Source organism: Kogia breviceps, chromosome 1 (genome assembly GCF_026419965.1).
Source record: "Kogia breviceps isolate mKogBre1 chromosome 1, mKogBre1 haplotype 1, whole genome shotgun sequence".
NCBI lineage: Eukaryota > Metazoa > Chordata > Mammalia > Artiodactyla > Physeteridae > Kogia > Kogia breviceps.
In genome coordinates, this window is record NC_081310.1 from 180,907,252 (window position 1) to 181,029,147 (window position 121,896).

Sequence of the window (121,896 nt, forward strand, 5' to 3'; positions counted from 1 at the left end):
ATTGAAATATGATCTTAATAGTTTGCAGGGATGGTTCCTTAAAGCAGGATGATGACCTACAATAAATGAGGTCAAGATGCTAGAACTTCCTTGGTAGAGTATTAAGAAGAGGTCAGAAAGTTCAGGGAGGTGGGAATGTAAGATCTAAGAACTCAGCACCCATGTTCTCTAGGAGGGCCCACACGACACCCTCTGCACTAAGTCAAAAACGAACTCACTGATAAAGGGGACACCAGCACTTCTGAGTAGCTCAGTTGTGACTGTTTTGGGTACCCTAGGATTAAGAGTAAGAGATGCTGCCATGGAATTGGGATCCCTGATATCAATACTAATGTTGGGATTCCAGAATGGCAGAGGTGGCATCCAAGACCAGGTGAATATAATTACTGTCAAGGGTAGTGAGGCCAGAGTGACAATGAGGATGCCTCGATCTGCAGGAATCTATGGCAAGTTGTTATGGGGATGGGATGGATGGACAGCTGACTGGGTGATCCTCTATTTTCATATTTTTTAAAAAAATCAGGAGCTGGTAAGCAGACGACTGACATCAGCTGCTACAATGGATAACCACAGTCCCTCATCTAGATTCTAGATCTAAGTTCACAGAGCCAGAACCCCTTAGCTACAGCAGAGGCCATCCCCCTAAAGAAACAACTCTACAGTGATACCATAATTATATGTAGTAAATATTCCTCCAATCCTTCCCCAAAGGAATCTGCTGTCATTTACCAGGATAATTGTGCATTGGGAAAAGGACAATATTCAGAATATTGAAAGATTGTTAAAGAAATGGAGTCTGAATTGACACAAAACAGAGTTCTCTGGCTAGAGCAGGGAGTAAAGGAGGGCAGGTGATAGAGATGGAGTTTAGTCTAAGTCCAATGGGTCCCAAAGAAACTGACAGAATCCTTTCACTGATTCCACAATCTGCAGAGTAAAGGCTATAATGATAGGAAAAGCCAAGCAGAAGCTCCTGAAACTCCCTGTATTAGTCAGAGTTCTCCAAAGAAACAGAACCAATAGGGTGTGTACATATACAGTAAAGGAGTGATTTATTTTAAGGAATTAGCTCATGCAATTGTGGAGGCCGGCAAGTGCACAATCTGCAGGGTAGGCTGGCCACTTGGCGACCCAGGGAAGAATTGATGTTACAACTTGAGCTGGACGGCGGACTGCAGGCAGAATTCCCTCTTCCAAGGGGGAGTCAGGTTTTTTTTGCTCTTAAGGCTTTTAACTGACTGAATGAGGCTCACCCACATTATGGAAGGTAATCTGCTCTACTCAAAGTATACTGATTTAAATATAAATCTCATGTAAAAACTACCTCCCAGCAACATCTAGAGTAGCGTTTGACCAAATATCCGGGTACTGTGGCCTAGCCAAGTTAACACGTAAAATTAACCATTACACTGCCCTACAGCTGATTTGTACAGTATTATTTCTGATCTAATACTTTGGCTGAGCTTGGATTCCCCATTCAATTCACCTGTCTGGCCTCCAGGAAAACAGATGGATCAGGTAGACGATGGATAGAGCACTGTGAACTTAACCTTGTGATAGCCCCAATCAGAGCTGTTCTCCTGGATGTGGTATCTTTCCTGGAACATAGCAGCACAATCTCGAGCACTTGTGTGTGGTTATTGATTTAGAAAATGCTTTCTTTTCAATACCCAAGAGAAGAGATGAACAAAGGTGGTTAGTTTGCCTTTACATCACAATATGACAGTGAGAGCATCTTCACTCTCTCCCCTCAGGGCTTTGTTGACTTTCCAGCTCTCTGTTATCTATAGTCTTCAGGGAACTTGATCACCTTGACATCCCACAGAACATCATATTGGTCCACTATATTGATGACATCATGCTCATTGGACATGAACAGGAAATGGTAAGCACCATATTTGCCAGAGAGTGGAAGATACATTGCATTAAGATTCATGGTCCTGCCACACTGGGAATATTTTTAGGGGTTCAGTGGTTTGGGGTATGCCAGACCAAGTTATCTCACCTCACATATCTCTTGGAAAAATGCACAGTTTTGGGTGGGCCTCTTTAGATTTTGGAGACAGAATGGACACACTTAGAACTACTTCTCCAACCCTTTATTAGGTGGCCTGGAAAGCTGCCAATTCTGAGTGGTGGCCAGACCAACACAGGGCTGTATAGCAGGTTCAGATCATAAAACAGGCAATGTGGCCACTTTGGATTATATGATCTTGCAGATACAATGTTGCTGGAGGAATCTGTGGTGGATAAAGTTTCTGTGGGGAGTCTCTGAAAGCTCAAATAGGAGAGTTGCAGTGAGGACCCCTAGGATTCTGGAGTAACGCCATAATTACCATGGTCCATTTGAACAAAAAGGTTCTGATGTGTCACTGGACCCCAGCAGTGACTGAGCATGTGACCACCAGATGTCAGGTGGCTGTATGTCTAAAGCTAGATGTTATCGGATGGACACAGCAGCAATCCAGTATGATGGAAGTGGTACATTCAGATCTGGGCTCAAAGAGTTCAGAGGCATGAGTGAATCAAATGAACAGGCAGCTCAGACTCCCATGGCATCTAACTCTGTTGATCTGACACCTCTGCTTTAATTCATACTTATGGCCTCATGGAGGGTTCCCTATAGCAAATTGATAAAGAAGGAAGGGAGTAGAAGCCAATTTACACACAAGTCAGTATAGGCACAAGCTGGAAATGGACCACTCTATTACAACCCCAAGTGGGGGTAGCCCTCAAGGATGGCAGTAAACTCCTGGGGGCAAAACTCCAAGCAATATACTTTGTCCTTCCTTTTGTATGGAGGAAGATATGATTGAAGCACAGATACACACTAATTCCTAGTAAATGGCAAATGACTTGGCTGGTTGGTCAAGGGCATTGAAAGAGAAAGAGCAGGGCTTCCCTGGTGGCGCAGTGGTTGAGAGTCCGCCTGCCGATGCAGAGGACCCGGGTTCGTGCCCCGGTCCGGGAAGATCCCGCATGCCGCGGAGCGGCTGGGCCCGTGAGCCATGGCCGCTGAGCCTGCGCGTCCGGAGCCTGTGCTCCGCAACGGGAGAGGCCACGAGAGTGAGAGGCCCGCGTACCGCAAAAAAAAAAAAAAAAAAAAAAAAAAAGAAAGAGAAAGAGCAGAATTTCAGAGACAAGCAGGTCTGGGTAAGGGGCATATAGATGAACTTATCGGAGTGGGTGCGAAGTATGCAGATCTTGTGTCTCACATTAATGCTCACCAGAGACCATCGAGGCTCTCCAGCCAGATGGCCAAATGTCCCATCTTGTGGATGTCAGCCAGCCTCTAAAGTTAGCCACCCTGTTGCTTTGCAAAAGACCCATAAAAAGGTGGCCATAGTGGCAAGGATGGAGGCTATGAATGGACCCAACAACTTGGGCTCCCTTTCATCGAGGCTGACCTGACAACGGCCAACATTTAGTCAACCAGCCAGCAGCAGGCAGCAGCATAGAAACATTGGTCAGGGAGGGCAGCCAGCCCCGCCCTGGGCAGGTCAATTATATCAACCACCTTCCACCTTGCAGAAAGCAATGATTCATCCTTACTGGAATTATGTACTCCAAATATGGTTTGCATTTCTAGTTCTGCAAGCACCGCCATCCAAAGGTTGAAAGAATGCTCAATCCATTACCCAGAGCCAGAAGACTCATTTTATGGCAAAGGATATGTGACAATGGCCTCATGAACATGGGCTTCTCTGGTCTTACCATATGCCCATCACCCAGAAGCAGCCAGCCTGAGAGAACAATGGAATGGAGTGATTTCAGTTCCACAAGTTTTAATCTCCTCTTCTGCAAAATAGGATGATAAACAGTTCTAGTACTTCACAAGACTGTTGTGGGATTGGATATCTTTCCTGGCCCTTGTATGCTGCAAGTGCTCAATGAGTGGTAGGCATTATTATTAATTGAATTAAACTGTGAAAGACCTTCTGCCCCAAGAGGAGCTGGTGATGGGGCTTCACTAAGTCCAGTAGGGCTGTGGATCTCACTCTAGTTTGACCTGCTTTGAATACTCTTAGCTATTCGGAAAGTCTCCGACTTGAATTACACTTTTTGGCCAGTCGGCAGCTCAGCAGAGATGTTGTCTCTGAGCAGAGCTGGAGGGAAAGAGAAAAGATGTTGCAGAGCTCGAGAAACCGAAACTGGAAACTCTGACAGGGATTGGCCACCTGGGGGCAATCTGAAAGGGCTATAAAAAACCAGCCTAAGAGCTGTTATCTCACTGCTGTTCCCATCTGTCAGCAGGCTACAGGCAGCAGGAAGCTTCCTTCTCTGCTCTCCTCCAAGGTAAACCCAGAAGCTGTGAGATGTGGGTGTCAAGCTGCCAAACTCTGCCAGGCTGCCTGCCTGTGAGGCTCATGCTATGAGAGCCGGGATGCCCATTCCTCAGGGAGTCTACGCCCCTGAGTGCCCTGGACTCAGAATGGTCTGAGGGGACGTGTTGGTGGGCTTTTAGGGGGTTGGGTTGCAAAACCCCAAGAGTCATGAGACTTAGCTTATAGGTGCCATGTCAGCAGTCTCTGGCCTTAACCCTGCCTCTTCACCTCCTTGGGCTTTAGTTCCTCATCTGTAAAATGAGAATCAAGCTACTTTACCTGCCCAAAGGACTGGACAATTTCTGAAACCCCTTTATTGCAGAATCTAATGTGACAGTGAGTTTATCTTTGAGGATAGATGAAGGGATCTGAAGTAGATATTCAAAGTGTGGGTTTGGGCATTAGTCAATTGCGGCTTTAAATCCTGCTAGTCCCTAGTTTAGCAGGCTTGGGATTATTACTTTTCTGAGCTTCAGTTTCCTTATCTATAACGTGTGGTTTGGAACAATGGTACCTACTTCATGGGGTTGCTATGGGTATAAATAACCTTGTGCCATAAAGTGCTCAGTACAGGGGAAGTTGTTTGGGTTTTTTGTTTGTTTTCAATTCAAGGAAAATGCATTGAGCGGACAAAGTTCACATTAGAGGTGAGTTGTGGTGGGGGAAGGGAAGTGTGTTTCTATTTTGCTGTGTAACGGAAAGAGCATAGGTTTTGGATTCTGCAGTCTTTTTTTGCTCCGGACGCGCAGGCTCCGCGGCCATGGCTCACGGGCCCAGCCGCTCCGCGGCATGTGGGATCTTCCCGGACCGGGGCACGAAGCCGCGTCCCCTGCATCGGCAGGCGGACTCTCAACCACTGCGCCACCAGGGAAGCCCATGGATTCTGCAGTCTTGAGTGTGTGTCTAGGCTGCACAATTTCTTGTGTGACCCTGGGCAAGCTCCTTTACCCCTCTCTGCTTTCTTTGTGAGAAAGGAAGTTGATGTGAAGCCAGTGTTTGGTGCCTGTAAATATTCAATGCATTGGGAGAATAAATCTATCAACAACCATCGTTTAGAAAATTCTGTGTGACAGGCACTGTTCTAAATGCTAGGGATATAGTGGTGAACAGTTGCAAAACTCACAGCCACCCTCCGAAATAGACTTTATTAATAGGCCCACCTTAGGGATAAGGAAACAGGCTCAAAGAAGTCCCAGGTATCCTGCTTAAGACAAACCCAGACAAAGCCAGAAACCGAAACCACAGCAATGATACTAGCTGACTTCCGCTGAGTGCGCAGTGCATGCCAGGCACCGTACCAGAGAGGATTCCATCCTGTGATTCTCATAACCACCGGTTGTGGCAGGAACATCAGCGCCGCTGGTGCTGCGAGGAAACGGAAAGCCTGCGGCTCCTTAGAGGGGTCCTGGGCTCAGTCCAGAGCATCTCGCTGCTTTTTGTGGACTCATCCTCGAATCGAAAGGGAATACAATAGAGCGGGAGTGGCTCCAATAGAGCTCTAGGGACTTTCTCTTCCCTCTCCCCCATCCCAAGTACGGCGACAAAGCCTGGCGCTGTGCCACCATGTGGCAGAAGGCGGTATCGCTCGTCTTGTGCTACCTGCTACTCTACACCTGCGGCTGCGAGGAGACAGGTAAGGATCGTGGGGAACCTGAGGACTCTGGGATAAAGAAGCGGAGACCTTCAGGACCCCTGGTTTCGAGACCCAGGCGTGCCTCTGAACGAGAGGAGCTATTCCAATGGACAGCGCGGGGTCCCTGTAGCTAGAGTCCCAGATTCGAATCCCTGCTCTGTCAATTCTTCCATTCTCCCGAAATGAGTTCATGCCAGTTCTGTACCAGGCAGAGCGCCCTGGGAAAATTCTCTTCCCTTCATTGAGGCTCTCGGAAATGGGAGGATGGTGGCCCCACCTCCGGGGGTGGTCAGGAGCATCAGGCACAGAGTAGGGGACCCTGCTCCCCACTGGGCATTGTCCACTCTCCTTCCAGACGAAAGACGCTCAGAGGACAGTGACTCCGGGTTCTGGGGCACGCTGACCTACATGGCCGTCGGAGGAGGTGGGTCTGGAGGGCGGGGAGCCCCGGAAGGTGGGACGGGCCCTGCGGCTGGCGTCCCTCACTGCCTCCTCTTCCTCCAGGGCTCATGGCCATGGCGCTGCCCACGCTGGGCTTCATGAGCACAGGCATCGCCGCCAACTCGGTGGCTGCCTCGCTGATGAGCTGGTCGGCTGTGGCGAACGGGGGCGGAGTGCCCGCTGGGGGGCTGGTGGCCACACTGCAGAGCCTGGGTGAGTGCGGGCCAGGCCAGGTGGCCCTCTTTTCTGTCCTGAGCCCTTTTCACAGGCTAACTCAGCTCTACTAGGTGAGGCTTCTTCTAATCCCCACCACTCAATGGGGAAACTGAGGCACCCAGGGATTAAGAAATTTACTCAAATTCTCCCATATAGTTAGCACCACGGCCAGGATTCAAACCCAGTCAGTCTGCCTTCTGGCTTTAAGTGTCTAAGGCCAGAGCCTTCACTAATGCTTTGGCCAAGTCACAAGTCTCAGTTTCCTTATGCATTAACCAGGATAAACATCCTCAATTTAACATTTTATGAATCTCCTCAATCTCAGAGAACCAGAGTGGCAAAGAAATGTGGTGATGCGACCCAATTCAATCTCATACTAACCCTGGTCTTGCATTTCTTGAACATCATGAAGGGGATGGATACAGAGCACAGAATGGTGCTTCTAAAAACGTGCTTTCACCTCTCTCTCTCTCTCTCTCTCTCTCTCTTTCATCCAGCCCTTTCTTTCTTTTTTTCTTCTCTCCCCCTCTGAGGCGTCCAAAATCCTACAGAAAAACCACCCCTGACAAACTGCCCCTCTGCCTTTCTGAACCCTCCATCTTCCCTCAGTTGTGGATGGCAAAAGCCCAAAGAACCAGCCCAAAAGGACACAGCCCTTCTCAGAGGGGGCAGAGAGGAAGACACAGACCAGGCTTCACCCCAGCAGTGAGAGGTGAAGGTTGTGGGCAAGGCTAGAAACAGTCCTGTGCTATAAGATGGTTGTCCTCTCACCAACTGTATTTGCTTTACAGGGGCTAGTGGTGGCAGTGCCCTCATGGCCAAGATTGGGGCCCTTCTGGGCTATACTGTCCACAAGCAAATCGAAAGCAGAGGGAAGGAGAGAGCGGATGAGGAGTAGCTACCAGCTCCCTGGACCCCCCTCCTTCCTCCTTGTCTTCCTTTTCCAGCTGCAGTCCAGAGGTTCCTCTTTCATACTTGGCAATGACCTAGCTAAAAAAACAGAATAAACGTCTCTCAGAAAACACTCTGTCCTGCTGTGAGTCGTGCTTGCTATGAGAAGCCCAACAAGATCTGGCTCTGGTCTGCCTCATCCACACACCCCACCCGCATTTCCCCCAAAGGCCATCACAGCTCCTAGAGCAAAACCAGCTGATTTTGCCTCTGAGCCTTGGCATATTCTGTTCTCTCTGCCTAGAATGTCCTTCTGAAGCTCATAACCCAGCTCAGACATCTCCTCCTCCAGGACTCCTTCCCGGAAGAGCTGCTACTCCTGTCACAGCCTGAATGCTCAGGCTCTATTTCTCAGGGTGCCTGGGGAGGCAGATTCTTTCGGTTTTCGCTGAGAGAAGTTTCCAGTTACTTCCCTGATTGGGCAGAGATGGAGAAGCCAGATCTCCATTCTCCAAAGAAGTGCTAGAGTGGTCTCCCTCAGGTGGAGGAGAGAAGACTTGGGGAAACTGTGTAACAGCAGCTTTTGGAGGGTCAACAAGGCCTCCCTTCCCTCAGAAAACTCTGGGGACAGGGTAGGCAGTTTTCATCTGGAGCCTACATGCCTTCTGAGGGGGAAGGGAAGGCCAAACCCTTGGGATGATCTGAGGTTTGGGAGGCCTGTTCAGTGAACCAGAGTGCCAGGACCTAGGCAGGGGGAGGGCAAAGAGGCCCCGGAAATTGTTTGGTAGTAAAGCTAGGGCTGGTTCAAGCACCACTTGTGCTGTGGTTCTGGTCTGAGTGGGTGCACCAGCCTCGATGCCAGACCAGCCTTCTAGAGAGATCTGCACCCCTGGAAAGTGGCCATGTGTGACCTACAAAAGCTGGTCACTAAAGGGCCAAGCCAGCTGTCCTCAGGCCTCCCCCACCCAGCCCCACTTCTAACCCAGAATTTCTTCTTCGATTAAAAATGTATGGAGGAGGGTAAGAGGCTCTTTCGTGCTTGCTCCCATCCCCAGGTCCAGTGCCACCCCTGCAGGTGGCAATGGTTTGCCTCCGTTGGCTTGCCCCAGGCCCCCAGAGAAGCAGTGTTTGTGGAAGAGGGGACACAGGTGGCAGAGGCACCATCTGCACCTCAAACACTGTCTTCACAGCTTGTGTCCAAGAGCCGAAGCTGAGCTGAGCCCCCTGCCCTGATAATCACCACTGAGCCTCAGCTGAGTCCTGCTTAGTTCAGGCCATTCACCGAGGGGAAGATGGAGTGGACTTCTGCCCAGGAGGGGTCGGAGTCTCAAGCATCACACTCTCCCAGGCCTGGTAACTGCACCCCAGTTTGTCTGTAGAGTTGATATCCCAGAGACAGAAACGTGTATCCCTCAGCCCCTTCACGGCGGGCACTGCATCTAATTCATCTCTCCTCCCCAGTGCCTGGTACACAGTAGGTGCTCAATATATGTGGGTAGAATTGAACCTGAGGTTAGTCTCTGCCCATCTGCCTGTCCCTTTACCTTTCCCAACTTTCATGGGAAGGAGGGACTGGACCACCTGTTCTTTCCCTGGGGAGCCCTTGATAATACCCGCTGTCACTGCCGTGCAGGCTTCAGGGAGGGGACCTCAACCCCCTTTAACACTGTGGTCAAGTAAACACAGGCCCCTAACCTTTTATTCAATATTGTCTAGCACAGATGAAGCTGGGTTTTCAATAAGGCAGTGGAGTAGAGTGGTTAGGGATGTCCCTCTGGAGTCCCACAGACCTGGGTTCAAACCTGCCCTGCCATCTCCTACCTGCATGCCCTGGCACAAGTTCCTTCACTTCTCTGTGCCTCAGTTTCCTCCCCTGTAAACTGAGAATGATAATAGCATCTACCTCGTGGGGATTTTATGAGATTAGATGAAATAATGAACAGAAAGAGTTTAACATGATACTGGCACATAGTAAGGACTCAGTAAATGTCCATTATTATTATGATTAAGGACTTGCATAAAGCAAAGAGGAAATAGCCAAATAACAGCCAGGAATTAGATAATCTCACTTTGGAGTCAAGGTTTACTTTCTGGGGCTCACAGCCCCTGTTCTTCCTTCCTCCTAAGGGTGGGCAGCCTGCCCCAGGGGCAAACACCCTCCTTAGATATCATATTGCCTTGAACAGTGTCAAGGCCAGAGATAAATGGACAGCTCTGCCCCCAGATTTTAGATCTGAGGCCTCAGCAATTCTCAAGCTGAATGACACTGGCAATGACTCGTCTTTAAGGAGATCCTCTGCCTACCACAGGATCCCTTGGGCCTGTGCAGGATAAATTTTTGCTTTCATTCTGCAGAGGTTTGCTGGGCACTCACTCTGTGTCAGGCACTGTGCCAGGTGTTAAGGACACTGCAGTGGAAGAGACCCAGTTCCTATGTACTTGGAGCCCATAGCGTACAAACTAGGAGCCTCCCAAAGCATCCATGACCCCCTTTCTCCCTCCCTGTCACCACCTCCTCGCCCCCATCTCCTTTCACCCATCCTGGCCCTTGTCAACTTTCACGGACCACAATCATCTTGTCTACAAAGTATGAGACAGAATGATGAATACAAACCAGAATTCACTAGTGCAACAAGTCAGGACATGCTAATCACCTTTGGACTTCTCCTTGACAATGGCCTTCAGAAAGACACAACGGTGAGTCCTGGCCCAGCTCCAGGTCGGGGGAGGGGGGCACTCCGGCAGGTTACTTGCCCTCTCTGAGTCCCAGCTTCCTCATTTTCAAAACCAGGGGGGTTGGACATCAGAGTCTCCGAGCGCTTCCTGCTCCAAAACTGCTGAGCCTGAAGCACAGACTTCTGAATCCCCTGGATCCTGTCAGGTCTCAGTCCTCTGAGATTTTATTTTTGGAAGCTACCAAAAGCCACCTTGTGGTGCCAACTGTGGTGACTAAGGTGGGTGATGGTGCTGAGAGATGCCTGTTTGGTCACAAATGAGGGTGGCTAGAAACTAGCAGGGCCGTTCCTCACTCTGGGACCACACCCTAAGACAAGCCCCAAAATAGATCCCATCTGTGTGGCTTACTTGATGGAAAACAGCGTTGAGGTCCTGTGACATCATCATTTCTCTCTGGACCTCAGTGTCCTAGTCTATAAAACAGAGGAAGGGAAGTGTTGGACTCTCCTCTAGACCTAGAATGTCTTTCCAAAGTGCTCAAGTTAGAGGTGTCTTGCTCTTTGATAAAAATCCCTTTATCTAGAGATTTCTTTTATTCTTTAAGGGCCTCCCTGGCCCCCAGACCCTTGAAAGTCCACTCACTCCCTCTGCAGGCAGGCCTCCCACAATTCCATTGCTCTATGCATGGATGTGGCCACCAGGTGGCAATACAGTCCCAGCCTGAAATCCTCAGCCTGAATCATCCTCCAGCAGCTCCACCGAGATCAACAGCCCTCCCCGGGGGCCAGGCCCCCCATAGATGTCAGAGACCAAAAAGATTCAGGCCCTGCGCCTGCTCTGCAGCAGGAGCTCCTGAAGCTCACAGGAGTAGTCAACCCTCAGGATCCCTGCAGGGCCTGCCTCTTCTTCTTCCAGGCCCTCAGTCCTGCAATGCTGGGATCTCCTGAGCATAGCATTCAGGTCCCTCTGCAATCAGGTCTCACTTCCAGCCTGTGCTTCCAGACCTGAGCCACAGGGATTTAAAGGCAATGAGAGGAGCACTCCACACAAACATTTCTTGTCTGGGCAGCAGATGGTGATGCCAGGAAGAGGGCATCCCTGGACCCAGACTTGAAGGGGACCTGAGCCAGCAGAGGGCCTGGGTCAGCAGTAGCCGGAGGGAGCTGAGGCAGAGGAGGCCTGTGGCTTCCTGTGAAGAACTGAAGAGCCACTTCCTTTAAGCAGATGGCTGTGAGGGAGGGGCATAAGATTAGGGAGCATGGGCTTCCTGGCTCAGGGGGAGAGGAAGGCCCTAGGAAGACCCTATGAAGCAGCCCAGGGCAGCCTTCTATCTCCTTTCCCTCTGGGGTCTCCAGGAAGCAGACAGTGCAGACAAGCAGGGTCACACCTTTCCCATGTGCTGTGAAGCCACAGAGAGGAGAGTCAGGTTAGGGGCAGTTCATTTGTACAAGACCAGTAAACAAATGGCGCTTTGGTTACTCAAAGAAGCAGGCCCAAAGGCACCTCCAGGCATGCAGGAACTGAGGCTAGACAAAGGCCTTCCCCTTGACCTTCCAATGCCAGTTCCTTCTTCACTCTGGGGTCTCCACTCAAATGTCACCTACTCGGAGAAGCCCTCCCTGACCACTCCTTTAAAGCAGCCTCCTTGTTTCTCTCTACCACAGTGATTCCCAAACTTATCTGCAGCTGGGAATTACCTGGGGCCTTCCAAACATACAGATACCTGTGTCTCACCCACAGAGATTGTGATTTAACTGGTCTGGGGTGTACACTTGGGCTTTGGAAGTTAAAAAAAAATCTCTGGGTGATTCTAATGTGCAGACAGGCAAGTGTGGGAACCACTGTGCTAGCAATATCATCCTGTTTCAATTTTCTGTATAAAGCCAGTAAAGAAATGGGGCTTGGTTACTTCAAGAAGCGGGCCCAAGCACTCAGCCCCAAATACTCAAGTCCAAGTACTCAGCTTCAGAACCCAGTCCCAAACACCCAGATTCAAGGTTTTACATATATCAACTCATTTAATCCTTACCTCAATCTTCTTTTTTTTTTAATGTTTATTTATTTAGACTGCGCCAGGTCTTAGTTGCAGCACACAGGATCTTCGTTGCGGCACGCGAACTCTTAGTTGCGGCATGCATGTGGGACTTAGTTCCCTGACTAGGGATTGAACCCAGGCTGCCTGCATTGGGAATGCAGAGTCTTACCCACTGGACCACCAGGGAATTCCCTTTACCACAATCTTCTTAGGTGTTATTAGGATCCTCATTTTACAGAAAAGAAATCAAGGCAGAGAGAGGTCAAATCACTTCCCCGAGGTAAACAGCTGGCAAGTGACAGGCCAGGATTCCAACCCAGTCAGCCTCACTAGGACAGTGCCTGGCACCCAGAGGGGACTCTATAAGTGACTGTCAAATCAGGGAACTTAATTTTAATCTCCTTCTGCCTCACCCATCCAACCCCATTCAACTGAGCAACCACGCAGCCTGGAGATTCTATTTTCTAATTATTTCTTTAGTCTGTTCACGCGTCTCCACCCACATGGCCCCCCTCTCAGCATCTAGCTCACTATCCTCAGGCCTGGAGGGCAACTACAAGGTCCTTCTAATGGGTCTCCCTGTGTCCACTCTTGCCCCCCTGTGTTCACTCTTGTCTGTTCTCCACATAGAGTCAGGAAGATCTGAAAACAAAGTAGATCAAGTGACATCCTCCCCACACCCCTCAAAACCAACGGTGGCTGCCCATCACACTTAGCATAAAATTCTACTTCTTGGGCTTCCCTGGTGGCACAGTGGTAAAGAATCTGCCTGCCAGTGCAGGGGACACGGGTTCGAGCCCTGGCCAGGAAGATTCCACATGCCGCGGAGCAACTAAGCCCGTGCGCCACAACTACTGAGCCTGTGCTCTAGAGCCCGCAAGCCACAGCTACTGAAGCCCGCGTGACACAACTACTGAAGTCCGCGTGCCTAGAGCCCGTGCTCCGCAACAAGAGAAGCCATCGCAATAAGAAACCCACGCACCACAATGAAGAGTAGCCCCCGCTCACCGCAACTAAAAGAAAGCCCGCGCGCAGCGAGGACACAACACAGCCAAAAATAAAATAAATAAATAAATTTATTTTTTAAAAAAATTCTACTTCCTTACTTTGGCCTTCAAGGTCTTTAATAACCTGCTCCCCCAAATCTCCAGAGTCTTATCTCACCTTCCTTCCCCTCCCCCAACTCTTTTCCAGCCATACTGGCCTCTCTTCCCTTCCCAGAACCCTCCAAGAGCCTGCCAAGTTCAGTGCCTGTCCACAAGCTCTTTCCTCTGCTTGGAACACTCTTGTTGCTTCAGGAGTCAGCTGGAATGTAACTTCTCCAGAGACCTGAGCCCCCAGTCTAAATTAAACACTCCGTTATTCCAGCAGCCTGTACCTTATGTTCCTAGAATTGATCACGGTTGTAATAACAGCACGATTGGTATAAGCATTTTGTTACTGTCAGACCTGCTCCCTACACTTGAGCTCTCTGAGCACAAGCACAGGACTCATCGTTATTTACCGCCAGCACCCAGCTCAGCGCCTGGCACACAAGAGGCGCCCAATAGTTTTGGTTGAGTGGATGGACAGATAGGTGGACAGCTGGATGGACAGACGGATGGGTGGACGAGTGACTGAGTAAACAAATATATTTTAAAACATAAAACTATTCACCTGCCTGTATTTCTCAGGTCAGCTATAAAGTGCGCGATTCACAGGGGTGTTATTTTCATCCTTCTAGAGGCCCCACCCACCAGCCCTTCAAGGCCTTTCTCAGGCCAGGCCACTGGGCGGGGCTTCCGGGGGCCGGATTAGTGACGTAACGGGAGGCGAGCCCTGAGTCAGCCTCTGCTCCCTGATTGGCGGGCGCCGCGAGCGGTTGCACTTACTGCCACTGCTGTCGGAGTAGATGCAGTGGGACCCAAGGTGAGGGAACGCAGCAAGGCGTGCCCGTGGACCTCGGCGAGGCCGTCCGCAGCCGCGCCAGCCTCAGCTCATCGGAGTCCCCTGAGGTCGCGTTCACGTAGCGCCGAGCGTTTGGCCAGGTTCTCGCCATCCTGCAGGGAGATGTGACAGCGGAAGGGGCCCGCGCTGTGGCTGGACGGCTGCCCGCAGCGGACGGGGCAGAGAGCCAGTGACCAAACCTCGACCCGCTCAGCGAAGCGCGACTATTTCGGGCCGCTGACCTCAGCGAGGAAAGTCCCAGGAACACAGCCCCACACTCTCCCCTCACACCTCTGGACACGCTTCACCTCTTCCCCCCACCCCAAACTCAGATCCCAAAGAGCTGGACGAGGAGTAGCACTGGATTCCTATTGCCTCCTTCAGACCCCATGCCAGCCCTGCAGGAGATGCTGTTCCCATTTTACAGACGCACAAACTGGGGTTTCTGGATGGTTGCTCTTTACCTAAGGTCACATGTGAGATAGTGGCCAAGCCAGGGCAAACTTCAAAGCCCAACCTCTTTCTTCTACCCCTCAGCTTGGTGTCTCTTGTCTACCTGCCCTGCTACCAGGCCATCCTGCCGGAAGCATCATAAGGTCCTGAGGGTCCCATGGGTCCTGTTCCACACAGCTGGATCCCACCCCCACTGGGGCCTCAGCAGCTGTGTCTGGGCAGCACATGGGGGTCACAGATCCTGGGTTGGGCAGGCACCAGGTGGGAGGGGGCATAGCTTCCCCAGGTATCCAGGTGGCCTCCCCCCCTTCACTCAGGTGTCTCCACCTCATCCAAGGGCCTTCCCTTGCTGCCCATCTAAATACTACTTCCTACTTGCCTTCTGTCCTTTTATCTGCTTTATTATTTTTTTCTTGGCACTACCAAATGACAGGTAATTATTTGCTTGGCCTCCATCTCTGCTGAGGAGCCGGCTCTCATCACCTCTGCTCCCTCTACTATCTGTGGCCTTTGCAGAGCCATTCCCCAAGGGACCCTGCCTCTCCTGCCTCCTCCTATTGTCCTCTCTCCCTTCTTCCTCCCACAAATGTTTATCCATGCCTACTCTGTGTCACTGAATAAGCTCAGTGCTGGTCCTTGCAAGGGGAGAGACTGACAAGGAAACCACATTATAATTCATTCACCCATCCCCAATCCTTTTGCCTTCCCCTGTTCTGCCCTCAGCGGTGCAGTCTGCTCTCCACACTGCAGCTTGAGCCATCCTGATAAAAGGGAGGTCAGAACATGTCACTCTTATGCTCAACCCCCTCCCATGGCTCCCTAGCCCAGAGGAAAAACCAGTGTCCTTGCTGTGACCTGCAAGGCCTGCATGAGCTACCTCATCGCCTCCCACTCTCCCCTCTGAGAGCTCTATTCTGGCTGCACGGGCTGCCTTGCTGTTTTTCAACCTGCCAAGCATGCTTCTGCCTCAAGCCTTTGCATTTGCCCTTGGTGCTCCTAGGAGTGTCTTCCCCAGGTATCCAGGTGGCCTCCCTCCCTTCACTCAGATGTCTCTACCTCATCCAAGGGCTTCCCTCACTGCCCATCTAAATACTACTTCCTACTTGCCTTCTGTCGTTTTATCTGCTTTATTATCTTTTTCTTGGCCCTACCAAATGACAGGTAATTATTTGCTTATTGTGTGTTCCCCTACAGGAGTATAAGTCCCATGAAATCTCCTACAGTTCCCCACCCCTCAGGAGAAAAAAAAGGAGGGGAAAGAGAAAAGAATATCAGGAAACTAATGAGAAAGAAAAGACAACATTAACCGTACTACTATAGATAATTATATTTAAAGCCTCAATAATTAAAACAACTTGCTTTGGATGCAGGAAGAGACAAAGGAATGGGCTGGACTAGAATGTCCAGAAATAGACCCAACTGTACAGGAGAATTTATTATTTGATAAAGGTGTCATCTCAAAGTGGAGAATGGACTCTAGTAAATAGTTCTAGGACAACTAGGTAGCCGACTGGGGGAAAAATGATATCTCTACCTCACATGGAGCATTAGGATAAGCTCCAAAGATTTAAATGTTAAAAAAAAATTAAAATAAAATAAAAGCACTGGGACTTCCCTGACGGCACAGTGGTTAAGAATCCGCCTGCCAATGCAGGGGACATGGGTTTGGGCTCGAGCCCTGGTTCGGGAAGATCCCACATGTCACGGAGCAACTAAGCTTGTGTGCCGCTTAGTTGTCATAAATAAATAAATAAACAAACAAACAAATAAATAAATAAATTTAAAATAAAAGCACTAAAGGAAAACGGGAGAGAATCTGTAATCTCATAGTAGGAAAAGTCTAACCATGACTCAAAAGCAGTCATTAGAAAAGATTGATAGGGGGCTTCCCCGGTGGCGCAGTGGTTGAGAGTCCGCCTGCCGATGCGGGGGACACGGGTTCGTGCCCCGGTCCGGGAAGATCCCACATGCCGCGGAGCGGCTGGGCCCGCGGCCCATAGCCGCTGAGCCTGCACGTCCGGAGCCTGCGCTCTGCAACAGGAGAGACCACTGCGGTGAGGGATCCGCGTACTGCAAAAAAAACAAACAACAACAACAAAGATTGATAGCGACTTCCCTGGTGGCGCCGTGGTTAAGAATCTGCCTGCCAATGCAGGGGACATGGGTTTGAGCCCTGGTCAGAGAAGATCCTACATGCTGCGGAGCGACTAAACCCTAGCACCACAACTACTGAGCCTGCATTCTAGAGCCCACACGCCACAGCTGCTGAGCCCACATTACTGAAGCCCACGCACCTAGAGCCCATGCTCCGCGACAAGAGAAGCCTGCGCACCGCAACGAAGAGCAGGCCCCACTCGCTGCAACTAGAGAAAGCCCACGTGCAGCAATGAAGACCCAACGCAGCCAAAAAAAAAAAAGAAAAAAAGAAAAAGAAAAGAAAACTTAAATACATAAATAAATAAAAAAGAAAAGACTGATAAAGTCAACTATATAAAATCAAAAACTGTTTCATGGAAAAATCATGTAAATCAAGTCATAAGATGAATGACAAACTAAAGGAAAATATTTGCATCTCAGATCACAGATAAAGGGTCATCTCTCTAATTTATAAAGAATTCCCAGAAATCCATTAAAAGGGCCAACAATCTAGTAGAAATAGGCATAAGATATGAACTGACAGTTTGCAGAAAAGTAAATACAAATGGCTTTTAAAGATATGGAAAGAAGATCAAACTCACGCGAAAGAAATGAAAATCAGGAAAACCACACTAGGAGACCATTTCTTATCAGTCTGGCAAAAAATCCAAAAATTTAATAATATACTTTGTGGGCATTTCTGTAAGAAAACCGTACTCTCACACCTGCAAATATAAATTGGTACAGGTCCCCAAAAGGGCATTTTGGCAAAATCTATCAAAATTACAAATGAGTCCAGATATTCTACATCTGGGAATTTATCCTTTGAATATACTTGCACAAGTGGGAAATGATGTATGGATACAGTTATTATCTGCAGCACTGTTTGCAATAGCAAAAGGCTGGAAACAAGTCACCTGTCCATTAGTAAGTGTTAGGTTAGGTAGAGCACAGTCTATGCATAAAATGGGATACTATGCAACTAAGAAAGAGAATAAGGGAGATCTGTGTGTCCAGATGGGGAAAGGATATCTGTAAGGGATATTAAGTTTAAAAAACAAGGTGCAGAGCAGCATATATGATATCCCACCTTTCGTAGGAAAAGGGGGGAGAATTATATACACAGTTGACCCTTGAACAATACAGGGGTTAGAGGCTCTGAATCCCTGCACAGTGGAAAAACCCATGTACTGCTCTCTCTGCCTCATAAACAAAGGACTTGATAAATGACTCACACAAGGGCAGGAACGGAAACAGTTTGGAGAGAATCAGGATTCACACTCTAACTCTTTTGATTCCATAGATTGCGATCGCTAATCAAACACAAACTTTTCCCCACACAATTAAAGATCTGTAAAATGAAAATCTAGGTACTATATTTATTGGAAAAAATCCCTGTATAAGGGGAACCACCCATGTCATTCAAGGGCCAACTATATATTCAAATTCCTACTGAGGGGCAGGGCACCCAGTGATTAAGAGCACAGGCTCAGAAGCCAGACTGCCTGAGTACAAATGCACATTCTGGTACCATACTGGGTTCAGTAGTGTCCCACCAAATGTCCACCTGGAACCTGTGAATGTGACCTTATTTGGAAACAGGGTCTTTGCAGATGTAATCAAGGTAAGATGAGGTCATCCCCGATTCGGGTGGGCCCTACATCCAATATGACTGGTGTCCTTATAAGAAGAAGAAAACTTGGACACAGTGACAGACACACACATATGAAGACAGAGTCAGAGATTAGAGTGATGCATCTGCAAGGCAAGGAATGACAAGGATTGTTGGCAACCACCTGAAAATAGGAAAGTGGCACGGAAATTCTCCCTATAGCCTCCAGAAGGAATGAGCCTTGTCAACACCTCAACTTTGGACTTTTAGCCTCCAGAACTGTGACAGAATAAATTTCTGTCGTTTTAAGCTACCCAGTTTGTGATAATTTCTTATAGCAGCCCTAGAAGCTGTAGTAGTAATACAGCTACTTAGAAGCTGTATAATCTTGGAAAAGTTATTTAGCCTCTCTGTGCTCCAGTTTTCTCATTGGTCCTGGAACCAATCCTCCACAGATACCAAGGGACAACTGTCATTGAGTCACTATATTCTTGGACAAGTAACTCAGCCTCCCTGGGCCTCAGTTTCCCCATCTGTAATATAAGGACAGTGAGATTGACCTTACTGTGCATTTAGTGTGCTTGGTGACACAATACAACAGGCACCTCACATGCATCATCTCAGTTCATCACATAACAGATTTTATTAATATAGCCATTTTACAGATGAGGAGTCAGGCTTAAGGCGTTTAAGCAGCTTGTTCAAGGTCACCCAGTCAGTAAATGGAGTAGTCAGGATTTGTCTAGAGGCCAATGTCAAGGTTATGGAGAGAAGGCAGTGTTAATCAGTTCAAGCAGACCCTGGGCCAATCCCCAGCTTTTTCACTCGTTCACTAGTTGTGTGACCTTGGGTAAGTCTCTGGAACTCTCTGGCCTCTATCCCTATTAACAGGAAGAATGACTCTACTTCACAGGGAGATAATGCAGGTAGAATGTCTAGAACAGGGCCTGGCATAGAGTAGGTGCTCAGTAAAGGGTGTTCCCGCCTCCCTTCCTTACTTCCCTGCTCTGGTAGGGATTTCAGGCCTGTGGGCTGACCTAGCTGTCTTAGAGACGGTATTTGTGTTCCCTCCTCCCATACTGAAAAGGCCTGGGGGACTGCTGGGAGTACCCCTCACTCGCAGGTCACTCCATTCGCAGGGAGCCTCTGCCTGCTGGGGTCTAGGGCGTAGTCTCCAGGCTGATGGAGAGCAGCCCAGTCGGAGAAGGGATATTCCGGCCCCAGGCCTGACACAGAAACCACAGCATTGTGCCACCTCATTGTACAGTGTGTGTGTGGCTAGGGTGTGTGCACAGAAGGTAGAAGGGCTGGTGCTCCACAGGGGCGTGGCTGGCGCTCTGCCCTATGTTGAGTGAGCTGCTGGGCTCCTACCTGCTGGAAGGTGAACACATTGTGTGGATGGCAGCTGGAGAAGTTGGCACAGCGCAGCTGCTGCTTGTCCAAGTGACAGCCCAGTACGTCGCTAACGCTATGCATGGTGGAACAAAGAGGAATTGTACCCTGAGGGCCTGAGCCACCCCAACTGGCCCACTTTCTTCCGCCCACCACCTACTGACACCCTCTCACTGAGCGCCCTGGCCCCCAAGGGCCTCAGGTCTCACAGGCTATGAAGCAGAGTAGCTCCTCCACCCCAACAGGGCTCCTATACTCTGGAAATAAGCAAGCCCTCCATAAAGCAGGAGGGACTGCAGGTAGACTGCAGAGAGACCCTTGGAAGCAAGGGTCTGTGCCCAGCAATGCTCCCCACTTCAACTGGGAGTCCCATTCTTGAGAAAGGGTTGCTGAGGAAAGGAAAGGAGTCCTGCCCAAAGGCAGAGGGATGGCCAAGTTAACCTGACCCTTATCTGGAAGTCCCAGAGCTCAGATGGGATGCTGCATCAGGACTGGCTTCTCCTTGGTGCCACTGACTTGGAGGCCACAGCGGATATCGGCCCCTCAAGGCCATGGTCACCAGCATCACCTTGTAGCCCATACTGAAGGGCTGCTTATGGCTGACCTGGAGGGTGATGACCTGCCCTGACAGGAGAGAGCATGGGACTTCCAGGGACCCCAGAATCCTTGGACTGCAGACTCGGGGCTGAACGGGGCTCTCTGGGCAGCATCCAAGACCATACACCATCTCCACCACTATTCTCACTCACCTCTGAAATATCCCAGCCCACTCAGTGAAAGACTCCAGCCCCCTCTGAAGTACTCCTGTTGCCTCTGAAATAATCCAGCCTCCCCCAGAAGACTTCAACCTTCTCTATAACATTCCAGCTTCTCTCTGAAATACTCTAGATCCTCCTCACTCCCCATAATATTCTAGCACTTTCTGAAATAACCCAGCCCTCAGTGAAATTCTGTAGTGCCCCACTATACAATATTCCAATCATCTCTGAAGTACTCCAGCCCCGGCTTTGAAACAGCACTCCACTGTTAAGCTGCAGCTCAACTTTCTTTTTTAATTTTATTTATTTATTTAGACCGCACCACACAGCATGCAGAACTTCCCCAACCAGGGACCGAACCCGTGCCCCCTGGATGGGGAGCGTGGAATCTTAACCACTGGACCCCCAGGGAAGTCCTGCAGCTCAACTTTAAATGTGTGCTCCAAGTTCAATACTCCAGTCCCCCTGAGATATGCCTACACACATAATATTCCTCACCCCCTATAATACTCTAGTCCTCGCTCCCATTATAGTCTCCACCCCCAGTGAAAATCCTCCAGCCCCTTCAGTAACACCCCAGTCTCACTCTGATAGCCCAAAACCTCTGTAATGCTCTGTCTGTCCACAAAGATGGACCCCCAGGCCTGCCTAGAACATACTGAGAGGTAGTGCTTGCTCTGGCTTCTGCTTGTTCAGACATCCTCCTGGACCTCAGATGGCTCCTGGACATCTGCATAGGGCAGCAGCAACGCCCCTGCTGGGAGGAGGCTGTGCGATGACCCCACCAGCTTCCTCACAGTCCTCCAGCCAAACAGAGTCCCCTTCTAGAAATCTTCCCCCCGCCCCCACCCAGGTTAAGGGCCCCACTAACAAAACATGATAGTAGTCCCCAAAGGTTGGCGGTGCCCAGGCCCTGTGGGACAGCACACCACTGACCTGCCAGGTCAACTTGTCAGGAACCCCCGGCTGGGTCAGCTGCCCAGAGTAATTGCGCAGGCTCAGTCAGCTCCAACACTAGGCCGGTTTCCCCCTTGTGCTGCTCTGAGACACCTGTCCTGTGGCTCCATGGATCTAAGATAAAAGGGCAGTTAGGCCAAGGCCAAGCTGTCTCTGTTCAAGGAACGCAGTGACCCAGTAGGGCTTCTGAGTCACCAGGGAGTGGAGCTGGGCCCCTGGGGAGGGTGTGGGGGGCTACCTGCCCTTTTTTGTGCTTATCCAAGTGCTACCCACTGGATCACCCTTATGTGAGGGTGAGTGTAGCCAGAACCTAGCAAGTCCCTGACCACGAGGTGGCTGCATGGAAGGTGATATTAATTATGGGTTAGCAAGTGGAAGGAGCTAGGTTCCAAGGCCAGCTCTGCTGTGTTACTTTAGGCCGATCACTTTTCCCCCCTGAGCTGCAGTCGCTTTACCTTTGAAACAGATAATAATACTTATCTTGCCCCTTACCAGTTTGCTTCAAGGCTCCAGTGAACTATCAGTTAGAGAATGAATCTTGCATTTAACAAGTATTTATTGAGTGCCTACTATGTGCCAGGCCTGCATCAGACATAGACATAAAGTATTTATTATTTCTCCCTGCATCAATCAGCTTATGTGCGTGCAGGGACTAGGGTATACAGTGGTGGTGGGAGAGATTCTAAAACTTCTGATCAGACATTCCTCCTCGGCTCCTGACAGCCTTTTGTACACCTACTATGTACGAGTTACTTTCAAAGGCATCATATCCTTTACTCCTCATCCTGGGAGATAAATATTAAGTTCTGGTTTTACTGATGTGGAAATTAAAGCTTAGAGTTGTTAAGTCACGGCCTAAGAAAACATAGCTAGTAACTTCTAGGGCTTAAATTTGGTCCATCCTACCTTTGACAAGGAAGAAGTCAGAGAAGCACCACACCCTGCTGCCCTCCATGAGCCAGGTCGGTTCCTGGGGGTCCTGGCAGTGGGGCCTGAGCCAGTGCCATCTCTGTCCTCCAAGAGACCCCAGTCCCATAGAGGACAAGAGGACCAGACTCCAAGCAAGACATCTGGAGGTTGAATAGGCCTCATAGTGCATCCTGTCCCACCCTGTCCTTGTACAGATCAGGAGACAGAGGTCCAGAGGTGGGCAGACCCTTGTTCAAGGTCACACAGACTGTCAGAGGCTCTGCCTCTTACCCAGGTAAAGACTTGTTGCTCATAAAAGACAGAACTTGCCAATCGCCCTCCAGCGGTGCCGACAAGAAGTGCTCGAGGGTCCAGGAAGGGAGAAAATACCACCTGCCTAGAAGGCTGGCCTGGGCAAGAAAAGAGGAGAGAGAGACTGCCAGCTGGGGAGACCTCTGGGCCAAGGGTTGGCAGTGGGACATGTGTGCATCACCATGGGGGCCCATCCCCTGCCCATACATAGGCTAGTCCATGAGGATCTCCTCTGTTGCTCTCCCTGGTGATTCCTGAGACCAACCATTCTGCTGCTGAGCTATTCTGAGAACGTAGTTCTTCCTGCTCCTGAGCTGAAATTCTGCTGCCTGAGGCTGCACCTGCTGGTCAGAATTCTGCTGTCTGGGTCCCCAGAAGGAGTATCATCCCAGAGCCTCGGGGGGTGGAAGTTGGGGGAGGGACTCTATCAGTTTTCACCTGTGGGCAATCTCCTATTTCTCCTTCAGAACCCACTAGATACTCTCCCCCAGGCAAAGTTCATTCCTTTCTTCATTCCTGTTTTCAACCAACGACTATCAAGCACCTACTAGGTGCCAGGCACTATCGATGAGCTGGGTAGATCTGGTGACCAAAGCCCTGCCCTAGTGGAGCCGAAAGCCTAGGCGGGAGGGAGAAAAACACATTGACTAATACACACCCTGATAGCTGTTGTTTTCCCCAAAACTATCTAGCCAAATTTTATACATTACATTTGGCAATGATGTCTCTTTGGTCTCCTTTAATAGAGAACAGTGACCCCATCCTGCCTTTTTTTTTTTAAGACAACAACTGTTTTAAATGACCTAGTCAGTTGTCTTCCAGAATGTTCCACAATATAGGTGAGTGTGAAGGTTCCCTCTAGTGTCATTTACTGTATTCCTCTAAACCCGGTATCGCTTGTAACTGGAAGTTAGGTGGAGACCACAGGATGGCAAACTTTCTCTGTGAAGGGGCAGAAAGTAAATATTTTGGACTCTGCAGCTCATACAGTCTCTGTTGCAAGTACTCAGCACCGTCGTCATAGCATGAGAGTAGCCATACACAGTACGCAAATGGAGCATGGCTATGTTTCAGTTACAACTTTATTCAAGGACATTGAAATTGGGATTTAACGTAATTTTCATATGTCACGCAATATTATTCTTTCTTTGATTTTTTAGACCCATTTAAAAATGTAAAAACAGGGCTTCCCTGGTGGCGCAGTGGTTGAGAGTCCGCCTGCTGATGCAGGGGACGTGGGTTTGAGCCCTGGTCCGGGAAGATCCCACATGCCGCGGGGCGGTTCGGCCCATGAGCCATGGCCGCTGGGCCTGCGCGTCCGGAGCCTGTGTTCCGCAACGGGAGAGGCCACAACAGTGAGAGGCCCGCGTACCGCAAAAAAAAAAAAAAAAGTAAAAACTATTCTTACTTCAGGGGCTGCACAAAAACAGGCAGAGGGCCATCTTTGACCCACGGTTTGCTAACCCCTGATTGGATTTAGGTTAAGCATCTGTAGCAAGAATTCTTCATAGTGATGGTGTATACCTAACAGTCATTGCATGAGGAGGCACGTACTGCCAGCTTATGCCAGTTACAGGGTGAGTTGTGGGATGTCCACTAGACCTCTCCATCGAAGAGAGATCCTCTTTGCAAATGCCAGGTCAGCTGTGTGGGACTCCTTCAGCATTATGTGAACATTGTGTTCTTTAGAACCTTTCAATTAGTGTTTTTAGCACCAGCTAGGCACTGAATTGTGTGCCCCCACACAAATTCATATGTTGAAGCCCAAACTCCAGAGTGACTGTATTTGGAGATAGGGCCCTTATGGAAGTAGTTAAGGTTAAATAAGATCATAAGGGTGGGGCTCAAATCCAATCAGACAGATGTCCTTATAAGAAGATACACCAGAGGGCTTCCCTGGGGGCGCAGTGGTTAAAAATCCGCCTGCCAATGTAGGGGACACGGGTTCGATCCCTGGTCCGGGAAGATCCCACATGCCACGGAGCAACTAAGCCTGTGCGCCACAACTACTGAGCCTGCTCTCTAGAGCCCGCGAGCCACAACTACTGAGGCCAAGTGCTGTAACTACTGAAGCCTGTGTGCCTACAGCCCATGCTCCCCAACAAGAGAAGCCACTGCAGTGAGAAGCCCGCTCACCTCAAGGAAGAGTAGCTCCTGCTCCCTGTAACTAGAGAAAGCCCACGTGCAGCAACAAAGACCCAACACAGCCATAAGGAAAGAAAGAAAGAAAGAAAGAAAGAAAGAAAGAAAGAAAGAAAGAAAGAAAGAAAGAAAGAAAGAAAGAAAGAAAGAAAGAAAGAAAGAAAGAGGGAGGGAGAGAGAGAGAGAGAGAGAAAGAAAGGAAGGAAGGAAGGAAGGAAGGAAGGAAGGAAGGAAGGAAGGAAGAAAGAAAGAAAGAAAGAAAGAAAAGAAACAAACAAACACACACCAGAGTTCCTTCTCTCTCTGCCATGTGAGGGCATATTGAGAAGGCGGCCGTCTGCAAGCCAGGAAGAGAGCTCCCACAAGAAACCCACCCTGCCAGACCTTGATCTGGGACTGCTAACTTCCAGAACTGTAAGAAATAAATGTTTGTTGTTTGAGCCACCCAGTCTATGGCTTTTGGTATGGCAGCCCGACGTGACTAACACATCACTGACGATTCTTGCCTAAATTGATTATCTATTTGAGGCTGCAAAATGGAGTTTTTCTAGTTCTCACATTCTCTCTAGTATATTAGCTGGCATTCTTCTACAAAGAAAAGCTTTCCTTCATCAAGTAGGAATGAATCGCAGCTCCTCCTAAAAAGACAGGATAAATGTTAAATTCTCTAAGGGAAGGTTTTTGGGTTTTTTTTCTTTTTTAATGGGAAATTCTAGAAGCTGTTTGTATGCTGAGAGGATAATTCTTTGGAGAGGGAAAGACATGGTGCAGGAGAGGAGGTTACAGAAGGCGTGAAGTCCTAAAAAGATGGGAGGATGTAGAGTGCAAGTGGGGAAGGGGGAAAAAGGGTGGGAAGGGGGAGGGCAGAAGAAAGGGTGTGAGCTGGTCATCTGGGCAGACATACAGGGCCAGCTTACTAAGAAATGCACCGGAGGGTTGCTGGGCCTGGTTAGCATCCTTTGAATCTGGGAGCTGTAACTCTTGTCCGTCTGGCAGGTGGCTTTCTCCTCCTCACCCATAGAAGGTGAATGGTTGGATTGCTGCAGGCCTGGGGCTTTCCAGGCAAACACACTGGAGGGCGGCAAGGCAGGGCAGGGGCTTGGCAAAGGGGCACCATAATGACTGACCACAGAATCCAAGATAGTTGAAAACAGAAGTGAGAGAGGGAGAGTGATGGCTGGATGGGAAATGGATGGGAGGTCTCAGCAGCTTGCTGGGACTTGATCTTTGGTTTTGGTATCAGTTTTCAGAACTGATTTAAAGGAACACATGAGTGAGCGCAGGAACTGTGAACACTAAGGATAGTGGGGGAGGCCCCCCTGTGGCCTCTTTGCCCTGTGCCCATTGTCTCCTGTGTCATATGGGGAGCACGTGCCACATGGAGGGCCAGGACTGGACCTGACTCCTATCTGAGCCTCCACCACCCACCCTGTCACAGACCAGTGACAGGGAAGGTTGAGTATGATTGAACGAATGGATGAATGATAGCAAACACTTATACGGCACTTACTATGTACCAAGCACTAGTCTCACAGCTCATCGATTTCTCTCAAGATTTCTGTAAGGTAGAGACTCCCCATTTTACAGATGAAGAAACTGAAGCATAGAAAGGTAAAATAATTTGTCCAAAGTCACAGAGCTAGGAAGAGGCAGAGTTGGACTGCAAACCAGGCAGTCTGAGCCCAGAGTCTGTGCTCCTAACCATGAGGTTATTCTGAATGGATGAATGAGAGTCACAGACTCGGCCTATCTCTGTCCTGGGTGAAGCCAGGTATATCTTGAGGTCAGAGCCCCGATCTGGTCAAGAGAGACCCCGAGACGGTCAACAATGAACTGAGAAATACTCAGTTCTAGATTGTGACAACTGCCGTGAGGGAGACAAACTGGATGCCAAGGGCAAGAATAAAGGGACCTCCTTAGATGAGGTGGTCAGGGAAGGCTTCTCTGAAGAGGCAGCACTTCAGGTTAAGGATAGAAAGGAGACAGTACTGTGAAAAGCCAGGGAAAGAGTGTCCTAGGAAGAGGGAACTGCATGTGAGAAGATCCTGAGGCAAAAAGTCAATGTAGTCTAGGAACTGAAAACGATTCCAGTGTGGCTGAAGAGGAGGATGGCCCAAATGGACCTGAAGAGGTGGGCACGGGTCAGGTATGCAAGGCTTGGGAGGTCATGGCAAGGCATTTGGGTTTTATTATTCTTCCCTATTATTGAATTCTATTTTTGTTATTCCAAGCCAAATGGGAGGTAAGCCATGAGAGAGTTTTAAGCAAGGAACTTATGTGGTCTGATTTGTATTTTAAAAGCAGATGCAGTTCTGTTCTGTTCATTTGCTTTTTCATTGATTCTTGAATATTTTCATTCAATCTTTAATTCTTACATTCAGTCGTTTATTTTTTCATTGGGCTTTCATTTGTTTACCTGTTAATTCCTTTGCTCCTTGATTGATTCATGCACTCCTGTACCCAGAGAACCTGCCTCTCTGTGCCAGACCCTGCCTGGGCTCCAGGGGCATTGCCAAGAGCCAGGTCTAGTCCTTGGCCTTGAGGAAAACATATCCCACACCCCACACCCCAGGAAAATGATGCTGAGTGCTCAGCTGGGGATAAGAAGCCAGCCCTTGAAGGATGACAGAGCCTGATAGATTGGGGGATCCCCAGGGATGGGACCAGTCTCTTTCATGTCTGTGCTCCCGAAGCCTGACACCTGACAGGCAATGATAAATGTTTGTTTGTTAACTGAACAGGTGGGACAATAGCCAGTCAGGGAGTGCTTGATGGCAGAGGTGATGCTGTCCAGCCAGGGTGACGCCACCCTTCCCAAGTCCCTGCACCTCCACTCCCTCCCCTGTGTCTTCCTCCCCCCATCCTTCCTCCCATTATCCTAAGAGAAAGGCATTCTTACCTGTACCCCACTGTTCTCTGCCACCCCGCAAGCATATTGAGAGACACGTGAGCCCATGCATGTGCACAGACACACACAGGCATTCAAACGCATCCCTGCTCATACACAGAAGCACATGTGCCTGCATAATGTGTCCCAGTTGTTGATTCCAAAATTGCAGTCATCACACTCATTGCCTCCAATCACACACTCACACAAACACACACACACACACACACACACACACACACACACACACACACCTGTTCTTACACACGATCCCTGCCTCCCCACTATATCCCAACACACATACTTCTCCACCAAACAGCCCTCCCACACACATCTCTTCCTCCCCAGACAGGAAGGATTCTCCTGGTCCTGGCTGAAGGCTGAAGAAGTAATAGTGGTGGGAGGGGTGATTGAACCCCAGGTTGAGGGGAGGTCAGGGACCCCTGATCGTTGGAAAGGCTGGAACTGTGATAGAAGATGCTACTCAGTTTTTCTAGAACTTGGGTGTGTGCAGGAGGCTTGACACCTCCCTGCTTCCTCAGTGTAGCCCAGTGACTGACCCTCTGAAAAGCAGTTTCCTAAGAGAAGGGTGGTCTGCTGCTCCGCACTGTCCTAGACCCCTGCCTCCCCAGCGCTCGGTCCCCAAGGATGGCAACGTGTGGTGACTAGACCCGAAGTGGCCCTGGTGACAGCAGTCTGAGGTCAACTGGCTGTGAGAATTTGGGTTAAGGTCTGTCCGCATCTCGTCCTCAGTTTTCTCAGCTGCAGAAGGGGGGTGGGGCAGTGATTGAGAAAAGCCCCTCTTAACCTCAAATGCCATGATTCTAAAAGAGCAGGTGCTTCTGGGTGTGAGGAACCTGCCCCTTTGGAGGGGGTCTTGGGAAGGTTGTGCTGGGGGTTCAGGTCTGGGGACAGGAGCCAGGGTGCAGGGGGAGGCCTGGGAAAGCCGAGCCGCGGTAACGCGGGGGGAGGTGGGAAATGGGGGCGGGAGGGCCTGGGATTTGAGGGCCCCTCCCCGCTGCGGGCAGCTGGCTTGGGGCTGGGGCGTGACTGCAAGTTCTCCCCGTCGCCTCCGCCACCGCGCCGCTGCGGCTGCATTAAGAGAAGTCCAAGGCTGCTTCCTCCTCTCTGCCCAGAGGGGGCGGCGGTCAGAGGCGGGCAGCACCCCAGTTTTCTCGCCCCCACCCCCGTCGGTACTTGTGGCTGCTGGGAGCCCCGGCTGGCTAGCCCCGGGGTCGGTCAGAAGCGGTGTCCCCGGGGACCAGGTAGGTGCAGTCAGGTGGGGCTGGATGAGCAGGCGGTGCCCCGCCCCCAGCCCGCCCTAGGCCCCAGGGTCCGGGTTGCTGGGGAGTGGGGGGACGTGAACTTGGGGAGGATTGCTGAGGGAGTTGAAGGCCAAAGCGACCCCGCTCTGAAAAGAGCCTAAAAAGGAAAACCGAGGAGTCCTGGAGAGTGAAACTGGAAAAATTTGGGGAGGGGGATGAGGGAATATGGGGAAAGTAAACTAAAAGGACCCCCAAAAATGGTCTGGTGGGGAAAACGGAGGGAACCTGTAGAGATAGAATTTGGGAAGGGGGCTGAGTCGGGGGAGGGAAGCTGAGGGGACCCCCACAAGGGCCTGGGAACCTTGAGAGCGAGAATTTGGGGAGAAGATGAGGGGTCTGGAAGAGAGGAACTACTAGGTGGGGGGCCTGGGAGAATCAGGTGAGGGAGTTTGCCAGAAAGGGGTCAAGGAGAACCATTTCTGGAGGACGCAAAAACGTGGGGCGCAATTCCGGGGGTCCAGAAAGTCCCCCTATCCGGAATCGGCAGAAGTTGGGGGCGAAGTCTGTAGCTGGGAAGGGAGGGGAGGCTGCCACGCTGCAGCCCCCTAGACTCTCCCGCCCAGCACAGGTGGGCGGGTCCCGGTTGGCTAGGGGACTCCTTCAACTTGCTGGAGGCGTGGGTTCCCGTTTCCTGGGGAAGTCCCCGCCCTCGGCAGGGATGGGCCTCTCTGGGTGCCCCCTCCCCGCCCGCGGTGGCGGTCTCGGTCCACGTTCCTCTCGGGATCCGGGAATTGCTGGCCGCCCCGACGGAAATCCTGCCTTTGACCGCGATTGCAGGGAGGGACTGTCTCCATGGCAACAAGAGGGCGGAGAGACCGAGCCCAGCGCTTGGCTGCAGCAGAACTCAACTCCCGCGGTGCCCCCTTTGGTCCCCTCCCCCCCCGCCATTTTGGGTCTTCAGTCGGGGGCGGCCTGCGGGACAGAGGAGTAAGGCAATGATGCCCAGTGTTCAGGGATCCTGAGGTGGGGAATCTGCATTCTCAGGGACTTAGCCAGACTGGGACCTTGATTGCTGTGTGACTTTAGGCAAGTTATGGGGCTTCTCTGGGCCTCATTTTCTTCATTTGAATTATGTAGGACATTATCTCTGCCCCTACCCAGGACCCATCCCCCACCTCATCCCCAGTCATGAGAACCAGGTGCAAGAAGCAGTTTTTGCCCAGTGTGCTGGAAGGGTTAAGACTTATCACCCCTTCACTTTCTCAAAAGCATGGAGCGGGACCAAAAAGCCTGACGGGGCCTCCAGAAACCAGCACACAGCTGACTTCTAGTGGAATAAATGTTTGTGGGTCTGTTGAGGCCCCATACTGGGAAAGTCAGCAGGTTTGAGATACGTCCCCCACACCCCTGCTCCCCCCCCTTTTTTGCTATTTTTTGTGTTTGTGTTCATGGTATAAGCACTGGTTTGTCAGCAAGTTTTGCCGTTCTCAATTCGAAATAATACAAAGTTCAAGAATATGCGTTTTATGGAAACTTCATTTTATTGAAACCAATGATCCCTGAGTCCTTTGGCATCCTTCCATCTGTGTGTGGTGGTGGGAGAGCAGGGCTCTGTTCCCACTTCTAAGATGCGAAGATGGAGGTTTGGGAGTGAAGGACTGACAGGCCAGCAGTAGGGACCCAGAGTCCAGGGCATCCCGTCCCTGATGTGGTGAAGGAAGTAGCCAGAGATGAGGTCTGTGTTCCCCACTCAACCCTACCAAATCCCACGTAGCCCTCTGGAGAGGGGAGTGGGTGAGGAGGGGAGTGATGGAAGAAGGTGTGGGGTTCCTGGGCTTCATGGCTGGCTCCTGCTCCCCAGTGGGTATGGAGTGGTGAGTGAGGTTGGAGAGTGTCTGTGGGCATGCTTCGGGCTTTGAGTGAATGAACATGAGCATGTGAGCATATGTGTGGGTGTTTGGGTGCTCTCTGCAGCCACCTGGGGCTGACGTGGCAAAGGAAGTGGCCAGACTTTGGAGAGGATGGGTCGGGAGACCCCAGAACTGGGGAAGGAGGAGCCAGGGCGCTTCCTGCACAGAGCAGACCAGGCTGGGCTACCATGGGACCCTGGGGAGGTCTGGCCATACAGTGGAATCTAGGTTCCAGTTCCCTCAGCTCCCCCTGGACCACCCATGGCTCCCATCCCCCAAGAATCTCAATTCTCTCCAGACCCCTATTTTAGAGGCCAATGGGTAGGTTTTCAGCAACAGATGAGAAACCACTTTTACCCACAAGAAATGGAGAAAATTCAGCTGATGCCCTCAGGGCCATGTGGAGGGGAAGTGTGTGTGACCCCTCTCCCACATGCATGCACCTGGCCCTACCGGGATGGCAGAGTCAGACTCTGGTATGTCCTCTTAGCCCCTGGGTGTTCAGGGCTGGGGGTGGTAAGGCCTCAAGCAGGAAAGGTGTGAGATGGTTGGAGGTTCTATGAGAGGTGAGGGCCTCAGTGAGGGAGATGGGGGCTCAGTAAGGGCACTTGAGCCAGTGAGGGGTGGAGGGTCCCAGTGAGGAGTGGAAGCCTTCATCAGGGGTGTCAGGCCTTGGTGAGGGATGGGGTGCGGCGGGGCTGAGACTTGGGCCTGCCCCTGGCCAGCCCAGAGACCTGAGGAGGAGCCGGAACTCTTGCTGGATGGTGATTTCCTGCTGCTGTTCAGTCCTAGTTCCCTTTTGGTGAAATCCCCCAGGCAGCTGGGTCAGCTCAGCCCTCCCGCCTCACCCAGAGCACTTCTCTTTCTTCTCAGCCTTGCCACTCCTCCTCCCTCAGCCTTTGAGGGGGCTTCCTCAAGGGAAGGGAACAGAAGTGAAAGTTCACTGAGCAACTACTGAGTGCCCTGTGCTTTCAGGGGCTTGACCACAGTTGACGTGCAGAAGCAACCCCATGAGGTAGAGATTTACATTCCTATTTTCTAGACGAAGAAACTGTAGCTCAGAGAGAAGTGAACTGACTTGCCCAATGTCTCAAGCTAGTTGTCAGGCAGGGTAGAATTTGAGGCAAAATCTGTCTTCAGATCCCACAGGACGTCCCGTGTCTACATCAAAGCCCTGATGTGGTGTTGGCAAGTATGGACCTCAAGAAAGATGGGTGAGCCTGGGGCTTCTATGTCCAGGAGTAGGGGTGGGAGGGAGGCAGGTTCCCTGCTGGGTGGCCAGCTGCCATATGGCAGGGGTGGTGTGATCACTTGGCCAGGAGCTGGGTAGGAAATATGACATTCATCAGTTAGGGACAGCATGACCTCCTGCTCAGGCTTTGGAGGGCATAGCTGGGAACAGAACTGTGGACCCAAATTAATAATCCTGGCTTTGAATCCCCTGTCTGGCTGTTTGACCTCCAGCAAGTCACTTCCCCCCTACACACAAGAGGGAGGTAGACTGATAAATGGTCCCTGGGGGGCATTCTAGCATATGGTTCTCAGCCTCACTCAGCCACACTGGGCAAGAGCCTTCCCAACAACTGCACAGAAGGTACAGATGCAAAAACTGAGGCTCAGAGGGCTCACGTTATTCACCCAAGGCCCCAGAGCTGGGAAGGACCACACAGAGGGAGATGCTGAAGGTAGGAACCACATGGTCCAGGACTGGACCTCAGCTCTGACATCCACAACCTGATTTTGATCCAGATCAGACTTTGGAAGCCAACTCCTGTCAACCAGATGTTCAAGAGGCATGTTTATTAACAGACTCAACTCCCTGCAGTGACCAGAACATTTGTAGCCTTTCTCTGAGCTAGTGCCTTTCTGGTGTTAGCAGGCAGCCTAGATCAGCACTGAGACAAGAGAGACCTGGATTCAGATTCTAAGAGCTATGAAAATCAGTGATTGCCTGAGAGACCCTGGGCAGGTCACTTCCCCTCGCTGGGCTGTAATGAGAATTCAGGGCATGTAGCACAGGGCCTGGCACACTGTGGGTGCTCATTAAGGTACATACATTATTGCTTTCACAAGGACTTCAAAATACAACATTGCTTATGCTGGGCTTTGGAGCCAAATTGATTGAGGTTGCATTTTAGCTTCCCCTTACTTGCTATGTAGCTAATCTTAGGGAAGTTATTTAACACCTTTGTGACTCAGCTTCCTTATCTGTAAAATAGGGGTAAAAATAAAACCTACCTCATAGGGTCACTAAATGAGATCAATCATGGGAATTGCTTGGCACAATATCAGGCACTGAGTAGGTGTATAATAAATTAACATTTTTAAACTAATAGTTATCCCCCACCCCCACCCCCAACTTTTAGTAAGTCAAATTACCCTCCTAGGAATTGGTGGCTGGTAGTTGAGATCAGAGCTAGGTGAGGACAAAGAGTCCTGGGGGGCTATTTTCATGCAGATGCCAAGCAGAGAGGACCCTACCTGCTCCCTTTCTCCTTTTCCTTATCTTTAGCTCTTCAGTTCTCTGTCTCTGCCTCTCTCTTTCTCCGTCTCTGTCCCTCTCTGTCTCTCTACCTCTCATTTCTGTCTGTCTCTTCTTTGTTTCTTTCTGGCAGTGATATGCTGGAGCTAGCTAGCTGGTACTGGCTCTTGGGAGCTGATTCTGCGAATCTCTTTCCAGCCCAGCGTTCAGGAAGTCACTTCAGTAACTTGAAATAAGCCATGGTGGGAATATTTACACCATGGAAATCAGCAACTGCTACAAATCAGGGCCCTTTTCCCCCCTTTTCTTTTAAGAGTCAGTATACCAGGATACCCTCACCCCTGCCCCCGCTGCCTTGCCAGGGCTCTCCCTAAGCCCACAGAGCCTTCTGCCTCCTTCTCAGAAGCTGACAGTTTCTGAACCCACGTTCCACTCCAAGCATGCAGAATTCTGGGCTCCCCTTAGGCTGATTTGAAAACGTCGTGGTAACAGGTACCTGTGTATTGTTGGAAGTGGCCGCACTGTATCTAAGTGGGGACCCAAGAGGTTGTATTAAGTTTGTATCTCTTACAGAGGGGAGCTCTGTGTGGGTCCGTGACTCAGGGATGGGGGAGCTACATATATCTCTGGGTTTCCCTCTGGGGGCTCCGTGCACCTGTGCATGCTTGCAGGAATGGCTGTAATCATCTGTGTCTGTGACCAGGCAATGGAGAGAAGTGGTTCAGATCCTGGAACCAAACGCCAGGGTACATCATCTGTGTGACCTTGGGCAAGTTTCTAAACCTCTCTGTGCCTCAGGTGCCTTATCAATAATTATACTACTTACCTCGTAGAGTTGTCGTGAGAATAAAATGAGGTAATATATATAAAGCGTTGAATGCAGTGGCTGGCACAGAGGAAGTGCTATAAATCCTCCATATGCTATTCTTTGGGAGAGGCTGTGTGTGTGTGTGTGTGTGTGTGTGTGTGTAGAAAGGTGAGGGCTGAAGGTGTGTGTATATTCACAGATGTCTGCATCTGTCAATCTGTACAGAGGAGCTCAGAGTCTCTGTGTGAGGCGCTACGTGTAGCTGAGGTGACGTGTGTGCGTCTGAGAAGGTGTCGGGAGGGCCGTGTGGGCCTGCGTGTAGGGCTCTGTGTTGTTTGAGATGTGCAATGTGTCTTCCTGTGAGAAGACCTCCATTCCCACCGTACAACCTTTGTTTGCATCTTACCCCCATCTGTTTCCTCAGTGCCTGAAATCCCCTCCCTTGGCTCTAGATGCCCCCCACCTCCACATCTGTTCTCTCCCTGAGCCTAACCAGCCCTGTAGCCCTTCAGACAGTGGCTTCACCCCAGGGGAGGGGTCCTGAGGTGAAGATCTCGGCAATGGCTTGGTGAACAGGGCCTATTTTGGGGCTCAAACCACAGCCTGCCTCACAGTTCACCACATGGGTGTCACCCCCACCCCCAACACACACACAGGAGAACGGTTACAATGGAGCATGAAACAGGCTGGTGGGTCTAGAGTGGGGGTCAGGGCACTGATGTGACAGAGCCATCAGCTAAGCAGTCTGGATCCCGTGGATGCTGGAAGGCTTCCTGGAAGAAGTGAGTAGTGCTGGGTAGGAGGGGCAGAACCCATAGAGAAGAGGGTGGAGGCTATCCATAAAGGGAACTGGACTCAGGAGTTGAGAAAGGCAAGACCAGGCACCTGTCCCAAGGATCCTTGGGCCCCTCTGGGAGAAATCAGGGTTCACTGGGTTGGTCCCACCCTAGAACTCTCCATTCCTCTCGTATCTGAGGAAACCGAGCCCTCTCCCCAGCAGTTCCTCTCTGAGTGTTGTAATGGCAGAGTTTCTGGAGGGGCGTGGAGAGCCCTTGCTCAATGACCCGCCTGCCGTGTCACTCAGAGGACACAGCTACCAGGAAAGGCTTGGCTCACTTAGGGGTTCCCCAAGGGACCCTGGCGGCTCTGGCTTCTGACCTGAGCCTTTCCCTGATGTGGGGATAAGAACAAGCTCTGGGGGCTTCCCTGGTGGCGCAGTGGTTGGGAGTCCGCCTGCCGATGCAGGGGACGCGGGTTCGTGCCCCGGTCCGGGAGGATCCCACATGCCGTGGAGCGGCTGGGCCCGTGAGCCATGGCCGCTGGGCCTGCGTGTCCGGAGCCTGCGCTCCACAACGGGAGAGGCCACAACAGTGAGAGGCCCGCGTACCACACACACACACACACACAAAAAAAAAGAACAAGCTCTGGAGGTGGGAGTCCACCTGCACTCAGCTACCAGATATAGTCCTGGGGTTGCCAGGGTTTACCCAGCCCAGGGTGGGAACAGAGGCAGCACCCCGAGGCTGGGCTTGTTTTTAGGAGACAGTGACCAGAGGCCTGTGGTGAGCTGAGCAGGGCTTGACAGAAATCCTATTAGAGACATGGGTCTAACCCAAAGATACTAGTGTGTGAGTGTACGAGTTTGTTAGCCTGAGAGGCCGCCTGTGGCATGTGTGTGCCTGTGTGTGCTACTGTGCATCAGAGCCTGGGCTCGTGTGAGAGTTAGTTGTGTTGGTGTGTGACAGCGCTGGTGAGCACAGTCACGCAAGTGTGCGCCGTGAGCACTGGCGTGTGACTGTGTGCTGCCATGGGCGCCACGCTGTGTGCTGGTGCGTCAGGTGGATATGAGTGCGAGAGGGCTGGTGTGGTGGTGTGTCCTGTGTGAGGGTGGATGTGTAAGTGAGCCGGGGCTGTGGGAAGGAAAATGAAGGCAGAAGGCACGCTAGGGCCGAGCCCAGGCCCCCTGGCTTCCTGGAGAAGACAGGCGCTGGCGTCTGGCTGCAGGAAGACTGGCAGAGACGTCACCTTCCGTGTCCTCTGTCTCGCCTTCAGGTCTCTGGCCCCTCCCAAGGACTATGCCACAGCCCCACTGACCCAGGAGTAGGGGCCCGAGGGGTGAGTGGAAGGAATGGGGACTGAGGGCTCTCAGGGGCAGGAACTGGGGTAGGGGTGGCCTTTCTGGGCCCCACAATTCCTCACAGCCCCCTCCTCCTACAAGGACCCTGTTGCTAGGTAACAGATGGGGTAGCCGGAATGAGGCAGCTTGAAAGGCCAGAGGCTGGACCCACGACAGGAAATGGCCTTGATCCCCCTCTGCAGGGAAGCTCCAGGTGCAGGCACACAGCCCTCACACACACTTCCACGCAAACATTGATACATAGATGTGCACACACACACAGAGACACACACAGACCCACAGAGACATGCACACCTACTTATACAGACCTACACACACAGATACACACATGCAGACGGGCACAAATACTCCCACCCAGGGCTATGCACACAGTCGTGACACACAGATACAAAGGCACCCACTCACACACACGCACAGGCACGCACAGGCACGCTCACACAGAAACACGCGCACACGTAATACTCATACAGACATGAACACACAGAGTCATCACATGCAATAAACATACAAACACTCATACACACACTCACATACACACACAAATGCAGACATTCACAAAAGGCTGCACATACACACACGCCAGCAAACTCACAAATACTCAGAGATACACACACAAGCACTCTGACGGAATCACAGAAACCCAACACACTGAAGCACTAGGAGGCAAAAATATGTAAATGAACACAGCAACATCGTGAAGCAGAAAACCAGCCCCGTGGAGGAGACACATGCTCTCTCCACACACACTAAGGCAGCTGGGGGTGGGGGGTGGATGCAATGGTGGCCCTGCCCCACCTTTATCCCTCACTAGGGAGGACACCCCCTACTCCAGGCCTGAGAGAGGAAGCTGCATGCCTGTGTGAGTGCGTGTGTGCAAGTGTGCGTGCATGTGTGCCTAGGGCGGCATATCTGGCAGGGGCCCCAAGTGAAGCATGCCCCCGTTCCGTAGCAGGGCACGTGCAATGGGCTGTGTGTTCTGCAAGAAGGTGGAGCCGGGGCCCAAGGAGGATGGTGGCCTGGAAGAGGACTTCAGGGACTTCAGGGCTGCAGACCGCTATGGCCCTGCCCCTACTCAGGGCCGGCCTGCATCCTCCTTTGCCCATATCCCCAACTACAACAACTTCTCCCTTCAGCCCGCCAGCCCCGCCTTCCTCAATGGGGGCACCATCAGGGGCATCTCAGGTGAGTCCAATGGGCTGGAGTCAGGCACTGACTGGACCCTGGCAGGACCTAGGGGAAAGAGAGACCTGGACTTGTCCTTAGGAGCCTCCATTATGATTTGGGACGCACGGCCCTGCTTTTAGCTCACAGTCTGAGGGAGTATGTACAGCCCTACCCTCAGAAACCCTAGTCTGAGGGGGACACATAGTTCTGTTCCCAGTTTGAGAGAAGGACTCTGATGACGGATGCTGGAGGGTAGTCTGCTTGGTGGGGGAGAGCAGAAGCGACTCCCCAAGGGGTCCCCAAGTGGGGAGGGATGGGCTTGAAGGTGTGTGTCCTGAATCCATGTCCAAAGCAGAAATCCACTGGATTCCAAAGACCTTTGCGATCCAGTGCACTGCAGCAGTGGGGAGGCACAGTGCCTGGCTGTGGAACAGGACTCTGGGGGTGCAGCCCCTGTGGTGCCCCCTGATGAGTAGCCCTGACTCTGCAGGGACTGGGGTGACCCTGTTCATCGCCCTTTATGACTATGAGGCCCGAACAGAGGATGACCTCACCTTCGCCAAGGGCGAGAAGTTCCACATCCTGAACAACATGTAAGTGATCAAGCCTCCCAGCTCAGGACATGGCCTGGACTGGAAGCAGGACCCGGAGAGGAATCCTACCTGGTCCTTGTCCTCAGAAAGCTCTAGCCTCGTTGGGGGAGGGATACTTGACAATCGCAAGCCGGGGTGATTGCTACTATGTAGGGGAAGCCTGAGGAACTATGAGCACAGAAAGAACACCAACCGTGGTCTCCAGGGTAGTGGTGATCGGGGCAGCCTTTCTGGAAGTGATTTCTCAGCTGAGGCTAGAAAAATGAATAGACATGGAAAGAAGGGGTGAGAAAAAAAGGAAGAGAGAGCGAGAGAGAATGAAACTAGAGAGAAAGAAACTAAATGATGACTTCTGGAAACCACTAAGTGGTTCAGTATAGGTGGGCCATAAAGTATGAAGTGCAGAACAGAGAGAGGAGATCCTGGAGAGGTGGGTGGGAGCAGATTCTGCAGGGCTTTTTAAGCCATCTTGAGGAGTCTGGATTTTATCAAGAAGGAAATATAGCCATTGGAGGGGTTTTAAATGGAGAAGTGACCTAGTTAGCTGTCCACTGCCCGCCCAAACCCCAGCCCAGCTGAAGTGCCAGAAAAGAAAGCCAGGAGGCCCAGATGTCCCCAAACATATTCCTTCAGTGGGGAAAAGCTCCCAGGGCGGCTGCAGTGGCTGTGGGTAGACCAGACGAAAGCCTTGGGGAGGGTGTGTACCCAAGGTGAGGGGTTGGCAGGGCCAGGGTCCACCTGATGCTCGGTGTGACCCTGCCTGGCCCCATGGTGCCCCAGGAGCTGGGTTGCCAATGCCGCCGCCTGTTCTGTGCCTTCAGTGAGGGTGACTGGTGGGAGGCTCGGTCCCTCAGCTCTGGACAAACTGGCTACATTCCCAGCAACTACGTGGCCCCTGTGGACTCCGTCCAGGCTGAAGAGTAAGTAGGGGTTGGGGGGAGGCCAGCCTTACAGACAGGACCCTGGAGTCCCGACTCAAGGCCACCTCTTGGGCAAGTCACAGCTCCACTCTGAGCCTGTCTCCTTACCTGTAATTCTGTAAGATCTTTGTGAGGATAAAAAGATAATAATGATGACACTAAGAGTAGGTAAATATTATCGAGCATGTACTATGTTCTGGACACTATTCAAAGTGCTTCCTGTGCATTAACAAAGTTAGAAACTAATAGAATACAATTTTACAAATGAGGAAACTGAGGCACAGAGAAATTAAATATCCTGCCCAGTTCACATGGCTAGTAAGTAGGTGGAGCTGGTATTTGAACCCAGATACTCTGGCTACATTTTCTAAGCATTATATATATATATATCTTCTCGGAGATAACAACAGTTTATGAGCTTTAAAAAAATTGTAAAGTGCTAAACAGATGGAAGGGGGCATTACTTAGAATTAATTCTATTAAGGAATCAGGGAAGTATCATTTATGGAGTATCTTGATGTAGTTGAGATACTGTGACAGATACTTTACCTATGTAGATTCATTTAATTTTCACAGTAACACTATGGATATTATTATTGTGCCATTTTACAGATGAGGAAACTGAGGCTCGTAAAAGCTCTTTCCTAGCCTCACGTATACATACATATATGGGAAAAGTAAAGATTGGAAAGACGGCAGAATGGGAGTCACCAGGACTTGGTGACTGATTTGCCATTGGGCTGTGGGGAGTGGGAGGAATCCAGGGTGACCCAGAACCTTCTTGAGGAACTGAGTGGGTGCCATTTGCTAAAGTGGGGAACACAGGAGCAGGTACAGATACATGAGAGGGCTTGTTAGGTTGAATTCGTGGAGATGAACACCCACGTGGAAGAGACGGCCAGCAATTAGATTAGGTTGTGCTTTGTATGCGAGGTGCCCAGCCCATGCCAAGCCATGCCCATGAATTAGCCCAGAGGAAGAGGCATCTTATTCTCATTGGAACTAAGGCTCCTTTGTTTGCTGTGGCTCCTGCAGAGGGCACACCTGGGCTGGGGTGGCAGGACTCTTCAGAGTGGAGATGATAAATAGAGCTGCACAGGGGAGTGAAGGAAGCGGGAGAAGAGTGAGAGAGAGATTGTCCCTAGGACCCAACTTTGGAAAGAGCTGTTGGAAAACCAGGCCAGGCTAAGTCAGAACAGCCAAGAGGGCGGAGGGGAGGTTTCAGGAAACAAGAGAGGGAGTGTCAGAGGCTGCCACTGGATTTGGCAATGGGGGTGACCTTGGTGAGAGATCTCTCCATGTGAAGTGGGGGTGGAGGCCAGACAGCAGAGCCTGGGAGGGAGTGGGAGGTGAGGAAGTAGAGACCCAAGTGTGAAGTGCTTTTTCAAGTGAAGGAAGGTGAGAGATATAGCAGAATGTTGATGGCAAGATAGAGCTTAGAACGGTTTCCTTTGGGGAAGGAAGAAATGTGGGCATATGTAGAGGCTGGTGGTGGGATGGAGAGGCTGCAGATGGGGGCTGGTCGGTGGGGGAGAGGTGTCCTTGAGCAGATGGGAGTGAACGGGGTCTTGAGCTCAAATGGGATGAGGCCTTCATCCGGAGAGGGTGGTAGGAGGCATGGAGGGGAGGAGAGGTGATGAGGCAGAAGGTGAGAGGTTTGGGGGTCCACATCTCGGTGGCAGTGTTGTGAAGTTCAGAGAGGCACTCCGTGCAGTGTCATGGTTAAGAACAGTGTCATGGTCAAGAGCGCATGCCCTAGAGCAGACAGCTTGGGTTCCTATTCTGGCAGCACAGCTTAAGAGTCGAGTGGCTGTGGGTAAGTTGCTTAACCACTAGGCATTTCAATTTTCTCGTCTGTCTAATGGGGGTTAATAATAGTACCTACTTCACAGTGTTGTTATAAGAATTAAATGCATACATATATGTATGACAGCAGAGCCTGACACAAAATAAGTGCTGTTATGATTATGTCAGTTATTAAGGAAGTAGCTAATGTCATGCGTGTGAGTGGGGTCAGAGCATTGAAAAAACCTGGGAATGTGTTGTGTCTGCATAGTTCTTCAACAGTTTCTCCTTTCCCACCCTGCCTGCCCTCCTGGACACGCTATTTGCCAATGCCTTTCCCTCTTCCCCAAACTGCGTAGTACCCAGGTATGGATTGACAGTCCCAGAGTTCACTGAGACTGCCACCTCCCTTGATTTGAAAACTATGCTCCTTTTAATTCAGCCCAAGATGGTCACAGGCCAGTTTAGTGATCAAATGACATCTGAGTCTTCTATGACAACCTACGGTCACCTCGACTCTCCCAGTGTACTCTCACAGTTGGTTTCAGGCTACAGTTCAGTCCCAGGAAGAATATCCAAGAGACAGCAGGAATGCTTGAGGTCTGAGGTTGAAGTAGAGACTTAGAACAACATCCAAATTTAAGAGAGTGGAGGAAAAGCAGCAGTCAGAGCTGGGCAGGAGCAGTCAAAAAGAGGGGAAGAGAAGCAGGAAGGGGTGTCGTTCTGGACGCCAAATGAGGAAAGGGTTTGAGATGTGTGCAGGGAGAGGAGTCTGAGAGATTGCCTGCGATGATGGGAAAAGAAGTAGGGTGGGTGGCAAAGGCTTTCACGTAGAGCTCATCAGCCAGCCCAGTGGGCAGGTCAGTTCTCCTCTCTGTGCCTCAAGTTCCTCATCTGTAAATGAGCCTATGGAAGGAGCAGTAGTGAGATGGACCCTGATGAGGTCACTGATGACCGGGGTTCTAGCAATTTAAATTCAAGAGAAACCCAGAGAGTGAAGAGAAGTCTCACCTTTATTGGGCACCTTGTGTGTACCAGGCATTCTACATTCGCCTTCTCTGTGATCCTCCTCATCAGGCTTAATCCTGGCTAGTGAGGTGACTTTTCCCAGGAGGCTGAGTTGGGGGTTGAACTGGGTGTATCTGACTCTTGCCTGCCCTCCCAACAGGTGGTACTTTGGAAAGATCGGGAGGAAGGACGCAGAGAGGCAGCTGCTCTCCCTGGGGAACCCCCGGGGGGCCTTTCTCATTCGAGAGAGCGAGACCACCAAAGGTGGGGCTGAGCCACTGCCACCCAACAGGGAAGCCTAGCCATCAGGGGGAGGCTAGGAGCAGTGGGGTGGGGCTTGGGACAGGGCCACGACTGGGACAGGGTTGGAGGGGCAGAGCTAAACCTGGGACTGGGTTCAAGGGATGTGGCCATCCAACCTCAGAGTCCCCAGCCTTTTGGGCCTCTCTGGGCTCCCAGTCTGGGGATGAGGAGGAGAGCAGGCCCAAAGGTGACGCTTGCCCACAGGCGCCTACTCCCTGTCCGTCCGGGACTGGGACCAGTCCAGAGGCGATCACGTGAAGCATTACAAGATCCGCAAGCTGGACACAGGTGGCTACTACATCACCACGAGGGCTCAGTTCAACTCGGTACAGGAGCTGGTGCAGCACTACCTTGGTGAGGGCAGCCCTCAAGGCTGGCGTGTGCTTCAGATTCCTGAACCAATCGGCTGAGACTGAGGCCCAGAGAAGGGAAGGGGCTCCCAAAGCAGTAGTGGCTGGACCAGAACTAGAACCCAAATATCTGGGCTCCCAGCCCAAGACCCTGCTCTGTAGGTTTCCAGAGGAAACTGAGGCATGAAGCTGTCCATGGCCAAAAGGTGCCCTCTAATGTCTGAGCTGGGTAGGAGACTGAGTGCACCTAAGTTGGAGGATGGGCTGTGGGGTTGAGGGGAAGGTTAGCATCCATGCCTGGTTTCTGCTTTGGTTGGGTAGGCCAAGGATAGGTCTGTGGAAGGGTGAGGGCTTCATGTCCACACCTTTCTCTGGAATTCCCAAATCCATTTCTACCTGTCAGGCCCAGCTGGAGGCCACCTTTTATGCGAAGGTCCCCAATCCCTTCAGGGATCATCTCTCCCTCTGGTGCCACCTCCTTCCCTGGGCACCAACATGTTCACCTACTCAGTGGACCAGGTTGCCTTCTGCCCTGGCCTGTGACCTCAGCTGTGTCCTAGTTCCTTGATCTTGGGGGCTGCGGTGGGATGAGGAATGTGTGGTCCATTCTGGCCTGCCTTTGACCTCCAACCTCCCAATCCCCCACTGCCCAGAGGTGAACGATGGGCTGTGCCACCTGCTCACGGCGGCCTGCACCACCGTGAAGCCGCAAACGCTGGGCCTGGCCAAGGACGCCTGGGAGATCAGCCGCAGCTCCATCGCGCTCGAGCGGCGGCTGGGTACCGGCTGCTTCGGGGATGTGTGGCTGGGTACGGAGGTCCTGGGAGCGGGGGTCGGGGCCCGAGGCAGGGGCGAGGGCTTGGGACGGCGGCGAGCCAGTCCTGACAAGCCTTTCCGCCCGACAGGCATTTGGAACGGCAGCACGAAGGTGGCGGTGAAGACGCTGAAGCCAGGCACCATGTCCCCGAAGGCCTTCCTGGCGGAGGCGCAGATCATGAAGCTGCTGCGCCATGACAAGCTGGTGCAGCTGTACGCAGTGGTGTCGGAGGAGCCCATCTACATCGTGACAGAATTCCTGTGCCACGGTGAGGGGCGGGGTCATGAGGCGGAGTCTGGGAGGGCGGGATTTGGGGCGAAGTTAAGGTGCGTGTCTCTGGGGGAGGAACTTGGGTGGCGACTTGGGATGGGACAAGGAACAATGGGCAGAGTCCGAGTGAGGAGCCGGAATGAGTGAAAACACAGGAGTGCTGGGAGTGGGGGCGGGGCCAAGTTAGACGGGGTGGGCCCTGCCTGGGGGCGGAGCCTTTGTCTGGGGGCGGAGCCTCGTGAGTGGTCAGCTGGTGGGTGGGGCTTGGGCGAGTGAAGGCGGGATCTGTGATGAGAAAGGATCTGGGGCAAAGTCTTAGTGGGGCTTCTCTAGGGAGGATGGAGGAAGAGAAGAAACGAGACGGGGGCAGAATCAGGGTGTCTGTGAGAGTAGGGCCTGGGCGAGATCTGTGAGGGGTTGAGGCACCTGGCAGAATCCTGAGTGGGGGCGGATCTAGGGTGAGAGGCCCTGGGAGCAAGGGGTGGGGTCAAACTATGTGAGAGGAGTCATGGAGAGGGGTGAGGCCAAGCGAGAGAAGGCAAGCCTGGAGCTGGGAGTAGTGTCTTGACGCTGATTTTTTGAGTTCTCCTCCCCAGGTAGCTTGCTGGAGTTCCTCAAGGACCGGGAGGGCCAGGATTTGAGGCTGCCCCAGTTGGTTGACATGGCAGCCCAGGTAAACTGGGACAACAGCCTTTATCTCTCAGAGCCCCTCCTATTATCTTCCACAAATCCCGGTGTCCTCAAACGCTTAGCCTACTCCTGGAAGTGCAGCCCCAGCCCCTGGATCATCTGTGCAACCTGAGGCAGGGCACTGCCCCTCTCTTTGAGCCCCAGTCTGGAAAGTGGGTTTTTCAAATGATCCCTCACACAAACCATGGTGTTCCCATCTCTCTATACCTTCGCCCCCAGGTAGCTGAGGGCATGGCCTACATGGAGCGCATGAACTACATCCACCGAGACCTGAGGGCAGCCAACATCCTTGTGGGGGAGCGGCTGCTGTGCAAGGTTGCTGACTTTGGGCTGGCCCGTCTCATCAAGGATGATGAATACAACCCCCAGCAAGGTGCCCTGCCTCACCCCACGTTCCAAGAGCTCCCCAGTGCACCAAGGGGCTGCCAGGGGGCCCCACTTTCCCGCAGACCATCCGGGACATTCCCACTCTGATGTAGTGTAAGAGGCAACTCTGGGTTCAAACCCAGCTCCTCCACTTACCAACCATGTGGCCTTGGGCAAGTCACCTAACCTCTCGGGGAGCTGTCTTTTCTCACAATAAAATTCTCAATGAAAATATTCAGACAACAGTAAGTCCACAGATATTTATCAAGCACCTACTACGTGCAAGGCACTGCTATTAATCTCAAGTGAAAGACCATAGAGTGTAATAGGGAAAATGCTGTAGCCAGAATGCCTGGGTATGAATCCTAGACACTTACAAGCTGTGTGATTTGGGCAAGTTATTAACTACTCAGTGCCACCTTTTCCTCTTCTGTACAATGGGGATAATAATAGTAATAGTAGAAAAAAAAAAAAACCTCACAGGGTTTTCATGAAAGTTAATTGAATTAACGCACGTAAATCGCTTAAAATGTTGCCTGGCATGTGGTAAAGGCTATTCAAGTGTTAGCTATTATTATGATGAGAATTATTACAATGTTTGGAAAGTGCCCAGTACTATACTAGACACAGTAACAAGTACTGGCTAGATACTAGGTCTTTCCTGTTATGCCCAGAGACCTCTGTGCTTAGGGTCCCCAGTCCTAAAGATGCCATTCTCTTAATCGAGCTGTTCCCAGGGATTTCTGCACTAACTTTCCCTTCTCCCCCGATCTCTCCAGGGACCAAGTTCCCCATCAAGTGGACAGCCCCAGAGGCTGCCCTCTTTGGCAGATTCACCATCAAGTCAGATGTGTGGTCCTTTGGGATCCTGCTCACTGAACTCATCACCAAGGGCCGAGTCCCCTACCCAGGTTTGCTGGGAGGTGGGGAGGTGGAAGGGCGGTCATGGGAAGGGCTTCTTCCTGGTTGCCTCTTCAGGAGGGGCTAGGCCCCCTGTCTGACGGAGCCCCACCCTCCAGGCATGAATAAACGGGAAGTGATGGAACAGGTGGAGCATGGCTACCACATGCCGTGCCCCCCAGGCTGCCCAGCATCCCTGTACGAGATCATGGAACAGACCTGGCATCTGGACCCGGAGGAGAGGCCTACCTTCGAATACCTGCAGTCCTTCCTGGAGGACTACTTCACCTCCACAGAACCCCAGTACCAGCCTGGGGATGAGACATAGCCTGTTTGGGCATCAACCACCTCTCTGGGGGTGCTCACCAGCCCTTCCAATTCCCAGGGCTCCGGTCCCAAAGCCCCCCAGGCCTAGAACCCTATAGAGTCCTAGCATGTCAGGGCAAGCAAGTTGCTTTGGCATCATCTGGGGCAGCCCATTCATTTTAAAGATGGGGCAAATCAAGGCTCAGAGAGAATCCCTCACCAACTCTGGCCCCAAGCTCTATTTCTCCCCTCCCACTTCTGCCCCTGCATGCCTCTAGTCTTCCTGTCCGCACTCCCCCCACAAAAGAAATGCTCAGATCTTGTCTAGTTATTTATAAAACTGTATATCCTTTCCCTCACTTATCTCCTGTCCCTGCTTTCCTACCCTGTCATCCCACCCTGGTCCTGGCCCCCAGAATTCACCTCCTACTCAATTCTCTCATGTCTGTAAGTTACAAAGAGAGGGAAAGACTTTGCCGGATCCCTTTCCCGCTGGGTGGATTCTGTAGTCCAGGACTGAGGTCCAAGCCCAGGGTAAAGGAGAGTGTTGCCGAGGGCTCATCATCTCTCTGAACCATGTGTGTGTTTACTGATTTTATAAATAAGAAAAGTGATAATATGAATCCTTGAGCTGTGAAAATCCCTTCCTGTGGGAGGGATGGTGGTCTGTGGGAGGTGAGTGGGGTTGCTTTGGCTGCTGGGAGGCAAGGGAGGTAAGAGAGCGCCCTAATGCCTACTAAGCACAGGGCACCCAAAGTGTGTTCTAGGACACCCCAAAGTCCTGAAGCTCATCCGCATGTGAGTTTAGGGTGAGTTGAGAGATGGCTATAGAAGACAGATAACTGCAGATCAAAATATCGCCTTCATTACTGATGTGGCTTTCAATCTGCATGCAGTGGTTTTGCTAATTCTTTACTTGATTTCAGCAGATTTACTGTTCATCACAGGCACCACAGCAGACCCTCAGGCCTCCCCCAGTGGGGCAGGGGGAAGACCACAGTGGACCCTCTGCAGCTCCCCAGAAAGGACAAGGGGTGGGTGGGGAGAGGCCTTAGAGTCTAGCTCATTGGATTTCACTTGGGGCAACTGTGCCCCCAGGGGGCTTTTGGAGAGGTTTGGAGGCAGTTTTCCTAGTCACAATGACTGGGGGTTCCTACTGGCATGTAGTGGACAGGGAGGGGGTGCTTAACAGCCTGCCATGTACCCTGCAATGAAGATTTGTGCCCCCCCGGCTCCCCCTTTGAGAGAATCCAGCAGCTGATGTGTCTCCGGGTGGAAACAAGACAAACAGGGAATAAGGATTCCCCCCTCTCCCATCAAGAAGTTGTTGACCCCTGACTTACTAAGGGAATGGCCAGGGGAAAGAGTCTGGGGGCTGGGAATCACTGCTACGCTTGGCAGACAATGACGAAGCATTGACTCTGAAGGGCCCTTTGCTAGGCAGGACCCTGGGAACACAGAAATGAACAAGACCTGTCCCTGTCCTAGAAGAGTTCACAGTCAGGCTGGGGAGAAATAATAGTAATAATAACTCATTTATTAAGTGTCAGCTGAATGCCGGATGTGTTTACATCCATCTTTTCATTTAACCCATTCCTGAATCTGGTTCTATGATTAGCCCCCCCACCCATTTACAGATGAGGAAACTGAGACCCAGGGGTTACATGATGTACCAAGGTCACACAGATATATGTGACAGAGCTGGGATTTGAACCCAGGTCTCACACCAAGGCCCCTGATCTTTCTACCAGACCTTGCTGCCTCTGGGCCTTGGGAAAAGATCCTATCTGCCCCAGGTGGATGTCTGGGTGATCCTTCTCTCTCGAAATATTGGGAAAAGGAGTCCCTGGAAACCCCCCAAGCTGAGTGACTTAAAGGAAAGTGGATGAGGTGGCCAGTGCAGATGGAGCATTCCCTGTGCTCAGCCCTGTGCTGGGGATAGCTGAACAGGAGTGATAAGATGGGTAGAAGCTAAGTGGCTGCTTAGAGAAGTGGTCACAGGAGTGGGAGCCTTAGCTCTGTACATTCCAACTCTCAGGGGTCAAGGCTTCCAGAAGGCCATGGTCTCTGGCCAACCAAACTCACAAGAGCCTGATGTATAAACCAGAAGCCTAGTGTTTCCACCTGCCATGGAGTAAGCAGATAAGAGCACAGTTCTGGAGCTGTAGTGTAGTGTTGTGAATCTTGCCTCTACCACTTGCTAGCTGTGCCATTTAGTGCAAGCTATTAGTCTCTCCAAGCCTCAATTTCTTCATCTTTGAAATGGAAGTAAATGCACATGTTAGCTGTCTTTCTCACTACCACTTACAAATCATTTACTCTATGCCAGACATCCTACTAAGTGCAGGCAGCCTACTAAGTGCACAGAGCCCTAAAAGGTGAGGGCTATTATATCTTGATTTTACTAATAAGGAAACTGAAGCACAGTGAAGTAAATAGATTATAGGACATAATGGCAGAGCAGGGGCTTGAACCGGGTCCTCTGACTCCAAAATCAGTGCTCTCAGTCTCTAGAGTCTTTTCCTGGGACCAGACTATTCCTGTCTGCCCAAAGGGGCTCTGCCTGGCACCTGGATGTCCAGTTAGTATAAACAGAGGCCCAGCAGGGCAGTGAGCCACCTGGAGTCCACCAGGCCCCCATGACTCCTCAGCAGAGACCAGAGCCACCTGAGCCTGGAACCCCTATATCTACTGGTTCCCTGTCCCTCCCTCTGGTGCAGCCGAATGAATTCTCTCTTGCACCTCCTTTTCTGTGCATCCTTCTGTTCCCTTCAGATAGAGCACAATACAATTGATTAGGCCTCTGTTTTCTCAATTTCAATCACATCCTCAGCCTGCCTCCCTGAGATTACAGGCGGGTCACCTTGATTGCGGTTTCCACCGTTCACAAAACCCTTCAGTCATTTACAAAACCATCTCTCGCCTCATTCACTCCCCCACCTGGCTCTTCTCTTCTGTGATGCGTGATTTTACTGGCTTAAGACTCAGAGGGCAATTTTATTTCCAAGTTCATGGTGGAGGAGGAGGACACCTAATTGACTAATGCTGGATGTTTCACATGCCTCGTCTAATTTGAGCCTCGCCATGAGGCAGCACAGAAGTATGATTATTCCCGTTTTACAAAAGTGGAAACAAAGACTCTGAAAGACTACAACGCTTGCTCAAGGTCATCCAGCTGGATGATAGAGTCAGGATTTGAATGCAGGTTTGTGTGACTTCAAAGTTTTATGCATCCCTCTGTGTCACATTGCCGTATTTGATGGAGCAGCATGGGAAAGTACAATACTAAACCAGAGTCAGGGCCAGGGAGGCTAGGGGGTGGGGGTAGCCCCATATGTGCTGAGGATTGTTTTCATAAAAGAGCCAAGTCATTTATTAATTTCACACAAATCTACTGATGTCTCCTGTAGGCTGGTCCTGTCCAGGAGACAGAATAGTAAACAACTAAAACACTTAGGGGCAAGGTCAGTCTGGAGGCCAAGGGAGACTTCTTGGAGGAGGTGAAAGAAAAGTCTGCTTGGGTTTCCCTGGTGGCACAGTGGTTGAGAGTCCGCCTGCCGATGCAGGGGACGCGGGTTCGTGCCCCGGTCCGGGAAGATCCCACATGCCGCAGAGCGGCTAGGGCCTGTGAGCCATGGCCGCTGAGCCTGCGCGTCTGGAGCCTGTGCTCCGCAACGGGAAGAGGCCACAACAGTGAGAGGCCCACGTACCGCAAAATTTTAAAAAAGGAAAAAAAAAAGAAAAGTCTGCTTGATGAAGCAGCCAGAGGGTGAGATCATCTCCCACTGAGGGAATGGCATATGCAAAGGTCCAGAGGTATGGGAGAGCAAGGCCAAGTCAGGCAAGAGCAAATAATTATGTATGGGAGGGTTGAGGGAAAAGATGAGGCATATAAGAAGATGGTTGGAAGGTCAGAGGCAAGAGGTAGGAGGGTCAGAAAACCAAGGGTTATGGTCCCTGAGTTGTGGAGAAAAGTCAGAGAGAAAAAAATCTCGGTGCCCCGGGACCTATTGGGATGAGTCTATTCTGGATCCCACTGCTCCAAAGCCATCTACATCCATTACAACACACACACACACACACACACACACACACACACACACACACACACACACACACACACACACACACACACACACACACACACACACACACACACACACACACACACACACACACACACACACACACACGAGAGCCTGGATGGTCTTGCAGTGGTGTCCATACTCCCTCTAGTGGTCACTATGGGCACTACATCTAAAACTGCAGGAAACTCCGAGACAGGAGGACCAGGTCCCTTCAGAGCCTCCCAATCCATCAGAATGGGAGAGACAGTAATTCAGTACAATTCCTGCTCTCAGAAATCTCACAATTTGATGATGGTGACGGTGAAGGGGACAGGCACAAGCAGAAGACGTAGGAGAACAGGGGAGGGTCCTAACTCAGTTGGACAGGGGGATGTCTTCTCAGTGGAGGTGTTGCTTCACCACCGCAGACCTGAAAAATGAGTGAAAGTTTGCTAGCAAGAAAGAAGCAAGCAAGAGAGGGGCATTCCAGACTTGACAGAATTAAGTAGCTCAGAGGCAGGAAATGGGACCGCGCAGAGAGTTACAATTAAGTAGGTGTGACTGGAGTGAAAAATTTGAGGGGGATCAGTGGCTAAAGATGAAGATGACGAGATAGGCAGGGGGTCTTGTCTGCCATTGGCCTCGGGCTAGGGTTCCAGACCTTGGGCCATGGAAGCCACTGAAGGATTTTGAGCAGGGTAATAACAGAGTCAGATTCACTTTCCAGAAGGAACCCCGTGGTGACCAACACGGAGGAAGGATGGGAGGGGAAGAGGTGGGAGAGAAACACCCTTCTTGGACACAAAGAACCACACCAGGTCACACTCATAGGAGAACACAGAGCTTTGGGCAGGCCTGTGAACCAGACATATCAACACACGTGATGACACCTACAGACATGACAGTGGGACCCCAGGCTGAGCACCCAGACAAACACATACTGACATACACTCAGACATATAACTCAGGTCCTTGAGCCAAAAGAAAGCCAAGGACACACATTTACCCCCAGACACAGGCTGACAGTGAGAACCATGCACGCCCTGATGGACACAGGAATTCACACACACACACGCACACACACGCAGTGTGGCTGTCAAGGGCTCTACCCTGCCCCCCTCTCTCTCCCCCTGGGTCCCTCACCACCTCGGCCAGGAACAAAGCTGACCTTTGCCCTCTGGCCTCTGGCCTCTCCTCCCACACCCCCTGCCCAGAGGGAGGAGCCGTTTGAAGTCTGGGCTGCAGCTGGGGTTTCCTGTTGCCTGGAGGAATGTGGGAGGACTTTCAGGGAGGGGCGAGTGCAGGGAGGCTAGCCCACGAGGAGGGATAATGGGGACCTGGGGGCCTTGATTCCCACTGTACCACAATGAAGGAGGGCTTCCTGCTTCCATGGTCTCTTGGGCCCCAGCTCTGAGCCGTTCCCATCCAGAGGAGGGGAAAACCAAGGCCATAATGGCTCCAGTCCAACGGGCCTCTTGTTCCTGGATCAGTAACTCAGTGGCTCAGGACAGGCCCTCAACCTCTTTTGGCCCAGTTTCTCCTTCTGTGGACTGGGATGAATCCCTCTCCAGCGATCCAGACCTTTCCTGAGGTAGCTGCAAGAGTGGGACCAACCCCAGAACTTCTGTAGTCAGGGAAGGCAAGGCTCCCTTCACTCTGCCCTTTCCAGGAGCTCCAGGGGCCTGGTTCCAGGCTGCTGTGACCTCTCAGTTATTCTCATCACTATTATCATGACTTAATAGTCCCTCAGCATGCCCATGCCAGTTTTCAAAGTGCTTTCACATCCTTGTGTTCAGTAAATCTTCTCAACAGCTTTGCCTGTAACACAGAGAAAGAATTACTCCTCAATTTTACACATGTGGAAATTGAGACTCAGAGAGTTTAAGGACACACAAGTAAAAGCAGAATCAGAACCAGGTCTGGGGAATTCCCCGGTGGTCCAGTGGTTAGGACTCCACGCTTCCACTGCAGGGGGCCCAGGTTCCATCCCTGGACGGGGAACTAAGATCCCGCATGCCGCTTGGCACAGCTGAAAAAAAAAGAACCAGGTCTGTCTGGCTCCTATTCCACATGGCCTCCAAACCCTTAGGCCCTACAACTTTACCTCTGGACTCTCACCTCTATTTCCTGGGGTCTAGCTATACCACCTTCTGCTTACATTGAATCAAAACTGGTTGGAGTGAGCAGAACCCAGAAAGGGACGATGCAGGTTATTCCAGAACCTGGGTCCCCTCCTTCAAGTCTGCTTTCTCTGGGAGCTTATGGCTACCCTGCTCAGCCTGAGGTGACCCCAGATGCTGTTTTTGAGGACTGGGTAGCCCCCTTTTAGACTAGGCTGGTGAAGCAGAGATGGCAACTAGACACTAGGTGGCAGCAGCCACCTACAGGAAGACTCAGCTTGAGTTTGGGGAGACCACCCCCCTTCTCCCAACACAATTTTAAGAGGCTCCAAGAGAAAGACCAGCCCCCAAATGACTGGGAGACCCTGTAATACTTGGTTTCCAGCTATGCCCAACACCTTGGGGACCAAGAGCACCCACCCTGTCTGGGGAGGGGGTCGCTGAAGCAGCCTGGAGTGGGAGGGGAATGCATGGATAACCCCACCTAACTTCTATTCCCCTCTCACTCGTGGAGCCATGGGCCCTGCTAACCTTGCACCTTATGACCTAAACTCTCCCCTCCCATGCCTTTCCCAAATGCCTTTTCATCTCAATCTACCTGGGGCTCCCTATTTCCCAGAAGCTATCTTGTATGCCCACCCAATTCCCTCCCCAAATTTGTTTCAGCTTAGGTGGGATCTTCATGCCCTTGGGCAGAGCCTAATAGGTAAGGATGTTGTGAGGGGGTAAAAGAAAGGGGAACCTGGGCCTCTCCTACGCTCCCCAGTGATAAGTCTCGCCGGTGGGGGACCAGCGGGTACAAGATGCCAAAGTCCCATCTATTTGTGATAACTTTAGACTCAGGCTTTGGAGGTGCAAAGGACCCCTAACGACTTTAACCGCTGCTTTCATTAATATCTGACCTTATAATTGTTCCCTTTCAATGAATAAATCTTTGAACCCAGGACTTGCCTGCAAGGAGAGGCTCCTCCCAAATGGGGGCCTCTGCAGCTGGCCATGCCAGCCCCATGATGCCGGATCAATAGGTGTACTATTTAGACCCTAAACCTCTCCCATGGCTGCTGTGCCCCCAATCCCCGCAAAGGGCCAACAGAGAGTGCCCCCTAGATCCCCTCTTTTGCCCTCTGGAGGTTCCAGACTGTCTAGAGGAGGGGCTTGGGAGGGGTGGAGGTGTAGGGAAGGTGGTGACAGGGAGCTGCTGTTGGCAAAATGACACCACCTGCCTTTGTCACATGCTGGCCATCACCTCACAACACCCCGCAGGGCCAAAGGAAGAGTCAGAAACAGGTGGGCCAAGGACAAAGGCACCACTGAAGAAACTTCAGACATGAGGCAAGACAGAAAAAAGCCAGCAGACACTGGACAAAGGAATGTCAGACACACAGATGAAGTGGGACTAGCTCAGGACCAGTCAGGGCCAGTGCTGGTAGACACCGAGGACTGGACAGCCACCATGCATTATTCATCTCCGTGTCCCCTGTGAGCCCTGCACACCTCAGTTAACAATTTGTCGAATTGAAGTGCCAAGGGAGGACACACAGACACTGGGAGAGAAGGTCAGACGGAGACCTGGGGAGTGAAAGCTCCCTGCCACGGCCCAGAGGTTAAGCAGTGGGCTTTGGAATGAAACGGATCCTGGTCTGGCTGGGCTCTACCACTTCTTCAGTGGGTGTCATGGGCCTCAGTGCCCTCATCTCTAAAATGGAAATGATAACAATACCATTTCACCAGGTCTTTGCAGGACTCAAGAGCCCTGCGGTGCTCAGTAAATGGCAGCAGCAGCAGTTTTCCTTTCTGGGCTGTCCAGATACCTCCCCTTGGTAACCAGGCCCTGGCAGTGCACATTTCCATCTGTGGGGATAGGCCAGGCAGGGGGCCCAGAGCGAGGGGCTGGATAACAGATGTGACCTGAAGAGGAGGTAGGTGAAAGTGCTGAGTCCAGCCCCCTGGGCACAGCAGGGGCTCTGAACTGTTGAATCAGAATGTTGCTTCCTGACACAAGGAAAAAGCTTAGTCGAATTCAGGAAGGCAAGGGGTGTGTGTGTGTGTGTGTGTGTGTGTGTGTGTGTGTGTGTGTGTGTGTGAGAGAGAGAGAGAGAGAGAGAGAGAGATCTGTGGATTATCCAGGAATTTGTGCCCTCGCTGCCCTTGGACTTCTAGAAAAACTAAGCTTTGGTGGGGGTCGCTAAACCCAGAGCTCAGAACTTGAGACGGGGTCACTGAGTGTGGAGGAGGTGCTGGTGGGCTTTGAGGTTTCTAGAGCAGCCCTCTCGCCATAAACCCTTGCACTTTACTCAGTAGGAAACCTTTTCATAAAGGGAGAACGCCCCCAAATTCAGGGAGCCGGTCCTCTCCTCTTTCCTCTTCCTCACTTATTTAATTGGGATGCCTCAGAAAGTAGCAGGCCCTTTAGCTCATCCCTCGATTTCCTATTCTACTCCCATTCCCTTCGCAGACCCCGCCCCTTCGCTCCCGCCCCTAACCTCCGCTCAAGCCAGAGCCCCCGCGGGGGACTAGGAACGTGGGAAACGTTCCCAATCCTTGGGGAGAACCAGCACCCCTTGGTAAAAGAGGACTCGCCCCGGCTGCAGGGGCCCGGGCGCTGGGGTCTCTGCAGGGTCCCGGCCGCGCCGTCGGAGCTGCTGGCGCCGCCCCGCCCGCCCCGCGCGCCGAGCGGCCGAGGCGGGGACTACAAGTCCCGGCGTGCCGCGCGCGCACTCCCCCCTGGGGTTCCGGATGGTGAGCGGCGAAGGTAAGGCGAGCTCGCAGAGGCAGCGGCGGCGGCGGCGGAGACGGAGAGAGGCAGGCAGGCAGGCAGGCAGGGCGAGGGCGAGAGACGGAGGGAGGGAGCGAGCGAGGCAGACCAGACAGACAGACAGGCGGGCGGGCGGGCGGGCAAAGCGAGCCACCCGCCAGGCTGCGCTCAGCCCCGCTCGCAGCGGAGAGAGCAGAAGGCAGGAGGAGGGAGGGGAGGAGGGGAGGGAGGGAGAGAGGGAATCCAGCTACCACCACCCAAAGCCAGCGTCTGCTTTCTGTCCTCATTTCCTTTTCCCACCCAGCTCTGAGAGCAGAGAAAGGCAGAGGGAGCGAGAGATAGAGACAGTCAGAGAGACAGACAGACAGCCAGAGAGAACAGGAGGGAGGAGGGCGGAGGAGGAGGAGCAGGAGGAGGACTACGCGGGGCGCGTTCCCTCCCAGGTTTGCAATTGGGGGGGGTGGGGGCGGGGGTGTCCAGGGCTGTGAGAGTGTGTGCGCGGTGGGGGGAGCGAGGGGGACGCAGAGAGCGAAGGAGTGATCGAGGTGGGGGGCGCCGCGGGAGCGGGGGGCCGTGTCCAGCGGAGTTAGCGGCGGAGAATGTGAGCCGAGGCGCGAGCCATGCTGTCAGCAACGGCGGGCGGCTCAGGGCTCCACCACGACTGCTCTCCCCAGCTGCCGAGCGCCCGCGTCGCTGCCGCGGCCGGAAGACAGACGCCCCCCAAAGCCCCTCGCCTGGCTCGGACCAACGGAGCCGGCAGCCCAGCACTCCGGTGAGTGGCGCCTCCTCCCCAGCCCTAGACCCCCGCTGGGGACCGGCCGGCCGGGCTCTTTTGTGCAGCGCACCGGGGGGGCTCCGCGCCCCCTCCGCGCGCCCGGGTCCGGTCCGCCGGACCCCGTGGCTGCGGTGCCCGCGGTGCGATCGGTCTTTGTTTCCACCGGGGCCCGCGGCTCGGCTGGGCTCGGCTCGAAGCCTGGCAGGCAGCGCCGGGAAGGGGGAGGGGGAGGTGGACGAGAAGGGGGGGCGGGGAGGGGGGGTTCTCGGGTTTCCTGGCCGCCCCGCGGCTCCCCCGGCTCGGGGGCGAGGTGCGCGCCCAACGCTGCCGCGCGCCCCCTCCTCCTTCCCCCTCCCTCCGTCTTTGGATTTAAAACTGCAATTTGCTCTCCAGCTTGCTGAGAATGTGGGGGGGGGGGGTGAAGGGGGGGACCGTGGGAGCGGAGAACAAGGCTGGATTTTAGGAACGGCCCTGGGAAAGGGGGAGACTGCGGAGGGAGGAGCCCCTCCCCTTCAACCCCCAAATCCCAAGGTTCTGCTGGTGCTCCGGGAGTTGAGGGGCGGGGACCTAATGACCCGGAGGGGGTGTGGGGCGGAGGAGGGATTTGGGGGCGGCCAGGGCCGTAGGGGTTGGGCCGCGTGCCCGGTTACCTGGCGAACAAAGTCGGCTCACTTTTGCATAAATAAATAAATAATCGCCTATCAATGCGTTTCCTCTGAGGCTCTGATTGAATCGGCCCCCTCTTCCCCAGGGGGTGGGGTGCTGAGTGACAGCTGTCAGCCCCCTGGGCCGGTAGCTGGGGGTGAATTGCAGAATCCCTCTGCTTTCTGGCTAAGGGCGCATTCCCCTGCTGGGTCCTGGTCCCCAGGCAGAGCCAGAGGGGCAGGGGGCTGGCTCTGAGTCTAGGAAATAACCTTGTTTCCTGTTCTACAGGAAAAGGGACAGCAACCCAGAGTTTGGGGGCTGGGGATGAAGACTGATGGGAGCTGGAGGGGTTCCCCAGCAGCCTGACCCCCCAGCCTCCTGCCAGGCGAAGGGGCCAGCTGAGGGAGGAAGGATGTGGGCCTTGCTGGCCGGAGGCGGGAGCTGGGGCCGTCCCTGAGGCGGGCAGCGGGCACTGAGAGGGAGGAGGGAGAGAGAGAGAAGCGGGGGCGGGAATTCTCTACCGCAGACCCTGGGGGCCAGGGCCAGATGTGGAGGGGTGGGGAGTCCCCCCTCCCTCCTAGCTTGGGGGCCCTGGGGCTGGACTGGGAGGGGCTGAGCCTGGTGCCCTCCGTTCTGCACCAGTGCCTGACTGGCAGGGCCAGCTGAATTTGGGCCCAGGCGTCACCCTGGGAGGTAGGGCCAGGCTGCACCAGCCTGGCCCCCGAGCGCAAGGAGGGACCCTTGGGGGGCCTGTGCCTGTCTGGCTGGGCAGGCGTTTCCCGCCGGACCAGTTGGTGTCAGGCGGGACTTGGCCCCAGCTCCCTGGGCAGAGCTCAGGGTGTGAGGACAAGCTTTGCCTCCGGGTCAGGGTGGCCACATTTTGTCCGCTGCTGCTGCTGCCGCCGCCGCCGCCGCCGCCGCCGCCGGGGCGGGGGCATGCGCCCGGGCCTGGGCAGAGTCCTGCCAGGAGCATTTGGGGTGTTTCTATTGTTGGCTTGTTCCTGTTCCGTGTGGCCCGGTGTGTGTAGCTGTGTGAGCTGGGGCTGTAGGTGACAGATTACCAGTTGGTCCGTCCCCCACCCACACACAGCCCCCACCCCTGCCGCCTGGAGGGGCAGGCTGGGTTGTGGTGGTGAGCTGCGGGGGGGACCCCCCAGGTGGCATGTGCCTGCAGCTTGCCATCTCCCTCCTTTGAGCAGATGTATATTTATTTTTATAGTAATGGAAAATCAAACTGGATAGTAAGTTGAATTCATTTTTTTCTTCTGCTGTGTCAATAGTTGGAATAACCCCCAGAGACTAGTGAACTTCTTGCCCCAGAGCTCCCACCCTCCAGAGGTTGCAAACATCAGTGAGGGCATGAGCTTTGGGGACCAGTTCAAACCATTGACTCTTGTCCCTCTTGGTCTGGCATTGGGGCAGGTGCCCAGGTGGGCGGGCATTGCCCCCTCCCCAGGCATTCCCCCCACACCCCACCCCACCCTGGGTGTAGTCTGTCCTCTCAACCACCTCCTTGGTCAGTGCCTAAGCTGTGCCCAAGCCCTCAGGGACCTTCTCCTGGTGGGCTCTCTCCCCCTGCCTGGGCTCTCGGCCCACGTGTTGATATTTATTTTCTGTAGTAAAATCCATTTTTAATGCCGTTACTTTTGAAATAATATAGAGAGAAACAAATGTGATGTGTTTAAGTTGCCCTCTGTGAGTTTTTAATGTGATCTATGGCTGAGGTAGTGATGAAAGGAGCTGTTCGGCTTGGAGGAATTTGGTGTCATAAAGCAAAAGAGCTTGCTGTTTATTATGGTTTCTGGGCTGGGGGGTCAGGAACAGGGTCGTGGGGGCAGGGAGCCCCAGCACCCCCAGGTGCTGTAGATGGACAGCGTTGCTTCTCAGTTTGGAGGTGTGTGGGTTCCAGGATTGTTTTGCATTGCTCCCCAGCCCTTGATGGGGCCTTTGGTGAGGGGGCTTGGGAGCTGGGGGGCTTTGTCCCCTCCCATTCCACCTGGTTAGATTTGGGCAGGGAGGCTTATGGAACCCCCTGCTGAGCTAAGTGGAGGTGTACTGTAGGGAGGATGGATTTGGATTCTAAAGGAGATTAAGAGACAGGATCTTTACCTGCTTGGTGTGGCTGTGCTGGAGGCTTGGGGGGCAAACTGTCCCTGGCAGAAGACCTTTTTTGGGGGGTGCTGATCTGGACTGGCAGAGCCCCAGAGGGACATTGCTTGTTCTCAATCAGCCTGGAGCTCTGGCTCGAGCCACTACCTCCTCTTGCCTCTGTTCCCCGTTGGACAGGGGCTTCCTCCAGGCAAACCTGATCTCCCTCACTTCCCCTCTTCTCCGCCCCACCCCAAGTCAACTTCTTTTTTTTTTTTTTGGTTTGTGAAATACAGAGGTCTGTGCCTCAGGCCAGCCACCCAAGACCACAGGGTGCCATGCCTTCATACCAGATGCCCAGGCACTTCTGGTGTGATTAGTGAGGTCCAGCAGACTCACCATTATGGGATGGAGCCCAGCTCTGCCTCTGGGTTCCCTGGGTCTCTTGGGACAGAGCTGGGGAGGGGGAAGCCAGGATGGGGTGGAGCTGGGAACTGAAGGCGGGGAGCAAGGGTAACATTGTTGCTAATGTCAGCAGATGGGCCCCCCAGGGAGAGAGTTGGGGGAGGTGGGGAGGAAAGAGACCCAGACAGCCCGAGGTGAGGTGGAAAGAGGAAAAGATGGTGACAGAAGCCAGTGATGAGGGGCTGAGAGAGAAAATGGTCAAGGAGAAGAGCCAGGATCACAGCCCCTGGAGATGGCATCCAGGGGACCAAGAAGGCCTAGGCATGTGCCACCCCCCACCCCACAGCCCAAAATGAGCGGGCACTGAGAGCCTCTCACCCAAGATCAAATGCTTTTAGGATTGTATCTGGAGGAGAGACAAGCAAATGTCTCTGGGAAGAGGGAGGAGGACAGGTGGGAGAGAGAGAGAAGGAAGCTCTCCCACAGGAGGAGGGAGAACAGGGAGACAGGGGGATTCCAGGGGTCACTTGACTAATGCTCCTGCCCCAGGGCAGCGTCTCCCCACTCCCCAAATGTCTGGGAACAGAGCCGAGCTCTTCTTTGGACCTGGGGGCGGAGCCTGAGGCAGGTACAGTGCCCCACAGGTTGTGGGCGCTCTGTGTCAGGAGGCACCGGGCTTGTAAAAGCGGGGAACATTAGGACCGTTAGAGACACCAGGGGTGTCATCCGGTTGGATCCCCCCCCCCCACTTTGTTTGACTGGAGGAAATCCAGTCTAGAGGGGCCCCCTCCCCTCGCTTGCCTGGGACGTAGGCTCTTTCCGTCCACCTCTCTGTAGTTAGAGAGCTGGAACAGCTGCAGGGGGCCTCTTGGGTGCGGAGGGGGCCAGAGCCTGGGGAGAGGAGCAGGCGGGCACCCTTGTGGCCAGAGCCCCCCCAGGGGAGGGGGAGGCGCCGCTGCCGGGAGAGAGAGGGAGGGAGGGGAGAGAGGAGGGGAAACAGTGAGTCAGGCTTCCAAGAGCTGAGGATGAGAGCGCCAGAGCTGGGAGGGAGAGGGCAGGGAGGGCTGCTCAGAAGCGAGGAGAGGGAGGGGGCCCAGCCAGGGGCAAGGAGAGCTCTAGAGGGAGGGAGCCAGCCCCTGGCCCTGGCCCAGCAGTAGGGCTGTGCAGGGCTGTGCAGCCAACATGGACTTTGCCCGTGGCAGGTCAGGAAGGAGCCAGATTCTGCCCCTGCGGCGTCCTTTTCATTCCCTATTCCTCATTTATGCTCCCACCCCAGGGTCTCAGGAAGAATGACTGACTGTGTCATCCCACCCTTTCCTCAGTTTCCCCATCTATTGTGGGATTTGGACTGTGAGCTCTTCTTAGAGAGGGAGGAACAGAGCCTCCGGGGAAGTGTTGAGGGGTACCTCCTCCAGCTGCTGGCTTTGTGCCGGGGGCCCTGCTGGAGGCTGCCACCAGTCAGTGTAGGGTGCAGGTCTCCGCGGTAGGGCTCCTCTTGAGCCCTCAGAGTTGCTGGGCCAGGGAGTGTTGGTGGTGGGCCACGAGTGCTGGGGTGCAGTGTGTGTGTGTGGTGCTGGGCTGGCAATGGTAGGTGGACTGCCTGGGGCCTCTCAGGATGGCCAGGGCGTAGACAGGGCCACGAACTCCAGATGTCCAGAGCCAACCTCCATTTGGGGAGGGAGGAGACACCCGTGTGATCCACGCCCCTCCGCCTTATCCCTGTGGGTCCGAGGCTCTGGGGCAGCTGGGAGGTAGGAATGGTCCCTGTGGGAGCTGTTGAGAACTGCCTATGGGGCCCCTTGTGTCTGGAGCTGGGACCAGAACTGGAGGGATCCCCAGGGACTGCCTGGGAGGGAGGGGGGAAGGAGCCCCCCCTCCCACCCATCTAACAGGAAGCTATGGCTTCGCCCAAGGCCTGGCACCCCCCAGCCCTTTCCTCCTGGATCCCCAGCGTCTCTTCCATTGGTGACGGGATGAGGGAGGTGGGCACTGAAGCTTCCTCTCCTGCAGGGCCTGGCTTTGGGGGGAACAGTGAAGCGAAGGCAAAGTGAGGCCCCCTGCCTCCCCCTACGCACGCACACACAGACTCAGCTGCAGTGAGGCCCTGCTTTCTCCTCTCTCTGCTCTGGGGTCCTTGGCTTGGGAGCCCAGGGGAGGGGCCACTTCTGCAGCTGGCTGGCCCCGAACTCCCAGCTCAGCCCAGCTGCTACTGAAGCTTCCAGAAGCTGCAGCTCCGCACCCCCTCCCCGCCCCCTGAGCCAGGAGAGGCCTTTGCTGACCTGGGGGAGGGTGTCTTGGTGAGCGAGTGGGCACCCTTAGAAGGACTAGCACAGACAACCAGACAGATGGGTGGCGGAGCAGATGGACAGAGACACCCACGCACAGGCAGACGGAGAGAGACGGACAGATGGACCAGGACTGGGAGAGACGGACATACAGAGGTGCTGGCAGAGACAGGAGTCAGAAAAATGGAAGGGCCTGGGGAGAGAGAAACAGACAGAGAGAGACAGAGACTTGGAGACAGGGAGATCCAAGGGGGGAGACAAGGTGACTGAGATGGGAGAAGGAGAGATATGGGGGAGAGAGGGAGGGGTGGGAAGAGATAAAGAAAGGGGGAAATCCAGACCGAGAGAAAGAGAGAGGCGAGACTGAAGGCTACAAACCACAAACAAGGATTTGATGAGAATCTGGAAGGTGTTTTCTCCTGCTTCCCTCCCCAAACCCCCAGGCCAGCCAAGTCTCCATTCCTTCCACCCCCGGCTCAGTTTCCAGCTGCTAAAGAGGTCAGGGAGAAAGAGAGAGAGGAAGACACACACACACACACACACACACACACACACACACACACACACACACACACACACACACACACACACACACACACACACACCAGAGACCCCTCTCCCCTGATCTCTTTGTAGGGGGAGGGAGTTGCGGAGGGTGCCTCTCCTAGCCCTGACCCCTACTCACAAATGTACGTACCTCTTGTCTCAGAAAATATCCCAGAATACTCCCCACTCACGCTCACTGTGTGTCTCCTCGTGTAAGTGCACCCTACCATACTCACACCTGTCCACAGGGGCCTGGCCTCACACACACTCACAAATACACATTTTGTGGCATACATGTCTCTGCTCTCACACTTACCTTGAATCTCACAAACATAACTCGTGAACCTGTCCCTATGCTTTCTTACCCACGCAGGCAGTGACACACAGGCCTCATCGTGGCTTCTCAAAACACGTTGATACACACACATACACAGTCACACTCTCACACAACAGTGGCAGTCACCCCAGAGCAGAGAGAGGACTCTTCCTCTCTGGAGGGGAAGATCAGGGTTCCCAGGGAGCCATGGTGTCATGGGGGCGGTGGCGGGGGTATGTCCCCAACTCTGACCTAGCTGGCAGGGCAGGGAGGCAGGAGACTCTTTCAGCCGGTGGCAGCCCTCCTGCAGGGCCTGGCCTGGACACAGAGAAATTGGCTGGTGTGAAAGATCTGAGAGCTGGTGAGCGTGTGTGTGTGCACATGTACAAACGTGCACGTATGTACAGGTATAAGGGATGGTGAGTGTCTGTTACAATGTGTGTGAGAGAGACTGAGTGCGTATGAGGTGGGATATGGGTGTGACAGGGAGATCCACTCCCCAAGGTGTGTGGAGTGTGTGGGTGTGGGTGTGACAGCTACTTGTCGGGTATGTCTGTGTGGAGGCATGTATATGTGACAGGTGCATGTGGCTGTACGTGGCTTTGCAGTGTGCGGGTGTGTGTCATGGCCGTACACATGTGAAGGACTAGGACCCTGGGGCTGAGGGCCATGTGTACCAGGGTGCAGTGTTCTGCAGATGTGAAGGTGTGGGGGGTGTTTGCGTGTGAGTGTAGTGTAGGCAGGGTGCATGGATGAGGGGGTAGCTGCCTGTGTGAGGCTGTGAGCTCGTAGCCTGGGTTGGAGGGCTGTTTTCCAAGGCAAGGATGCTGCTTGAACAGAGGCCACCGGCATGAACACATGCAAAGGGGCTCCAAGGCACACAGTTGGGCGCTGACCCGCACAGACGCACAAGGACAGACATACCCGCCCCTGTCCTCCCTCTTCCTCTCTCCTGGTGTCAGTGGTTTTCAAAGGAGCCTCCATGAGGACCGTTTGCTGTGCGGTTCCCCCCACCCCCCAGCCCGTGCCTCTTCAAACACAGGGATGCCCTCCAGGCAGCTTTGTGGAGGCTCCTGCCTTGACCATCTGAAGGCAGATGGGTGGGCTGGGATCCGCTGCAGCCCCCCAGGGAGCGAGGAGGCGGCTCTGCTCCTTCGGCCTGGGCACAGGAAGAGACAGATGGACTGCCTGTCTCGACACCCGGACGTGGGGTCTGGGGGTGGGCGGGCACCCCCAGCAGAGGGGCTCTAGCGGGCAGCCCCCAGGTGGGCCCCTGAGCAAAGGCCAGGAGTCTGCCCTTCACCTCCTCAGAGGGGCACTCGCCCTCACCCCGCAGCCCCATCACCTGTCTGGGCACAGGGACCCAACTCCATCCCCTTGTACCTCCTAAATACACAACCGCTTCCCCACTCACAGCTCCAGCACCCCTAAACACACAGCCCCAGCACGCCCCCAAACACACAACCACCACATGCCTACCCACCCAAACACATATTACAGCCCTAGTACTTAACCAAAACCCAGATGTTTATGACCCCCAATATACCCCCAGACACCCCAGCACACACACAAGGTTTCTACCACATCCTCAAAACAGATCAACTCCTCCTCCAACCCCAGCACCTCCCCAGATACACCCAGGACCCTACTGTAGCCCGAATACCTTCCACACACTCAGGCTCTCAGAGCCCCAGCACCTAACCAGACACCCACAGACTCTCCCGACGGCCCCAGCGTCTCCTTCCGCTGCAGCTCAGCACGTCCCCAGACACACCGATACAGCCCCCTACACCTTTCCAAACTCTCCCTGCGACATACACGTACACACACCGCCTCAACGCCCACATAGAGGAGGACACCCCTGCAGCCAGACCGTTTACCTCAAACACACAGACACGGTGCATCTTTGAACAGTAATGTCCCCTCAGCTTCTCATACCTTCCAGGCCGTGCACGTGCATGTGCACCCCGCACACACGCACACGCACACGCACACCCCAGATCCCAGCACCTCCGCAAACAAGCAGTCCTCTGTGCGTTCCCCAGCAAGCTCCAGCGCCTGTACTTTCCTCAGCCATCCAAGGGCCCAGGGACAGCCCCCACCCCTCTCCAAACACCAGTCCCGCACTCATACGCAAACACAAGCGGCCCCAGCCCAGTCACCCCTCAGAGCAGCTCCGCCCTGCACCCACACTTCACCCCCCGCACTCCCACCATCTCGTGTTCCAGCACAGCCTCCCTCCTCAGCGCTCTCCATCACTGCTCCCAGACCCCACCTTGTCCTCCCCAGCTTCCCTCCCCCCAAACCTCCCCCCCCCCCCAGATAGCCTCAGCCTTGCAGACAGACTGGCCCACTCTTCTGTGCTCTCTCTCATTCTCGGCTGCCTGGTCCTCCCCCACTTCCCAGAGCCTCCTCTGCCTGGGGAGGCATCTCCACCCCCCCCTCATTGCCCCAGGCCTTTCATTCCTGGACAGTGAGGCTGTACATCTGGTTCAAAGCTGCCCCACCCAAGACCCTGTGCTCTGGGCACCCTGGCCTGGGCTTTGGGGGTTTGGGGCCTCTTTGGGGGCTCTTGGCACCTGGTCATCCTGGTGTGTCAGCCAAGAACTCTGAGTACCAGCCCTGCCCTGACTCTGGCGTGTATGGGGGGGGAATGTCCTGGGCAGGGGGATTTACCCCCAGCCTGCACTTTCTCAGGTGCTTGCCAAATCCCCCCTCTTCTTGGGCTCACCTGAGGAGGACACTGGACCTGGAGCTTCAGGAAAAAAGATGGAGAAGGTGCTGGCTTGACATGCTTCCCCTCCCACCCACCCCCCCAGATCCGGGCTTGGGGCTTGGTCTCCCTGGGAGTCAGTTCCGACAGTGAAGGTTACTTTACTAGATGCATGATTTTAAACGGAATCTCCACCATCTGTTCCACCCCCTAATTACAGATGCACAGAATCCGCCTCAGAGGGCAGCATGAGGGGAGTGATTTAGAGGCTGAGCTGCTTCTGCCTGCATTAGGGCTGGGGAGACTGGGGGGGGGCCTCTGGGTATTGCTCACAGCCCCCCAGTCCCATCTCTTTCCCAGGGGCCCCTCGTGCCTCTTCTCTTGCTGGGGGGAAGGCTCCTAGAAAGGTGCCCCGACGCCCTAGACCTGAAAGAGGAAGCAACTGCAATGCTGAGGGAGGGGTCCCTGAGAGATCGCCTGGGTCCCTGAGAGATCGCCTGTGTCCCAGGCCCCAAGTCTGGGGAGGCAGGCTCCATTAGAGCCTTAAAAAATTCAGTGGATCGATCTCCTGCCTGCTTCTTGTGCCCTGGGGAGCCACAGGCGCTGGCCTGGCCCAGCTGTCTGCCCACCCCAGGGGTAGCAAGGATTAGTGAGGTTAGGGAAGGGGGCGGTTAAAGCAGAGGTGGGGACATCCAGGTTTTGGCAGCAGAGGAGGTGGCCGGGCACGCCAAGACCCACCAGGTGTGTTTGCACGTATGTGCCGGTCCTCCTTGGCGCAACTGGCAGGCCCGACCCCAGCTTGAGCCTTGCCCTGTGGGGCTGGACGGACACCAGGGGCCGGAGGGGATGGGCCAAGGCCTGGGCCTCAGAGGGTTCCGAGGGACACCCCGAGGATGGGTCTACCTTTGCCCGTGGCTCCGGGGACCTGGGCCCCCGGCCAGCTCGCTGGTGGTGGTGGCAGCCGCGGGCACACTGCGGTAGAAGCTGGAGCATTCACTGTGGGGAGAAAGGGAGCGAGGCCGGGCTACAGGAATTTTAAAGATTGCTGCAGGCAGGAGGGTCTCTGGAACCCTGTGGAGCGGGCAGTCATGCAGAAGTAATCCTATCGCCGCCTGCCTGGAGGAGAGGAGAGGAGAGGGGGCTGGGAGGGGAAGGATGGCGTGGCCGCCCCTTTCCCACCTCAGCCCCTGCCCGGCCAGCTGTGGAGGGAGCCCGGGACCCCAGAGCGCTCCCCCGGGGAGGCACCACCCTTCCACCGCTGCCTGTGCCCCCTGGAGGGGCGGCACCACAGCTGTTGCTCGGCTAGGAGCTCTGGGTTTTATAAATAATGCAGCTTGGAGATGGGGGCCAACTCAGCCTTGGGTCACCCACTGTGGCATCATCTCCAGCTGGCAGTCCTGTGGCAGAGCCCCTCTCCCTTCCAGCCTGCTCCTCTTCTTTTGCTATGTGAGCTTGGGCCAGAGGCCCAGCCTGTGTGAGCTGGGCCAGGGCAAAGGAGTGTGGAAGAACCCAGAACCCCCTGTCCTTTTGTACCCCGCCCCCGCCAGCCTTCACAGGTTAACTGGCCACTGGCTCAGCAAATCCAGGCTGGGAAGGGATGACCCGCTGTACAGCAGCCTCCCCAGTTCCAGCCTCTCCATTTTGCAGATGGAGTAACCAAGTCCAGAGAGGGCAGGGATGGCCAAGGCCAGCCAGCTGATGAGCACCTCCTTCCTGTCCCATTCTGCTGTCACTCAAGGCTCTTTTCAGCCTCAGCTCAGCTAAGAGCAGGGCCTGGGGGTGGGGGGAGGTGGGGGGGGGCGGGGGATGTTTGGGAAAGTGGTTGCGGCTGAGACGTTGCCATGGCAATGCTGCAGGATGCCGAGCTGAAGTGGGGGTCCTACAGGGTCTCTGGGGCCCCCAGCTCCACACCCTTGTGGTCTTCTCCTCCCCATCTCCTGTCCCCCACCCAGAGGCCTGTCAGGCAGCTCCGGTGACAGGCTGGGTGGGTGACAGGTGGTGCAGGTGATGGGCTGGGTGGGTGACGAGCTGGGTGGGTGACAGGTGGTGCAGGTGATGGGCTGGGTGGGTGACGAGCTGGGTGGGTGACAGGTGGTGCGGGTGCGAGGCAGGCAGGTGACAAGCTGGGTGGTGACGGGCCCTGCTGATGACAGGCAGGGGGTGTGGTTGGCGGGGATGCTGTCTCCTGGCTGGTGGCCTGTCGCAGCCCCCCACCCTCATGCGTGTGCACATGCACAGACTCTGGGCTCAGAGCTTGGGGCTAAGATACTAATGAGGCTTATTACGTGTGGAGGGGCAGGTGCCCAGGCTCACTAATGAGAGGCCTTTAACGAAGAGGGGAGACAGCTGGGGGGCTTCGAGGAATTTGGCTGGCCCTCCTGGTCTGGAGGATGAGCCAGGTCGGGACCCCACCTACCCTTCCCCCCGGCCACTTGGCTTTGTGTTAATACTACCCACAGTCATGATAGCTACCGTTGTCCAAGCGTTTTGCTACACTGGCCGAGCCCTTTACATGCATTTTCTTATTTCAACTCAGCAGTCGTAGGAGGGAGGCACTATTGCCCATTTTATGGATGAGGAATCTGAGGCTGAGAAGGCAAGGGACTTCACATAACAAGTTTCTGTTGCAGCTGACATTTTAATCTTAAGTCTTTCTGTTCCCAGAGCCCGTGCTTTTAACCATCCCACCAGTAAAACTCGGGTCTTGGTGCAGACCCTGACCTTCTCTCAGGGCCTCAGTTTCACTCTTCTGGAAAATGGATGTGCGGTGGAGGAGTGAGCACCATACGCTCTTCATCTCTGACTTGGGTGGCTTCAGGGGCTCCTCCAGTTAACAGCCAAAGCCTCACCCCATCTTGGCCCAGATTCTAGGTGACACCCCTGGACTGGAGAGAGGGCAGGGCTTAGCGCTGAGGGAGCGGAGCTGAAGGGGGGACGCCTGGGGTATCCAAAGCACTTCCTGCATTGTGTAGTGGGGAGGCTGAGGCCTGGAGCAGCAACGGCCCAAGGTCACACACCCTGTGAGCTGTAGGGCCCCATGGGATCCCAGGTCTCCTGGCCTGTTGGAAGGGCGGGGCTGGGAGTGGTGCCAGAGCTAGGAGGTCACCTCCTCCTGGACCCCACCCACCAGCCTAGCTTCTTCCCTGGAGGTTGTGAGCCCCTACATCCTGGGAGGATGCAGGGGGCTGTTGGCTTCCTCTTTAGGGCCATGCCCCTTCCCCGTCAGTCTGGGCCCCTAGTGTCAGTTGAGCTCCTCCCTTTGGGACCCATTGGGGTGAAAACTCCCTGGCAACAGCTGATGGATGGGTTAAGGCCTTGACATTGGCCTGGGGCCACAGCATGACCCTGGAGGGACCAGGCTAGGGCTGGGGGGCTTGGAGGGGAATTTAAGGGAGAAGAATTAGGCTCATAAATCTTGGAGCGTCTCGGTTCTCTTCTCCTTGACCTTAATCTCTTACCAAACCTGCTCTCCGGCTGCTCATCCAAGACTGAGGGTTGAGGGGGGTCCACCTGCCCATTCCCCTCTCCCTCCAACTGATGACCTCCCCCGAAATTGCACCCCCTATGAGGAAGAACGAGTTGCAGCCACTGCCATTGGACAGAATTAAGAACTTGTGTGTCTAGACTACTGGATTTGGCCTCTGATTCATAATGGTAGGCAAGGCAGAGAGCTTCACTGCCTCAGTTTCCCCAGCCTTGGGCTTGAAATCCTCTCCTGGTGCCTGACTGCTCAGGAAGGAGTGCTAAGACCAAGAGGGATTTCACAGCTGCAGGACACATGGCCCTGTCCTTAGAAGCCCCATTCTGAGATAAGCAGCACAGTCCTGGCCTTGAGAGCCCTCAAACCCAGAGGTGAGGTCTTGAACTCAGGCTGGGTGTGTGCTGAGGCTCAGGTAGGGAGTGGGTGGTGCTGGGTGGCTGGTCAGCTTTCTGAAGCAAAGGCTGAGGCTGGGGAGAGGCCAGAAGAAGGGTGGCGGTTTGCCTGGGGGGCTGAGGAGCTGTCTGTGGTTGGGGGTGGGAGCCTGGAAGGGTCTGGCATTCCCATAGTCCTGGGCAGCTGTAGCCTGAAGTTCTGGGGCCCTCCTAGCTCCCCAGGGAACCCGCTGCTGCCCGGCCCTGGGGACCCAGGCGTCCTGGCGGGTGAGGGCGGGTCTCCGGCAGGCGCCCTGCCAAGCCTCGCAGCCTGCTCACCAGGAATCTTGTTGCTGAGAGATGGAAAATCCCGGCCGGGCCTGCAGCTCATCCCTCCCCTCCGGGAGGAGGAGGGGCCCAAAGATTCCTTCCTGCACCCGCCCTCCCATCTGGGGCAGGGCCCTCCTCAGCAGTGGGTGGGGCTGGGGGGCCCAGGACAGGCCTCTAAGTCTCCGTCACATGTCCTGGAGCCTAGCCCAGCGAACAGTGGGCACCGGGGCACTCTGGAGGCAGAATGGGCCTGGTGTGGCAGAGGAGAGGTGGGGGTAGGGTGCTGAGGCCACGGGGGGCCTTCATAGGGGCCTAAGCCTGGCCCTGGCCCCACTGGCTCCCCCAGGGCGGAGGGTGAAGAGTTGGTTCTCTCCTTGGACAGGAAGACGAATGATCCCATTATGGGAGCGTGATTTTATTCCACGTGTCACGGAGTCTGAGATTAACTTGCTCACCAGTCTGTGACAAACCCCTCACACCCAACACACACATACACACACAGAGGCACAGAGGCACACGGAGATCCTGGGTCTCACAAACGCACCTTCCACAGGCACACATAAGCATTTCCATGCTACAACGCATGGCGTACTCTCACATGCAGATACACAAGCACACACTCACACTTAAAAGATACACCGAGATCTAGACCCACAGTCTCCAAAGCACAATGTTCTCTCACTCACACTAAGGCCACACAGACAGAGACACAAACAGGCGGTCCAGGGGGATGCTCGCAGCCCTACTTAGACATGCACAGATCAAGGACGCCCGGTGCCCCACAGGCACAGATACACGTAGACACACACAACCCCAGACACAGTCTCGTGGGCAAGCCTAGACCAACCGCCACACACACTGAGACAAAGGCCCAGATACATACAGAGACAAAGACAGGCACAGACACACAGCCGGCAGCACGCACACAAGCACAGGCGTGCACACCCGGACACAGACAAAGACAAATAAATGCCCAGAGGTTTCGCCGTGGACAAAATGTGAGGCACACACACATCTGGGCCTCCCGCTCGACCTCTCTGCCTGGGGACGTAGTGATCTGGCGCCCGTGGCTCCAGGGAGAACTCTGAGGAACCTTCTGCTCGGTCAGAGCCCCCGACCCTGGGCCCAGGGCCAGCCCCACCTCTGGCTCCCGGCCCGTGGCCGAGGCCATGCAGCCACACCCTCAGAAGCGCCCTGACATCCTACCTTACCCTCCGCGTCGTGCACACTCACGGGCACACCATCTCCTCCCGCACGTGCTCACAGCACCCTCCACGCCCGCACACTTACAGGTTTCTCCCTCACACCCCCCTCAGGTGTCCCCTCCTTGTTGTCTTTCTCAATCACTGTCCCCACCCCCTCGCCCCGCAGACACGCACAACCTCCAGCACAGCCTTCGTGGCCCACACCCTCGCCTTCTCACGCAGACCCCCATGCACAAATAGAATGCACGGGCTCTCCGCCACAGACCCACAAGCCACGTACACGCGCTCCTTCACATACTTCCTCAGCACCGCTCTCACAGACTGATTCACAAATGCAGCACACACACACACACACACACACACACACACACACACACACACACTCCCCCGCATGCATCCCCAGCGCCTTCTCACATGCGCGCGTGCGTGCACACACACACATACTTTCAGAGCCTCCCTCACACCATCACTTTCCTTCCTCTGTCTCTCACAAACACTCCCTCTGCCAAGAGCGTGGCTCGCTGCAGAGCAGCCCCTGAAGTACTTGTCACTGTCCTCCACCCCGTCCTAGCCTTCCTGGCCTTGGTCTCTTCCCTTCCACCTCCAGCCCTGCCTACTGTGGCCTTGTATTTTTGCCGTTTCTCCGTTTAGTCAACAAGAATATATAGAGTATTCATTTATTCATTCAACACATGTTGACTGAGCACTGATTATGGGTTAAGCATTGGGGGTACTATGGTGACACAGGTCCTTCCCTCGTAGAGCTCTCAATTTTGTGGCCAATGCGTTTGCTGCTTGTCTCATCTGACTAGAATGGAAGGTAACCCTTGATCTTGGATGTTGAGAGATGTGTAGGAGTTCACAGGAGGAAAAGTAGGGGAAGGGTGTTCTAGGCAGAGGGAAAAGCATGTGCAGAGCCTACAAGTAAATCAATGTACAGTAGGCTGGAAACTGAGGTGATGCTCAGAGACTAGAGGAGAAGCTGCAAAGAGGGAAGAAGCCAGATGTCACAGAGTTTAGATGCCATGCTCAGGGGTTTAGATTTTGTCTAGTGGGCCACAAGGAGTCATGGGAAGTCTTTAGTGACAGGACACGGTGAGGAAATGATGGTGGTCTGACCTAGAAGAGGTGAGTGGGAAGGAAAGGAGACTCATTTAGGCACAAGAACCAGTGGGGTTCCAGTTCCAGAGCTGTGACCTCAGGAAAGTCACACAACCCCTGTGACCTGGGTCCATCACACGAGGATGGGAGACAGTACCGGAGCCGGGCTTATGGTATATGCTCGATAAACAACAATAGCCATTATTGTCAGTTATCGGTAGGACATGGTAGGGCATCAGATGAGGAGGAGATTTTACTGAGCACCTACTGAGTGCTGGGTACTGTGCCAGGTGCTGGGGCCCAGAGGGGAGGTGGTCGGCTTCGGGAAGCTCACACACCGTAACCACAGCTCACGTGGACAACAGAGCGTGGGGTGTGAGGGTGGAGGCAAAGCACCTCGGAAGGTTAGAGGAGCATGAGGGCTCTGGGTGGCTCACGAAGGAGCTGGCATTGAGCCGGACCCTAAAGAGGCTGGTTGAACTTGGGCAGGCAGGGGCGGGAGAAGGAGCTTCGGGGAGAAGGAGCCCTGTGAACGACAGCCCGAGGGCAAGGGGTCTAATCCGGCTGTTGTGTGGGACACAGGAAGGGGGTGTCGTGGGATGGGATTATGGAGGCGAGACCTCGGTGGCCAGGCTAAGAGGGGGGGTCAGCTCGGGCTGAGCTGCACTCTAGAAATCCCATGTTTTGGTGGCGACATGGAATGTGTCCATTAGAGACTGTGCTCCAGGCTCCGCCAGTAAGCCATTGGGTGACGGTGGACAAAATGCCTTGCGCTCTTTGACCTCAGTTTCCCCATCTGTGTGATGAGTTTAGTCTTGTTGAGGAGGGAATTCCGGTATCGTGTCCTGGGGTTGGTCTAGCCTACTTTGTTGGGCATCTTCTGGCCTGGGATTCTGGGTCTCAGCAGTGCTTCCTTCCTGAGCACTCTCGGCCAAAGAAGGGAGCAAAATGAGGGGTTCTCCAGAGGCAGGTTTTGGGCACCGCAAATGAGGGGCCAGGAGCTCCACACGGAAGGGAGGGGTCTTTGCCAGCGTCTGACTCCAAGCCCCAGAGGGAAACCAGAAGAGAATGCCAAGGTCCCTCTTGCCCTGACCCGTGTGGTGGCAGATGTGGGCCCTGTGCCCAGTCCCTGGTCCAGGGGGTATCAGGACTCTTCTGCCCACTGACAGAGGAGCAGGGCTTGGGTTCAAGAATGTGGCCCAGGGCTTAGAGTCCCCTGGGGTTAAGGAGCCAGGAGGCCAATCTCAGGGTGGCAGAGCCAGGTAAACGCCCATGGGTAACTGGGTTCATTGATATTTGATGTTGCCAGGAGTTGTGGTCTAAGGCAAGTCCTGGTGACACCCCAGCTGCCCGGATCCTGGCTGCAAAGGGCTCTTTAAGCATCTCACCTGTGAGGTGGGGCTGGCAGAGAATTAATTTCCTGTGCTATTTTAATTTTGCTGTATTTAATTTGCTGTTTATTTTAATTAATTAATGGCGGATAATGGTCTATCGTAACTTGCTGCCGCTGGCTTCTCTTCCTTTTCAGAAGGGTGGAAGGCCAGGCCAGGTGATTGCCGAGTTAGCAGTGGGGGCACAGGATGGCCTTGGGGGCCTGACCCTCTTGCCCTTTGCCCCTCAATCCAAGGGTCTTCTCTACTCTCCCTGGTTCTCCTCCGAAGGGGCCCTCTCCTCCCCGCTCACTAGTAGCCCCTCCTACTCCTTCCTCTTCTCCCCACAGGCCTGCCTCAGGGCCTCAGATGCAGTAACTTGGTGGAGAGAGGCCAGCATGAGGCCCCTGCCTGTCCCCCAAGAAACTGTATTTTAATGTCATAGGTGGTGGATTAAAGGACAGGGAGCTTGGCTTGCAACCGAAGTGGTGCTTAAGAGCTGTTGGGAAAATTTATAAAGTGGGGGTCAGTTTTAAATGGCAGCTCCCTTCCCCACCCCAGTGCCCAAACAGCACGCCCATCGGGGTGGTCAGGCCTGTGGGACACTAGCATGTTCAAAAGCCTGTGAGCACATCCATGGGTGTGATTTCAGTTACTAGTTAATCTCTAGGACAGACCTCCAGGGGAGGATTATCCCCTGTGGAGAGGAGGAAGTGAGGTTCCGAGAGGCTAAGTGACTTGTCCAAGGTCACAGGGCAACTAAGGAAAGCAGGGTGTGGATTCTGGCTATAATCTATCTGGCTGCATAGAAGGAGTTAACAGTTGGAGGGAAGGGAGGGGAAGTGGCTTGGGGCTTAGGGTAGGGGGATTAGGTCAGAAGACTGATGGGGCCAGGAGATGGAGTCCTCTGGCTTTCGAGGATGTGGGGAGAGGAGAGGAGTGGGTCCTTGCCACAAGGGGCTTCCCGAGATGTGAGGTCTCTGCCACCTGTTTCCATTTCCCTCGGTGCCTTCAGTTGTCTGTTTGGAACTGGGGTTTGCTTTGTCACTTGCACTGTACCTTACCAGGGGGACCCTTCCATGGCTAGGTGGAGCTCTACTTTTATTTATTTAACAGACACGTAGCATTTACCACATCTCAGATACTCTTCTAACTTTATAAATAGATATTCATTTAATCATCATAGTAGCCCTCTAATTATCGTCTTTATTTTACGTATCAGAAAACTGAGGCTTAGAAAGGTTAAGTATTGATAATTGTCCAAGGTCACACAGTCCGTACCTGGTGGAGCAGCCTTTGAACCTGGAATACTGGGATCCAGAGTCCTAGTTCTGAGCCACCATACCATCCTGCCCCCTTAATGCTGTAAGTGGGAGATACGGCCCTGAATTCCCAGGACGTACTGCATCTTTGGGGAGCCTCTAGCCTTGGTTGAAGGGGAGCTCCAGCCCCACCCTCACCAAACCCCACCCTCACCAAACCCAAGTCTAATAGGGCAGACAGAGCCCACAAATCTAGACCTGCTTTGTGAGGGAAGCTGGCAGAGTGTCAGGGTGTGCCTGGCTGGGAGGCGCAGATCAGCGGTTAGGAAGCCTTTAGAGCACGGCCTGTGGCCACAATTCTGGCCATGGTAGGGGGTCGGGGACACAGAAGTGTTGACAGAAGCATTGCCTCAGACTGAGCCCTCAGAGAGCTTGCCTTCTGACTGACTGGAAAAACAAGGCAGGTGTGTGTGAACAGTTATCAACAGTTGTGTAAGACGGGGAGAGAAACGGCACAAAACCCGATGCCGTTGAAAGAGTTTGGGCTTGGAATCCTTTGTGGCCGTTTGGCTCCTCTCTCAGCCTCAGTTTCCTCACCTGTCAAGGGGAAATAATGATGGCTCTGACTCCATAGGATTTTGTGAGGCTCAAATTAGATAAAATGTGAAGGGTTTGCGCTCTGGAGCAGGGGCCCAGTGAGCATCCGTCTAGGTGGCATTGGAGCAGATCAGAAGGGGAATAGTGAGGATGAGGAGGCCAATGAGGGTCTTGGCTTTGGAGTCAGACTGCTTGGGTTTAAATCCCAACCATGATGAGTCACTTACCGTCTCTGGCCTTGATTTCCTTGTCTGTAAAATGGGTATAATAATAGTGCACCCCACCACCACCACCATTGGGTATTGTGAGGATTAAACTAGTTAATTCATTTATTAAATAAGCAATATTGAGCACCTGCTGGGTGCCAGACATATTTCTACTCACTGCAGATAATAAATAGTCAGTACGTGTTAGCGATCTTATTATCATCATCAGTCATTTTCAGGAGGCAGGGGACTGTTCAGAGAGGAAGAAAAGAGGAGGCTGAGGCTTTTCAGGGTCTTTGCCTAAACGGGGATGAACGACATTCTGATCCCAGGCTGATATTCAGTGAGTGCTTACCATGTTCTCGGCACGTTAGCTTATGAGGCTTTTGCGGGTAGCAAGCAGGTCAAGAGAGGTGTAGTGACCTGCCCAAAGGAACACAGCTAGTAGCGGGTGGAGCTGGGTTTTGAGAGACTCAAAAGCCAGGCTTTTGATTACAAAGCTTTAAACCTGATTGAGAGATGGCATGGGGTGGGGGCAGTGATCCAGCAGAGGAAGGAGGGAGAGACCTGGCCAGGAGAGGGACAGAGGTGGGCAAAGCCTCCAAACTTGGCAAATAGTGAGGAATGGACCAAGTCAGCATATGCTCCCCCAGTGGGTTTTCCCAGCAGCAAACAACAAGGCATGAGCTCAGGGAAGGGAGCAACTGAAGACTGGAGGCCAGGCTTCCCAGAAGAGGTGGGTCTTGAGAAACAGGCAGAGTTGAAAGACATGGGGAGCCGCTGCATTCCAGGCAGAGCGCACAGCACCCGCAAAGGCCCTGAGGTGAGTGAGCAGCATGGTGTGGGCCTGAGAAGTGGGAGGAAATGGCGGAGGGAGGTCAGAATGCGGGCTGGGCGGGCTGGTGGCCTCAGGGGCATAGAGAGAGAGACAGCCCCAGGGAGATGGGGAGGATGACAGATTCAAGAGGCCTAGCGAATGTAGGAATAGAAATAACCTCCCATCTGGACAGGAAATAGAGCACAGTGAACAAGAGGGCAGGTTCTAGAGTCACATTCTAGTCAGGCTGCTTCCTACCGTGTGATCAGAGCAAGGCACTTGATGTCTCATTTTCAAAATGAGGGGTAATGAAAGTACCTCTCTCCTAAGATGAGACCATCTGTGAGGAGTGCATAGTGCAGTGCTGGGCACGTAGTAAGCACTTGATTCATTCATTCATTCCTCAACTACCAAGTGCACACTTGGTGTCAGGCAATTTTTTAGGGCACACAGCAGAAAGCAAAGTAGATAAAAATCCCTGCCCTCAAAGAGCTTACATTTAGAGGGTGAAACAGTTAACACAAAAATCAGTAAAATATATGGTTTGTTAGATGCTGATAAATGCCAAGGAGAAAAGTGAAACATGGAAAGGGCTTGGGGAGTGCCAAGGTTACAGGGTGGTTGCAATTTCAAGTAAACTTATAAATGGAGGCTATTGTATAGAATTATTGTATAGCTGTATTATAGCATTATTTGTATGACAGGTTTTAGTAGAAGAAGCACCTTCCAGTTTAGGAGGCATTTATCCTTCATTAGAATCACTCAGGGCTTCCCTGGTGGCGCAGTGGTTGAGAGTCCGCCTGCCGATGCAGGGGACACGGGTTCGTGCCCCGGTCCGGGAGGATCCCACATGCCGCGGAGCGGCTGGGCCCGTGAGCCATGGCCGCTGAGCCTGCACGTCCGGAGCCTGTGCTCCGCAATGGGAGAGGCCACTGCAGTGAGAGGCCCGTGTACCGGGGAAAAACAAAAACAAAAACAAAACAAAAGAATCACTCAAGGTGTAGGTATTTCTGTCCCCATTTTATAGATAAGGACGTTGAGGCTCAAAGAGAAGATTCTGACCTTGGAGTCATGACTCTTGAGGACAAGCTATGCTGGCTGACTCCCTGTGACAAGAGGAGTGTTGTTCCTGAAAGTCTGGAGAGAAGGAGAGAGAGGCTAATTGGAGAGGATATGGAAGGTGGCTAAGGTGGGTCAGTGTCTCGGGATAGAGCTGAGCTGGAGAGCAGGGCCAGAGGCCTGCTTCCTGGAGCCAGAGCTCAGGTCAGCATACCTCAGTGTGGCCTGATCAGAGTGAGTTCGAAATGGATGGACCCAGGAGCAACCCTGAGGGCAGAGCAGGGGCAGCAGGCTGGGCCTGAGACACTGCGTGATTGAGCAGAGGGGCAGAATCTGTCCAGAACTGAGCGAGTGTGGGGGTGGTATGGGGAATATGGGAGGGGGTCGAGGAGAGGACTGACCAGACAAGAGGGAACAGTGAGGAGGTTGGTGGGCCAGAGCTGGCTGTGCAGGCTCTTGAAAATCAGGGTAAAGACCTCGGCCTTGATGTTGTTGTCAGCACTGGGGAGCTATTAAAGTTTTTGGAGCAGGGACACGGTGTCATGAGAATGAGATTTGAGGAAGATGAATCTAGCACTAGGTAGAGCAGATTTAGGGGAGGCATTTGGAAGTAGGGAGCCTGCCGGGGGGGCTACCATAGTTGACCAGGCAAGAAATGATGAGGAGGTCAGATGAGAGAGACAGCTTGGACTAGTGGAAAGAGTGGGGCCCAGGAGACGGTACCGCTGGGTGCTGCCCTTGGGTCTGCCTCGAATTTTCTTTTTTCTTTCTTTCTTTTTTTTTTTTTTTTTTTTTCCTTGGGAGCACCTCGAGGCTTGTGGGATCTTAGTTCCCCGACCAGGGATTGAATCTGAGCCCACGGCAGTGAAAGCGCCGAGTCCTAACCATTGGACCATCAGGGAACTCCCTACCTCGCATTTTCTGAGGGACCTTAGGCTAGTCCTTTCCCCTCTGTGCCTGCTTCCCCATTTGGATTGAACTAAAGGCTTCCCCCCACTTTTTAAAAAACTCTTTGGGCTAAGGATCCATTTTGAGAAGATGATGAGCCTTCTCTTCAGAAAAATACTAAAATACATTTTGGTTAAAATCGTGTGAGGTTTACAGACTTGTCAAAGTCCATTCATGGAACCAAGCTAGATCATCAGTAATAGTAAAAATAGCAGCTAGCGTTACATGCTTATTATGGGCCAGGTGCTTATTATGGGCAAAGTGCTATACATCATAATCCTGTTCAGTCCGCTCAACAAACCTATGAGGTAGGTACCATTATTATCATTCTGTTAAGAGTTGAGGAAACTGAGGACGCCTAGAGAGGTAGAGTGACTTGCCCAAAGTCAGAGCTGGAATCAAAACCTGGGTGTGTCCGCTCCAGAGCTTGAGATCTTAACCACTGTGGTTAAAGGCTAGGATTCTAGGATGGAGGAAGGAGAAGTGGCAGGGAGGAGGGCAGATGTGGGAGAATTTTCAAAGAAAGCCATGGAGAAGGAGACCTAGAGAGAAACTGTGGGAAAGGCGGATAGTGGTGTCAGCTCAGTCCTGAAGTGATAGGCACAAGGTGGTTGGAGGTGAAGATTCCGTTTGGAGGCGCCTTGTGTAGCTTCCAGGAGATTGGTATCTGTCCCACATGGCCCTCAGCTAAGTGACCTGTTCTGGAGCCTGCTGGGGAGGGGTGGGGCTACTCTGTCTTCTTGGCTTGATTATGTTCTGCCCCTTTGGCAGGAAGAGCTTACCCCTGACTCTTTGACTCGGCCTCCAGTGCTGTCTCTGGAATCTACCCTTCCTCCCCCTTCCCAAGGCCATTGACAAGAGCCAGTGGGCCTTGATCTCTCTAGGGGAGTTTGGAAGTGGGGACACCCTTTCCATCCCAGAGAAGAGTACTGGGGCCCATGTCCAGAGATCAGAGTGGGATCTGGAACCCAAACAGCGTTGGGTACATGTTAGGTTCTGGTTGAGATCCTGATCAGCAGTACCGTCTAGGAGGAGGTGATCGAGATTAGACTGGGCCATAGTCTCAGGCTGGAATCTAGATTTATGGTGGGTTGGACTTGTTGGTCATCTAGAACAGGGGTTGGAAACTTTCTGTAAATAGTCCGATAGTAAAAATTTTAGGCTTTGTAGACCATTGGGTCTCTGTCATGAGTACACAGCTCTGCCATTGCACCTTGAAAGCCTTCATAGACAGTGCATAAAATGAATGAGCATGGCGGGGACTTCCCTGGCAGTCCAGTGATTAAAACTTTGCCTTCCAATGCAGGGGGTGCAGGTTCAATCCCTGGTTGGGGAGCTGAGATCCCATGTGCCTTGGAGCCAAAAAAACCAAAATATAAAACAGAAGCAATATTGTAACAAATTCAATAAAGACTTTTAAAATGGTCCACATCAAAAACAAAAAATCTAAAAAAAAGGAGCATGGCTCTGGTCCAATCAAACTTGAATCATAAAAACAGACAGCAGGTTAGATTTGGCCCTCTGGCCAGAGTTTGCCAACCCCTGATCTAGAACCTTATTCTTCCTGCGGATGTCTAGATCTTAAATATTGCTAGACAGAGATCTAAGCAAGCAAGGCTGGGTGATCTAGAGCCACACTCTTGCTGGATCTAGATATTGGGAATTGGTGATCAAGAAATGTACTAGACAGTGGTTTAAAGCAGACTAAGCCATAATCTCTGGCTGAGCCAGATTCACAGAAAGCTGGGGAGGGGTGGTGTGGGATGGTGAGATTTAGACCCACACGTAAGGCTGTGGTCTGGATATGGGGAAGTGGGTGAGCTAAAGCCACACAGATATTGATCTAGAGCAGGCAAAGTCTTGGTCCATAGCCAGAACACCATATGATCTAGAACAGCACTGTCCAGTGGAAATGTAATAGGAGCCCCATATGTAATCTAAATTTTCTAGTAGCACATTAAACAAAGTAAAAAGAAAGAAGTGAATTAGTGTTAATAATATATCTTATGTAAGCCAGTATACCCAAAATATAGTCATTTAAACATATAGCCATTGTAAAAATCATTGACATTTCATATTCTTTTTTCATATTTAGACTTCAAAATCTGGTGTATATTTTATATTTACAGCACATCCCAGTTGCAACTAGCCACATTCCCAGTGCCCAATAGCTAGTTTCTACCACATTGGGCAGCATAGTCTACCAGCATTGGGCAGTTTGGAAGCAGGCTTTTCTTTGGGACCAGGGTCCAGAGGAGTCATGAGCCAGGATGATCTGGAGTAGATAGAGTTGGACACACCAGGGGTTATATTCTTAGCAGACTTGAACTGGGTATAGACTGGCTTATCCTGGGAGAGCATCTAGGCCCTGGGTTGGGAGGTGGTAGTGGTAGTGGGGGTGGTGGGATCCCTTCCTTGGAGTCCTGACCAACTGGCCTCCAGCTCTTCCCTCCCTCATCCCAATGTCATCTCTGACTCTGGAGTCTGGTCTGGCCTGGCAGGTGGGGGTGGGGCGGGGTAGCAGCTGGACCCTTGAGGGAGCAGGAGCTCCACCCCTCCAAGCTAGCTGCTGCCAGCCTTCCTGGACTGACTCTGTGGAAACAGGGGGCCCAGAGACAGAAATAAACTGCCAGGTTTCCGGGGCGGAGTGGGGGGCCTGCCAACCTTTGTGTTTCCTTGCTAAGGGGTCGGGGGGACAGGTAGTGACTCCCGGCCCTTTCCCAGGCTGTTACCCCTGCATGCCATCTCTCCTTACCCCCAGGTGTCCTCACCCCCATGGCTCTGAGGCTGGGCTAAGCCTAGAATTTGGTGGATTAGTGAACCCTGGGGGCCCAGGAGTCTGGGACTGACCCTTGGGAGCAGAGGGTGATCCTCCAGAGCCCTGGACACAGCTTTGTGCCCATTTCTAGATCCCATCCTAGGGGCCCCAGTAGCTGCCCCAGGGCAGGAGCTGAACAGATTCGGAGGACTGCAGCAGGGCATTAGACTAGGAGTTGGAAGATCTGTGTTAGATGCTCAGCTCTACCACTAACTGGCCAAAGGCAACTTTGAGCAAATCACTTTGAGCCTCAGTTTACTCTTCTGTGAAAAGGGGGCAGTGTTTGTCCTGCTCGTCTCAGGGCACTATAGTTCAGTGGTTTACCCAGACTCTGGAGCCAGAGTTTTGCTAATGCTGGCCTCTGCCACTGTGTGACCTTTGGCGGGTCACTTAACCTTCCTGAGCCTCCGTTTCCTCATCAGTAAAAAAGGAACATTACCTACTTTATGGGAACTTTATAATCAAGTGAGTTAATGCATGCTAATTATACAGGGCAAGTGCCCAGTGTTGGTTCTTGCCATTGGGTAGACCATAAGCTCAAATGGGTTGTAAGTGAAAATGCATTGTTCGAATATGAGGGATTCTTCCCCTGTTAAGAGTCCTCTCAGACCACCTTATTTTATAAATGGGTAAACTGAGGCCCCCCAAAGAGAAGGCTTTTTTTTTTTTTTTTTTTTTTGAGAAGGCATTTTGGCCAAGGAGAGGCACACAGCAAGCAAAACCTTTATTTGGTAGCCACCGTATAAAGCCAGGTAGCTCACCCCCAATTTACAGGTAAGGAAATCGAGGCCGGTGATTGGCTACTGGTGCCCAGTGGAGCTATCCAGTGAGGCCTGAGTCCGCTGCTAGGGAGGGAGTGCCCTGGCCGCCCGCGCTCACCGGAGGAGGGGCGTGCAGGTAGCGGGCGCCCTGGAGCCGCAGCCGGAGCCAGGCGCGCTATTAATAATCCCGCCGCTCCGGCTCGGCCTCGGCCGAGAGCGCAGGTCCGGACCGCCGCCGGGCGCCTCCCGGGCCTGGGCCGGGGCCCGAGCCCCAGACGGATCGCGGCGGCCCTCCCCTTCCCCCCGCCACGTGACCCCCCCCCCCCACTCCGCGGGCAGCCGAGGGCCCGGGCTTGGCGGGCCGGGGGCCAGGAAAAAGCCAAAAACACCGAGGCTGGGCCGCTCCCCTCCCGCTCAAAATAGCCCCCAGCCGGGGCTGCCACGCATTCCGCTGGGCCCGGGGCGCGGGAAGGGGCGGCCGGCCGGGCCCCCGCCCGGCCCAACGTGGCTGCCCGGCCGGGTTGGAAGGGGGGGGCGAGGGCGGGCCGCGCGGCCGGCCGGCATGTGGCTCTCCTTCGGGGAGCCTTGGCAGCCCGGGCTGCGCGCTGCGCCGGGATGATGGAGAGCTTCTGGAATTTCCTGCAGCTGGAGAGCGCGGCCGGCCGGGGGAGCGGGCTGAGCGCACGGCTCGGGAAGGGGCGCCTTGCAACCCGACCCTAGGGGGCGCCCCCGCGGCGAGGGTACTGGGGGGAGGTCTCCAGACCCGCCCCCCAGACTGCACGCGAGGCAGGCGGCACATCCCCCGCCGCGCTTTTCGGGTCTGGCGGGGGTCCAGTCCCGCCCCTCCCGGCCAGGGCGGCGGAGAGGGGCCAGGTGCAGGCAGCGCCCCTCCCCCAGCCGCCTGGTTTCCCTCTCGGCCCGTCACCTCCTCCAGGAGTCAGAAGCTCTGCGGCCTCATCTGGGAGGGGGTGGGGGTGGCAGGGATCAGGGGGCGGTGCAGGCCTGCCAGGTAGCCCGAGAGGCGGCGACGAGAAAAGTCGGAGACGGACCGTTCGGGCCTGAGAACGGCTGGGCCTGCGGACCAGAGCCTCCTGCTCAAGCTGGAGGCGCCTAAGGGCTTCTAGGAGGGAGTTGAGGCCACCTTCTCGCAACCACCCCCCAACACCCATCTCCCGCAACTGCGGACCCGGTGGTGGTCGGATGTGCCAGAAAAATCCGGGACAATTTTTTCGACGGCGGCGGCAGCTTTCTTTGGGGGCGGCTCTGCACCTTGCAGGTCCCGGAGTCCAGAAAAGGGCTCCCGGGAGGGAGGGGCTTCCTTTTACAGGAGCCCGGAGATCCAGGGGAGTAGGTAAGTGACCTCTTAGGGCTCACTCTGGGCACGGTGTCTTGCGGGAGGGAAAGAGGTCTACCCTGCCCTTTGTGGGGGAGGGGAAGAGATGCTTTCCCACCACTTTGCTAGTTCCAGTACCATTTGGTGCTCTGCAAACTGATGAACCTTTTGGCAACTCAGCAGGCACCTCTCCCTCCTGGGGTGGACCCCCCCCCTTCCCCTTGCCAGTGGTCCCTGTTCAATTTCATGTCCTGCCCCAACCCAGCAGACCCTCACAGTGTGAAACAAGCAGTTCCAATACCTTTTCCTGCACTCACTGGCTGTGTGACCTTGAGCAAGTCCCTTCACTCCTTAGTCCCTTTGCTCATTTGAAAAGCTAGATGATAGTAGGTAGCCCATGGCCTTGAAGTTGAAGAACATTTAAAGCAATCACCATAGTGTCTGCATATAGTCAGGACAGGAAATAAAAGGCACCTGTGTATCAGACATCCCCATTCAGAGCCTTCAAAGTGTTCAAATCCCCCTTCCCTTCCAACAACCTTGAGAAATTCGGCCTTCCAAGGTAAGTAGTGCCTCTCATTTGGGCTGGGAAAGATGGAAAGACATTGGTTCTGTTGAGTGTTCATTTATTCATTAAACACATATCTAAGGTTGTTCTCAGCTAGTTCCAGTCTGGGGGAGACATACATTTGTGCTGGAGACTGAGAATTAGGACTGTTCGCCACATTCTGTTAAAGTTGGAAGGGCCCTTAAGAAATCCTTCCTGCTAGGCTAGCTCTTAGTACAGATGGAGAAACTGAGGCCCAGAGAGGAGGCAGGGTCTCCTCACAATGCTCCTTCTGCTGTTGGGGGGTGGAGGCTGGCAGACATTTCTGGAGCCGGGAAGTTGGGGCAGCCCCCCGCCCAGCTCCCTGGGGCATGGCCCATGCAGGCTGAGAAGCTGGGGCACTTCCGCTTTCTTCTCCCTCCTATCTCCTTGCTGACCTTTCACTCCACCTCTGCTAGAGTGGGTGGGGGGTGGAACCCAGATACCCAGATTCAAATTCAAATGCTTGTTGGCTCCCCCTCAGCCCAGGATGTTGGGCCTGGGCCTGTGTCAACTCCCACCCTTCCCTCTCCTCCTATCCCACCCTCCCCCCCAGTACTCCCTGTTTCCTGTTGGATGGGCCTTCCTTGTGTACTGGAAGGAACTCAAGGCTCCATTTGTTGTCTGTGTGAATTTGAACAAACTACACCTCCTCTGTGAGCCTCATTTTGCTTTTCGGCAAAATGGAGTTGAAATTAAAACTACCTTGCAGAAAACGTCTTTCACAGCATCCCAGAAGCTCCCTGGCAGAGAACTATTTAAATAATAAAAGGCAGGGACTTCCCTGGCAGCCCAGTGGTTAAGACATCATGCTTCCACACGCTTCCACTGCAAGAGGCATGGGTTCAATCCCTGGTCAGGGAACTACGATCCCACATGCCACATGGTGTGGCCAAAAAATAATAATAATAAGTAATAATAATAAAAGGCAGGGATTCCCTAGAATGTACATTCTAGGCCAGGTATAGGGAACAGAGCAGCCTCCCTTTACTTTTGGTTTGGGGAAGCAGCTCTCTGGGGCCCTGGGATAGGAAGTGGGTTGGGGGTGAGTGTCTACCAGATACATTTGGCCAAGTACAAATTCGAGGAAGCTTATGTGGCCCAGATTCCAGGGCTGCCAGGTGCCCATGTGTCTGAATACACTGCTGGGCAGTTCTCGTAAACTCTCCAGGACTACAGGCTCTCCCTCTCCTAGCTAATCCAGTCCCATCTCGCTCTGCCTCAGAGAAACCTTCCTAGGCTGACTGTCTCCTACCCCCATTTATCATGGAGGGCTCTCAGAGACTGTAGAAGAGAAAGGGGCTTGAAGCAGCAGTTGGGCTGTGTGACTTTGGGCAGGGCACTTCCCCTCTCTGGGCCTCGGTTTCCTCCTGCATAGCAGAGGAGGCTGGATTAGTGACTCCCTAAGGCACCTTCCAGCTCTGACAGGCTCGGAGCCTGTGTTGACTGATGTATCCTAGGAGATAGGAGCACACAGAACCGAGTCAGCTGGGAGATTCCTGTTGAGGTATCCCCGCCCCCCCCCTGCCCTCCTCCAGAAAGCTGGAGTGCCTCCCTTCCCAAGACACACCCTCCAGGGATCCTGGCTGAGATTGTGATGGGTGGAGGGGGCATATCACCCAAGTGGTGCTGCTGATTCCCAGGGTCCGTGTTGTCAGTAGAGAGGCCTGTGCCTAAGAACAAGAGCTTGTGTCAAGCAGGGCTGTGAGACTCCGCTTGCTTCTAGGGGAAGGGAATGTGTGTGTCAGTGACCAGCCAGCCTCCAGGGAATGGGGGGCGCGGTGCATGAGGCAGCTAGCTTGTGGGATGGTGTGTCCAGAAGAGCAAACACAGGGGCAGTTTCCCGGGGTGTGTGCAAGACAAGGAGGCTGACAATGGGAGGGAGGAAAAAAACATAGATGAACTGCAGAGCCAGGCTTTGGGTTAAGGGCAGGCTGTGTGGGGAGGCTCCAGCCTTATGGGGAAGTTACAGAAGATTCAACACAGTCAAACACAGTTTTGCCTGTGCCTGGGTTTGTCGGCTTGTTTATAGGTGCTGTGCTGAACTGCACTGTTCAGAATTGCAGTTGTCACATTCTGTTGTGGGGTATCTGTGCAGGGGTGCTGTCAAGGTGTGTCAAGACACACAGCAAGTGTCTGGCTGTTTGCGGGGAGTGTCTGTACAGGACAACATTGTAAGGCAATAGGCAGCTTTTGTCCGTTTGGGGTACTCTCAGATTGTACGAGGGGCATCAGTCTGGCTGTTAGGAAGCCTTGGGCTGTATTGGGAGAATTGCCAGGCTGTGAGGGATTCCTGGCCATGTTTTGGGTGCCTCTTCCCCCTCCATCTCTTACACACTGGGAGAGAGGTCTCCTGTCTTAATCAGTCCCTCCCCAGGTAGGCAAGCAGGCAGTCGCAACCCGCTCATACTCGCAGTAATTTTACCACGGTGCCTAAATCAGGAACAGGCGTGAATTGACCTTTTAACCCCTTCCCTGCCACGGGATTAGACTGTTTCCTGTTCAATCTCCTCCAGAACCAGTTCCATCCCTCCTGGGGCTCCCCCCCACCCAAGGAGCGGATAAGCAACCCCCACATCTCTTTTCTCCTCCTCCTCTCTTGAGCCTTGCGGTGGGGCCTGAGGGCCAGGCTGGTGCAGGGCCTGGCAGGAGCCGAGGGCCCAGGCGGGAGTGATAAATATTGAAGAGGAGGGATTTCGGTGTGGGCTGGAGCAGCTGCAGTGGTTCGAGTGTCACACTATCTCTCCCCAGGTTTACTGACCCATTTCCATTCACGCGGCTGCCGGTTTCCTAGCAACGGCAACAGTCCCCCCAGAACAGGCGGAGTGTGTGTCTGCCATTAGCGACTGCCGCAACTGTGTCAAGGTTACCCCGCTCCCTGCAAACCCACCCCGGCGGGTTTGTTTTCTGCCAGCGCCTGGCACACACCGTGCCAGCCTGGGAGGGCGAGGGAGGGGGCCGGGGGCCAGCCCAGGGGCTTGGGGAGGGGGGGGGCGAGGAGGAGCTGTAGTTCCCGGTCCAGTGGGAGCCAACTTGGACTGAGGCCGAAGCAGCCGCCCCCCCCTCTTGGCTGGTGGAATTCCTAAGCCCGAGGGGAGCAGGGGGCGGGGCTGTCCCTCAGCCCTGACCCCCGAGATTCCAGAGCCTGGGGGGAGGGGTGTGGGCAGAGGGGCCTCCGGGAAGCCTGCCCGATCTGACCCCACCTGGCTTGCTCTGCTCCTGCCCTGGCTTCCTCCCACTTCTGCGCGGCTCCATGCTCTTCTCTGCTCTCAGCTCTTTGTCCCAGCTTCTGTGCCTGGTCTCCCCCATCAGACTCCCCAGGGCAGGGTTGTATTTCTCCCATCAGACCAGGGGCTCCCGAGGTTGGGGTTCATGACACCTCCTTTCCTTCTCTTCCCTCAGCACCAGTTCATGACTGTTTTTCTAAATGTCATGGGAGATGAGACTAAACAGTTGGTGTGGCAAAGGATAATTTTTCTTAACAGGGACTAGCAGGGCAAGTACCCCCATTCCACCCACTGGGGGAAGTAGGTTCTGCCTGCACTCCCCAGCCTGGCAGCACTCGTTTGGGAGTGGCCATTGGAAGTAGAGTACCCCTCTTTTTCACCCTGGAAGCCTGGCTGCAAAGGGTTAAAGCAGCTCCCACCTCACCTTGGTATGTGAGCTTCCCCCAGGCTGGGGGGATGGGAGGATGGGGGTCTGTCGCCTTATAGCCACTCATGTGGTCAGCTCAGACCTGACCAGTCACATTCCTGCCCAGGAGGACCGAGGCTTGAGGTGGAGGGGCAGGGGCCTGGAGGGGGCTGGGTTTGTAGGAATCGGGGGTGGGTACCGAGAAGGTGGGGCAAGGGGCTGCTGGGAACATGGAAGGATTGTGCAGTGTAAACCTCTGGAAGCCTGAATCAGCCTCCTATTCCTCTGGGTCTGTCTCCCTGTCTTTCCTCCCAGTTTGCAACCCCCCAAACATTCCCGTGGTCCACACAGCTGTGACACAGGTACAGATCTGGTCTCAGTTCTAAACAAAGAAAAGAGTGTGGCAGAAGCAGTTTCTGACATGCAGGGTGGCCCAGAGATTTGTGGGTAGCCTCCAGTGTGACTTTCTGGTGCTTGGAGGAGGTCGGCTGGGTTTTTGGCTGGGTCAGAGGCTCTGAGATCTAGGGTACAGAGCAGGCTGTGCTAGATAGTAGAAAGAGACCTGGGCGGGGACCCAGGAAGCCTGGTTCTCTGCCCAGTCCTGTACCTGACTCCTCATGGTCTCAGTCTCCCCATCTGAGGGGCTCAGGCCAGTGGTCTCTTACAGCCTTCCTGTCCTATTGGTCAATGGTTCTGGGTGAGGGATGAGGAGTGGGGGGCAACGGTCTGGAGGGATTGTGGGAAGCTGCCAGCTCAAGGGGGAGTTTGCAACGTGATCCCAGAGCGAAAATAGCCCAGGTCATTTTCAGCTGCTTGGGCGGAGGTATCTGATCCCAGCAGGGCAGGGCAGCTTGGGCAGGGGGCAGGGAGGAGCATTCTGTAAAGCTCTCTGGGAAACCAGACCCCAGGATGGGAGGGTGGGAAAAGGTTGGCATGCCCGGCTGGGCTTCCTGAGACCACCCCCTCCCCGCGGGGGCTCTGGAATGGAAAGATGAGGAATGCAGAGGGTTAACAGGAGGTGAGGGCTGGACTCCAGCCCCCTTTGGGTCCTGGCCTGGATGAGGTGAAAGGTCAGCCCCAAGGAGTCCAGGCACAGCTGGGGAAAGAGTAACCCGAGATCCTAGCCCTGCTCAGGGGATCATAGAGCCGCCTCCCCCAGGAAAGGTGCTTTGACATCCCCAGGAAGGAGTTTGTTTCAAGGACTTGTTCTCAGCAAGCACTGGGGGCTAGGGGAAGGTCCTGCCTGGCCCAAGGGGTCAGGGAGAGCTGCAGGCCTGGAGCCCCAGCCAGTATGGCAGTGCTTTTTCATCCTAAGGTCAGGGGAGGTGGAGGTGAGCTTGCTGGTAAGGTTAGAGGTAGCCTGTTCTGGCCTTGCTCCTACTGTGTCCCATTTATGACTCTGATAGCCAACATTAGGGATTGGGGAAGCTTAAAGGTAGGAGACTACCCCCCAGAACACACACTGATTAGTGAGAGAAGCTGCCTGATACTAGACGGTGACACTGAGATGTGTTTGGGGTGGAGAATTACACCCTAACTCTGAGATGGCTTTGCTGTGTGTGGTGGGGTGTTAGAGGGTAGCGTGGTGTGATGGGAGGCAGAGATAATACACGGAAGAACGTGGGCTATGAAGTCAAGTTTGACCTGGGTTCAAATCCTTGCCTCTGCCTTAGGCAAGCTGTTTAACCTAAGCCTGTTTCCCCAGCTACAAAATGGGACTAATAGTACTCACCATAAAGGGCAATTGTAAAGATTGGCACAGAACAAGTGCTCAGTAAAAAGTAACCCTTAGCGAGCCTCATTATGTCCCAAGGTCACACACTAGTGTGGCACCCGCATTAAAGCTGGCAGTCTGGCTCCAGAGGAGTTGGTGAGCCGCTCGAGTTGGTCTGAGGGAGAGGATAGTTATGAGAATGTGACTGGGTCAGTGTCCCCAGGGCTCTGCAGGAGACAGTGGGAGTATCCAGGTCACTTGGGCTAGGATGGGGTGAGGTGAATGATGTTTAGTCTGTGGCAAGGGGTGGCTGGGGCAAAGTTCTTCTTAACGCCAACCTCTGGGGCTGGCGACAGCCCCCTGTTCCCCACCCCGGCGGGTTTGTGCAGCCATGTGTGGGTGTAGCTCTCCCCGGAGTGTGGCTCTAGGTATGTTTGAGAAGGCGCAGGCATCCCAAGAAAGAACAAGTCGCCTTTTGTGCGAGTCCAGCCCGGGGCTGGGCTAGGCCCTCTCTGGGGGATCCCCTGTTTCCGCGCCCAGCTCCCTGCCCACGGACAGCGCCCCAACCCTGCCTGCCACCTGAGGGGGGCCGCGAGGCTGCCTGAGCGACCCCTCCCGGCACCCACGCTTCGGCCCGGAGCAGGGGGGCGGGGTCTGGGGCAGGGGGCGTGCCCGGAGGCCTGACCCCGCCCCATGACATCACTCCAGGTGCTACCAATCTCCGGGAGCCGTGCCCACGGGCGGCCCGCCCCTCCCAGGCTCCGCTCTCTGGAGATCTGGAGGCGCAGTAGGTGGAGGAGGAGGCTGCGCCGGCCCATGGGGCGGGGAGACTATTGAAGGCCTCGCCCTTCCTGCTCTGGGCGGGACTGAGCACACGACCCTGAGAGTGTACAGAGCAGCTCACAAGACCTCCGCTCTCCTGGTGCACTCTACCTTCTTGCCCACCTGTCCAAATCTTACCAGGTACCACTTTCTGCAGGAAGCCTTCCAGAAGCGACCTCCCCCCAATCTTTTCTCTGATGACCTACACCCTTTTAGCGACCCTCCGTCATAACGGCGATACCAGTACTGACTGCTCCTAACAGCAGCAGCCGTCCACTGAACGATTTACCAGACTGCTCCGTGTTTTTCATTGAATATCTTACCTGATGGATCTCTGATGGCTTTCTACCTTGTCTATGAGCCTTTCTCAGCCACTGGGTTGGAAGTTCCTCTGGGCAGGGGTTCCAGACATGGCATGGCTCAGAATAGGCACTACTACATGTTTAGGATGGATAGTAAATGAGGAGATAGGCTCATGGAGGGAAAATATCCTGGCAAAAGTCACACAGCAAGTAGGTAGAACAATCAAAGCTAGAAACCAGGTTTCCAGGCTCCGTTCAGGTCTTTAGTTCTGGTGTGTGACTAAGAGTAGGGAGTTGCACAGAGGATGCCATAGACCTTCCCTCTTCCCGTAGGAGGGCTTCTCCCCCCACCAAAGATCAGAAGAACCCGAAATCTGTTTTCCTCCGCAGTCCACACACCTTGTACCAGAATCCCTGACTTCTGAGAGGATGAGGAAGAAGAGATGTTGGAGGAGCTGGGAGGGCTTTTGCAGGCCAGAGTGGCAGTTCTGAGCTATAAGGAGAAGTGTGATTCCAGTAATTGTGGGGTACTGGTTCTGGGGACATAAAGCATTTCGCTTGCAGGTGGGAGGTTCCACGTGGGGCAGGGAGGAGGGTTGGGAGCCAAAGTATGTAGGGGTTCAGTGCAAGGGAGGCAGGGATTGTGCTGGGCCAGCACTCCCCCCACCACCGAGCCGGCCCGGTGGAATGCTGCTGCGAGGCCCGGGGGATGGGGCCAGGCAGCCAAGGTGTCTCCGGTGGCACAGAAGCAGTTAAGAGCTGCCTCAGCCCGTTCCTTCAGACAATTAGTGACATCTCGCTTGACAACACCACACTGAGCCGATGCAGACCTCAGCCCCCCTCCCGGCCCCCCCATGGCCGCTTCAGCTGTTTATTCTTGGGCTTTAACAATTGGGATTCTGACTTGGAGGAGCGGGCGCCCTGCGCTGCCCTCTGACCCTCCGTCGCCTTGGCAACTGGAGCCCGGTAGGCCTGGGCTCTGCGTTAGGATTACAGATCCTGAATTCACAATCTTGCTGCTCCCCTGCAAGCAGCAGCAGCAGCAGCGTGTGGGATCTTCAGCTAGACTGGAGGGGACAGAGAAAGAGGATCCCGAGGGGCCAGCCTGAGGCACGGGTGGGAACCAGGGATGCCCACAGGCACCCCAGAGAGTGGTGCCGCCGCCCACGGAGTGGAGCAGGGCCCAGAGCTCTGCTCAGCTCCCAAGGTCTCCCATTCCCTCTCTGGAAACTTTCTTCCTGGTAGAGCCCCGAGGGCAGGGGCCGGGGCCGGGCTTCTTCATCACTGCGCTCTTTCCCCCTCAGTCTGCCCCCTACCATGCCCAGAACTCCAAGTGCCAGCAGACTGTGCCCCTGCGGTGCCCGCAGCCATGGCAACAGGCCCCCCTCCCTTGTCAGCTCTGCTCCTTTTTCCCTCCCCCCCACCACCATCTCCCCCCCACCCCAGCAGCCAACTGCCCCAGCTGAAACCGGAGCCGATGCATCTGTGAGCCTCATGCCCAGACCCACATTCCATTTCTGTCCTGTCCTCCCCAGCTCTGACGACGACATCTCCCCCTCCTCCTCTTCAGGCCCCCTCCCTCCTTGCCTCTGTCTACTCCTGCCCCCCACCACACACTTTATCACTTAATGTCTCCCCCTTCCTCCCTCCCCAGTCTCTTGAGTGCGTCTCGCCCTTTCACTCTGTGTCTGTTGGTCTTTGGGTGTGTCAGTCCCTCTGTGTGTCTCCAGCTCCCTGTGGTGTCTTCAGTTCCCTGAGCCTTGCCCTGTCTGTGGCAACTCCTCCATCTCCTTCCCCTTTGCATGTGTCTTGCTCTCTCTCTTTCTGTCTTTGTCTCTGCCTCATCCTGCTTGTCTCTCTGTCTCTTTGTCTTTTTCCTCCTCCTCTGTGCCTCTCTTCCTGAGTCTCTCTTGCGCTCTTCTCCTTCCTCTGGCTTCTCTGTCTCTCCCGCAGCCCCTCCCTCCTCATCTCTTCCTGCCTCTGCACCCTCATTCTGCCCCGTTTCTCTTGCTCCCACATTCTCCCTCTTTCCGTCTCTCTCTCCCTGAATCTGATTCTTTGCCTTGGTTTCTCATTCTCTCTCCCTCTCTTCTTCCGACTCTCTCCTTCTAGTACATAGATTTCTTTCCAGCCTTCTTTATCTATTTCCCACTTGGCCATTACCCTCACGGCCCCTGGGTTGGAACTGGGAGAGGGGGGCCCTCCAGAATCACCCCGAAGGAGTCCCCTTTCAAGTGGGGGCCAGATGTCCTGGCGCCCCATTGGGCACATGTAGTTGAACCTGAGATGAGGAGGGGAGGTTCTAAAGTCAAAGAGCCAACAGGGGGTGCGGTACCAGGAACCAAGAATGCCAGGCCTCCCTTCCCAGGGTTTCAGAGGACGGGCTCCATCCATCTAGCTTACCTTCTACCAGCCCAGGTGGAGGCAGAGGGTAAGTCCTAGGGGCTGAGCTGGCCCAAGAAGCCCCCGGCTCTAAGAACTCAAAGTAGAGCATGTTTAGGCTTCCCTCACTGATTCCTGGGATTTGTTCCTCCCCTGCTACAATGAAAGCTGTTTCACACTGTGCCTCAGTTTCCCCCAGTGGCACGGGGTGGGGGTGGGGTACTACCCTTGCTCTATCTCTGACTTTTTTTTAAAGTACTTTGAGTTCCTGGAGCAAAATCGGGCTTATAAAGAACAGGGAAAGGGTAAAGTGACTCCCACCCCCTCGCTCACCACTACTCTGTGCTGGAGGTGGACTCCAGCACAGAAGAATTTGTTTGGCTCAGGGCAGGGGTAGAATAAGGGTCCTGTCTCCTGAAGTATCTGTTGGAGGACAATGCCCACCCCCCGCCAGGCCCCCCCCTCCCGCAAAGACTGGAAGCCCCTGCTGTCAAGCCCTCCCTCCCAGTCTGGGCAGTGGCCTCTAGCCCTTCTCCCCACAGCCCCTCTTCAGAATAAGCTTCGTGTCATGGGAAACAGGCCCTGGGGTGGGGATGCCAGGCCTCCAGGGCCCAGCCCTTGCCTCTGGGTGTGATGAGACCTGGCCAGACAGACAGTTCTAGGACTCTGGGGTCTGGGCACTACTCACCAAGTGGCCAGGAGGGGGAGTAGGGGTGCCTGGGGGAGGCGGGTTGCACGCAAGGCATGCTGGGCCCCCTCGGCGGGTGGGTGGGGGGAACAAAGCTGGCATCGAGGCCTCAGCTAAAATTAGCCGCTTCCCTGCGCGGGAGCGAGCATGCCTGCCAGCCGCCCAGATCGCCGCTGCCTCGGCAGGCCATCTGTCGCCACGTTTTGCTCAGTCCCCCAGGGCCCCCCAGCTCCAGCCACCCTAGGGGCTAGACAACTCTGCTCTGAGGCTGTCCCTAGCCAGGGCTCTGGGCTCTGCTGCTGTCATGCTGTGTGACCTCAGGCTAGGCCTGTCCCTCTCTGAGCTCCTGTACAACGAGAGGGCCCCAGACACTGACCTCCCAGTCCCCCAGTCCTTCCAAGCACCTGGTGCTGGTCATGGGGGCTGGAGTGTGGGCTGCCTCCCTCCCATAGAGCTGGCCTTCTGGTCCAAAGTTTGAAGGTGGGCCAAGTGGGGTTTAGGGTAAAGGTCAGGCTATGTGACAGACACTCCTGTCCATTTCCTTGATCTTCCCTGGACAGTAGGGCAGCTCTATAAGCAAGAACATCCTAACACACACGTGCAACACAATCAATCTCCAAGTCTTAAGAAACAGCTTCAGGTGGGAAGCCTGGAGGTGGAGGCCGAGTTCAGCCAATAGTAGCTTGATCTGTGGCTTGGGCAAGTCTCCTGCCCTCTCTTAGTCTCTTTTCCCCTCTTCAATAAGAAGCTCCCGTTTCCTGAGCACCTGTCCACTTCATGCTGCGTTATCTCGTGAGGCTGACATTATCATTCCTGCTTTACAGCTGAGGAGACAGAGGTGGAGAAAGCTGAGGTTCCTGTTGAGGAAGCGGTGGAGCCAGGGGTTGGACCCGCTGTGTCCTCCTTCCCGTGGCCCCCAGGACTCTGCTTCCTGGTCTGCAGCCTCAGCACTTCCCTGGCTGCTGCCTCTTCCCCCACTCCCCAAAGCCAAAGAGACTGAGCCTCTGCTCCAAGGTCACTCCACTTGGCCTGGGAGGAGTTCAGACTTGAACCCAGGCCCCTTGGCTCCTGTCCTCCCTCACTTTCTGGCCAGCAGGCTGGGCCTGTTCCCTGGGTGAGTCATGCCCCTGGACTTTGGCCTTCTTGTCAGGCTCTGTGGCCTGAATTTGGAGAGGGGGCCCTTGTAAGAAAGAGGGGCTCCCCTGGCCACAGTGGGAGTCTGAAGCTATCGCCCCACTCCCTCAGTTCTGGGCCCCCGAGGGCATGGTGACAGCAACCCCTACCCTGCCTCCCCTCCCCCACCTCTACTGCTCCTCAGGCCTCGTTGACAGCCTCCCTCCACTACACAGTCTGCCCCCTCCCTCAACAACAGCTACATTCAGTTAGAAGTGGGGTGGGGGTGGCCGCCTGGGGAGGTGGCATTTTCAGGTTGTCTGTGTGCCCAGGCGACTTTCTTCCCAGCACTCAGCTTCCCCAGCTCCGGGCCAGTGGGTTACCCAGGAGGGAGGCCACAGCACCTCCCCTCCTGGTGTTCAGGGACCAAGGTCACGCCCAGAGCCCTGTGCACCTCCACCTCCTGGGGCCAGTGGTGTTTGTCACTGGGGCAACATGTGGCCGGGCCCGGCTCTGGCAGTGCTGGGGTGACATTCATGCCCTGTGAGCTGTGACGCCTCTGCAGGCAGAGGACAGCACCACCAGGCTGGCAGTGACGGGGGAGGGGTGGGGTGGGCTGTCACCCGTCCAAAGCAGCCAGGGTGACACGTCGTTTACCCATCCTATCCTACAGTCTGGAGGGAGGACTGATGGGGAAGGGGTGAGGTTGTGTCCCTGGCTTATACTCTGTGTGTTTGGGGGAGGGGTCCGTACCTCTGTCACACCTGGGAGGTGAGGGGTGTGTGTGTGTGTGTGTGTGTGTGTGTGTGTGTGTGTGTGTGTGTGTGTGAGAGAGAGAGAGAGAGAGAGAGAGACAGTGCGTGAGAGACAGGTTCTCTGTGCATTTCACATCCGATCAGTGGGTGAGGGGGCGCCTGATTGTATGTCAGTTACAGCATTGTGAGGGTGACAACCTGTGTTCTTGTCTCATGCTGTCTGGGGGTATCAGATGTGCCCATCTCAGGCTTTGCAGGAAGTGACAGGTTCTGTGCTTAGCTCATCCTGTTAGGAGGGGAGTCACCCACTCGTACTCCTGTCTCTCTGACTGTTGGGTATGTGTGAGTTGTCACCATGTGCCTATCTCATGCCGGTGTGGGGAGTGACATGTGTGATTATCTCATGCTGTTGGGGGTTGTCAGTAACTTGGGAGCTTGTCTGTCACCCTAAAGAGACAACATGTTGCCCAGTGGTACGGGGCTGACAGTTGGCAGGTCCCCAAAGGGCAGGCCAGAGCAAGCACCCAGGCCACGGGCACAGGGACAAGCTGGGATGGGGGAGTCTCTGTTCCACAAGACCTACCTTCTGACCCAGGTGCCAGCCCTTGGGGCTGTTCCCCAGGAGGAGAGACCCAGTGTTTTGCAGATGGTGTGGAAAGGGGTCTCTGGGGCTGGGGCAGGTGTGACCTGGGAGGTGGGGCGCCAGGCAGGGCTGGCATGGGGGCCTGTGTCCCCGCAGGTCTGGGAGACCCTATTGCTTGCCTCTCCTGCCCCTGAAACTGTTAAACTAATTAAGGCTGTGGAGCCGCAGGATTAATCGGGGCAGCTTGGCGGCGCGGGCCGGGAGCTCAGGTAGTCGATTAGTGCGCCGCGGAGGATATTGGATTTCTGAACCGCAAGTCAGCACTATTCCGGCCTGTTATCTCTCCCAGGCTCGAGGGTCAGGAGGCGGGAGGCTCTGGAGCTGCCACTCCCCCTGCCCTCCCGCGTCCCCACCCACCGCCCCTGCCCTCCCTGGCCCTGCAGCAGGTCCCCTCCATCAGGCTTGCGGCCCCAGTGCCGCCCTCCGCGCCCTCAGTCCCTCCTGGCCTGACTCGCACCCTGTGCCTCACTGACTCCTGCTCAGCCTCTGACTAGTCTCTCTCCACTTCAGTCGCCTTCCCTGTCGCTCTCCCTGTCCCCCACTCTGTTAGCCTCCCCCATCACCCGTCTCTGTCCCTCTGCTTTTGTGTTTGTGTGTGCGCCTGCCTCGGTTCTCATGTCTCTCTGTCTCTCTCCCTGTGTGTCTCTGTGTATCTTTCTTGCTCGCTCTCTGTCTTTTCCTCTCCCCCTGGCGCTCAATCTCTCCCCTCTCTCTTCCTCTCTCTCTCTCTTCCTCTCTCTCTCTCTCTCTCTCTCTCTCTCTGTCTTTTACTCTCTCTCTTGTGTGGTCTCGGCTGGTGTCTGCAACCAGAACAAATCTCCCCCAGCCAACACCCCCTGAACAAGGAGGCCAGAGCAGCTAATGGGAAACATGTGATTCTGCCTTGCGCTTGGAGCACCGTGAAGGGAGCCTTAGTCCCAGCTCAGCCCCTGCTCCCCCCTTGCTGCATTCCCCCCACCACGCTGTCCCCTGCCTCCCAGCATCCCCCCAGCCTGTGCGGGCACAGGCGCAAGTTCCCCAGTCATTTACATTTCCGGGGGTGTCGGAGCTGGCGTTTATCAGTTGGGGAGTATCAGGCTGTGGAGGGGTTGGGAGCAGCTTTACTCCTTAGGTCGCCCCAGCCCCCAGGGCCAGGCAGACCTCATGCAGACTCCCCCCACCCACCACCACCATATGTAGGAGAACAGGGCCAAGATGAGCTGAGCTGTGGCGGCCTGCGGGGGGGGGGCAGCCAATCCACCCCCACTGGAGGGCTCTGGGGCCACCCAGATTTCCATCTTTTCCGCCCTCCTGGGCCTCTGGGGAGCTGCAGAGGTGGGGGCTCCCCAAGGGCTTGGGAGCTGCCCGGCTGCATTTCTCTGCCCACCCAACCGCGGGGGAAGGGGAGACGGATCAGAGCAGGGAGGCTCTGGCAGGTTGGAATTCTCCTTCTCTGCCTGTGGATAAATTGTCCCTAATCCAGGCTTGGGGAGTTGTCTGGCTCCTACAGAAAGAGAGAGAGAGAGAACGCAGGAGATAGGGAGGGAGGAGGGAAGCAGGCATACAAACACAGTGACACAGACACACACTGTCTCACAAAGGGTCTCCCATGCACACGCGCGCGCGCACACGCACTGACAAGTTACATAAAGGCACCACACAAACAACTGAGGCACCGTTTTACTGACAGGCGTACCATGGGACACAGACCCACCCATGTTGATATTGACACAGACACACAATGACACGGCACAAGGACCCACTGACATACACAGATGCACAATGATAAAGTCATACAGCACACACACGCAGAGTTACACACGTGAGCACATACTGACCCACAGTGAAACAGACCCACAGGGACACTGTGACCAGTCATGCCATCACACCGTGACCCTGAAAACCCAGAGAAAGGCAGAGGTAGGAGGGAGGCAGCACTGATCCACAGTGACACCAGTGCCCGCAGTCACAGGCCTCGAGTTTGGAAGCCTGCAGGGACAGCAGAGGACCCGCCACACGCCCGCCCCAGTACACACGCCCAGAGAGTCAGAGATGGGCAGAAGCCGGTTCAGCTCCTGACAGCAGTGAGATGCAGAGAGCTGTGTGCACACACGGGCACTCACCCCCTGACCACAGCTGGGCACACCTTGTCACACTAGGTACACACTCATACCTCTGTGTCCCCACAGGCATGCAGACATAGGCTCAGCTGGACACACACAAAGAACTGAACAGACCCAGGTGCACACACACACACACGTATAATTGAACACAAGTATCAGCTCACACACACACACACATACCGTCCCATACGTGTACACTCTTACACATATACTTGTATAGACATACAAATACACGCAGAGAAGCATACAGAAGGCTAAGTAGACCCAGGAAGCCACACACAGGTGTATTTGCCCAGACAGCTGACGCTCACAGACGTGCATCTGTACAGGCAGGATCTCTGACACACACACACATTCCCAGGCAACCAAAACCTATAAGCAGTCCATGAGGCCTAGTTCCCAGACCCACTCTCGGCTTCAGTACAGACCTCAGGGAGGCAGACAAACGGGCAGGAAGCAGGGGTGGTGGTGGTAAGGAGGGCCACAGTTATTAAAGAAAACAAGAGACATATAACCAGTTGCTGATGGAGAAGGGTAAATGCCAGCTGCGTATACACCTCTCATGAAGATCTGCATTCACCATCACTTTGAACAGCAACTCTCACACCTACGTTGTAAGTGAGCTCTTAGCATTTATGGTTTCCCCAGAGTGCTTCTCCCCAATTCATAAGCTCTCCCCATTTTATAGATGAGAAAACTGAGAGCCAGAGAGGTTAACTGACTTGCCCAAGATCACATAGTTGGTGAGAGTTGAGCCAAGGACCATTCTGACTCCCAAGGCCAGGTTCTTTTCACCATAGCATGTGTGTTCACGTTCACGCGTACATGTGCCTACCCGCACGACGATACTACCTGGGGTTTCAAGAGATAGGCTCATACTCCCCAGTGAAATGAAGTTGGAGCCAATTTCATGCTGTGCAAGGGTGGACCCCATCTAGGATGGCCTCCTGGTCCCTCTCTCTGGCTCATCCTGTATCCATGCTTATGTCTGGGGTGCTGTTTTTGTTTCCACAGATGGGAGCTTGCCTGCCTGTCTGCCCATTGGCCTGGACCCCAGAGCCTGCCCAGCTAAGTGCGTGCAGAGGGCCCCGGCTTCGGGGCGACTCTCAGGCCGCCGAAGAGACCACCCTGGAGTCACTGGCGAAGACAGGCCTTTCTTGCTGAGCTGGGTCTGTCTGCACAGCCTGCTCAGGTAACAGTGTATAGGGAAGCCGGGTCTGTGCCTGGCCACCCCAGGAAGTGGGGATCAGGGGTACTTCCTTCCCAGTCCTAGCAGGGATTTCCCCCCCTCCCAGCTTAGGCCAAAAAGAGGCCCTTTAGAATCAAAATATTTTAACCCAACTTACTCAGACTCCCCATTATCCAGAAAGGAGAGGTCCATGGATATACAAGCAGTTCCCTGGAGTCCTGCCTCCTAGTCTGAGGACTCTTCCCTGCACCTGGATGACCTGAGAAAACTGGGAAGGGAAAGGGGCCGTGACAGTGACCAGAACCCAGGACAGAGGTAGAGACCAGAATGCCTGATGTGTGAAGCTGACCCCGCAGGACCCCTCTCTTCTAGAGTCTGTGGAAGCTGAGAGGACCTGGGTAATTAGGGTATGCTAGGCTGCCCTCCTGAGATGAGATGGGGCAGGGGTGGGGGCAGCACCCACCTCCCGACTCTGGGGCCCGAATTAGCCCACCCAGGCTCAGGAGCCACAGAGGCCAGGTGGGGCTGCCCTGCCCTGCAGAGGCAACTCCCCGAATTGACACATGAAGCCTCAAGCCTCAGGCTCTAGGAAGCTCCCTAGAGCCCAGCCTGCCTGGGGACCCCACCCAACTTCCAAAAGAGCATTCCTGGGGCCTGAGGTCTGGGGGGAGGGGCCTTCTGGGATTGTAAGGGTGGGGAGGTTCAGCTGTGGGAGGATGCAGAGCTGGATGTACCTGACTGTATACGTACAGGGCATCTCGTGTGCGGGTCCTCCGGCTTGCGTGCAGGCAGGCACATGCAGGACCCTGTCCGTAGGTGTGCAGGCTTCTGCACACAAGAGTAAGTGGACTGGGCTGGGGGACATTACAGAGGCCGTGTATGTGGTACATCGGAGTGAGTGTGCAGGATTCAGAGCGTGTCCTGGGCAGGTGTGGGGAGACTGGAGTGTTGTGTGTGCCACGCTGGATGGTGTGTGTGCAGGGCGCTAGTGTACACCGGAGAGGTGTGTAGACAATCTGAACACACTGGGGTGATATGTGAGTACAGTGGGGTGGGATGTGTACACAAAGATCCTTCCCCGTGTCACCGGGGAAGCGTGTGTTCAAGGTTCCGGCTGCACACTGGGGGTGGTGTGTGCACGTGGCTCCGTTTGTGCTTTGGAGGTGGGCTGGGCAGGCCTTCAGCTGAGCTGGGCTCAGCAGTGCCCAGCCTTGTGGCCAAATTGCTGAAGTCACTTCCTTTCCAGCAGCAACTTTCCAGGAGGAGGAGTTCTTCAGACCTGGGCGGGGAGTGGGGGTGCAGAACAAGGAGCTCTCAGGGGAAGGAGGTGGGCGGTGGTGAGAGGCTGTGGGGAGGGCCTGGTGGGGCTGGAGGAGGGAAGTCCTCCAGTAGACAGAAGGAAAGACAAGGACAGGAGTCTGGAAGGGCCAAGGGCAGGAGGGGATGGGGGCGGAGCAGGGCGGGAAGCACAGTCCCTGGGTGACCTCGGAGAGAGGAAGGGAGGGCTGCCCGACAGGGTGACCCTCAGGTTCAGCCAGAGCTGGCGCTGGTGCCCACACACCTGGCACCCAGGGCTGGGGGCTGGCAGGGGGTGGGTCTGGGGCAGACCTGCTTGCCAGGTGCCCTGCTCTGGGCAGGAAGGGGGTGGGCAAGGGCTGCACAAAGGACCTCTGTGTGGCTGGGGGTAGGGTGGGGTGGGGTGTGCTGTGCTGTGGTGGGGAGCCCTGATGATTCCAGGGGGTGGGGCGGGGCTTACTCCCCTCGGGGGCGTCAGTGGCTCTAGGGGGACACCTAGTGGTGAGGGAGGGTAGTGCATGGGATGACCTAGGTGGGAGGGGTGCCGAAGCTGGGTGGGGGTAGATTAGAAGTCAAAAATTAGAACTGGTGGTTGGGACTAGGACAGTTAGAGAAAGTTTCAGGGGAGGGGGCTGACTCTCTGGACAGTGAAGAAGTTTGGTTTCGAGGAGCCCAACAAACCTAAGTGCAGACTCCAGCTCTTCCCTGTCATGGCTGTTTGTCCTTAAGGGCATTACTTAACCTCTCTGAGCCTCCATTTATATGCCAAATAAGTGACAGCTGCCATTATTTTTTTCATCATTGTTATTTTTGTTATGATTTTGGTCTGGAGTCAGGTTGGAAGATGATCTTCAGGTACAATTGGGTGGCTGGGAGGGGGCTGAAGAGAAGGAAGTTGAGAGGGGTGATGCATAGTTCCTGAAGGGGCAGATCCTGGGAGATAAAGGCCCTGAAGGGAGGTGATGGGGGAAGTTTCACAGCAGCAGTGGTAGCCCCTTTGATGCAGAGTTTTCCATTTGAGGACATCCCTGAGCCTTCAGTCCGGGCTGGGAGGGAAATGGTGTTGGGGGGGGGGGGCGGGGGAGGAGTATGCAGGCTAGAGAGAGGGTCATGAGGCCGGAAGTGAGAGCTGGGGCTGGCAGCCTGACTCCCCTGGGGAGGCTGTGGGTGGGGGAGGGGAGGCTGCCTGGGGAAGGGGTGGGGTGGTCACAGCCGCAGCGGGGGAGGGTGGGGCTGGGGACTCAAGGATGTGGGCTGGCCCTTCCCGGCACTGTGCACAGCAGGTTGGGGCCCCCAGCCCCCTTCCCTCCCAGCCAGCTGGTGTCCCTATAGGCAGGCTCAGACACACTGACCCAGAAGCAGACAGATGGACAGAAGAACCTTTTCGACTTTGTTCACAGACGTGGGATAGGTGGTGCCCTTGGGAGGGGTCCAAGAAAATGGATGCCTGGGTGTGGTGGGGAGGGGTGCCAGCTGCTTCCCTCAGATCCTGGAGGCTGCAAGAGAGAGCAATGGACAGAGTCAGGAGGTCTGGCAGGACGACGTGCCCAAAGGTCTTCACGGGTGGGTGGAACAGAAGCAACCGCTGGAGAGGAGGTTTCTCTCTTCTGCCAAGATCACACCCTCAGGCCCCAAGTGGGAGGTCTCCAGAGCAGGGAGGGTTGGTGAGCCCCACCCTCAGTAAAGGAGGGATGATGGCTTCTGGTAGGCATCTCAAAGAGGGCAGCACTGTGGATCAACGTACTGCTGGAAATCTGACCTGGAGACTCCACAGAGTCTGGGCCCCTTCCCTCCTTTGTGAGTGTCTTACCCACAGTCCTTCCTGCAAGAGCAACAGTGAGATTCTTGAAGCAGAGAGAGCCTAGCCTAGAAGGGGCCAGGCCACAGTCTGCAGGCAGGCATGAGAGAGAACAGAACCCTGAGTGATCGAGTAAATGGGACAGTGAGGAACAGCTGAGGCCTGAGACTGCAGGGACAGGGGATGTTCTGCCTGGATGAGCAACAAAGAGGCCCTTCTCATGCCATTTTGTGGTCTTGGGCAAAGTCTCTTTCCCTCTTCCGGTCTCAGTTTCCTCATCTGTAAAATGGGAGGCGCACGAGGTGGCACTAGAACAGTGTAGCCACTAGGGGAGCCGATTAAAATACAGATTCCCAGATGTCCCTTCAGATTTATGAGTCAGACTCCCCTGGACTAGGGTCTGGGTATCTGCAAGGTGACATAGCTTCCCCAGGCCCAGGGTTTGGAAGCCAATGGGTTCGATGATTTTAACATTCCTTCCAGCCTTAAGTGAGACCACAGCTCTAGAAGGAGCCCTTTCAGGAGTGGCTCAAGGAGAGTTGCAGGAGCTGGGAGTGGAAGTGGAAGGAGGCTTTGGACTTGGCAGAATTAGGAATCTTGCCACTTAGCAGCTATGTGACTTCAGGCAAGTTATACAACTGCTCTGAGCCTGTTTCCTCTGTAACGTGGAGACAGTAAACCATGTCTCCCAGGTTCGGTGAAGATTCAGGGGGTCGTATCTGTGGAGGTGCTTCATTGATTGCAAATTGCCACCCACCAAAGGCGAGTGGACGAGGGTCCCTGCCCACAATCTCCTGTCCCCGAGTCAGCTCTGCAGTCTTCCTGTGGAGGTAACAGCCCTGCACAGCGATCCTCCCAGTGGTCAGGGACCATTCAGCTCCCAGCTCCTGGGGATCAGCCGGGGCCCTGAGTCCCCAGGCTCCCTTGGGTGTCAGACATGCCTGGATCTAAATCCCAACTCTGCCCTGACCAGCTCAGGGAGTCAGTCGGTAAATATTTATGTAGCATCCATGGCCCAGGCCCTGGGGTCAGGGGATACAACGGTAAACAAGACAGACACAGTCCTTGCCCCTGAAGAGCCCATACTTGGGGAGCAGACATGCTGAACAGCCAGTCATACAAGTAATTGACTGCAGTCACGATAAATACTGTGACGGTGAAATAAAGAGGGCTCTAAAAATATGTAGCAGGGGCCGGATGGAGGCTAAAGGTGGCATGGAGGGCCGAGAATGTCCCTTTTCATGTTCTTAATCTCCTTCCCTCCTTCCACATCCTACTTGGGTCCCACTTTTGGGTCTGGAGAGGAAAGAGAGAGAGCCTCGGGGAAAGGCGGGGCTGATTGTTCTGTGTGCCTCATTCATTCGTTCAGTAAATATTTTTTGAAGCACATTTGTGGGCCACGTGCTGATCCGGGGGTTGGGAGATGCACACAGAAGTCAGCAGGACAGAAATCCTTGCCTCCATGGCGCTTACCACCTTCCAGCGGATGGTTTCCTCGACTGTGAAAGCAGGGATGATAATCGTATTGATCTACAGTTTGAAGGAGGGTCAGATGAGGTAATCCATATAAAGCGCTTAGTCCACTGTTTGGCAGCAGAGAAAGTGTCCCCAGAATGTGAGCTTTTGTCGTTGTTGACTCCCTGGCATGATTGTTAAACCTCTGACCTCAGGCACTCTTCAGTTTTCCTTTGCAGCTCTTATCCTGCTAATAATTAAGTCACTTACAATAATCTGATAAGTGTTTGTCTACCCAGTCCTTGTGCAAATTAGGGACTCCATAAATAATGAGTATATGAATGAGTGAATGATGTCACTTCATCTCTGAGCCTCCATCTCCTCATCTGCAAAATGGGGTTATTAATAGCCCCTACCTCGCAGGATTGGTATGAAGAATTAAATGAAACGATGCCTGGACAGCTTCCAGCCCAGTGCCTGGCGCGCAGTAGGTGCTCACTAAACCTCAGCTGCGGTGGTCCTTTCCAGGCGCTGTCCACGCCCCGAGGCCTGGGCTCAGGCCGAAGCTGCTCCACAGCACCCCCAGCTGACAGCCAGCGACTGGCAGAGGCCCCAGGCACGGGGGCCCTCTCTCTTTCAGGTCAGCTGGGCATGCGCTGGAGGGAGTGCTGGGGGAGCTGGGGTTGGTGTGTGGGGGAGACCGGGCCCCGTGGGCAGGTGGGCAGTGGTTGGGCTGTGGCCAGCAGACCACTGAGATCTCCTCTTGCCTGTCTCGCTGCCCACAGAGATCTCCAGTGTGACAGCCCAGGCGGCAGAGCCGAGGGTGAGTGGCCGGGGTTCTCCTAGAGCCCTGAGGATGGGGCAAGAAGGAAGAGGCCGTGTCCTTGATAGGACTTCCGGGCCTTCTGACAGGGGCCTGGCCCTCTCCTGACGTTTGATCCACCTTGCTGATGGGCTTCCTTCTCAAAAGCGGGTGAACTGTTCTCCCCCAGCCCTTAGCCAGAGTCTAGACCAAAGTGGGTGAGCTGTCAGTAAGTGGAACGGGGGCCCATGGGGGTTCATGATGCGTGTGGTGGTTTAGGAGAAGCTGGGGGTCGACGAGGGGATTGGGCTTCGGGAGGGGACTCAGGGGAGGGGTGCAGGGGATCACTGAGGACATGGGAAGCTGATGAGGACTTAGGCGTTCGGTGAGGGACCTCCTACCTGTGCTGCCCGGCAGGTCCTGGTCCCGGCTTCTCGCACCCTCATGTCAGCCCCGGCCCCGCCCGGCGGCCCTCGGAGGACAAGGTCAGGATGCGTGTGAAGCCCCAGGGCCTGGTGGTGACTTCCAGTGCCGTGTGCAGCTCTCCTGACTACCTCCGGGAGCCCAAGTACTACCCCGGCGGCCCCCCCACCCCCCGGCCCTTGCTTCCCGCCCGGCCCCCTGCCAGCCCACCCGACAAGGCCTTCGCCCACACCTTCTCCGAGAACCCGCGCCCACCCCCACGCCGGGACCCCAGCACCCGGCGCCCACCAGTCCTTGCCAAGGGGGACGACCCGCTGCCCCCGAGGGCGGCCCGTCCTGTCTCCCAGGCCCGCTGCCCCACCCCCGCGGGAGACAGCAGCAGCTCCCGACGGCGCTGGGACAACGGGCGGGTGAACCTGCGTCCAGTGGTCCAGCTGATTGACATCATGAAGGACCTGACCCGGCTCTCCCAGGACCTGCAGCACAGCGGCGTGCACCTGGACTGCGGTGGCCTCCGGCTCAGCCGCCCACCCGCCCCGCCCCCCGGGGACCTTCAGTATAGCTTCTTCTCCTCACCCAGCCTGGCCAACAGCATCCGCAGCCCTGAGGAGCGGGCCACCCCCCATGCCAAGTCTGAGCGGTCCAGCCACCCCCTCTACGAGCCTGAGCCTGAGCCTAGGGACAGTCCCCAGCCCGGCCAAGGCCATAGTCCCGGAGCCACGGCCGCAGCCACCGGTCTGCCACCAGAGCCCGAGCCAGACGGCCCTGATTACTCAGAACTCGCTGACGCCGACATCCTGAGTGAGCTGGCCTCCCTAACTTGCCCCGAGGCCCAGCTGCTGGAGGCCCAGGCCCTCGAGCCACCGTCGCCTGAGCCAGAGCCTCAGCTCCTAGACCCCCAGCCCCGCTTCCTGGACCCGCAGGCACTAGAGCCGCTCGGGGAAGCTTTGGAGCTGCCGCCCCTGCAACCCCTTGCTGATCCTCTGGGGTTGCCGGGCCTGGCTCTACAGGCCCTAGATACCCTGCCCGACTCCCTGGAGTCGCAGCTGCTCGACCCTCAGGCGCTTGACCCCCTGCCCAAGTTGCTTGACGTCCCCAGCCGCCGTCTGGAGCCCCAGCAGCCCCTGGGCCCCTGCCCGCTGGCTGAGCCCTTGCGCCTGGACTTGTGCTCACCCCATGGCCCTCCTGGGCCTGAGGGTCACCCCAAATACGCCTTGCGGCGCACCGATAGGCCAAAGATCCTGTGTCGCCGACGGAAAGCCGGACGGGGACGCAAGGCAGACGCCGGCCCCGAGGGCCGTCTGCTGCCCCTGCCTGTGCCCACAGGGCTGGTGGCTGCCCTGGCTGAGCCCCCGCCCCCGCCCCCGCCCCCACCTCACGCCCTTCCCGGCCCAGGCCCAGTCCCAGAGCTGGAGCCCGAATCCTCCCAGACCCCAGTGGTCCCTACCCGCAGAGGCAAGTGCCGGGGCGTGCGGCGCATGGTGGTGAAGATGGCCAAGATCCCCGTGTCACTGGGCCGGCGGAACAAGACCACGTACAAGGTGTCGTCTTTGAGCAGCAGCCTGAGCGTGGAGGGCAAGGAGCTGGGCCTGCGCGTGTCCACAGAGCCCACCCCGCTGCTGAAGATGAAGAACAACGGGCGGAACGTGGTGGTGGTCTTCCCACCCGGCGAGATGCCCATCATTCTCAAGCGTAAGCGCGGCCGCCCTCCTAAGAACCTGCTCCTGGGCCCCGGCAAGCCCAAGGAGCCGGCGGTGGTGGCGGCCGAGGCAGCCACTGTGGCGGCAGCCACCATGGCCATGCCGGAGGTGAAGAAACGGCGGCGGCGGAAGCAGAAGCTGGCATCTCCCCAGCCGTCCTACGCAGCGGATGCCAACGACAGCAAGGCCGAGTACTCGGACGTCCTCGCCAAGCTGGCCTTCCTGAACCGCCAGAGCCAGTGCGCTGGGCGGTGCTCACCGCCCCGCTGCTGGACACCCAGTGAGCCCGAGTCAGTGCACCAGGCACCCGACACGCAGAGCATCTCCCACTTCCTGCACCGTGTGCAGGGCTTCCGACGGCGAGGTGGCAAAGCAGGCGGTTTTGGTGGCCGGGGTGGGGGCCACGCGGCCAAGGCGGCCCGATGCTCCTTCAGCGACTTCTTTGAGGGCATCGGCAAGAAAAAGAAGGTGGTGGCCGTGGCAGCCGCTGGGGTCGGGGGCCCTGGCCTCGCTGAGTTAGGGCACCCACGCAAACGGGGCCGGGGGGAGGTAGACGCCGTGACTGGAAAGCCCAAACGCAAGAGGCGGTCCCGGAAGAACGGGACTCTGTTCCCAGAACAGGTGCCCAGCGGCCCAGGCTTTGGGGATGCGGGCACTGAGTGGGCCGGGGACAAGGGTGGTGGCTGGGCCCCTCACCATGGGCACCTAGGCGGGCAAGCTGGCCGAAACTGCGGGTTCCAGGGGACCGAGGCCCGGGCCTTTGCCTCCACTGGGCTAGAGAGCGGGGCTTCGGGCCGTGGCAGCTACTACAGCACAGCCGCACCTGCGGGCCAGACGGAGCTCAGCCAGGAGCGCCAAAACCTCTTCACCGGCTATTTTCGCTCACTGCTCGACTCGGATGACTCCTCCGACCTCTTGGACTTTGCCCTCTCAGCCTCTCGCCCCGAGTCCCGGAAGGCATCAGGCACCTACACAGGCCCCCCCAGCAGCGCCCTGCCCGCCCAGCGGGGCCTGGCCACCTTCCCCAGCCGGGGAGCCAAGGCCAACCCGGTGGCGGTGGGCAGCAGCGGGGCTGGGGCGGACCCCTCCTTCCAGCCTGTTCTGCCCACTCGCCAGACCTTCCCGCCGGGCCGGGCAGCGAGCTATGGGCTAACCCCCGGCACTTCAGACTGCCGGGCAGCCGAGACCTTCCCGAAGCTGGCTCCTCTGCCCTCTGCCGTGGCTCGCTCACCTACCGCACACCCGCCCGCCAACACCTACCCCCCGCAGTACGGGGGCTACGGGGCTGGACAAAGTGTCTTCGCACCTGCTAAGCCCTTTACGGGCCAGGACTGCGCCAATAGCAAGGACTGCAGCTTCGCCTACGGCAGTGGCAACAGCCTCCCTGCCTCACCCAGCAGCGCCCACAGCGCTGGCTACGCCCCACCGCCTACCGGTGGCCCCTGCCTGCCACCCAGCAAGGCGTCCTTCTTCAACAGCTCTGAGGGGGGCCCCTTCTCTGGTTCGGCCCCCACACCCCTGCGCTGTGACAGCCGGGCCAGCACGGTCTCACCCGGCGGCTACATGGTACCCAAGGGCACCACAGCCTCTGCCACCTCTGCCGCGTCCTCGTCGTCCTCCTCCTTCCAGCCCTCGCCTGAGAACTGTCGGCAGTTTGCGGGGGCTTCTCAGTGGCCTTTCCGGCAGGGCTATGGAGGCCTGGACTGGGCCTCGGAGGCCTTCAGCCAGCTCTACAATCCCGGTTTCGACTGCCACGTCAGCGAGCCCAACGTGATCCTGGACATCTCCAACTACACGCCGCAGAAGGTGAAGCAGCAGACAGCCGTGTCCGAGACCTTCTCCGAGTCGTCCTCCGACAGCACCCAGTTCAATCAGCCCGTCGGCGGCGGCTTCCGGCGTGCCAACAGCGAGGCCTCGAGCAGCGAGGGCCAGTCGAGCCTGTCCAGCCTGGAGAAACTGATGATGGACTGGAACGAGGCATCGTCCGCCCCCGGTTACAACTGGAACCAGAGCGTCCTCTTCCAGAGCAGCTCCAAGCCAGGCCGCGGACGGCGGAAGAAGGTGGACCTGTTCGAGGCCTCGCATCTGGGCTTCCCGTCAACCGCCTCGGCCAGCGCCGCGGGCTACCCATCCAAACGGAGCACCGGGCCCCGGCAGCCTCGGGGTGGACGGGGTGGCGGGGCCTGCTCAGCCAAGAAGGAGCGGGGCGGGGCGGCGGCCAAAGCCAAGTTCATCCCCAAGCCCCAGCCGGTCAACCCGCTGTTCCAGGACAGCCCAGACCTCGGCCTGGACTACTACAGCGGGGACAGCAGCATGTCACCACTGCCCTCGCAGTCGAGGGCCTTCAGCGTGGGCGAGCGAGATCCCTGTGACTTCATGGGACCCTACTCCATGAACCCGTCCACGCCATCGGACGGCACCTTCGGCCAAGGCTTCCACTGCGACTCGCCCAGCCTCGGTGCCCCTGAGCTGGATGGCAAGCATTTCCCGCCGCTGGCCCACCCGCCCACGGTGTTTGATGCTGGCCTGCAGAAGGCCTACTCCCCCACCTGCTCCCCGACCCTGGGCTTCAAGGAAGAGCTGCGGCCGCCACCCACAAAGCTGGCTGCCTGTGAGCCCCTCAAGCATGGGCTCCAGGGGGCCAGCCTGAGCCATGCAGCTGCAGCCCAGGCCCACCTGAGCTGCCGGGACCTGCCGCTGGGCCAGCCCCACTACGACTCCCCCAGCTGCAAGGGTACGGCGTATTGGTACCCGCCAGGCTCGGCTGCCCGCAGCCCGCCCTACGAAGGCAAGGTGGGTTCGGGGCTGCTGGCTGACTTCCTGGGCAGGACGGAGGCCGCGTGCCTCAGTGCCCCACACCTGGCTAGCCCACCGGCCACACCTAAGGCCGACAAGGAGCCACTGGAGATGGCCCGGCCGCCCGGCCCACCCCGTGGCCCCGCTGCAGCTGCTGCTGGCTATGGCTGCCCACTCCTTAGTGACTTGACCCTGTCCCCCGTGCCGAGGGACTCGCTGCTGCCCCTGCAGGATACCGCCTACAGGTATCCAGGCTTTATGCCGCAGGCGCATCCCGGCCTGGGTGGGGGCCCCAAGAGCGGCTTCCTGGGGCCCATGGCGGAACCTCACCCTGAGGACACATTCACCGTCACCTCCCTGTAGTGCCAACTGAAGTGCCGACTGGACCTCGAGGTTTTGTTCCTGGGTGAGTCTGAGGATGTGGGTGCAGTGGGAAGAAGCCGGGGGTGGGGTGGGGGTGGGGTGGGGGGATGAGGACATTAGAGCCTGGGCAAGGGGAAGAAGTATAGCAATGAGCAGGAAGGATTTGAGGACAAGATTGGGGACCCGAGTTGGGATTCAGGGAGTCTGGCATTAGATGTTGGCAACAGTCTTAGGGAGGAGATGGGGCCTTGGGTGGGGAACCCAGTGTGGGGCTTGGGCATTCAGGGGGTCCCATTATTGAAATGGCTGGAGGACCATAGACTGGGTGGGGCCATCTAGTTCAGTTCATCAGGCATTCATTTCCCTCATCCATGCTAGGTCCTGGGCAGGGACCACCTGAGTCCCAGGAAGCACTCGCCACTTGACCTCTTGCAAGGGAGGGCGTTTGCATGGCCCTGCATGTGACAGGTGGAGAAGGAAGCAGGTTGGATAATTATCCGACGAGGCCCATCCAGGATACTGACCCTGCCTGCTTCCTTGTCTCCCTGGGAGCTTCAGCTAGTTCAAGATGCAGTCTGGCAAGGGCCAGGCTGAGGGTGTGGCCAGTATGTCCTTTTCTGGTCTCCCAGGGTACCCCAAAGGTTATTTTTCAACAGGGGTGTTGGGATCTCCCCGTGCCTGGGGACCTGTAGCCAGCGGGGTCTATCCCCAGGCAGGATGTTTCCTACCCAGAAAAAGGCGGTCCCTTTCCTGAAGCCAAATGCTTTTCTTAAGAATTCCATTAGGGAACTCCCTGGCAGTCCAGTGGTTAGGACTCCTCTTTTCCACTGCAGGGGGCGTGGGTTCGATCCCGGGTTGGGGAACAAAGATCCTGCGATCCTGCAAGCCGCACTGCGCGGCCAAAACCAATTCCGTTAAATATTGTTAGGTATTCAGATATTGTTTTATCAGGTACTGTCACCTCCTTGAGTTTTAAGATTTTGTGTTTAGGAAAAGGAAAATAAAAGAGGGGAAATGCCCCCAAAGTGGTAAAACGGGACAGAGTTGGAGGAATCATTTTCTTGATGAACAACCTGCTCCAGAAATGCAGCCGTAACTGGCCCATGAGATCCCACTTTCGGAACAGACCTGTTACAAAAATTGACCCAGACGTGGTGGGTGGTGATGGAGTGGGCTGGGGGCCTGTCTGAGCCCCTCACTCCCCCCCTACCTCTGCTTCTACTACAGCCTCCTGGGAGTGCCTTTTCCTGGAGAATGAATAGCAGGGCTCCTGGAAAGCCCCGTCCCTCCTCTGGGAAGGCTGTTCGAAGCCAGGGTGACTCAGGGTCCTGAAGTCATGTCAGTGGAAACTTATTACCCCCTCTCTGCCTGACCTCAGCTCCCTTGGTGCCTGAAGATGGCAGAGAGCAGCACATGGGAGTCAGGAGGCCTGGGGAAGGACCATCCCCCAACTGGCCAACTTGCTACATGCCCTTGACCAAGCTTTTGCCCCTCCTCCACCCACCCCTCCCCTCCGCCTCTGTTTCCTCATCTGGTGAAGGCAGTTGACTTTGATAATCTCTTGGGCTCTTAAAACTCTGCATGGCATAGACAGTGGACCAGACTTTCTTGGGGGGCAGCATCTTTTTCCTCCTAATGAAACCAGACCAAGATTAAAATGGCCTTCCGTTCCCCATGCACCTCATTGCAAGCAGCAGAGCCGCAGATCTGAAGCAAGCCAGGGAGAAGCTGCTTAGGGTTTAAAATGTCAAACTCCTGATCCTTCTCACTGGAGGGGAGATGTCTCATGGATAATCCAGACATGTGAAATAATCCAAAAACCTTTCCTCCAGGGCTCTGGGTGGGAAAATAAACGGGTGAGGGGGCTGGGTGTTTGGGCAGGTCATGGCTAAGGGAGATACATAATGGAACCACCCAGTGAGGCCTGAACGCAGGAGGGACTGGATGCCATCCAGCCCCACATTCTGGCCCCCCTCCCCACTCCGAGCTGGGAGTTGACAGCACTGTCCTCAGACCGATGGATTCAGTTGTTCCAGCCAGAGACGTCTGTCCAGCACCCGCTGCATGCCAGGCATTGGGGACACAGCAGTGAACACCTCAAACGAGGTCCTGGTCCTCAGGGGGCTTCCAGTTTAGCGGGAAAGACAGTAAACAGAATGACACAAAGCATTTGGTCATTATCGCTGTAGGAAGGACTGTGCAAGAGGAGAAAAGCTAGGAGGCCATGAGGGCTTGCAGCCAGCTGACCAGATGCTGAGGCTGATGCCTGAAAGCTGAGGGGGCGTCAGCCAAATGGGGAGTGGGAAAAGCAGCGGGTAAAGCCCTGAGGCAGGAAGCGGCTCAGCTTTGCGGGAGCCGATGGGAGGACAGCAACACTGAGCGAGGGGGTGAGGGGGGCAGGGCCAGATCATGCAGGGCATTGGAAGGAGTTTGAACTTTGTCCCAAGACAAATGGGGAACCACTGAAGCGTTCTCAGCTGGAATGTCGTGGGCCACAGTGGAGCGGGGCCGGCGTTGAAGGAGGGAGACCGGCTGCAGTAGCCCAGGCAAGCAGTGGTGGTGGCTTGGACCATGGTGGTGGGAGGGCTGTCCCCCTTTATCCAAACACTCTCTCATCTAGGGCAAATCCGCCCCCCCCGCCCCGCCCCAAGGACTGATTACAATCACTGTGGGGAGTGAAGAAGCCTTGGGGATATAGGGAAGGAGAACAGTGAGGAAAAAGTTAACCGAGGGAGTGTCACTGTCAACAGAGGGCTTAAGCAGGGAGGACAGTGACACACTCATTCACCAACAGGCAGTGAGCCCTTTTGACCCTGGGCACAGGGGGAGCAGTCACGGAGCTTAGCCTCACATCTTGAGCCCCTCCATGCCCGTCCTGACACCAGGCACGGAGAAGACAAAGCAGACGTGGCCCCTGTCCTCAGAGGGCCCAGCCACCCCCAAAAAGCTAAAACAAGCACACAGAGAGCCTCAAACACCTGGTGGGAAGTGGCAGGGAGAAGCAAAGCTCGTGCACCAGGAAGGTGGGCCATGGGGTCAGAAGTTACCTCTCTGCCCCTTTGGTGAGAAGGACGTACATTCGTGCTGGGCGCTTGGCGCCACACTGCCTCACTGACCCTTCGCGGCAGCCTGGAAGGTGCGGGTCCTCGCCCTCACCCCCCCCACCAGAGAGCTGAGGAAACAGGTATAGCTCTGAACCCTGCCTAGGGAATCCATAGGTAGTAAATGGCAGAGTCACGACTTGAACCCCAGTACTGCACCCCCTCCCAGCCTGGATGCTCTGCTCCCCCCCCCACTCTGTGCCCCTGATTCCCCATCCGCAAAATGACGGGTTGGTTGGATGCTCACTACAACCCTTTCTGGGTCTGATGTTTTAAATGGACTTTGAGGTTCTGTGAAAGAAGCTGCATCTGAGCTCGTCCTTGAAGAATAGGCAAGATTTGGACACAGGGAGATGGAGACGGGGGTGGGGGTGGGGGGAGGCCGTTCCAGGCCAAGGAAGCCGTGAGCCGGGGCAGGTCACATCCCGATGTGAATTAGAAGAAGAAAGCTTGGAGGAGCCAGAGTGGGGAATGTGGGACCTGAATGGTCTGGGAGCTGAGTTGATGGGACAGAGAGGGAAGTGGGGCCGGGGGTGGGATGGGGGGGGAGTGAGGGAGGCGTGGGCCCCACAAACATCTTCTAGTCCCTTAGATGGAATGCAGAGCCAGACAGACTGGTTCCGCCTTGGGCCCTCACGGCTGAGGATCAGCCCTTCCAGACCCTGGGGAAAGGGTGGGAGGGTGGGAAGGGCCCTCCAAGGTGTTTAGGGATCTCAAGTCCCCCCTCCTCCCTATTCTCTCTCAGGCCTGGACCTGAGGCCAAGAGAAATGTCACAGGTCCTCCAAGGTTACACCAGCTGGGGCCTCACTGGAGCAGAAGGCGGCTTCCAAGGCCACCAACCAGTCAGGGTCAGCAGGCATGCCCGGACCTGGGCCAGGCACTGGCCGCTCTGGGCTTTGTCTCTCCATGTCTTGAAACCTCGAGAGGTCACCTGATCTTGCCTCTGGCCCTAGGCAAGAGGCCCTCACATCAGGGGTCAGCCAGGCCTGCCCTGCCTCTCCTGGGCTCCTCTTCCCACTCTCTGGGGCTGTCCTCCCTCCAGTCCTATCTCTTGCCTCTCCTGCAGCCATTTTCAGGCCAGGCCTTCTTGTGCTGAGCCCTCATTTCCTGGAAATATAATCTCTCCATGAGCACGCCCTCTCACGCTCCTCCTCTCCCATCTCCCCACATCCCTGTGGACCCAGAAGAACCCAAGGGAGCCAGGCCCTGAAACTGGAGGGTGGTGGCTAGGAGCATGCCTGTGGGCACAAACAGGCCTCCGTGCAGAGCCCGGTTCCATCCCTCACCAGCTGTGTGACCTGGTGAGTCACGTCACCTCACTGCATCTCTTGTGAGAATTAAATGAGATTACCCGTGAAGCACTTAGCCTGTCCCTGGCATACAGGAAGCATGTAATCAGTGGTTGGTAGATGGGTGAATAAAATACCTCCCCACCGTCTGCGCACATCACACACCTTTGACCCTTTCCTCCAAGCTCAGGACTCCACAGCCAGCACTCCTTCACCTGCTCTTCCTGCTTCCCTTCTAGGAAGGAGCTTGTATTCTAGTTTGGGTTTGGGGCCTTTGGCAGGAGGCTGTGAAATACCACCTAGTTATATGCCTTAACAGTGGGGCTCAGTCCTCCCTGGGGGGTCCAGAGACAAGGTAAGTCACAGACCCCACACCAAGGGACCTAAAACCTGTTGGGCAACAGGACCCAGACTCCTAAATGACCCAGGTCAGCTAGAAACTCTGTCCACACACAGTGACCCACAGCAGTCCTCTCTTTTGGTACAGATAATCTGAAAGAAGATTGCCTTGTGATTTGGTAATACATCATGATTTCTCTCCCAGCAGATTTGCCCTCCTTGTCATCCTAACTTTTGCTGCCATAGTGCTCTCTGTTTGTGCTGGAGGGCGGGAGGAAGTAGGTTAATTCTGTGTTCAACCAGCATGAACCAGGCGCCTGCCCCGGGCCAGGCATTGCATCTGGTACTAAAGGTACCACTGAACAAGATGAGCGGTGTCCTGCCCTCGTGGAGTTTACAGCCTTGAAACAGGTGTTCATTACAAGCCTCCATGTGGGCATCACTCTCCAGGGGAGGGACTGAAATGCTCCCACCGGAAACAGGGACCACCCTCTTGAACCACGGGCAGGGCAGACAGCAGGAGCTTCCTGGGGGGGCCGGGTGGGGGGGAGGCAGAAGATGGGTCTTGAACAAATTTGAGGCTTTCGGAAGCTATAGCCCTAGCTCAGCAACCTGGGTCAGCACAGCCAGTGCATGCCAGGTCTCTGCCCCAACACCCGCCCCCGCTTCCTGAGCCCATAGCCCCCGTTGTGGCTGCTGAATGTCCTTCAGCATTTTGGGATGCATGGTGTCTGGAGCAACTGCCCCCCCCGCCACCGAATATTTACTGGATGAATTGATTAAAACATATCTGCCCTTGTGACTTCATTGCTTAACACCTTTTGATTGCATCCTCCCCTCGCCAGCCTCCTTGCCTCCAAAATAAAGGCCCGACTTCCTAACCTGGTATTCTAGGTATTGGAGGCTGCTTCTTCAGCCCTGACCTCCTGCTCACACAGCCTCGCTTTCCAGCTCTATACTGTGGGATCGGGAGGGAGCTTTCCAGGCCCTTTCCCCAGTGTGCCCTGTGTCTTTGCTTTAGCTGTTCCCTGGCCTGGGCCGCCCTTTCCTAGTCATCATCCATCTCCCACCTGTCATTTCCTATCTTTCACTCAGACACTGCCTCCTCCAAGAAGCGTTCCAGGATCCTTCCCAGGCGCAATTAATCTCCAGTCCTTTATGCATCCATGACAGCCCTTCCTGGGAATGTTTTCCTCACCATGCCATCAGCTCCTTTAGACTGGTTACTCAGCTCTGTGCTACTCATCTCTGTGCACTGTCCCTGTCTCCCCAGTGTCTGATCATGCCGGGGACACTTCAAGGGTCAGGATTTTTTTTTTTTTTTTTTTCTGGAGTCAAAGAAGGGCATGTAGACTAGGGAGAATTGTGAGAGAAAAGGTTAGGCATGAGCTGGCTTCTCTCAACCCTACTGTTAGCAGATGCGCTCCTAAGGATGAGGCAGGGGAAGGGTGTATAAATAAACCAGTTCCAACTCTCAGGCCAACTGGGCTTTTGGAGTTCTGCAAATTCAGTGCCTCCCAGTTTACAGAGAGGAAGAGGGACTCGCCCACAGACACGGAGCCACCCAGGCAGGAAGCACGGAAAGGTAGAGCCAGGAAGGTCCCTCGGGGATCACCCAGTTCCGTGTTCTTGCCCCTTCCTCAGCCTCCACTCAGCTGCATGCCCAGTGCATACCCAGATGTGGGACAGATGCCCTTCCTTACATAGGCATCTCTGATCGGGAGGGTGGAGAGTGTGGGTGTTCGGGGTGGGGGCGTGTATAACCTCCTCCCAGGACAGGTAAGGAGGGTGAGGCTCTGAGAGGTGAGAGATACAAGCTTGGTGGGCAACCGTGGATGTAAACCCCATTTGGTCCCACTAGCATCCCTCCCTGCCCCGCAGTGGGAGAGGTAGGAGAAGATCTCTAAGGAGGGAATGACTGGCAGAGCTAGAGTTTAAGGAATGCCTCTAGTCACTGGTGGACAGATTTTGAAAAACTTCCCTGGAGTGAGGAGGAGAGCCACACAACCACCCACACACCACAGCCTACCCATCCCCGATTGGAAGCTTCATCCCTCAGAGAACTCTGGGTCCAGAGGGTATCTCCATCTGTCAGGTGTGGTCTGGGCCTCAGGGAAGCAGTATCCTCTCCACATTTAAGGGACTCAAAAGGCTGACTTTGCCTGAAGACATCAGAAGGGCTGGATCAGCCTCCCTGGGCAGCTGTGGTTTGTCTGTGACCCCTTTGTCTTTGGTGCTCTATCTCAGTGCCTGAAGATCTCTGCCATTCCCTGTTCAACCCCCTTATTTTACATAGAAACTGAAGCCCAGAGAGGGAAAGGACTTGCCCTAGGTCACACAGCATATCCGGCTCTCAAATCCTCATGCACTCTTTGCCTTCTGTTCCACTGCCTTGTTTGATGTTGAGACCCCTTTCTGGAGGGTAGAGACTAGAAGGTGGGGTTAGACCTTAGCTCATGGCCTGGCAGTTAGTGGCTATGAATGCACGTCTGCTGGTTGCTTGAATGAATGCTCCTTTTGCGGGGAGAGCAGCTCTCTTTGGACAACCTGATTTATATGTGATCTGTAGCATTTTAAATCCCTGCTCAGCTCTCCCTTGGCTCCCCTAGCGCCAGCGCCCACTGACAGGCAGAGACCACTTAAAGCCCTGGCCTCACAGATGGTAAAACTGCTGGAGCATGAGACTCTGGAACGTGCAGTCCTTCCTTCGTTATGGAGGCACTAAAAGGTTAAGTCTCATGAACAATGGCTGGTGTCCTGGGGCGCCAGCCACATGCTGGGATCGGGGATATGGAGGTACCCCACGCAGGTCTCTGCCCAGGAGGAGCACGGAAGGTAATAAGTGCCCCAGTAGCTATGGTAACAGGGCGGTCTGAGGAGGCGTCCGGAGATGTGCAACACCTGAGCTGGACCTTGACTCGCCGATCGGACTTAGACCCGTCACGGCTCTGTCGTTCAGTCGGCACACATTGTTGACCCCAGCATGTGCTGGGCGCCGTGCTCAGCAGTGTGTTGAAGAGCCACAGTCCCTCCCACCAAAGCTGGGTGAGGTGCCCCCGCTGTGCTCCCTGAGTCCCCCAGGGCTCCTCGACACACCCGCATCTCCCTGCGTGTGATCGCCTGGTTTGGGGTCCGCTTTGCTTCCCTCTGTGCTCTGTGAGCCCCTCAAGGGCAGGGACCAGATCCGTCTTGCTCTCTGCTTTGTCTCCAGTGCCCAGCACTGGGCCACCTGGCCCAGCAGCACTGCTTCTGTTCCGTGGCGAGTTGAACCTGGTGAAGTCAGGGTTCTGCATGGCCATAGCATTCTGCTTTCTCCCTGGCTCAGGAACCTCTGGTTTTGATTCTCTCCCCATCCCCCACCCCCCACCATCCCCCCAGATTCTGGCCAAGCCATGAAAGCTGGGGAGGGCGGTGTGAGGAGGAAGGTGAGACAGCGGTGGCTTAGCAGAGGGTGAGAAAGCCTCCCTGCTGCCTGGCCGCCGGCACCACGGGAATGGTTCTGGCAGGAGCTGCCTGCTGGGCTGAGATCACCATGGAGACCTGGCTTGGAGAGGGTCACTGGCAGTGGCTAAGGGCTGGAGGGGGCGGGGGTGACAGGGATTTGTGCAGAGGCTCCCAGCCTGCCCCGGGGCCCTTAGGGGGAGCAGGGGAGGCTGGGGTTCAGCACAGTTCGCTTGCTAAATAGTTTGGAGCTGCCCGTCCTAAATCTCCCCCTTATTTGTCACCCCAGTACACCGTATCTGTCACCCCAACAGAGGTTCCTTAGCTTGGCAGCTGTTCTTCAACTGCAGTAAAGCTGTCCTACAGATACATGCCCCCAGCCCTCCAGCTGAACCTGTCCCCCCACCCTGTTTATCACCCTAACTGGAGAACTGACACCCACCCCAACTGCATCCCCTGCCCCAATCACCCCAGTTGCAATACAGCTTTTCTCCCCATCACCCCAGTTGTAATACAGCTGTCGCCCTAACAAGCACACCTCTTACCCCTACGGCTAATATTCCATCCTCCCCTCACCAGCAGGAGACCTGACAGCTTAACAAAGATGCAGCTCCTACCCTCCCCCTCATGCCTCTGCATGCCACCTGGGCTGAGGCACCAGGATGGGGTGCTGTCCCGCCTCCCAGGAGCCCACCTGGCTCCCTGAGGGGAGTCCTGGCAAGTCCAGCCTCGGGACAAAAGTCTTCCCGGGGGGCTGACTGCCCAGCAGACAGCAGCCAAGGCTGAGCAGAATTTAAATGTGGCCCCGTTGGAAAGGGAAGCCAAGAAAGAGGACAAGAGAGGGAAGGCTTTCTGTGGCCGCCTGGTTCCTGCAGGGTTGGGGGAGGGTGGATGGCTTGCTGAGGAGTCTCAGAAGGTGGTTTTAGGACCCCCACGCCTGCCCCTTAACTTTGATGGGTTGGTCACTCACCTGATGTAGGAGACATAAATTTCAGGGCTCTGAGAAGAGGACAGAGCTCTAAAAGCCTGCACAGAGCCAGGCTAACGACTGGAGGTCTTGAGAATGACTGAGCCCACCCCTTTCCCGCTGGGCATCTTCCCACTCACCCCAGCAAAGCTAGGGGTCTGGCTAGGGAGTCAGGTCCCCAGAGCCCTGCAAACATAATTAGGACCGACTGTCTAGGGAAAGGGGGTACTTGAGATCTCTGTTGTCTGGTGATTGTAGGGACTGGGGACTCCAGATTTTCTGAGCTTCAGGAAGGCGGGGTGCAGCCAAACACAGATGGTACTGTGTTGGGCAATTCTTTATTCCTTTATTCAGACAGACTTTCTCATCACCTCACCTCTCTAAGGAACAGAATGACATTGATAGGGAATGGGGAGAAGGTTGGATTTGGAAGAAATTAAAGCAGTGGTTCACACCTGTGCTGTGCTAAGGCCCTGTCTTCGCATTATGTCATTCCTCAGAACAGCCTAGGTAGGAGGAATTACTAAACGAACTGTTACATGAGGAAGCCGGGCCTTGGGGAGCCTAGCTGGCCCAGGCCCCATGAAGATAATGACTAGTACTAATTAGTATCACTTATGACACGTTTATGGACCAGGCTTAATCTGCCTCAAACCACTGAACCTTCCCAACAAATTTATGGGATAGTTCTGTTATCCCCTTTTTACAGATGAGTAAACTGAGGCTCACAAAGATTCACTGACTTGCCCAAGGTCATAGAGCTATTAAATGGTGGTGTAGCGTTTGAACTCGGCTGTGTCTGACTCAGGAGCTCAAGTTCTGCACAGACTGCACTGCCTGGAATCCCAGCTCCTCATCCAGCGCATCCTTTACCTCTCAGTGGTGTGGGCCTTGGACACACACCTATTTTACAGATGGGGAAAGTGAGCTCAGAGCAGGCCAGAAGCAGTCCGGAGGCTCATGGACAGGGCCACTTGGAATTTTCTGGGAGAAGGAACAATGCAGCTCCCTTCTCTCAGAATCCTGGTGGGAACCGGGTGGAGGTCCCGCTTTTAGCCTCCCTCTTCCCAGAGCTCAGGGTCTGTCCCTGCCGCTGACTTCTGCCTCTTCTCTTGTGTTTCTCTGCAGCTTTCAGAAAACCAACGCCAAGACCCCTCCCAGCGTCCACATGGTCCTCCGGCAGGCGCCTGCCCCTCTGCCTCCCGCCCCACCTCCCCTGCACCCCCTGCAGCCCCATCGCCCCCCCACCCCTCCCTGCCCATCTCCTCCACGCAGAAGCCGAAGGTGAGCCCTTTCTGCACAAAACCAGCAATTGTAAATACTTTTTAAAAATGTACAAAACTTAAAAACAAAACACAGTTTTAGAAAAAGACAAAAAAAAGAGAGAGAGAGAGAGAGAGAACGCGAGCGTGTGCAAGAGGTTGCGAGCGGGGCCTCAAGGTGTCCAGAGCCCCTGCAAGTATGCACTGAGAAATTTATCTACAGGTCGTTTGACAAAAATGAACAATATCCTATTTATTGTATATACTGTTTTATTATAAATCGTGGATTGTATATTGCATTCTGTAAACCTGCTGTGGTCCCGTGGTGTGCAAATTCGCATGGTCGGGGGGAGGGAGAAGAACCTCTTGCGGGAGCTTTTTTTTTTTTTTTTTTTTTTTCCTTATTTTTCACTCTTTTGGGTTTTCTCTTCTGTTGTTGTTGTTGTTTTCTGTTGGCAGGACACACCCAAAGATCCAAGTTTGTATTAAAAAGAAATGAAAAAAAGCAAAAAAAAAAAAAAAAACAAAAACAAAAAAAAAAACAACCTCGTGTCTTGTGAAAGGGGGTGAGTGAGGGTGGACAGAGTGGAAGGGGTGTGACAGCTGGGGGTCGTCACCAGCCACTGGGTCCCCAGAGGAGTTGAAATACCTTCATGTGTTCCCTCCCTCAGAGCTCTCCCTTCGGCCTGAGATCTGATTCACCTTTGCATCTGGGCCCCTCCCTTTACACGCCAGGCCCTGGGTCTCCCCTGCCTCTGGGCTCCCCAGACTGCCCCCTGGGGTTTCCTGGCCCCTTGTCCATGCATTCTGTCCCAGGTCCAAGGAGTCTGCCTTTTAGAGCTTTCTTTTGCCCTAGGTCCTGGGTCTCCCATGATTCTGAGACCCCTGTTCTCCCCCAAGTCCTAGGTTTCCTCTCCCTGAGGAACCCCCATTATAAATCCAGTCTTGGGTCTCCCTTGCTTCTAGACCCCCTTACTCCATCCTCAGTCCCAGGTCTCTGACTCCAGCCCCTTCCTTTGTCCTGTGTCCCCTCAGCCTTTGGGCCCCACCATTGTACTTTGGTTCAGGATACCTGTCTTTGAGACGCTCAATCCATCCTGAGCGTAAGAACCCTTGTGGGACATCCCCCTTTCCCAGAAAGACTGGAGTATCCCCTGTTTGTGTGTCTCTCATCTACCCCAGGGCCTGGGTCTCCTTTGTCTCCAGGCCCCCCTCTTTTTTATCCCAACACACCTGCCTCTGCCTGTGCAAACTCCAGGGTTTGACTAGGCCAAACCCATCTGCCTTCTCCTTTCTTTCCACTCTGAACCCCAAATGCTGGGTCTGTATTTTCCTCCTAGCTTTTGTAAACTTTGGAAAAAAGAAAACTCCTAATCCTGTGCCTATTTCTGGTAGACCTGGCAGGGCCGAACTGTATCACACCCCCTGACCTTGGGGAGCTCTTGGCTGCCCTTGACCAAATAAGCCCACTTTGGGCTGCCTGGTCCTTAGCAAGCAGCTTTTCCCATAGACCCAGTTTATGTTAAAGCCCTGCTCTATGTCCCTCCCTGCTGAAGCTCAAGGAGACCCAAAGGGACAGCTCCGCACCACCTGTCCCCCTCCCCCACCCTACCGGCAAGGCCCAGGCCTTGGGAGGGTCAGAGGAACCCTCTGCCTGAGGCAGGAGACAGACCCCCACCTTCTGGGCACCCCAGTCTGAAAGAGGACGCTGGAGGGTTCAGACGGGGGCAGGCAACAGTCCCTAAAACTGAATTCTCTGTGCTGGATGTGAAGGTTCAGCCTCCCACCAAGCCCCCTCTGTGCAGCCCCAAGACTCAGCTGAAGACGCCGTTGTTCCCTACCCTCCTGCGCGGTGAGGGCGGAGGCATCCACTGCACTCAAGCTGCAGCCCGGGGTGGGGCTGGGAGTTGGGGCAGGGGCAGTAAGACCGGGCAAGGGTTTCCTGGAGGCCAAGACCAGGGCGAGAGGCAGAAGAATGAGGGAGTTCTCAGAGGAGGAAAAAGCAGGGCAGGGGGTGGAAGCCACACGGGGCTAGGTCTGTTTGGAGTAGACACTGTGTGTGTTTGGGGAGGGGAGAGGGCTTTGGCAAGGTCACCCCTGGGCACGGGGGAGGCTGGTTGGAAGGGGTGGGTGGCTTCAAAGGCACCAGTGGGAGAGGCTGGGAGAAGTTTGTTTTCAGCCCCAAGAATCGCCCGCAGGGAGAAAATGAGTGTGTTCCGCGGCTGCTGAGGAAGCGAAGAGATCAGGGAAGGCTGTCCAGGTGGGGCAGGCTGGGTAGAGGGTGGGGCCCAGTGAGGGGGTTGAGGGCTGGGAGATGGAGGTGCAGTGGGGAAGGGGTAGTGGGGGGATTATTCTGTGGAAGGGATTGTTGCAGCTCTGCAAGATGGGGAGGAGGGACAGTGAAGGCTTGTGTGCCCAGGAATTGGGGCGGGGGTGGAGAGGGGTGACCCAGGAAGGAAATGGGAGTTTAGGGAGGAAATTACAGCCCAGCAAGGGGTCTCTGTAACTTGAAGAGGGCTTTGTAGGAGGGGTGGGGATTCACTGAAAAGAGAGGGGCACCTGGAGAGGGATGGAACCCAGACAAGGCCTTGTGGTTTCCGGGATGGGAGGGAGGCTTGGTGAGAACTGGGGCTCCTTGAAAGGTTAAGGGAGGGCTCCTGGAGAGAATGGAGCTCAGGAAGGGGAGGGGTCTCAGTCTAGGGTCTGTGGCTTAGTCTGGGCTGAAGAGGGCTGAGAGCAGGCTCAGGGACATCTGCCACGGCCAAGGGCCCAGCCTTTGGGATGG

At 54.9% G+C, this 121,896-nt stretch overlaps 3 protein-coding genes across 17 annotated transcripts; all 3 read left to right on the forward strand.

Annotated features, from left to right (window-relative positions):
* Positions 1-4,236: 4,236 nt before the first annotated feature.
* On the forward strand, positions 4,237-7,639 carry IFI6 (interferon alpha inducible protein 6). Of its 2 annotated transcripts, none has more exons than XM_059036893.2 (5): positions 4,237-4,296; positions 5,859-5,958; positions 6,314-6,382; positions 6,463-6,612; positions 7,407-7,639. In XM_059036893.2, the coding sequence occupies exons 2-5, from the start codon at positions 5,889-5,891 to the stop codon at positions 7,511-7,513; spliced, it is 396 nt and encodes a 131-aa protein (XP_058892876.1). In that variant the 5' UTR covers positions 4,237-4,296; positions 5,859-5,888; the 3' UTR covers positions 7,514-7,639. The 2 variants fall into 2 exon arrangements, with proteins under 2 accessions (XP_058892876.1, XP_066872473.1); XM_067016372.1 differs by lacking the exon at positions 4,237-4,296 and adding an exon at positions 4,869-4,972.
* A 21,116-nt stretch (positions 7,640-28,755) lies between these two features.
* Positions 28,756-46,398, forward strand: FGR (FGR proto-oncogene, Src family tyrosine kinase). Of its 11 annotated transcripts, none has more exons than XM_059036349.2 (13): positions 28,756-28,966; positions 36,219-36,281; positions 37,253-37,485; positions 37,958-38,060; positions 38,882-38,980; positions 41,934-42,037; positions 42,281-42,430; positions 43,080-43,235; positions 43,332-43,511; positions 44,110-44,186; positions 44,423-44,576; positions 45,349-45,480; positions 45,589-46,398. In XM_059036349.2, the coding sequence occupies exons 3-13, from the start codon at positions 37,266-37,268 to the stop codon at positions 45,795-45,797; spliced, it is 1,584 nt and encodes a 527-aa protein (XP_058892332.1). In that variant the 5' UTR covers positions 28,756-28,966; positions 36,219-36,281; positions 37,253-37,265; the 3' UTR covers positions 45,798-46,398. The 11 variants fall into 11 exon arrangements, with proteins under 11 accessions (XP_058892332.1, XP_066870014.1, XP_066870005.1 ...); XM_067013904.1 differs by having other exon boundaries at positions 28,766-28,966; positions 37,256-37,485; XM_067013913.1 differs by lacking the exon at positions 36,219-36,281.
* An 8,291-nt stretch (positions 46,399-54,689) lies between these two features.
* AHDC1 (AT-hook DNA binding motif containing 1) lies at positions 54,690-119,598 on the forward strand. 4 transcript variants are annotated; one of them, XM_059083950.2, is made up of 7 exons: positions 54,690-54,714; positions 55,392-55,489; positions 97,904-98,081; positions 103,156-103,267; positions 103,413-103,450; positions 103,847-108,754; positions 118,978-119,598. In XM_059083950.2, the coding sequence occupies exon 6, from the start codon at positions 103,921-103,923 to the stop codon at positions 108,709-108,711; it is 4,791 nt and encodes a 1,596-aa protein (XP_058939933.1). In that variant the 5' UTR covers positions 54,690-54,714; positions 55,392-55,489; positions 97,904-98,081; positions 103,156-103,267; positions 103,413-103,450; positions 103,847-103,920; the 3' UTR covers positions 108,712-108,754; positions 118,978-119,598. The 4 variants fall into 4 exon arrangements, with proteins under 4 accessions (XP_058939933.1, XP_058939926.1, XP_066870081.1 ...); XM_059083943.2 differs by lacking the exon at positions 54,690-54,714 and adding an exon at positions 54,927-55,160; XM_067013980.1 differs by lacking the exons at positions 54,690-54,714; positions 97,904-98,081 and adding an exon at positions 54,927-55,160.
* The last annotated feature ends 2,298 nt before the right edge of the window (positions 119,599-121,896 follow it).

Coding starts and splice junctions, on each gene's coding strand:
- AHDC1 (XM_059083950.2), top strand. CDS start 103,921: ATGCGTGTGAAGCCCCAGGGCCTGGTGGTGACTTCCAGTGCCGTGTGC.
- FGR (XM_059036349.2), top strand. CDS start 37,266: ATGGGCTGTGTGTTCTGCAAGAAGGTGGAGCCGGGGCCCAAGGAGGAT. Junction 37,486..37,957: donor CACCATCAGGGGCATCTCAG/GTGAGTCCAATG, acceptor CTGACTCTGCAG/GGACTGGGGTGACCCTGTTC. Junction 45,481..45,588: donor GGGCCGAGTCCCCTACCCAG/GTTTGCTGGGAG, acceptor CCCACCCTCCAG/GCATGAATAAACGGGAAGTG.
- IFI6 (XM_059036893.2), top strand. CDS start 5,889: ATGTGGCAGAAGGCGGTATCGCTCGTCTTGTGCTACCTGCTACTCTAC. Junction 6,383..6,462: donor CTACATGGCCGTCGGAGGAG/GTGGGTCTGGAG, acceptor CTCTTCCTCCAG/GGCTCATGGCCATGGCGCTG. Junction 6,613..7,406: donor GGCCACACTGCAGAGCCTGG/GTGAGTGCGGGC, acceptor TTTGCTTTACAG/GGGCTAGTGGTGGCAGTGCC.